This window comes from Girardinichthys multiradiatus, chromosome 1 (assembly GCF_021462225.1).
Source record: "Girardinichthys multiradiatus isolate DD_20200921_A chromosome 1, DD_fGirMul_XY1, whole genome shotgun sequence".
NCBI lineage: Eukaryota > Metazoa > Chordata > Actinopteri > Cyprinodontiformes > Goodeidae > Girardinichthys > Girardinichthys multiradiatus.
Window position 1 is genome coordinate 22,019,315 of NC_061794.1, and position 144,179 is coordinate 22,163,493.

The 144,179-nt window shown below is 41.1% G+C and overlaps 3 protein-coding genes across 8 annotated transcripts; 1 reads left to right on the plus strand and 2 right to left on the minus strand.

Annotated features, from left to right (window-relative positions):
• Positions 1–743: 743 nt before the first annotated feature.
• klhl17 (kelch-like family member 17) lies at positions 744–21,285 on the minus strand. 2 transcript variants are annotated; one of them, XM_047364763.1, is made up of 12 exons: positions 20,940–21,285; positions 16,605–16,869; positions 15,211–15,332; positions 14,873–15,094; positions 8,730–8,846; positions 8,398–8,611; positions 8,137–8,281; positions 7,524–7,691; positions 6,160–6,248; positions 5,939–6,012; positions 5,618–5,799; positions 744–2,892 (listed from the first exon to the last, which is right to left on the minus strand). In XM_047364763.1, the coding sequence occupies exons 2-12, from the start codon at positions 16,816–16,818 to the stop codon at positions 2,664–2,666; spliced, it is 1,776 nt and encodes a 591-aa protein (XP_047220719.1). In that variant the 5' UTR covers positions 16,819–16,869; positions 20,940–21,285; the 3' UTR covers positions 744–2,663. The 2 variants fall into 2 exon arrangements, with proteins under 2 accessions (XP_047220719.1, XP_047220721.1); XM_047364765.1 differs by lacking the exon at positions 20,940–21,285 and adding an exon at positions 20,170–20,886.
• An 866-nt stretch (positions 21,286–22,151) lies between these two features.
• On the plus strand, positions 22,152–51,682 carry noc2l (NOC2-like nucleolar associated transcriptional repressor). The gene is made up of 18 exons (XM_047362897.1): positions 22,152–22,301; positions 22,661–22,780; positions 23,957–24,143; positions 24,226–24,454; positions 26,877–26,967; positions 27,053–27,131; positions 27,214–27,324; positions 27,414–27,527; positions 27,627–27,815; positions 29,434–29,573; positions 33,866–33,977; positions 36,638–36,751; positions 38,697–38,798; positions 39,057–39,200; positions 46,025–46,138; positions 46,335–46,470; positions 47,884–47,967; positions 51,411–51,682. Exons 1-18 carry the CDS (start codon positions 22,234–22,236, stop codon positions 51,539–51,541), a joined length of 2,265 nt encoding a protein of 754 aa, XP_047218853.1. The 5' UTR covers positions 22,152–22,233; the 3' UTR covers positions 51,542–51,682.
• A 923-nt stretch (positions 51,683–52,605) lies between these two features.
• Positions 52,606–115,603, minus strand: samd11 (sterile alpha motif domain containing 11). Of its 5 annotated transcripts, none has more exons than XM_047362855.1 (13): positions 113,548–115,603; positions 112,615–112,706; positions 99,945–100,120; positions 89,167–89,276; positions 77,343–77,432; positions 73,032–73,196; positions 67,379–67,532; positions 60,511–60,623; positions 59,550–59,628; positions 58,643–59,421; positions 56,752–56,885; positions 55,092–55,202; positions 52,606–54,858 (listed from the first exon to the last, which is right to left on the minus strand). In XM_047362855.1, exons 1-13 carry the CDS (start codon positions 113,999–114,001, stop codon positions 54,574–54,576), a joined length of 2,742 nt encoding a protein of 913 aa, XP_047218811.1. In that variant the 5' UTR covers positions 114,002–115,603; the 3' UTR covers positions 52,606–54,573. The 5 variants fall into 5 exon arrangements, with proteins under 5 accessions (XP_047218811.1, XP_047218836.1, XP_047218827.1 ...); XM_047362880.1 differs by lacking the exon at positions 113,548–115,603 and adding an exon at positions 113,288–113,348; XM_047362871.1 differs by lacking the exon at positions 113,548–115,603 and adding an exon at positions 113,165–113,273.
• Positions 115,604–144,179: the final 28,576 nt, after the last annotated feature.

Genomic DNA, 144,179 nt, shown 5'->3' on the forward strand with positions numbered 1-144,179 from the left:
GAAGGGGAATCTAACCTCATCTTCCTCCCTCACATTAACTACCAATTTAATATTCATTTTATTACTTTTCATAAGTTACCTGACACAAAGATATTTAGTGGTTAGAAGACTGTTTATATGTGCGTGAACCTAACTTTCACCCACATTTCTTGTTTTAGAAGATTACTGGTAGCTATTTGGCTGATAGCCAAGGCAGTTAAAGTAAAAAAAAAAAACATGAGCTTCACGTTTACCTTAAAGACATCTGGTGTGGCATCAGTCATTTGGAATGCATTTGTTGTATCAACATGTTTTCTTTTTAGTAAATAATCCCAGTGCAATGCCGTAAAACAGATAAATAGATTAGTTTTCCCCCTGAAAGACCCCCAGCTTGTGGAGGACTTCCACTTTTGCCGTCTGCATGTTTAGTTTTGTGGTGTTTTGGGAGATCCGGCCGAGCGATTCCAGGGACTGCCACAGGTGTGAATGCCATGTGACTGAGGTCAAGAAGAGTGAAAGGGGGAGTGTTCAGCTGTCCGTTTCAGTCACTGTTATAGAGGAGCATGTTGGAAACCTACCAAGGAGATGCATACAGTGAACCTAGCAACGACCTCGCTTTGCAACACAATCTTTACTGTGTGTGTGTGTATGTGTGAGCATATTTTCAGGGAAATTCAGCAGCCCTTCCTATGCTCAGTTGCAAACAGGTATCTAAGCCTGCTGCTTTCATTTAGCAGGTTTATTCAAGCACATGGGGGCGGTTATCACATCTCAAAACATCTTTATTTTATTTTCAAGTGTACGATATTGCTCCACTTCGCAATAGTGCAAAAATTCAACATATTAAAATCTGTCATAAATAACAAACATGTCATAAATAAACAAGTATCACAACATCAACCACAAACTGAAAATAGACTACAGTCACATTGAGATTGCACAAACAGAACTGAGCAATATATGTACATTTCAATCCATAGAATGGAGGCTTTTAGTCTTATGTGAATTGGTGCAGTTTTTTTAACTTATACCTTTACAGAGTAATCACATTCTTATGAAGGCCATCGGAGCTCCAAGTCTACCTCGTACATCTTTGCACACTATTGAAACAGAAGGTAGTTTTTGGGAGGGAGAAAAATAAACAAAATGGATGAACTAAATCCTTTAAAATAAGGAGAAAAGTCAACTTCTTAGAAGTCTGGAATGATATCACTGCACTACACATGAACTGAACTCAGCTATGACTTTAACTAGGCCAAAATGATTCGAGGTGAATTACTCAGTTTAGACAAAGTAGTTTTGCCTTACATTTTTACTTTAACTCTGTTTAAACAAAGTTGAACTTAAAACACATGTTAACCACAGTTTAAACAGAGATGGATCAATTTCAAAGTGGGGTAATAAATAAATGCAACAGGACAGCATCCACTGTCCAAGTCCATCTATCCTGAGGGGAAAACAATGCACCTACATGGGTTTTATCCAAATAATATAGAAAAAGACAATGAATGCTAGCAGATATACAGTGAAGTTCAGGGTCATGTGGCAGTGAATAAACATTAAGAAATGCACTGAATCGCTGCACATCATACCACAGCAAGCAGCTCTCTATACCCTCTGAACCCACAAAAAACGCTCTCAAACGAAGACATTCTTCTTTGTCATTCCCAGTCATGACATGCACATCAGGTGCTTAAATAAATATATCTAAAACCCTCTTAAATAGTCATTGCTTGGGTCTGTTTCTTCCTCTGAGCATCTCTAACTTGAATATATTAGATTTTATAAATACATATACTTCTGTATTATTCGTTGTTTTATATAAATAAAGATCCAAACTCATTTCTGAAGGCCCAGGTTGTTGTTTGTGTCCATGCTTTCCTGCAGTGCTTTTAAACATTGCTCTTTACTGCCACCTAGTGTGGCGCAGCAGCACTACAACTACGTTTCTCATCTTTTTGGGGGTCTGTGCCGATACGTCAACATGCATGGTACGACCACTAAAAAGCTGCATTCCAAAAGTAAAAATCATCCAGTTTCCTTTTTTTTTAAAAATACATTATTGCGAAAACTCCATGAAAGAAAAAGCTTTGCAGAGAACTACAACATCTAACCCAGAAAGCACACATTACAGAATTAGGCTCCTACCTTGTTTTGGAGTGTGTCAAACACTCATCGTGGTGGGCACACCTTTTTTTGTTTGTTTGTTTTGTTTATTTAAGAAATCCGTTTTGAGGGGTATGGTTGTGATAGACAGGGGACTCTCAGGCATCCAAACCAGATAGGGTGCAGTTAAGAGCTAACAGCAACATGGCAACAAAAAAAAAGGAAAAACTAACATATAGGGGGTAATCTTTAATAAATAAAATAAAATGTATTAATTATAATTGTATCATCAATATTATTACTATTGTTATTATTTAAAAATCCTTAGATTTTCCCCTTAGACTAATGTCATGTATCAATGTTGTATGCTATGTAAAGCATGTCTGGTTAGCAAGTCGTGTGCTAATAAGTCTGGAGTGTACTGCACCAAATAAAGAGGGCTCATTCACACGGTCTAGCTTTCTGTGCTCCTAGCAGTCCTCCTCCTCTGCATCTCACACCGAACAGTTGCGTCTCTTCCCAGATCCAGTCTGGGCTGTAGCAGCGGTGGCTGGAGTCAGCCAAACGGTGACCCCGTGTCAAAGGCTGGTGGAGGACACTGAGAGGGTGGGGGAGGAAGGCGGCGGGAAGTTCAGGAGCTCGAGCACCGCCACGCCGACGCTGCTGCGCCGCGTGAACATACAGGAGGCCGCTACCCACTTATTGCTTCGCGGGCTGTATTTTTCAATCGAGTTAAGACTTGAGCTGCCATCGTTGCCTCCCACTGCGTATAACCACCCATCCATAGCCACCAGGTCATGAGTGCTCCTAGAGAAATTAAAAGATGAAGAAATATTACACTATATAGATCTTTTATCAGCTGTATTTGTCTAGATATTTTTATTACAGCACCACATTATTCAGTTTTAGTACAGTTGCAAAGGGATTCCTTTACTCCCATAAACTGTTTGCAAATATTGTCATGTTACAATATCAGACTTAAATGTATTATTTGCCATTTGATGTGGTAGACCAACACAAAGTAGTGCAGAAATATAAAGCGGAAGTAAAAATTGTTTGCTCATTAAAATGCATTGGAATGCATTTTCATTCTGCCCCTTTAACTCTAAGGTCCACACGAAGAAGAAAACACATGTATAGTATGTATGCCGGGCCCATCAGGCATGCAAAGACAACTCATGCGAGGTAAACACAGCAACACGATGGCAGATAAGAACAATGGAGCTTCGAAGGAGAGCTTTATCTGGACTGATGATGAAGTCAGGTTTGTAAAAGAGGAGCAGTAGATACTGCTAGAACTGCCATAATAAAGTCAGTATTTGCCTTAGTATGAACGCAACACTGAATGGTGCCTTGATTGTTGTTCTTCTGAGAGTGAGGTGGATGTGAGTTACAGTAAGAGGTGGAGCTATGATGTCATTGTATCAGAAAAGATGCGTTTTGCTTTTACACACAGGAACACAAAATATGTTTTCAAATCTTTCCATTCTGGGACAAGTTTTTAAAAGTTATCATTTTTGCTCTTCTGAAACGGGGGATCCGTGTGGATGCAACGTCTAAACAACAAAATACCTTTGCGGCTACACCTAAGCTCCTCTCCGTGTGGACGGACCATTCACATCCTTAATGAGAAAATGGATGGAGCTAAATAGAGGACAATCCTGGAAGAAAACCTGTTAGAGTCTGCAGAAGACTTGAGACTGTTGTTCATCTTCGAGCAGGAAAATGACACTAAAGATGCAGTCAGCGCAGCAACAGAATGGTTTAGATCAAAACATGTACCATTTGTTCAATGGCCCAGTAAAAGCCCAGACCTAGATCCATTTATCAAACTGTGCCAAGGCTTGAAAAGTCATTTTTACAGGTGTAAAAGGAGACTCACAGGAACTAAATAAGAAAAGCCCTCAGAGACGCACCATTTATTCATGAGCTGCTATCAGGTTTTCCTTCTTTCTCTGACGTGCTCACATCGAGGAGTAAACCTTAGTGTTTGTGTTCCTCCACAAACACTAAGTAACACAGTAGATCTGCTGATGTGCTCACAAAGACAGCCGTTTCTAAATTTCCCACCATGTGGCAGATCAGAGACAACTCACGTTGCTGTAAACGTGCGCATGTACGTCTGTTCTGCCACTGTTCGTTTTCAGTCATAAGGAAACGTTGATGGTTTCGAAAAGGGATGTCATTTGATATTTATGCCTTAAGAGCAGTAAAAGAGACATGAAAAGACTGAAATCCCTTGGTTTGAACAGAGAACAATGTTTCCTCTGGGATTTCCTTTTTTGACAGGCTACATACAGGCAGACAGCAGGATTTCAAACAAATCACTTTACCTAATATTTACTTTAAAAAAGGTAGAAATCTAAAGGAAGCCTCTCAATTTTTGAAAACAAGTACTACAAACTCCTCTCTTCCATAAAAGTGCACTTTAGGCCATCAGACCAAGAAGGAGCTGATGTTTAACACAGGAACACCTCAGGGATATGTCCTCAGCCCACTCCTCTTCTCCACCTTCACCTACGATTGTTCCCCCATCCATTCCAGTAACATTGTGAAATATGCTAAAGATACCACCATAGTACTGGGTTCCTTCTATTCTATTCTGTTGTATTCTAGACCTAAATAGTTTTCAACGCAATTACTAAACCCCAGGCACTAAAGGGAAATTTTTGTTTTGAAGGATAAAACCTGGACATCTTTAAAATGTGAACGCCTATTTGGCGTGTCATTACTATCAGTTGAAGCTCTACTAAAGCAGGAGGTGATCCTGATGGTTCAGCTTGCTAGGGTGTGTCTCCGTTAATTAGATTTCCTGAAAACAATCCAGGTTATTCATCACCTCTCCCACATTCTTTCTCTCGATCTTTCTGCAGTGCAGCTTTGTGCCAAAAACAACTCTGAGAAGGAACTAAACTCAAAAACACAGAATTTTTAGCTTTGGAAATATTTAACTTGGCAATATTAAGAGCAACAATGTTGGGTTAAGATGGACCCAGGACGTTTTATAACCAGAATATTTAATACAGCTGCGGTGTAGAGTGCGCAGATAGCAGCGTGGTCTTCCCATCTGCAATAGGCAGGCAAAGCAGCCCTGCAGAGGATGGTGAGAGGAACTGAAGGGGTCATTGAAATGACCCAACTCTTATTCAGAATATGTTCCAGAGCTGCTGCGGGACCTGTTACCTTGTCATTGTACTGCAACACCAAAAGCAGAACCTTCGGACTCCTGCACAGCTTTCTGCCTCAAGGTGTTAAAATGCTGAACTGCTGTAAGGATCATGCACTGTACTTATTTCATATGTTTTAATCTATGTTGTATTTCATCAATTTAATACCTTTTGCACAAAAAGATCCCAAAGAAATGTTGTCTTATTGTATTATAAGCTATTATTTATTTAATTAAATGATAATAAACTGCAGTAAATAATGAAGGCGGTATTACAAGTGCTGTGGTTCCTACTTTTTGTTTATGACGTCTATGTTTTTATCAGTCTTGACATTGCCTGTACTGTCTGTGCTGCTGCAGGCTGACCTGCGTATGTTCATGGGGGCGACTCCTTCCCAGGTGTTTGTCTTCGGGTTGAACCGCTCCACCGAGTTCAGGCAGCTGGTGCCGTCGTTGCCTCCCGCGACGTACAGCATGCCGTCCAGCACAGCCACCCCCGCGCTGCTGCGCCGGCTCAGCATGTTAGCGATGGCGGTCCACGCGTTGCTCTGTCCGTCCAAACAAGACACTGACAATCAGTGACGTGTTTTGCACTGCAGATTTAGCTGAACTGATATATTTTGTCTGGAATATTCAGCGAGACTAAAGCAGCCAACATTTCTGAGGATACATTTCTGAGAAGTCTACCTGCGGGTCGTATTTCTCCACTGTTGCCAGATGTGAGGAGCTGTCGTAGCCTCCCACCGCATATAAACTCCCATCTGGAGGGGAAATGAGGAGTAAACACAGCACATAAATATTAGCAGAGACATACCAAGACAGCAACTCCCTCTGTACGTCTGGTATTAATGTCAAATCAGTGGGATATAAACATGCAATAGAACAGTTGTTTAAATCACTATTCCTACCTAGAGTTGCTACTCGAACATATCTCCTTCTGGTACTCATGGCAGCAATTGATGTCCATGTACTGGTCAGAGGGTCGTAACGCTCTGCACTACAAGAACAAAAAATTATCAAAAAATAACTGTCAGACAAACATTAAATCCACCGAAGATAAACGTCAGATTAAATTTACAAAGCCTCGACATGAACAGGATTTTTAACAATAAAGTCTGAAAAGTGTGGCACATATCTGCATTCAGTGCCTCCGAGTCAATAATTATTAGAGCCACTTCCTAAATATTTTGAGGTATATCTCTACCAGTGCATTGAGAATGAAATTTCTGCCAATTCTTTCTTGTAAAATAGTTCAAGTTCAGACAGATTGGATAGATTCTCTGTGTACAACAAATATTCATAACAACATCATATCACTACGGCATGATGCCGAAACCTCCATATTTTACTATGAGGATGGCGTTTTTTTCAGGGTGACGTGCTACCCTAACCCTAGGCCCAAAAGTTCAACCTTGTAGCTCTGACTGTATGTTTAGGGTCAATGTCTTGCTGAAATGTGAGCCTTCCACCACACATACTGTAGCATTTTGCATGTTGGCCTGAAGGTTTAACCAGAGCACTTTCTTCCACATGTTTGCTGTGTCCCCTACAAGCTTTAAACAGGAGCTGCTAATGCTTTCTTTCAGAAATTGTATTCTTCGTGTCACTTTTCCATACAGGCCAGATTTGTGGAGTGCATTACTAATAGTTGTCCTGTCAACGAATTCTCCCACTTAAGGTGTGATTCTCTGCAGCTCCTCCAGAGTGACCATGGGCCTTCTCAGGTTAATGTTCCCCTTCTCTGGTATGCCAGTTCAGGGGGGTCTTAGTAGGTTTGCAGTTGTGCAATGCTTTTTCCATTTTTTAGATGAAGGATTGACAATTACAAAAAACAGCATATTGTTTTAACATCTAATCCTGCTTTTAACCTCTCTGGACCTTATTCCAGCAGGTCAGGAATAAAGCTGTGGAAAGTTCTGCTGTGTACCTCGGTCTTCTTGATGCTCTTTGTTACTAATGTTCTCCAACAAGCCTTAACAGAACAGCTGGATTTATACTGAGGTCTAAACACAGACGGACTATATTTACTAATTAGGTGACTTCTAAAGAATTGGTTGAATTGGATTTTATGTATGGGTGACGGAAGAAAAGGAACTAGAAAGCAAATTTTGAATCATATTTGTTTTCTTCCATACCCATAAAACATAAATACATTGGAAGTTGTAACATGACAAAAACAAAAAGCTTAAAGGGAAATGAAGACTTTTGTAGATACACTGTAGATTTAAAATACCAAGGAGCTATATTTCTCAAAATGTAAGTCTGTAAGTACCTGTTCAGACAGGAGGCGCCATCATAACCCCCAGCAGCGTACAGCAGGCCGTGCAGAACAGCTACACCCAGACAACTCCGCCTCGTTCCCATGGAAACCTCCGGTTGCCAGGAGTTGGTGATGGGATCGTAGGACTCCACAGTTGCGAGATCTGAGGTGCCATCATACCTTAAGAGAAAAGTTAGCAGGAAGTGTCAGCATTGTTCCTTCGGTTAACTCTAAGTAAATACTATGTTTACTCCATGCCTACAGTTTACACAGAGGAAAGAAAACCTGTATCAAATAAAGGAAGATATTAGCTGATTAGTATCAGAATCATGGTTAAAAAAAAGTACAAGTCTGACAGCAAAAGGTCAAAACGTTTCATTTAAAGAGTAATATTTGTAGCCCTCAAACTAACGTCAGTGTTTATCTGTAGATCTGTGATAACATGAGGATCACCCATGTTCAGCAGACCAGTTTGAGCCAGAAAACATGCAGACAGGTGTTTCAGCAGGGGCAAAGAATTACCTCTGCTTAAGCTGCGGAGTAAAGATAAGTTCCCAGGTCTTATATTTCTCGGCACAGGTTCATGTTTTATTAAAGGTCATCTTGGTGGGTATTTATCACTCACCCTCCGACAGCATAGAGCCTGTTCCCGATGGCTGCCACGCCGACTCGCGCACGCCTTGTGGACATGGATGCCACCATGTGCCAGCGATCTGTCCTGGTGTCGTACGCTTCGCAGTCTCCGTGGATGGCGAAAAGGCTGCCCCCGCCTGCAGCAGAAGTTAATATTTGTGCATTTTATTAAATATGCAAGAAGCAAAAACAAAACAAAAAATGATGCATTTTCCAAATGTACCCTAAGATACACCTTCAGGGGCACACTGACCAACGGCAAAGAGCACAGGACTGGCACCCTCACAGCGTCGAGGGCGTGTCCGGCTGTTGCTCAGGACTCCCCTCTGCTCAGGCATCAGGTGGTACTTAAGAGCCTCAATCAGCAGATCTTTGCACTCCGAATGGTGACGCACTAGCAGCTCTGTATCAACGTTGCTCATCAGGAAGTCTCGCTTCAGGAGAGGTAGCCGCACACACTTCATCAGCTGCCGGGACAGAGGAAGGGTGTGTGGAGAATAATGGTTTTTAGGGAAAATATATCGGTTGGGTCTTCTTTAGGGTTGGAAAGCAGAGAATAATATGTGGTAGGATATCCTGACTTACCCAAGGCACATGTTGCCGGCGTCCATCTATGTCGTGTTTCACCCAGCTCAACACGGCCCGATACACCTCCTCCTCAGATGGCACATTTAGATTATCACTGGAGATCAAGTCAAGGACCTGGATAAACACGACGAACAGGTACAATTTTAACCAGAACTTTAAGGGGCATCCTTCCTAACGTCAAATATAACAATTAAAAAGACCTTCAACCCCTCATTCCATCGTAGCTCTGGCTGCCTGCTTAGAGTCGATGTCCAGCTGGGAGGTGAAGCTGCACCACAGTCTCAAGTCTTTTTCATCATCAGACAGGACTGATCTATATTTAGCTCCGACCAACTCAAACCAGCAGCCCTGTCCGGGCCAAAGAAAAGCATCCCCACAGCATGATGCCACCACCACCACCATATTTCATCATAGGAATTGTGTGTTCAGGTTGATAAGCAGAATTTGTTTTTTTCTTTTTTTCCACAACTCAGTGTTTTGCATTTTGGGCAAAAGTTACAGAGCATCTTCTTTTGTTTTTTAACAACTACCTTAATCCAACCCCTCTTCCATGAAGGCCAGATTTGTGGAGTGCACGAATAATAGTTGTGCTGTCAATACATTCTTCAACCTGAGCGTTGGATCTTTGCAGCTCCTCCGGTTACCAATGACCTCTTGGGTGCTTCTCTGATTAATGTGCTCTTTGCCTGACAAAGTGGTGCTGTAATATTTCCATTTTAAAGGCAACATTGGATTTTATTCAGGGATATTAGAGTAAAAGGGGGCAGCACAGCTTTTACTGTTTCCAGATTTTTATAAAAAATAATAATAATGAAACAATTAAATCATATACAGAACAGACTAAAGGTTTGGACACACCTTCCCATTCAAAAAGTTTTCTTTATTTTCATGACCATGAATATTGTAGCTTCACACTGAAGGTATCAAAACTATGAATTAACACATGTGGAATTATATACTGAACAAAAAAGTGTGAAACAACTGAAAATATGTCTTATATTCTAGGTTCTTCAAAGTAGCCACCTTTTGCTTTGATTACTGCTCCGCACACTCTTGGCATTCTGTTGATGAGCTTCAAGAGGTAGTCACCTGAAATGGTTTTCACTTCACAGGTGTGCCCTGTCAGGTTTAATAAGTGGGATTTCAAGCCTTATAAATGGGGGTTGGGACCATCAGTTGTGTTGTGCAGGAGGTGGATACAGTACACAACTGATAGTCCTACTGAATAGACTGTTAGAATTTGTATTATGGCAAGAAAAAAGCAGCTAAGTAAAGAAAAACAAGTGGCCATCATTACTTTAAGAAATGAAGGTCAGTCAGTCTGAACAATTGGGAAAACTTTGAAAGTGTCCCCAAGTGCAGTCGCAAAAACCATCAAGCACTACAAAGAAACTGGCTCACATGAGGACCGCCCCAGGAAAGGAAGACCAAGTGTCACCTCTGCTGCGGACGATAAGTTCATCCGAGTCACCAGCCTCAGAAATCGCAGGTTAACAGCAGCTCAAATTAGAGAACAGGTCAATGCCACACAGAGTTCTAGCAGCAGACACATCTCTAGAACAACTTAAGAGGAGACTGTGTGAATCAGGCCTTCATGGTAAAATAGCTGCTAGGAAACCACTGCTGAGGACAGGCAACAAGCAGAAGAGACTTGTTTGGGCTAAAGAACACAAGGAATGGACATTAGACCAGTTTAAATCTGTGCTTTGGTCTGATGAGTCCAAGTTTGAGATATTTGGTTCCAACCACCGTGTCTTTGTGCGGCGCAGAAGAGTTGAACGGATGGACTCTACATGCCTGGTTCCCACCGTGAAGCATGGAGGAGGAGGTGTGATGGTGTGGGGGTGCTTTGCTGGTGACACTGTTGGGGATTTATTCAAAATTGAACCAGCATGGCTACCACAGCATCTTGCAGCGGCATGCTATTCCATCTGGTTTGTGTTTAGTTGGACCATCATTTATGTTTCAACAGGACAATGACCCCAAACACACCTCCAGGCTGTGTAAGGGCTATTTGACCAAGAAGGAGAGTGATGGGGTGCTGCGCCAGATGACCTGGCCTCCACAGTCACCGGACCTGAACCCAATCGAGACGGTTTGGGTCGAGCTGGACCGCAGAGTGAAGACAAAAGGGCCAACAAGTGCTAAGCATCTCTGGGAACTCCTTCAAGACTGTTGGAAAACCATTTCAGGTGACTACCTCTTGAAGCTCATCAACAGAATGCCAAGAGTGTGTGGAGCAGTAATCAAAGCAAAAGGTGGCTACTTTGAAGAACCTAGAATATAAGACATATTTTCAGTTGTTTCACACTTTTTTGTTCAGTATATAATTCCACGTGTGTTAATTCATGTGTTAATTCATGTGTTAATTCATAGTTTTAATGCCTTCAGTGTGAAGCTACAATATTCATGGTCATGAAAATAAAGACAACTCTGAATGAGAAGGTGTGTCCAAACCTTTGGTCTGTACTGTATACTATACCTTCCACACCACAATCACGATTTGTACATAAACCCTCATTGGAAGCATTGTAGTCAGGTTGTAATGTGATGGAGTGTAAAAAAGGTGAAGAGCTATGAGTCATTTTGTTACTGCTGAACTCCTGCCTCGCCTCCTTCCTCATTGTTCTGGCTTGATCATTTGAAAATGCCACCCAAACAGAATCCGTCCAGATTAAATACAGTTAAGCGTGCACACACGTAAACCCTTCTGTTTTATATTATAGTTTATGTGCCTATGCTGTCATATATTTATAGCTGCCATTATCTGAGCACATAAAACAAATGCAGCAGTCTGAGTGGCTGGCTGGCACTGTTCCCAGGTCAGCGCTAAGCTGGCTGGGCTGGAAGGGAACGGAGTAGCCAGCTGCTGTCGTGGCTGTCGTCTTTTCTGGCCACAGCGACACTTTGCAGCCGCTGAGGAACACAGCCTCCTCTAATTCCTCGTCACAGAGCGAGAGAGAGAGACAGCCCCACCCTGCAGTCACTCCTGCATCTGCATAAACATACTGCATTATATGTTTACCAAAGAGTGCATACAGGAAACTCTTATAAAATAGTAGTAACTGCCCTCTTACTGGAGGCCTGGTGGTAAGGAGTGCAGGAAGAATGTACGACGGGAATTTCAGCAGTCATTAAGATGGAGCCATCAAATGTCATGAATGTGATGCTAGATCAGTGAGCCATCGGCCAAGCTGACTAGTCACAATCCTGTCACGCCTTCTTGATTTCCCCCCACAGAACATATGGGGCATATTTCACAGCCGTGGGGACCTTTCAGAGCAGAGTATATAAATCCAGATCTGGTGCAGATTTGGAGCAGCTGTGGACAGAATAAGGGAAACATCTAGAGGAAATAAAAGAATGAAACTAAAGAAAACTATATCTTTAATCTGTAGCGTAACTGTTGCTGTTTTATTGGCGTGTGCCCACACACTACGAGCGGATGCAGTCTAAGGCCTTTGAAGGGCACTAACACGGTGAGGCTTAGCGTTCGACTCCCATGGAGCACTGCTGTAGGAACACTGATGTGGCGAACAGTGATAATAATGGGAGAGCAACATCAGCCACCGTCATCTGGAAAGACTCAAAGGGCACTTATTTAGAAAGACTAAAAATCTTACAAAACAGTTTTTTGAAGAACCTTTTAAATCCAAGCACATTCCTGCTGGGCTTTTAATATATTACAGATACGACAAAAGAAACTTAATCGTACTGCAGGATTGGAAATAGGAAATACAACAAATAAAATCCTTTAGAAGAGAGTTCAACATCATCTGCTCTCCTGAGACAAAACATAATCCTGACAGGAACTTCCGTTGTAGAACATGTCCTGAATATTTATTCGAGGAAATTATCTACATTTAACTTCAACTGATTAGGAATAATTTGTTTATAATTCTTACAAGGAAATAAAAATACATCTTTTTGTTTTTAATAAAACAGAAACAAATAAACTCCTCAGCCATCAAAATTAACCTAATTATGCCTCTTTTAAACATAGTTACAGCAGCTAAATTAATCTATTTTAGTAGTCTACATGCCAAAACCACATACTGTAACGAATAGGAAAATTTTGTGGTTTGGAGAAACTTTGTGTCTGCCACCCTCAGACCTCATCAGTTCATCTGACTGCAGAACTACAAAATCAACGACACTATCCAGAGCAATATTGTGCATGACTGCACAGGCCAAAATGACATGCCACACTTTTCTCTGGCGCGTAGAGCATACTTACCCCACATGATCCGAAAGCAGAGCCATATCCCCTTCAGAACCCCTGAAGTATAATAATGGCTGGAGTTTAAAGGTGCATTTCCTTCAATATGCTGCAGAAATGTCCATGTTTCTAAAAACCCTGCCATGGAAAGTACCTGCATTGTCATGGCTTCAGTGTGCCAGGTTTTCCAACTTAAATAAGCTTGGAGATTTTGACATAACTCCATAATGACAAGACAAATGAAAAGATAAAAATCTGTTTGATCCGGGGAATTCTCATTCTCTGTCCTGTGAGTCATGCAAAAGTACAGTTTTATTATTTTAGGCTTTAGTCTCCCATAATATTTAGACTACTTTGGTGACACAACTTTCATTAAAGTTGTGTCACCTTTGACACAACTTTATGCAATCAGTACAATGATGAAGAAAAGTCATAAATCCAATATATTCCACAATGAAGTGTAATCTTTCTCAGTTAAACATCATTTAATAATTCTCTGACACATCAGGTATTTTTCTGCCATACCCATGTTCGATAAATACAGGCAAATGTGTGTGAACCATTTGTGTGTGAAGCCATAAAGTGCTTTAAAAGGACAGCACAACAATTTTCACAATAAAACTAAATTCTTCATTTAATTTCTACACCCTTTTTGTGTTGTTCAGGGTCGTTGTGGAAGCTGGAGCCTATCAGAAACTGGGACAGGTCACCGTTGCTTAGGTGGACTGTGCAAGGTCGTCCTCAGGGTGTGAGCTTCCATTTACTAAACATATTAATTAAACTATCTTTGCTTTTTTTTTTTTTACTGAGCCTCCTTTGTTTTCGTGTTAAGTATGCATTACCACTGACTGGGAGACGAGCAGCTAATTAACACCCAACTCATATTCATTTAATACAAGACTCTGTATATTATACCACTGGAACAAAGCACAGATATAAATGCAATGGTTTATCCAATAGAAAATGGTTTCTGATGAGCTCAGACCAATAAGATGAGACTGTTTTGCAGGTTAACCTGCTAATTTGACAAACAAACTAGCTGCAAAACCAATGACGTGAATAAGCTCCAGGTCCTTTTCAGCCCTGGACTTATAAGTATATCTAATAAAATGGTGACATCTAAACTGGTGACACTAACATACTGAAGCCAGAATAGAAACCCTCATTGAAGTGTAGCAGGCGTAAACATGGGTATTTGCTCTATAAACAGTAGAGCAGCTGTGAAAATGTCATCGGCTTTGCCTAATTACCACGTCCAGCACTGGAGCAGCAGCGCTGATGCAGCTGAGCCCAAACAGAAATAAGTGGTGGTTTAGCGGAGTTGATGTACCAAATAAACTGGATAACAGGCACTGTGGAATGATAAAACACCGGCCCTGAAAACACAATTCCACAGGGACATATGGTGGTGGCAGCATCATACTATGGGAATGCTTTACCTCAACAGGGTCAGGAAAGCTACAATGGAATGGTTTAAATCAAAGCATATCCCTGTGTTAGAATGGCCCAGTCAAAGTCTAGACCTAAATCTAATTAAGAATCTGCATGTCATTTTGCTGGCTGTATCTGCAGTGAAATCTGGTTCTATTAACTCAGTGGAGGAGAATACAAATGCTCCCCGTATCGCCATTTCTCCCACATCACAGTGTGCTTCTTTGTGTCGTTCTATCAAATTAAATCCTAATAAAATACATTAAAGTTTGTAGTTTTAATGTGATAAAATGTTAAAATATTAAAATAAGTTGATTAAAAAAAGGGAATACTTTTTGCAAAGTTTGTATAAAACAAAATGTTCAAACTGAACTACCAGCTCATTAGGTAGACAGAGCTTTACGCCCCACAGTGAGAATGCCATTATTAAAATTCATATGCATGAGTCAGCAGAGCACACAGCAGGAGACAGAGACAGCAGCCTACCTACCTGTTTCAGCGGCAGCAGCATGAACTCCTCTGTCTTGGACACTTCCACAAAGTGCTGTAGCACGTACTTGTGCGCCGACTTGAGCAGGTCGCTGCAGGAGTGCGTGTCTGCAAAGCCACGGATGCCCAGGCAGTTGGAGGGGTCCAGCTGACTGAGGAGGAACTTGCAGCATGCATCCCTCACCCCGTTGAGCTGCAGCAGGCTCGCTGCTGGAAGCAAGGTCTGGAGAGAAGGTAATTTACAGGTCAGAGAATAAAATAAAATCCCCTTTTTAATATTTTTGATGGTAGATTTGGCCAACAATTCACAGGCATGAATCAGAGAAACTTCAACCCCACCTGCACGTTACCTTCCCCAACCACAATCTCTGCTGTGTAGGCGTACTGGATGAGCTGCTCCAAAGCCTGAGGGTCGATGTCATGGAGGGTCACATGTGTCTGCCGGCTCTCAGACATCTCATCTGCACACCCACACAGAACCAAATCAGCCAAGTCACGTCCAGCAGCTCATTACTCCAGAAACTCTACCTGATAAAAATCAACTCCCTCATGGGAGCATGACATCTAATGTACACAACCCTGCTGCTAAACATAAGCACAGCTCATTTCTTCCCGTCTATTCAATGAGAGGTTTTGGCTGAGTGATATTTTTCTAAACTTGTTCAACATAAACAGCAGAATTATGCAGGACCTCCCACAAAACAGTTCAAGTTTAGTAGTTCGGTTTACAAACAAATACAAGTTGGAGCCTCAACAGCAGCTCATCTGATAGGACCTCAGACAGGAAAAGTGCCGAGGAAATTTTTAGCTGAAAGGCTGTTGGGACTTTAACTCTACAACAAAAGGAAATGGTTGAAGTTTGCTGTCGGAGCATATTCCGTCTCAGCCTTCCTAATATTGACCTTAATACATTTCAGAGAATAAAATGTATGTCTTTCCAATCTTCCCATCAAGTCTCACCAGCATCTTTGTCTCTGGTAATCTAATGCTGCCACCACCAGGATGGCATTTTCAGGGTGATTTGTCGTAACAATTTCCTGCCAGATCAGTGTTTCGTATGTAGGCCAAGAAGTTCACCTTTGGTCTTGTATGAACAGAGCACCTATTCCCACACGTTTGCTGTGTCCCCTACAGGAGTCGTGACAATATCAAACCTCACTCAAGAATAAAAGCCAGATTTGTGGAGTGTAAACTGTTTCCCCTGCCTAAAGAGTCCCCACCCTGTCTGCTGTGTTCCTTCCCCACCCTTATGATGTTTATTAACTAATGTTCTCTAAAACAAAACCTCGGAGGCCTTCACAGAACAGCTGGATTTGCATTCAGATTAAATTACTCACATGGGAAATATTTTCTGATTAAATGACATGTTGCACTGGACTCTTGCTTTACTTGCATTGCCATACTTGCACACTGATCATCTGCACTGTTGTACTACTCTCGCACCCAATACTGCTCTATATTTACTCTCACTCACTTAAAACTGTGCACATATATTTATATTATATTGTAGATATGTTTATACTGTTTAATTTGTACTGTATTGCACCGACTACGCCAAAACAAATTCCTTGTATGTCCAAAAACGTACTTGGCAATAAAGCTTTTCTGATACTGGATTTTATTGAGGGATGTCAGATTTTAATTTGTAAAAAACAATTTTTTTTTTAGAGGTATGAATACTTTGGCATGCTCTGTAAAGCACAGCATTAAAGCAGATTATCGGGTCAACTCACTGGTAAACATGGCATGGAAGTATGGGCTGCAGGACGCCAGGACCACTTTGTGCGCCTTGATTTCTTTGTTGGAGACATGAAGCACGATGTCACACAGCAGACCGCGCTGTCGCATCCTGTTCATGGAGACGAAGGAATCATGGTAGTGCCGCTTTGAGTTGTGCGAGATGCTGTGCCCATCGCGGTTGAGCAGCTGCATGCCCCCCTCCATCATGATGCCTGGCGCTGCCGTGGTGGGTTTCTGTTTGGGCCGCACACTGGGCAACTGAAACATTAAGAAAACAAAACTCCATCGTCTTATTAAAAAACGTTCTTCTTTCATTCCGCCAGTCTTGAGAGATTTGCCTGTCTACATGGAGGCAGGTGCTTTGACGGGTGTCCTGAGCCATCATCACAAATACTGTCACGGTTGTAGAGGCCATCCTGGCAGCTATGACAGCGAGAAAAGTACGACAACAAAGTGCAGCTGGATGCAACGTGCTGACATGGTTTTAATCACAGAGTCAAGTTTAATTAGATTTTACTTTGACAACTAAAGTGTCAAAATGTTTTTTACTCCTTAAACAATCTCAAATCAAATTAATGCATCATTTATTTGATGTTTTTTTTATTTACAAATTCTTCTGACCAACAGATTCCAACGCAGACACATGTAGGAAGCATCGGAGGACACAAGCTGCAATATATTTAGAAAACAGGTACAAAACAGCTGGGCTACACTTTATTGTCACTGCGAGATCGGTGTGTGCAAAATTAATTTGAGATGCACCAAGTGATAAATGTTCCCTTGCTTGGCTGTTATAGGTGATCAGCAGGACAAATACTGAAAAATACTAATTTCTCTCCAGTAATAATGGCATAAACATTTTAAATTCCAATCATTGTTGCTCTATAAATGCACCAATCACCTCTGATGCACTCTTTTGGTTTCATAAAAATCAGATAAATGCTGAGGTCATATGCTTTGATGCATAAATCTTATCTTATAAGTCCTTCATTTTCTGTTGCATACAAAAAAATACAATATATATCATAAAAGCTGCAGTGCATTTTTTTTTTTTTTGTGCTAAACTATATGAAAAACAAAATGAAATTGGTCAAAATCGGAACTGGCAGGCCAGACCTCAAACGAAACAGGAAATCGGTATGGGCAAGGAGAAGCCCGATCGCTGCATCTCCAATAATAATATTGGCTGTGTGGAATGTGATGTTTCCTGGCTGGTGTATTCCAAGGATTTCAGGAAGAAGCTCAGCCTGCTGGTCGGAGTCACACTGCAGTAGATGATCACAGGTGACACCGCTGATGGTGATTAAGATCATAAAGGATGCAGAGGAAGTTAGACGTCTCGATATTGGGAGCATAGAAACATGATTTTTACTTAACCAATACTCTCATCTCAATACATAATAATAAGAATAATAATATTGCCATCTCATGATTTTCTAATATCGTGCAGCACTACAATAGATCTGAGAGAAACTCCCATTAGATACGCTACGACTGATGCTTCGATACCTAAAAGAAAATAAAAACAAAGCTTAGAGTAGAAATGAATGAGCATAGACTGTGTCAGTTGGTTTTATACCGATCATAAATCCTTACACAGAACCATGCCCTGGCGACAGCCCCATACTAAGAACTAGTAGAAAACAAATGAAAGACCTTCTACTTAAACCACCCCAGTCCCAAATGCTGGTGCCATAAGTCAAAGTCTGTCCCATACCTTCTTCCACCTGTCATAAGGCACATATAGAAACCAAACAAAAAACAAATACCACGGTATTCACTTAATGCTTTGAACAATACAGTACACACATATAGCAGAACACCCTAAGTATACATTTGTCTTGTCACTGGAATAAGGACTGGGGTAAAGATTTATGTAATCTGATTGATCTTTATTTTAAATGCAAAAAACACATTGGAGGAGTTTTATTCTAGTTTTGAAACTCTTAAAAACATAGAAGCTCCACTTTTAAAAGTTTGTTATGAACACGTGACTGTTAGATTCTGGTTTTATTTTTGTTATTGTGCGTTTAGACCTCACCACTGCTTTTGACGCAGTATATTTCAATAATTTGCCTCCCATCTGGGGAATTAAACCTGTACACTTTGATGAGAGCGTCCTCTTTTCTGCTCCGCCCTCCTGAGGAATGCCTCAAGGCTCTATTCTCAGCCCATACTAGGTTCCCCTTGGCTCTACATTAAGGAAATATCACATCGCTATCAATAGCTATGCTAATGATATTAAAATCTACATACAATTAAAGCGCAGCGATTCTCTTTCTCTTGAACTACAATTTGTTCAGATTGCTGAAATCCAAAACTGGATAGAACTAAACCTAAAACAAAATCATGCTCGATTCTGATCGTATTCACAGTCCTACTACTTTGGATCTGGATATCCCAGAGCCTTGCTTCAGAAGGCATGGTAAAAATATAGCTGGAATATAAGATACATATTCTTTGAAGGAAGAAAAGCTTATTTAAATTGATGCTTTTATTCATATTCTTTATCATTTAGTGACCTTAAAATGGTGATCCATATTACTTTCAGGATTTATGCAGTTCTTTGAATGTTGAATTTAACCAGGCGTCCCTATCACAGCTCTAGTTGATCCAGAAAATTGCTACTCTCATTTTTTAACTTGGATAAGAAAACATGAACTTGGTCCCTCTCCTAGCTGGGTCCCTGTTAGTTTTAAGCACGGAGATATCTCATGGATTTCTCAAAGCCTATGCGCCTTTAAGACTTCATTCAGTTTAATCGCTTGCTCCAAGTTAATCCAAAGGGACGATGGAGGCTTTGCAGTGGTTGCCCCTAAATGGTTGAGCAAACTGCCCCGACATGTTAGACTCACAAGACTTACTCTTCAAAGCGCATCTAAAAGTAATATTTCTATTTTATTTCATTGTGTTTTTAGAGTCTGCTCAAGCTTTTCCCTTTGGCTTTTTGTGTACAGCACTACAGTTGTCATGCTTGTCAAAATAAAGGAGATTTATGCACAAGTAACATGCTAAGACAATCCGAGCAAATACACAAACTCCTCCTGAAAGAATATTGACCAGTCTGAAGTCCAAGTTTCACATAACAGGTAAACACATGTCGATCATAGTTCCTGCATCTTGACAATATCCACCAGCTCTCCTGAGTGCACGCTGGCATCTCAAATGTCACCACAGCTGCCTGGCGACCAAACTCCGGATCCCATTTTTCCAAAACACAATAGACCACAAAAGCACCAACTGTATTCCACAATCAGGAAACAATCCCCTCTTAGGCTCCAGGGAATACTGCTGCAAACTGAACCATGCAGACACAGGAGGTTGAGCCTGATGTGACCGCTCTGTATCACAGTTAAACTAAGGAGCAGATCATATGTTTCTTCCTTTTTCTCTCTCGCTGACATCATAATCTAGGCTGCTTAAAACAGGCGAAACCAAATGTTTTGTAAGAGAATAGTTTTTCTTGAGTAATCTGATGGAACCCCGACCCCCACTACATTTATTTAAAATATCAGCACCTATCAGCTGCAGGAAAGAATAAACATCCAGGTTCTTTACCGGTGGTCGTGTTGCGGGTATCCTTGGACACTGTGTCCTCTTCAAATTGATGGGAGAGAAATCAACAACTGTCGCAGTCAGACTGCCTTAAAATCGGTACCATTGTCTGGCTGTTCGGTCCATATTCTAACCACAGCAGCATAGGGAAATATGAAGAAAGCCTCTGTTTTGTGCTGTATGCACTGACGTCAATGCAAAAAAAAAAAAAGAACTGCATGAAAAACTGACATCGGTTTGTTAAGGTGGAGCCACTACAACTCAGAGTACGAATGGCGAAACTGCACAGGCAGCTACAATGTAAAGTCGCAGGAAAAAAAGACGCTCGAATGAAGCAGTTTCACATGCGTAGCTGTCAACCCAACACAATGAATGTGATCGTGAAAAGATGCTATAACAGACCGTCTTAAAAACGATGTTTCGTTTGGTCTGAGTACGGAAGTGCGTTTGGAAAATACATCCCCGCTTTTCGTGAAAGGCGGTGTTTACCATAACAGTATGGTAGGTTAGCCTTTTCAGGTATCCCAGACAGTTACATCAAACAAACACCAACAACTCAACCGTTTGAAGATACATACAGACATATATTGCTATTGCATTACGTTGTATTAGTTTAAAGGTTAGACAACTATTCAATTTTTTTTTTTTTTTTTTGTTCAAACATCAGCATCAAGTTATATAGTATTTAAGCCAAAATCTATTGTTTGGGCGTGTGCTAGCTAAGCTAGTTTTGCCTTCGTTCGGGCTGTAGAAATAAAGGAGGTAGTTCTCACCCGCAGCCGCCTCCGGTGTCGGTGGGACAGCGCTGATTTCTGTAGGTTTGTTAGCTTGCCCAGGTTTGTGGTTATGTAAAGCAACGGCTAAATTAAAAGTAAGAAACTAAACTACCCCCCACCCCACCCCCAGTTCCGGATTATTTGATTTAAACCTCACGTGCTGCATCAAAACACTACACTCTCTTGTGTGCGGAGCGCTGGCTGTTAAATATAGAGGTTTACGTCAACGCTTCGACGCATTTTTGTTTTCCAAACTAAATCATAATTTTTGAAAGGGTCTCTTTTTATCTAAGTCATCGTACCTACTGGTGTTACACTCAAATACATTCATTTTCGGGATGGTTAGTTTCAGTTAATCAAAATTGAAAGTAATGATCCTCGCATATACGAAACGTAAAATCAATTCTATGTCTGCGCATCATTTGTCACCCAGCGAGGCAAGCGGGGCGCCGCGTAGGCGGGGTATGTACGCAACTTCATCTTGGCTGCCCCTTTCGGCTTGGAGAGAACGGAGCTCGCCCACTTTCACTATTTAGATAAATAACAGTGTTGTTTGGTTGCCAAGATAAAAAAAAATAAAAAATTACAGTTACAATCTAAGTATTAACGGCGCACTCAATTACACCTGTTACCCCCACTCCCGATAGATTTTGTTTATTTACTATTTATTTATTTCAATAATTGTTCGCATTTTACAACAAAAAAACACAAGTCATGCTTATGTATTGTAAAATAAGGAACACCGGGACAGATACTCCACAAAACAAACCTGAGTACAACTCACAGATCACCACTGTGCATTACATCCTGACTCACGACTCAAATAGAGACCTGATGTCTATAATGCATAAGCGGTATACATTTCACAAAGCTGCACGGTGGTGTGTGTGAGACTGTGTCACGGCCCAGCGAAGAAAAATGTTCCAGAAACGGTTGCCAGATCTTAAAAAATGTATCCCCTGAATCAAGCAGGTTTTCTTGGACAGATTTTAATACAATAAAAAATAGGTACCCCCATTGTTTTGTTTTGAAAAATGGTGAAAAGGTTGAAATAACCACTTTTCGCGTACAATAATTCCGTGTAGCCAGCATGTAATCTCTATCAGAAGCTAGTAACGTACTCTACCCAGATTGCTTTAACAAGTCACCTCTGACTTCCCGCCAGCAAAAGCACTTTACCTTCCTTTCAAGTAAAAATCTCCTTCAGCCCCACTTCGTCCGCACCTCTACCCGGTTCACCCCCCCGGCTCACCGGTAAGGAACGCACCCATTCGCTGAGCACCAGAGGATTATGGGTATTGCAGTTCGCGTCACGCCGGCGTCACGTTTTGAATCCAGCATGGCAGCGAAACAGAAAAGGTTTGTCAGAAGTTTACTTATGCTAAACGGTGCATTAAACGGTTTATCTGTTGACTCCGAGTGTAATTTAAAGGTTAAGTGATTTCAAGGTAGTTGGGTTATTTAGGAGTTTATCAGAAAGAGCTTAATGTAGTTTGGTTATATTTTAGCCTTCCACGCTGTTAGCATATAGCGGTTATGCTAACACACTTCTTTTCATCTGATGGTCTTTACGACTGTTTTAACACATATTTGCTGCTAATCAACTAGTAGACATTCACACAATCCAACATTTTCACTGTCGCTTCACGCTGAATATCATGTTGTCCTCACAGGTGTGTCAGTTTCTGACTTCTGTTCACTAACTTTATCTACTGTAGAAAACTAGAAGATCTGAGTGTAGACGAGTTCCTGGTCTCAGGCTTCGAGTCTCCAGAGGAAGATGAATCCGAAGAAGAGACTCCGAAGCAGAAGAAAAAGAAAGATGCAGGTCCTACGACGTGAGTATTTTGCTGTGAAATAGTTTACCTTTAAAACCTCACCGTGACATTACAAACACACAATTCAGTGTTTCACTTGTGTTTATGCGATAAACCAACAAAAAGTAGTGCATAATTGAGCTGTAGTAGGAAAAGTATGTATGTTTTTAGTCATTATAAAGTCGGTAAAATGTTTTGTGCATTTTCTCTGATACCCCTCAATAAAATCCAGTACAGCCTTTAGTAAACACACTGTGTGTGTAATTTAATTTGAGGATTAATGCAGCTGTTCTGTGAAGGCTCCAGATGTTTGTTAGTGAACAAACAGCAACAAGAAGACCAAGGAGCACGACAGACAACACAGGGATAAAGTTGTAGAGGTATTTGAAGCAGGGTTAGGTTACAAAACAATATCCCAAGCTTCAAACTTCTCACAGAGCTCTGTTCAGTCCATCATCTAATAATGGAAAAAAGGATGGCACAACTTCTAAAACGACATAGCCATCCATCTAAACTCAACGAGAGCGTTATTCAGTGAAACATCTAAAAGGCCCACAATAACTGGAGGAACTGTGGAGATGCATAGCTTAGGAGAATCTGTTTACAGGAAAGTTAGTTCTGTGATCCAGAAGTATGTCCTCAATGATGGAAGGTTCACCTTTCCAGTTGGACAGCGGGCCTAAACATACAGCCAGAGCTGCAACAGAATGGTTTAGATCGAAGTAACTTTGTGAGTTAGAATGCCTCTGTCAAAGTCCAGATCTAAATCCAATTGATAATCCTTGGTAAGGCTTGAAAATCCGAGTTGACTAAGCTTTGGATGTTTTGCACATAAGAAAGGGCAGAAATTTTAGAACTAGATTTGCAAAGCTGGTAGAGATGACCCTTAAAAGACCTGCACTAAAACCTTGTTCTACGAGTACGTGCTCAGGGGGGCAAAAAGCAAATGCACACCTCCATTTTCAGATTTATAATTTGTAATGTATAATGTAATATAATGTATAATGTTGAAATGTATAATTTTCCTGCCCCTTCACAATTACGCTGTAATGTGTATTTGTCTGTCACAATAAATCCCAATAAAACACATTTAGGCTCATGGTTCTAATGTGACAAAGGATTCAAGGGATGTAAATACTTATGCAAGATGCTGCATATCACTGTTATGAACGCAGATTTGTTTTTGTGTCATGTTAGGAGTAGAAATGAAAAGAAGGGTAAAGCCTCTGAGCATAAGGAGCAGCTGTCCCGGTTAAAGAGCAAAGATCCAGAGTTCTACAAGTTCCTAGAAGACAACGACCAATCACTGCTCCATTTTGATGACACTGACAGCTCTGAGGAAGAGGATGAGAATAAGTACCACAAACTACCATCTGAACTGGAGGTAAGCCAGCCTCTGATTTGTGCGCGTCCGTAATGACTCGTGCGAAGTTATAGATGTTGAGACTGTCACGTTTTCAATGTAGGAAGCTACCTCTGATGAGGACGATGGTGAAGAAGCTTCCAAGAAGACCAAAAAGGCAGCAGAGTCAATCAAAGTCACAGACAAAATGATTGAAGGGTGGAGAGCTGCTTTGAAGAAAGAGCCCACTCCTCGTCTCTTCAGAGAGGTTACGCAGGCCTTTAAAGCTGCCGTTGCCACGACGAAGGGTGAAGGGGGCGGTCAGTGTCGCTACAAGGTGGCTGACAGTTCTGGTAGGTCCTGAACTTGTGAATGCAGCCTCAGAGGGACTTTAATCTGCATTAAACCTACTCAACATACTTAATCATTGGTTTCTGTTCACGATATTTCTATTCTGTACAATTTCACGTGGTAAGCTGTCTTAGCTTAATATATTAGAAAACACGAACCGTAACAGTAGTAAAGATGGCCGTTTTGCTGGTGAGTCGTGACAGCCCGAATCAGTGGGATTCCGTGCAGCTCTGAGGCAAAAAGCATTGCTCGAATGGACCAGAGTCTGATCATTTGTTTGTAAAACATCCTCTTTAGGAATAACATAGATACGTTACCTTTTGCATGCAAGTTTTCATGGGTACAGGTTTTCTTTAGCCTAATAAACACTGGGTCTTAAAAAACTTTAAGAGCAGAATTCAGTTCTGGTATATTTCTGCATATTTGGTATCATTTATTGATAGAACCTGGACTGTCAAAACAACAATCTATAATCAATGAATCTTATCAATACCTCCTGCTTTACCAATCTAGACGTCTGTCACACCAATCATCTGTGAGGAATAGATTTAATTTCTAAAGATTGTGTCAGATTTTAAATGGGCCTTTTTGTGAACATCTGTATGTATAGATCTTCAGAAATCTGCACACTAACTGTATGTTTTTGTGTTCTATTTTATTGAAGTGTTTTTGCTTTACTTAGCTTGTCCATGGTCCACAGATGCTTCCTACTACAAACATACAGGACCAGTTATTTGTTGAGGCCGAGGTTATTCTTGATGCAGAGCTCGGGGTTACTGGACAGTCAGGTCTGGATAAGGATGGGAATTTTGCATTTCCTAAATTTGTTCCATGATCCATCTTTAAGGAGAATATTTTCTCTTTTTGTAAAAAAAAACAAAAAACAAAACACTATCTTCACAATGAATCTATGTTAAAGGTCACATTCACATTAAGCCCTGAGTTTAAAGTTTAGTAAAAAGTGTTGGGTTATATGGACACATCATAGCTTTTTTATTAGATCATATAAATAAAACACAAGCACCTTTAATTAATAGTTACAGTTAATGCTTTGAGATGGATATTGTAGTGAGACCAACATTTAACCATGAAATTACACAAGTTGTGGCTCCAGTTTTTCAGAAATGTATTTTTATTTGCATCACATTTATTTATACAGATAACACGCTCCTTGATCATTTTGATGTAAAGTTGCACAAATATTTGCCTCCATACAGGATCTGAAGTTCCAACACTGAAATACCCATAATGCCCCAGTAGGTAGCAAAAAAAGTGTAATTATTAGTCCATGTATTACCAACATGAGAAGTCACAGAATAATATTTAGAGCATGGATAAAGCTATGGTGTGCTGAAGAGTCCCTGGAAATCTAGGAATGCACTGATCGTTTTTTTTCTAAAACATTTCTGTTTTCTTTCTGAGCTGCCAGTTCTCATTTTGGCTGATTCTGATGAAAGTTTTTTTTTTCTTTTCTGAGGACTACAACACACAAATAAAAGCATATGTCCCTAACCTTTCATATTTTTACAAAACCCATTAAATTGCATTGAAGTTGATGCGTTTATTGTTAGAGGTTTTAGCTTTGACGCATTTAATGAATAGAGGGAAGCAGATGACCTGGTACTCACTGTTTGATCTCTGGCAAATCTATGGATGCATCTTACCCAAAACTGTTTTTTTTTTTCTTTTGGTTTTTTTTGACACGTTGCCGTTTTCTCTCTCTAACCTTTTCAGCAAGCTTGAAGTTAAACGAGTCTCCAAAGGGCTGCAACACTGAACCGAAATATTCAGAAACCCTGAGAGATAAACATTTAGTTATCTGGTTCTGAACAGATACAGTCATATTCAATAAATCAGAATATTATTGAAAAGTTCACAACATTCACATAGTAAAACACATTATTTAGACTATTTACACACAGACTGATGTTTTAAAGCCTCCATTTCTGTTAGTTATAAGGATTTTCCACTTAAAGCAAATTAAAACAAGACATTCAAGATTAGAAGATAACATCAGACCAATTAAAAAAAAAACCTTTTAATGCAGAAATATGGGCTTAATTAAATGTATGTTGTTATTTTAGAAAGGTACTTTCAATCTGACAAAGGGAGTCTCATCGGAAATGCATATTCTAATTTATTGAATATGACTGTATTGTTTTGTTTTTAGTCAAATACACTAAAAGCATCAGTGCTTTTCAGTAATGCCGTAAATATCATTTTATTTTAAAGCTGAAATATTCTGGCAGTTTTTTTTCTTTTTGCATTAATAAAAAACATTTAATTATTTCTTGATGCATTTTGAAGAATACATTTTATTGGTCTCAAGTCTTGTTTTGTTAATGCAATGATAATATTAGATTTGACGCATCAAGTCTCAGTTTTTGCAAATATACGTAAAGTTTCCGTCTTTCATCCCCACAGTGTTCAACGCTTTGGTCCTGTTTTGTATCAGAGATATTCATATGACGCTGCAGAGGATGCTCAACCTCAAGTCCAACAAAGACCAGAAAAAGTATAAAGTCACCAAACCATCTGATCTCGCTTCCAGCTTTAGAAAGATTGTTTTGATCCTGGATTGATTCCTGTTTTGTTCTCAGATTGGTGCTTCCTTCATCCAGTCCAAAATGGCAGAGGAATCTGAACGACATCAAGGTGTATCTCGGCGGAGTAGTTCAGGTTTGTGTTTTGATGAATGCAGAGTAAAATAAAATAGTATCCCTCTAATAGTAGCTTTCCTTTTATGTTGCTCCATCCGTAGCTGTTATCCTGTCTGACAGAAACGACCGTCATCGCTGCCGTCCTGAAGCACGTCAACCAGCTCATACCGTTTTACCTGTGTCTGCCCAAACAGTGTCGGCATCTGCTGAAGGTTAGGCTTTAACCCCACAGGGTTACAGTGAAGAGAGGTTCATGGTGAGAGTCAACCTCTTGTTTTAACCTGCCATCTTTGCTCTACAGCAACTTCTAAAGCAGTGGAGCACAGGGGAGGAAACAAGTCGGGTTCTTGCTTTTCTTGCCCTCAACAAGATCTGCAGACACAAACAGGAAGCGTATCTTAATCTCATTTTAAAGGTGAGCAGCAGAAATTGACTCCTGCACTGCAAGCCTTGTTACACCACTAAAACCAAATGTCTTATTCTCTTGGTTGTTGGTTTCTTTCCTGTTTTGCAGCAAATGTACATTTCCTATGTGCAAAACTGCAAGTTCACATCTCCCAACGCACTCCCCATGATTAACTTCATGCAACGAACTCTGACAGAGATGTACGCCTTGGATACCCAGGCCACCTATCAACAGGCCTTCATCTACATCCGACAGCTGGCCATTCACCTCAGAAACGCCATGACCATGAAGAAAAAGGTTGGTTGGTTCGAGCCCCACGTTCCCACAGAAAGAAAGAATATTTAAAACATTGGTGGAATGCACCACATTTCTTTTCTAAGCGCCTGATTATTTTAGTGCCACAATCTTATGTCAAGAAACGAATTTATGTTCCCACTGATTCCCCGCTTATGGTTTTGTGACTGTTGGCATCTTAGAGGTACAGCTATGTCTATTAGTTGGTTTTAATAGCGTTTTGTCTTTTACTAAATACAATTTTCATTTCAGAACTGTCCCATGTTCTCTTTGTCTGGCATTAAAATCAGATTAATCTGAAACATTTAAGTGCGACAAGAAAGCAAAAACATGAGAAATTCATGAGGGGGAAAATACTTCTTCACAGCCCTGTATGAACAACAATAAAATCCTTTTCTTCCACTGGATAAATTGATACTATAACTGTCTTTAGTATCAATTTGTCCAGCCGTGGAAGAAAAAGGATTCTTTTTGATCCTATAAGTGTCTTTACAATGGGGCTGCACGGTGGTACAGTTGGTAGCACTGTTGCCTTGCAGGAAGAAGGTCCTGGGTTTGACTCCCGGACAGGGGTCTTTCTGCATGGAGTTTGCATGTTCTCCCCGTGCATGTGTGGGTTCTCACCAGCTTCCTCCCACAGTCCAAAGACAGATACGTTAATTGGTTTCTCTAAATTGCCCTTAGGTGTGTGCATGGTTGTTTGCGTGTTGCCCTGCAATGGACCACCTGTCCAGGATGTACCCCGCCTGTAGACTGCTGGCACCAGCTTCCCCGCAACCCACTATGGAAGAAGCAGTATAGAAAATGATGAAATGACTTTACAATGAAATGTTTATAGTAAAATAAGACTCAAAAACAACAGGATGTTACAGAATTGTTTCTGGATCCTGATCAGAGTTCCACAGTGTGTCTGAGAGAACAGCCGCTGTTACACAGCTCTGTCCTTGTTTTTACTAAAAAAAACAAAACAAATACACCTGACATTTTAAATTGTTTTCAGCATCAATGATTATTAATTAGCAAACCAACTAACTATGTTCATTATATCGAAAGTCAACTATTAGCTTAACTGTTAGATTTCCAAAGGATGTCCAGCTTTTCCTAATCTAGCCTTCCCATGAAAGATAGAGTTGGACTCTTTAAAAGAATAAAACAGAGTAACTTTGTTGTAATATGTTCAGCTTAGTAATCTGAGCTGAGGTCTGGCTCCTGTTTAAAAGTAGCAGGCTGAATGAACAACCTACAGGTCTTCATACAAAATAGTTTTCTTTTAAATAGCTTATCACACTTTTTGGTCTTCTTCTAATTTTAAGTCTTCTGCGCTCAGTAACAACTTTCACACCGAGGATTGTTGTCACTGCAGCCTTTAGGAATTTGTGTGTGGTCCATTCACTGATGGGGAAAATATTTTAAGTCTGAGAGGCTGATAACCCCCACCAGAGTACACCGAGTTTAAAAGCCAGGCGGTCACGGTCACCAGCATGTTTCTCAATGCACCTCTTAGGAATCGATTTATCTAACAGCAAATACAGCTACAGAAAGAAAGCATAAATCTACTCTGTCATACGTTTTCTGTCCAAGTGTGACATTGATTTTATTCTATTTTTTAAATTGTTTTTAGGAAACGTATCAGTCGGTGTATAACTGGCAGTTTATTCACTGTCTGTACCTGTGGTGTCGGGTGCTCAGCACCTTGTATCCCAGTGACGTTCTCCAACCACTCATCTATCCTCTCTGCCAAGTCATAATTGGCACCATCAAGTGAGTATTCAGCTTTATTATTATTCCACTCTACATGTTAGATAATCTAAAAAAAAAATGTTTATTGCAGAGGAATCACTTTACTCCTGTTTGAATATGTTAATTGGTGAATGTGTTAACAGCCAGACGTCTTTCATAACCCAGTACCTCTACTCTTGTGTCATTCTGTCTGAATAACTTTACTTTCAGTATTATTAGGAGTAATAGAATTGCAAAAACATTTGAAGAAGCAAACCAGCAAAAGTTTCATTCTTTAATTATGACATCATCTCAAATTAAATTAATATCTGATCTTCTAAAAAGCTGCAGTCAATCAACACAGAAATGCAACTAAGGGCATAATAGTACTCATAAAACATGGTTCAACATATCTATTTTGAGCTCCTGTTTCAGTCCAGGTTCTGCTGTACTAAGTTTTAGATAAGACAATATAATGGATGAGCTGATTAACAGGTAAGAATCTCTACAAAAACATACAGTGGCTTATTAAAGTATTCATACGCCTTGAAGATTTCCACATATTGTCACATTACAACCACTAACATAAATATATTTTTTGGAATTATATGTGAAAGACCAACACAAAGTGGTACACAGTTGTGAAGTGGAAAGAAAATTATACATGATTTCTTTTTTTTCTTTTTTTTACAAAAGAGAACTGAAGATAGCGTTGTGCAAAAGTATTCAGCCCCCCTGAGTCAATACTTTGTGGAACTACCTTTTGCTGCAATCCCAGCTGCAAGTCTTTTAGGGTGTGTCTCTACCAGCTTTGCATCTAGTGACTAAAATTTTTGCCCATTCTTCTTTGCAAAACAGCTCAATCTCAGTCAGATTAGATGGAGAGCGTTTGTGAACAGCAGTTTTCAGATCTCGCCACAGATTCTCGATTGGGTTCAGGTCTGGACTTTGACTGGGCCATTCCAACACATGAATAAGTTTTGTTTTAAACCATTCCATTGTAGCCCTGACTTTATGTTTAGGGTTGTTGTCCTGCTGGAAAGTGAAACTCTGACCCAGTCTCAGGTCTTTGCAGACTTCAACAGGTTTTCTTCCAAGATTTTCCTGTATTTGGCTCCATCCATCTTCTCATCAACTCTGACCACCTTCCCTGTCCCTGCTGAAGAGAAGCAACCCCAGAGCATGATGCTGCCACCACCATATTTGACAGTGGGGATGATGTGTTCAGTGTGGTGTGTAGTGTTAGTTCTCAGCCACACAGCACGGCCTTAAAGTTCAATTTTGGTCTCGTCTGACCTCCTATGGACTTCTTATGGTTTTCTTTTAACAATGGCTTCCTTCTTGCCACTCTTCCATAAAGACCACGTTTGAGCAGTGCACGACTAATGCACTGCTCAAAAAAATAAAGGGAACACTCAAATAACACATCCTAGATCTGAATGAATGAAATATTCTCATTTAATACTTTGTTCTGTACAAAGTTGAATGTGTTGACAACAAAATCACACAAAAATCATCAATGGAAATCAAATTTATGAACCAATGGAGGCCTGGATTTGGAGTCACACACTAAATTAAAGTGGAAAAACACACTACAGGCTGATTTAACTTTGATGTAATGTCCTTAAAACAAGTCAAAATGAGGCTCAGTATTGTGTGTGGCCTCCACGTGCCTCTATGACCTCCCTACAACGCCTGGACATGCTCCTGATGAGACGGCAGATGGTCTCCTGAGAGATCTCCTCCCAGACCTGGACTAAAGCATCCACCAACTCCTGGACAGTCTGTGGTGCAACGTGACGTTGGTGGATGGAGTGAGACATGATGTCCCAGATGTGCTCAATCGGATACAAGTCTGGGGAACGGGCGGGCCAGTCCATAGCTTCAATGTCTTCATCTTGCAGGAACTGCTGACACACTCCAGCCACATGAGGTCTAGCATTGTCCTGCATTAGGAGGAACCCAGGGCCAACCGCACCAGCATATGGTCTCACAAGGGGTCTGAAGATCTCATCTCAGTACCTAATGGCAGTCAGGCTACCTCTGGTGAGCTCATGGAGGGCCATGCAGCCCTCCAAAGAAATACCACCCTACACCATTACTGACCCACTGCTAAACCGGTTATGCTGAAGGATGTTGCAGGCAGCAGATCACTCTCCACGGTGTCTCCAGACTCTGTCACGTCTGTCACATGTGCTCAGTGTGAACCTGCTTTCATCTGTGAAGAGCACAGGGCGCCAGTGGCGAATTTGCCAATCCTGGTGTTCTCTGGCAAATGCCAAGCGTCCTGCAGGTGTTGGGCTGTGAGCACAACCCCTATTTGTGAACGTCGGGCCCTCATACCATCCTCATGGAGTCGGTTTCTAACCGTTTGTGCAGACACATGCACATTTGTGGCCTGCTGGAGGTCATTTTGCAGGGCTCTGGCAGTGCTCCTCCTGTTCCTCCTTGCACAAAGGCGGAGGTAGCGGTCCTGCTGCTGGGTTGTTGCCCTCCTACGGCCTCCTCCACATCTCCTGGTGTACTGGCCTGTCTCCTGGTAGCGCCTCCAGGCTCTGGACACTACGCTGACAGACACAGCAAACCTTCTTGCCACAGCTCGCATTGATGTGCCATCCTGGATGAGCTGCACTACCTGAGCCACTTGTGTGGGTTGTAGAGTCCGTCTTCATGCTACCACGAGTGTGAAAGCACCACCAACATTCAAAAGTGACCAAAACATCAGCCAGAAAGCATAGGTACTGAGAAGTGGTCTGTGATTTCACAGAAGTTTGATTTACTTGGAGTTATAATGTGTTGTTTAAGTGTTCCCTTTATTTTTTTGAGCAGTGTAGTTGTCCTGTGGACAGATTCCCCCACCTGAGCTGTGTATCTCTACAGTTCATCCAGAGTCACCATGGGCCCCTTGGCTTCATCTCTGATCAGTGCTCTCCTAGTTCGGCCTGTAAGTTTAGGTGGACGGACTTGTCTTGGCAAGATTATCATTTCTGGATGATGGATTGTACAGTGCTCCGTGAGACGTTCAAAGCTCGGGAAATCTTTTTATAGCCTAAGCCTGCTCTAAACTTCTCCACATATTTATCCCTGACCTGTCTGGTATGTTCCTTGGACTTCATGATGCTGTTCGCTCTCCAGTATTATTTAACCAACCCCTGAGGCCGTCACAGTGCAAGAGTATTTCTACTAAGATTAGATTACACACAGGTGGACACTATTTAGTCATTAGCAATCATCACGCAACTTCTGAAGGCAATTGGTTGCACTTAAGGTAAAGGGGTATGAATACTTTTACCAGCCACCGTATGCTGATAAAATAAACCACACTTGTATGTGAGGAGGCTTTAAGATAGTAGAGTTTGTCTTCTTGCAACTTCACTTTAACACTGAAAACATTTCAAAAGATGTTCATCCAGTTTGAACTGAAGCACTGCCTTTACATGTCTAGAAAAAAGCTGCATTAAAACAGAAAGGTTTAGTTCCTGTTATGGAAATGATCTACTAAAATCGACAAGGATTGTGTTTCTTAAGGTTTTTGTGCTTTAACCTCATGTAAAATAAAATGCAATATGTAACCAAGTAGGTTTCTCCAGTATGAAAATACTTAATAAAAACAGTTTTAAAACATCACTCATCTGGAGTGCTTGCTGGAAGCAAATTGGTCCTGTTTGTCTTAATTACAAGCCATTACTGGATTGTTTTGTTGTGGACAGCTTTAGATGGCATCTTCATCTGCACATTTTCTGCAGACCCCTTGCAATGCAACAAATTACATTTATATGCCCTCTTGGATGAGAGATGATGGTCTGTGAGAGATTATTCAATAAAACATATTTCCTCCATTTGCATACAATGCTGGATACCGACTGTTATTTTTAACACAGTCGTGTTGGACTGTAAACAGCTTTTTTTAGGGTCTGCCTTTTATCAATGTTTCACACAGTTTAGTTTTGGCCCAGGGCTCTCTCCTGCTGGAGCATAGGTTCAATGACAAATGGAAAATTGGAAATTCAAACTCCTACCACTGGAAGAAAATAGGAGAATAAACAAGAGAAAAGGTACTCATTTGAAAACTTCCCACGAGGTATATTAATGCAACATGATTAGAACTTGAAAACAAATGAACAATGGAGATGAGACAGCTGGATAAATCTTTCAGGGTCTTTTCAGGTCAAGTTGTTTATTTTATGTTTCACAGCTCTAACAGCAATAAGGATCATCACCCTAAAGTTTGAATCGGTTATTAAATATTTAACCGTTATGTTGGTGAAGCCATTCTTTTGCTACATATTTCCCTAACAGCAGGTGGCGACACTGACCGTTGTTTCTTCTTCCAGACTGGTGCCGACATCCAGATATTACCCTCTAAGGATGCACTGCTGCAGAGCCCTCACCTTGCTTTCTAGCAGCACCAACATTTTTGTGCCTGTTCTGCCTTTCCTTGTTGAGGTAAGCCCCAATCCAGACATCAGAGGTTCAGTGAAAATGTTACCAGCAGAGTGAACCTAGGTTTTTACTATCAGAACTCAAAGCAATAAATACCTCAGATGGTGTAAATGATCTTGAACAAACAATAGTGCGTTGGTTGCCTTTGTCTCAAATGGAAACGGTGAAAAGGTAGATGTGATGAAATGTTCCGTCGGTGGTTTGCTGTGGAAAAACATCAGTGACATCTGAAGTGCATCTTGGTCTCAACGGCTACAACCAAAGGAGCTCAGGAGGAAACATGTCGAGGAGCAGAGCTGTGCTTGAGGCACCTTCTGTTATCAGACCAATCAGGGGTCACCAACCGACAGCTTCTTCTCTGGGTCAGGTGTTAATCACGTGCTCGTGTGTCTTGCTTCTGAAAGTTTGCAAAGTGTTTGCACAGGCAGCGAGTCTGTTTTGTGGTTTTTCTGGATAGGAGCAACATGCTGCCGACAGCAACAGGCTCGGCCCACCAGGGAGTGGTCACTTCTGGCTCTACGTTTGTGTGTATCCAGCAGTTTGACCGAAGCGACAGAGGCACGGTTGTGGTTTACACTCTGGTCTTAACGCGCTGTGCAGACCACATCCTTCTTTGCCTATGGCCCAATTCCTCCCCTCCAACGCACTCTCAAAGCCCCCTCCCCCTAACCCCCAGCAGCAAGCTGTGTTTATTTGTGACGCACAACACTTCCTGTTTTTTTTCTCCCTCACTGTTCCCTTCTTGTTAAAGGTGTGCTGCTGGTGTTTTAATTAGAGCAGCAGAAGCACCCCCCTTTCCTCTAGTGTGCCTGTGTGTGTTCTCGTATCTTCGAGGGGGGTGTGATTTGGAACTTCCTGCTTCTGTAGGTGTGTGTTTGTGTGTGTATATGTGTACAATCGCACCAGGGTTGGCCCATGCCTTCCCACTTCCCCCTGGCTCCCCAGCAGACCGCAGACCGCCACCACATCCTATGTTTGTACAGACTGCACCGGCCAGGAGCGTTGCACTGCTGCACACACAGAGAGAGTTAACGACCACGTGCACACACACACACACACACACACACACACACACACACAGGGAGTCAGAAACAGCTTGTCAAAAAAAACTGAATTTTACTTGCACACTGTGGGCAGATGTCAAAATTAAAGCTCATAGACAAATAATCAGCTTCCATGTGTTTTCACAAACTAAGAAAAATTCGTCGTCTCTGCAGGACTGGATCTTATTTCCTGTTTTCTTTGAGGTCTGACCTGCAATTAATAATTTTGACCACCTCTTATTTTCTTTTTCTTTGAAGACTGTAACACGTTAAGAAGAAAAATGGGCTGCAGGTCCTTTTGACTAACATTTTAGGGTTGAATCCAGCATAAAAGTGAAAGAATGAAAAGATAGTCCCCATTTATGCATAAAGGCATATAGTAATAAAATAAATATTAAATAAATAGTACATATGATGTTACTATATGTTACTGTCTTAAAACAGTATAATTGTTTTAAGGCAGTCAAAGTATTTCCAATGAAATCATAATGAACCAGAATCAGCTTTATTCTTAAAGTTTGTGCACACAAAGGATTTGACTTTGGTTCTACTTTGCTCTCAGTAAAGAAATTTGGAATATAAATATAAAAAAAGGGAAATAAAATAAATGTTTGTAAATATAAAGTGCTTTTACAAAAAAGAAAGACGTGGTTGAAAGGTGCAAATATACATTGTATCGAAGTACAGTCTCTGCTGGGCTCCTTACTAGCATTGTCTTTGTGTGAGGACCATCTCAGGTCCCAAGAAAAGGTGGTCCCTACCAACCAGATGTGATTTGCAGCAGACACAGTGATGTTGAGGATGGTGAGGGGTGGCAGAATGGGTGGTGTTCTCCAGAAGTCCACCATCATCTCCACTGTCTTGAGTGGGTTAAGTTCCAGGTGGTTCTGACCGCACCAGTAGACCAGCCGATCCGCTACAAGAGACTTGATTCCAAGAACTGCTTTATGTTACATGAGCAAATACGTACTGACTGACTTCAGTCTGCAGAGCATCAATCATAATGCGCTTGGCCAGAAGATTGTTTCTAGTGTTTTAGCAAGCAGCAAATAACTAAGTTAGCATAATTACTGTTTCTGCTGTTCTGTTGAGTGCAAGCAGATCAAAAACCATTCCCTGTGCAGGTATTAAGTCTAATATACATTAAGACTTTAAGCCTTGTTGCTCCTTAATAGGGGTAATATCTGCACTTTACTATTACATGGCCGTTCAGAAAAACCTGGAAGTTATTTAAAGCATGGTTGGTATCTGAATAGGGTTTTAATAGTAATGTTAGTTTAACACAGCAATACCACCTGCTGGAGAGTATGTCATGTAATAATTAAAAGCAGTTATTGTGTTGTTGCTACATTACTATTAAAGTAGCTTACCTGCATAATGTGTTGTTCACTGACAGATTTAGACATTTGTAGATTATCAGATGGACTCATAACACACGGATTATAATGTTGTCTGTTAAAGCTGCAAATTCACATTAAGTCTAATACTATAATTTAAAAATATGAAATGAACCTTTGCACCATAATATTTGCTCTTGGTGCTTGCTCTATGCATTTTTCTTCTCTCTGCAGAAGTATTTTGGAATCATGCTTTTCTTTTTTCTTTTTTTTTTTTTTTTAGATCTTCCAGCAAGTCGATTTCAACAAGAAACCGGGTCGAATGAGCAAGAAACCGATCAACTTTGCAGTGATCCTGAAGCTGAACAAAGTCAATCTAATGGAGAAAGCCTACAAGGTAAGCATCACTGTGACTGGCTGGGTAAGAGTAGACCACGTTTATTTCTGGTTGCTTCTGAGAAGAAACCGCTGATCAGATGAGTAGTTCACACAGCCCAGGGTGTGTTCAGAAAGGGATTGAGGGCAGCGCTGACAGCCCCTCGTCAGGGCTCTAAAATTGTCCCTGAGTCGCCAAGCTGAGTGCCGCAGCAAAGAGGATTGCAGCACGGCTCTTTGGGATTATCCCTGCGCTCTCCCCCGCGAGGACTGTTTGTACTGCTGTCACCTTAGTTGCCGCCACATAAACTAACAACAAACGGAAATGATCTTCCTAAAACTTTAGAACGCATTAGAGCACGTAGGCCAGAAAGCTGTTTCATTGTGCACTTGTATTTTTTTTAAAAGCTAATAATGGTCAGATTTATTTGTAGTGTACAATATGTCAATATGCTTTGAACAAATAGAAAATCTAACATATCACAAAAGCATTAATTAAAAATACAAATGTATAAAAAGGGCTACCTAAATAACCTTGTGCATCTGAGAATGTTTTCAGTTAAGCCTTTTGCTATGGCTCAGCAATATAAAATTACAACGTAGGTGCAGTCTAAAGTCGTTACTTTAAAAAGCCAATGCCCTTGTTTTAATTCAGGTTGTTTCCTCTTGTTAGTGTTTTGGGCCTGTAGAGAAATTTGTGGCTTACCTGTTTAAAAACAAAAGAAGAAGTCTCTTAACATGCTAAACTAGAAGTCATAACCACTGAACTTACATTCCTCCTGTTTTCATGCATGATGAAAAATCCATTAAAAGGAAATTGATTTGTGTTTAGGTGCAGACTTTAGTTTTGTTTTTTTTGGTAGCTCTTTGATCTCATTAGCAATCAATGGATTCGTTACTGCAATGCCCCAATCAGTGGTTTCAAACAAATGAAAGGTATGGACAAAAATCTTTACTTATTGTTACTAGCTTACTCTCATCCTTCTGTTATCATAAGCAAAACACTAATAGAGATTCACCTAAATGCACCCAATTGGGTGTTTACATTGGAGTTTAACACCACAAAGAGGCCATAGTAATAACTAGAAAACATTTGTGGCTATAAATTTTGTAAGATGACGTGCTAAAGGAGCTGAACTGTGGGAGAAACATTTTGTTTAAACATTAGAAAGTAGCAGAAGTATTAGAAAAGCAAAAAATGTAAAGGACATATGTTGCCAATATACAATAAAAGCACAATGAACGGAAAAGGATGAAACTGAAGCAGAAAACGGCTGAAGAAACAAAGCAGAGATACTTATTGAGTTCCCTACATAGTAGCAAAATATTAAAAGATGAAAATAAAATTAGGTTTAAGAAATACAGTACAAGCAAATTGAATACCAGAAGCCAAGGTAAAGGCGGACAGACCATTTGAATAGTTAGCTAACAATAATTACGGTGAGTCTTTCGACTATGTTAACAGCAGCTTAAATGCTGCTAATGTTAGCTAATGGCTAACAGAGTTGTCGAAGTCTACTTCTTCATCTCTGTGCATTTTTAAAAGTTCATGTTCGGATAGTCAGCCTGCTTTCACTTCAGCTTCTAACCTAAGCATGTTGGCTATCAATAGCAAACATTATCTGCTATGTTAAAGTTGGTTAATGGTATTAGCCAAAATGCTAACATTAGCAATAACTATTCACTGTGTAATAACAGCTAGCCATCGTTGGGTAAAAAACATTACCTAAGAGTTAATGTTGGCATACATCCATCAGTATGCCATGAATATCATATTATGTGAAGATAATGTAAACTTTCTGAATGGCTAAATATCTTCTGTTGTGATTTAGTTTGTTAAAGGAATGAGCTTGGATTCAGAGATGTTGCTGGGTAAATGGCCAAACACTTGCACAAAGCTGTTCTTCAGGTGAATGAGACTTTGAATTTTAAACACGAATATATACAACATTTTTTTCTGTTTTCAGGATGGTATGATTGACCAGCTCTATGACCTGATGCTTGAATACTTTCACACTCAGGCATTCTCCATTGGATTCCCTGAGCTCGTCCTGCCCACCATTATTCAGGTAATCAAGATCCGAGACCTACTTACTGATATTTATCTGCACAATAATGCCTCACGAATCTACTGACTAACGATTAAACAGATTCAGTTTAGTATAGAGGCAGTGATGCAGAACTGAACAGCAGTTTATGTCGTGTATAGAACATTCAGGAAGGCTTCCCTCAGGGGAAACAATCACAAACTCTCCGCCTGAATGCGGCTCATCAGTAGACAGGATCATCTCCTTTTTTTTTTCCCCTCATGCTTCTTGTCCATGCAGCTGAAAGCTTTCTTGAAGGAATGCAAAGTGGCCAATTACTCCAAGCCGATGCGGCAGCTGTTGGATAAGATACAGGAGAACAGCAGCTATATCACAGGACGGAGACAGAAGGCCGCCTTCGGAGTGGCTGATGCTGACGCTGTGGTGAGTAAAGGAGAAGGCGTAGGAGGATTTTTTTAAATTTTTATAAAATTTTACTTTGTGCTGGACTAGTTTTGTGGAGCTTCGGATTTTAAACTAAGTTCGACGGTCCTCAGCTATACAAGTTAAATAGAAAATGTTAAAACATTCCAAAGCAACATGTTTTAGAAAGTTGTTGATGTAAAACTATTTCTCATGTATTTTTACATGTCGAAACACCCTCAGGCTCAATGTTACCAACCGATTATAATCCCAGCACAGTCAGTTTGTAGATCAAAAGATAGAAATAAAATTTTGAGGTTATTATGTCACAGTGACACTTAAAATAATGTCTTTCGTTGTTCTGATGAGATACAGTATTTTGTTTGATGTCTCAGTCACACTTGGATTTTGCTCCGAGACATTTTAGGACAGGTATTTGACCAGTTCATTTCACTTATTGATATTAGATTTAACGGTGCATAATGAACAAACCTTTTCTGCGCTTGAGAGTATAGTTTTAGATGTCTGTAGCTACCAAACCGAAAAATCCTGTTTCATTTTATTAAATTACCTGGAAATCATGTCGATTTGTCACAAGAAACAGCGGCATTTAGGATGCAATTATTCAGATTCATTGTCGAAGGTAAAATTTTGGTTCGAAGCGCAAAGGCAACATATGTCAAAAAAGTTTTTCTTATTACAGTAGAAGCATTCTGAATAGCAGAGGCTAACGTAAAGCAGAAACCAGCAGAACTGAAACAGAGACACCTCTTGAATGGTTATCCCACATAGTACAGAAATATTGCATAAGGACAAGTTTTTTTAAAAGCATGTTGAAAATTAGACAGTACATTGAATAGCAAAAGCTGAAACTGAATCAGAAAAATGCCAAAGAAGCTGAATTAAAAGCACAGACCATCTGAACATGACCTGTTTAAAGAATGTTTTTAGGGCTGAGGAAGCAGCAGACCAGCTTACAGCATATAACATAACATTAAGTCTGTCTACTGTATCGTCAGCTCATTTCTTATCATTAGCATGTTAGCTAACAAGTTGTTCTGCTGTGTTAACAGTTTATATGCTATTATGACATTCTAGTGTTAGCTAAAATGCAAATGTTAGCTAACAATTAGCTATGGACCATTAGCTAACATGCTAATGGTCAGTCTGCTTCTAGGGCGACAGCAGCGTTTAGCAAGCACGTGATGCACAAGAATTTCCGCTGGCTGGTGAGTGCACCACTCGCAGAAAAACCAATTTGTTCAACCATGTGAAATTTAAACAAATGTGACCCATGAGCAACTATTACAGAAAGTGACTGCAGAGTGGCAGCAAGAAGGGTTTGGGTTCTGGAGGCATATTCTCCCTGTGCATGTGTGGATTCTCCCCAGGAACACTGGCTTCCTCCCTAAGTTAAAAAACACACAAATAAATACTTTATTCTCACTGAGAATTTTTCATTCAAAGTAATTCACTTCTCAAGCGAAAAAGTTCAGTTCAGTGTCCAATGAAATAATCATGATCTCAGTATTAACTAAATCTTTCCATAACCGTCAGCGCTAGCAGCAGGTTAGTGTGGTGGCCGTTAATCTGTTTAAACATTTTGCCGTTTTTAGGGTCAAAAATCATCTGTGCAGCAGCTTGCTTTTCCTTCTGTGACCTTATGGATGTGATGGTTGAGATCTTTCAGACAGCTCCACATGTTCAGAGCTTTCTGCTCTGAACATGTGGAGTTCAACATGTGCCACAGTTGAACTCATTGCTCACTGCGCCACACACTGTTACTACATTGTAGTTGTGTTGAGATGAGGCTGTAGTGTCACATGGTATGCACCTCTGGTGTCTTAATTGAGCACAAATACGCCTCATGTTATCGGCCGAGTATGCTCAGGCAAAGTAAATATTAAATAGAAAAAAAAACAGTAATATTGGCCAAACTTTTTTGCCATCTGATCGATTAGCCTGCTTCGATTTTCCTGTTTGTTGTTTTGATCTGAATTGGTTATCTTTAACAGCTAGCCAGCTTTCAACTTCCGATGCATATAATTAGGAGTCATCATCTGATCCAAGTTTTCTCTAATCAACTTGTACTTTCTGCTATGGTTCAGTTCATCCCCACAGAGTTAAAAACTGTCCATGAGGTCACTTTTAGGCAGTCACTTTTACAGCATTGTCTGAACAAAGTGTGAGGCATGTCGGAGCCAAAGTGGCTGATGTGTAAATGACTGAATGCCGTTGGTTTCAGACGGATGAAGCCTGTGTTTCACATCTTTTGTCACAAACGGGTTTCATTTCTTGTAAAACTTGGTTGGAAACATCTGCAGGGTGATGATGCAAGTCACTATTAAAGCTCAAGATCGTATTAATCTGGCGCAATGAGTTTTGCAATTTATGGTTTGATTTACTGATTACAAAAAACATTATGCTTTCACAGAAGTTTATAATTTCAGTTTATTCTGCTGCGGTGTGCCTCAGTAGTTTATCAGCCACTTGCCATCTGAGTTTAACCATTTATCACATTTAAAGGGCCTTATACTGCTTGGTTTTGGCACGTGTTACTTCTGAGGTTAACTCTCTGAAAAGGCTGTTTGCCGTTCAAACAGAGCACAGATAGACTAACACACATCTGAGCCTGCATTACTGCATGTTGAAATGTTGCAGCAGATTTTATGGTTTCAACGGTTTCCCTCATTATCTCCGTCCCATGTTTTATGTTTGACCGTGTATGACCCGTATTAGTAGGTGTGTGGCACCGAGCAATGCTTATGTTGCAACAGACGTTTCCAAGTTTTGTTTATATAAAAAATGTCAACAAACAGTAGGTAAAATGCTTTAATTTTCAACAAAATCCATTGTATGTTATATGAAAACATTTTAGTTCAGTTTTAAATTTGCCTCTTAAATTGAATCATCTTTTTTTTTTTATTATTAACTCTGAGCAAACATGTTTTACTTTAAAAGTGATGGAAATATAAATACAGTGAAGAATTATTGTGATTACTGTGATTAACTCATCCGGTGTTAATATCAAATGGGGTGTAATGAGAAAATATTTTTTTCTTGGGGTGTGGGAGGCTGCTAAAGAGAATGTTCTATGTAATGTAGGCATTTCCATGGAAAATGCACATTATAACCGTGTAGCTGCCCGCTATGCTGACATGCGCTGGCGAGAACCCTGCCCTGTATAAGTCCTGGATAGAGGGAAGGTCAGCCCTGATGATTCTCTCTGCAGACCTGATCGTTGCAGTCTGGACCGGTCCTGTCTTGTGAATGACTCAAACCACACTGAGATGGATGAAGACAGGACAGACTGAATGATGGCAGAGTAGAAGATGACTAGCAGATCCTGTGGAAGGTTGTACTTCTTGAGTTGCCTCAGGAAGGACAGTCTCTGCTGTGCCTTCTTCTGAATAATGTCTATGTGTGAAGACCATCTCAGGTTTCAAGAAATGGTGGTTCCTAGAAACTGGAAGTGGTCCACAGCAGACACCGTGTTGTTGAGGATGGTGAGGGTGCTGTGTGGGGTGGTGTTCTCCGAAAGTCCACCGTCATCTCCACAGTCTTGAGTGTTTTAAGTTCAAGATGGCTCTGACCACACCAGTGGACCAGCTGATCCACCTGCTGTCTGTATGCAGACTCTTCATTGTCCTGGGTCAGTCCAATAACAGTGGTGTCATCTGCAAACTTCAGGAGTTTCACAGACGGGTCCGCTGAGGTGCAGTCATTTGTGTAGAGGAAGAAAAGGAGTGGGGAGAGAACCCACCCCTGGGGGGCGCTGGTGCCGATGGTTCTTGTGTGGGAGAAGATGCTCCCCAGCCTCACCTGCTGCTGCCGGTCCTTCAGGAAGTTGTTGATCCACTGACAGGTTGCGGCCAGGTCTTTGACCATGGCCTCCACATCGATCACAACTGAATGATTTAAGTGTGAAAAGGAAGAATTTAAAGGCTACACAATATATCACAACTATATTGTCACCGCATTATCACTTTGTGCAATATTATCTCCTCCTGTTTGGAGTGCAATAATTGTAGCTAATGTATTTCAAATGTTATGGTAAAGGCCTGCATTTATATAGCGCTTTATACTACAACCGCTCATCCACCCACACATTCACACACTGACAGTGGTAGCTACATTGTAGCCACAGCTGCCCTGTGGCACACTGACAGAAGTGAGGGTGCCATACAATCAGCACCACCAAGCCCTCTGACCACCATCAGCAGGCAAGGCGGGTGAAATGTCTTGCCCAAGGACACGATGACTGAGACAGGCAGAGCGGGCGTTTGAACCAGAAACCCTCCAATTGCAGGATGAACTCCTATCACTGCTGCCACCCAAAATAGTAGCAGTGCAGGAAGCACAGATGAGAAAGAGAGGACAGAAGAAAATAGGCACATATTGTCATCGCTATATTTAATAATATTATCGCCATCACAAGTTTATCCGGTATCATGCAGCACCAATGCAGGTAAACAGGTTTCAGTAAACAAAATGAAGACAAAATTATCAGTGAACATTTTAAACTATCTTCAGCATCTTTTGTTCATGATTAGCACAGTTAGCTCCCTGCTGTTGCAGTTTGAACCACCGTTAATACACTAAACATTTTTTGGCTTTCACTGACTTCTTTTCAAACACCTCACTGTTGCATGGCTAAATTTAGGTCTTCGCTCGGTAGCAGTGCACCCTTTATAGCGCTTCTGTATGGTGCCGTCATCACCAACTTGTCAGAGATGAAAGATGTTAGTCACTTGGAAAAAGCTCTGTAAGGCCAGTAGTAAAAACAACACATACGGATAGTTTCATGGTTCATTTGACCTTAGTTGACCCCCACATATAACCTAAAGGTTCGGCTCTAATAGGAAACAACCACATGGAAATAAAATGATCCAGTCTGATGCCACTAAAGTGAATATGTGAACGTAATCCTCCACAGTCCTTCAATCTTTTTTTAATAGAGTAAAATTGTATTTTTTTATTTTTTATTTAAAAAGTGGTTAATTTTAATCAGTTGTATCTAACTGTTATAAACTGGGTGGGGATGAGCCAAGTTTTGAATATACCTTTGCTGAAATAGTTAAATCCGGTTTTTCCTCTGGGTGGTGCTGTAGTTTAGGAAGGAGCTGCGGGCGAGGCTGCTAATGGAGGAAAGTTTGCTGTATAATCTCTGAGGAATCATCCTGTGGTTATTCAAAGCTCTTACAGGCTTTTAAGGTAGCAGCATGGTTGCATTAATGAGCATCGGTATCTTAGGGCTAAACGGTGAGAATCTCTGTATGTTACAAATCTGCTCATATATGAAGCTTTTTTCTGTGACTTGGCTTCAAGTTTATACCACATTAATATTTAAGAGAATAGCAACAAAGAGATCAAACTGGATGTTCCTGGCTGATGGCTTTGTATGGACCAGGACGGCACCGTGCCAGCTCCTGTCACCTCGGATCTCTGCTCAGCGGAGGCTGTCGCAGTGGCGTGGACTCCCCGGCATCATGGCAGCAGTGGAGGTGTCACTACAGGCGGAGGAGAGTGGACAGCCCTGCTGCTGCCACCGTGGAAAAGGCCACGGCCCCCCTCTGAGCGCCAGCCCCCCGCTTACTAACATGTCACCCAAACTGAGAGTGAGCCTAATTAATTATGCCCTGCTTACATGCAGGGATCGCTCTGGACTCTTTGAAAACAGTTTTGTTTGTTTATTAAAACTCCGAAGATGTCCGTCCCACTGATCTTTAATAGCTGCACAGCAGATTGTGGTGAATGTGTTACGGTTGAACCAAACTGCAGTCTGCTTGTTTTATTGGGTTTGTCGGTCAGATAATGTGATTGGTTCTGATCAATATCATCCACAGACCTTTAAGAGATGGAGAAGAACTCTTCTTTTAGCGCTCGGCAGTCAGTCTTCTGTTTCTGCTTAGTGTGAAGATGCTTTTAAAACTGATATGGTGTCTTGTAAATGTATTCAAACCACTTTTCACTGTTTTATCACCATTAACACAGTGAAGCATGTAACTGTTAAGGGATGAAAGGAGTGAAACACGTTTTTTTTAGGTTTTTTTGTTTTATGCAAATATAAATAAAAACTGGATACACTTATATTTAAGTAGTGCAACAGTACCCAAGACAATAACTGCACTGTTAATATATGTTAATTGATGACCTCATGGAGTGAACGGTGGAAAAGAGTAAAACAATCTCAACCATACAGTCAAGTTTCAGTGTTTTTGTTAGAGAACATCAGTGAACAGACAACATCATGAAGACCAAGGCACACAGCAGACCGGTCAGGGATGAAGCTGTTGAGAGGTTTAGAGTCAGGGTATAAAACAAAAATTCAAAGCTTTGAACATCTCGCAGACGTCTGTATAATCTTTAATTTGAAAATGGAAAGAGGAGGACACAACATGCAACGATTTGGCCGTCCACCTTAACTGACTGGCCAGGCTAGGAGAGCATTAACCAGACAGGCAGCCAGGAGACCCTGGGTAGGACCATAAAATGACTCGTTTGCAGCTTGACACAATCCATGTAGAGGGCACAGCAAACATGTAGAAGAAGGTGCTCTGCACAAATGAGACTTTTTTGGGAAGGAGAAGCTGGGCAAAGTTGATTGGAAGAACCCTGAGACTGGGGTGGAGGTCATCTTCCAGCAGGACAACCACACCAAACATCCAGTCAGGGTTACAATGCAGTGGTGTAGGTCATACACCATAACCATATAAACAAGTTCAAGGCCTTGTATTTTAAGATGGTTTTAGGGCCAAACCTTCTGAAAGTTTCAGAAGGACTCTGTAAAGCTCTCAATAGTTTCTCCACACCTCAATATGTTCTCCATGTGTGTTTTCTGTCAGGCGGCCTGGGAGAAGCAGACCCAGCAGGAAGGGACTCCCCTCACCAAATACTACAGCCAGTGGAAGAAGCTGAGGGAAAAGGAGATCCAGCTGGAGATCTCTGGCAAAGAGAGGGTAATTATCCTGTTAAAAACCCCGCCCATGTGAGCCTCTGTCATCATGAATGGCTTCTCGTTCCTCTCTTCTATCAGTCTGTGTTACCCACAACAATTGCTCTTGTGCATAAATCAAAAAACAGTCATGCTTAATGGTGGAACCTTTTACCGGCAGGGATGATGTAACACCATCTTTTGTGTATTATTTTGTAAAGATGGAGGATCTGGACCTGCCGGAGATCAAACGTAAGAAGATCCAAGAGAAGAAGGCTGAGGACAAGAAGGAATTCAAGGACTTGTTCCACTCTGACAGCGACTCAGACGACAGCGACACGGGACTCAAAATCAAAAGTAAGAAAACTTCCAGTTTGAAACTTGATGTAGTTTTACCCAAGTTTCACCCCAGCTTGTTCTGATAGGACTACTGATTTTGGCCTCTAGGGGGCAGTATGTTGTCACAACAGGTTATAAAGCAAACTTAAAAGGTGATGACTGTTGTCTCCAATTCCTCTGCCTTTATTTGTTAAGATTTGACACCATGATCCAGATCACCCATGACGACGTTACCAAACACCTCCTCTCAGGCTGTTTCTGCGGAAATTAAATCCCAAATTAATCTAAAGAGAAAATCTCTGCTTTATCAGGCTGTTTGGTTCGCTGCCCCTACCCAAGGACCCGATTCATCTTTTAACTTCCCGTACAATTTGTGCGTTCAGGGTCGTCTGTGGGTCACATGTAGCTGCAGCTTTTTTTTCTCACAGCTTTGCACTCGGACGTGCAGCAAGCAAAAAAATCCCTTCAGAAGAAAGGAGGAGGCTGTGCCAGGGTTTTATTTTCCTTTTTTTTAATTGATCTGGACTTCATTGTAGGGAGATCCCACCCCTCCCAACGAATGGGGGGGGGGGGGGGGATCAGTCCTAATTCAAACCAGCCTGCTGGAACAGCTAGAGGTGGCTGCTCCCTCTCCTCAGAGTTGTCTCTGAATGCATGGCCACCACTTCGCCGTCCTGTCAAGGTGTGGCGAAAAGTAGAGAGAGGGAGGTGGGGGGGCTGATGATTCAAACCGTCTGCATGTGCTGGTGATAAGTCATCCAGGTCATCTGGGGGCAAACCTTCGAGGCAGCGCTGCAGAAATCTGCGTGCAGCGCATGAACCTCAAAGAGCAAGAGCGCATTTGTTGTCTCTTAATTCAGACGGGAGCAGAGAACTACCTGATGCTTTATTAGATGTTGTTTATCTCTCTGCGTGTGCGGAGTTGCACACAGAGGAAGCAGCTCTGCTTCGCTTCTTTCCATCACGCCGTCAGCCTCTCATCACGTCTCTAACTTCAAAGCCCATGGACCCCAGTGTGTCCCTTTGGCGAGACAACACACACACAAACACACAATCTCCTCTGAGGACAAGTTCAGAAAAACTCCAAACTTCACACACGCACACTGCCTCTGCCGTCCTGATTGTAGCTCTGGAACCTGTCTGCTGTCTTCATTTGCTATATTTAGGCCGTGAGCAGGAGATGTCTGAAATTGCCGGTAGTAAACTGTCATGGGTGTTTGTGCAGCAGCGGCGGCGGCGCCTGTAATCGACTCTCAGCTCCATCTCAGGAGGAAATAGACACTTCCAGCTGCCTCTGATACCTGGCCCACATATCCGCGTCTCCAAAGTCCTCAGACATCACCGATGCAGAGGCGCAAGCTTAGAGGTATCTGAGGGAAGAAACACGAGACAAAAATCTGTGTGCTTTCATGTTTTTTATTTTCCTCGTAGGTAAGAAGAGCAACCAAGAATCAGACGAAGATAAGGATCTTTCTGACCTGAGCGACGAGGAAGGGCTGGAGGAAGAAGACTCAGGTCAGTATAATATGAGTGTTTATTGACGATAATTTCAGTAGTTATGTTTGTTTTTAAGTGTAAATCACATTTTTTAGATCCATTTAAAAAAAAATTCAGATTATTTTAGACTTTTTGGTTCTGGTTGTTGATCAGACAAATCAAGCAAATAAAAAATGCTTTATATCTGTACAGATATCCGTCAGCCTCTCATCACGTCTCTAACGTCTGGTAAAGATGTGTAAAAATCTTTAAGATAAATTATATGAGAAATGTAGAAAACCCCAAACATTGATTTTAATACATTTAATCTCAAAGGATCAAATAACTTGTTGAAAAGTAACGTTTGTTTTTAACAAAAGTACCAGTGGCACAATTATTGATGCTCCTGATGGTTCTACTGTGTACCACTCTTCATTTAGCTTTCAAGACAACATTCAGTCTTCTTCTAGACATCTCGAGTCCTCAGGATCCAATGATCTGCATGTTTTAGATGTTCCCTGGTCCAACACACTTCATCAAATGAGTGGTTCATTAGTAGGCTCCTGCAGAACCCCAGTACCTTGCTTATGAGATGATTTCTTTTTTAAGTTATGTGCTGAGCTGCAATGATTGGTGGATTATTTCTTGCACCGTTCCGACTCCTGCAAGACCTGCGTGTTGTTTTCCACTTTATACAACATATTTAAGCGTACTTTTACAATGTGACACAACACCACAAGCAAAAAAGAGAGTTGTGCGCTCTCCATCTTGTTTTGTGAACAAATTGAGAGTTGAGAGCTTCTCGATCAAGCTTTTGCTTCCATGGCCTGTGGTCTCTTATTACTGCCACCTGTTGGACTGGAGGTGTGGTGCAGTTTTCTTCACAATTTCCCCAGATGTCATTAGGCTGAGTTAGATACATTTTTCTCAGCCTTTTAGAGTCGAGGGAACAGAAAGCACACAAATTACCCAGGATTTCTTTTTTCTAGGTAAAAAAAAAAAAAAAAATCCCAGGTATTTAAATTCCAGGACTTTCGGTGGAAAAGGAGCTAAGGATTCCAGGGCCATTGGAAGAGAAACAGACCCACAGCATCACAAATCCTCCACCATGCTTAACAGTGAGCATGAGGAGCTATCTATCCTTTGCTTTACTCACACCCCCCTAGTGTGTTTTTTGTCAAGAAGAGCAATCTTAGTCTGATGTGATCAAAGTTAAAAGTCCCAGTAGACCTAAACAAACTCCACATGTTGACGTTTGGGACAGTAGGTCAAAAAGGGATATTTTTGGCCTCATCTTCTAAAAAAAATATAATTTAACTAAGGATTATTTTTCCCTGTTTTAATAAATGTCCACTAATGAATGGTTGAGATTTAGGCTCTTTACCAGGGTTTTATTTTTACTAAAACAAAATGCATTAAAGGAAATTACCAAAACACGAATCACTAATAAAATAAATGGAATCAAGCACACATGAATAATACTGTAATATTTTACCAGAAATTGAAGATATTTAATCATTTAATGTATTTTCAGGAACCGATACATAAAATGCTTATTAGGAACACGTCAACGTTATAAAACACTCATTAAAATTTAAGTAAGCCTCTTTAAATCTGGCTAAAATATGAATTATATAAATTTGTTATATAAAAATAAAAGGAGCGATGAATCTGAGTGAATTTTCAACATTCAGTGCAACATTAAAACTGAGAAGATTTTGAGGGAAGAAGTCACGTAAAATAAATCACTTTCTCTACTTTGTATTGCTAAAAAGGCTTAGAGGTTTTCCAACGTAAAACCTTTACCAGTTCAGGTGTTTCTGAAAGAGCTGATGTTAACCATTTATGGTCTGCTGGAGTGCTAGATCATGTTAACATGCTAAAAAAAATCAATTAAAGGGAATTAGCGTGTGGCTAATTAGTGTATCAATACAAACAGGCTTTACCAAAGCATTTCTAAGCCACTGCCGCTGTTGCTTTGATATAAATCAGTGGGAGACAATCTCAGGGACAGAATGACACAGCAATGTCTCAACAAGGAGCAGCCGAAGCCGCATTTACTGCAAGTACAAACATAATATCTAGAGTTAAAATGAGCTAGTTGCCAGTTTTTGTTTGTTTGGTCAACGAGTTCTTGAGCCATAAAACTCTACATTTTTTGACAAAGTGAAGTCAGCCTCCTGTTGGTCTAATTAGCTGCTGTCAGTATGTGACTTGGTCAGGTGATGTAAGAGCTGTTGTTATTCAGCATGGATATGGAGGTGACTGCTAGGGTCGTATAGTAGAGAGTGTCATTGATGATGGAGTCGAGTAATGGAGACTGCTGGTCTGACTGACTGACACCACTCCGTTATATAAGCACTGAAGATGCTCCAACACTTTTTTAATCCTTTGTTTGGCAGCCTTTGTGGTTCTCTGTAGAAAAAATAAACTTACAGAGTGATAGACCAGATACAAATGATCTGTAAGCACTCAGAACATATTGCTGCATGTTAATGAAGCTGAAGTTAGCAGCTGACTACCCCACCGTTCTGGACTGCATCGGATCGTCTAGTTGGAAAACTAAAAGAGTTAGAACCGAGTACATTGAACCGCAGTTCTTCAGTTTTAAAGTATTTATTCTATTTTAAAAAGGCAACAAATGTGTGATTTCACAGCTGAATTAGGGCCACCTTAGACTGAGACAAATCTGGATTATTCTAAACTACTGATCATTAAAAACCCAGTTCGTGACCCATTGCATTTCATCTTTTATGAAAAAAAAAAATTGTATGCTTATTTAAAGGTTTTCTTGTCTTTGTTGTCTCAGTTTTACTCCTGCAGAGGAACGACAGATTAGATTTAAAGAGCCACTTCTAAGGCTTTGTGGCTCCAGTGAACCACAGTGAGGTTCCTTTGTCCATTTTATCTGGAACGCTTCAGTGTGCCGAAAACACAAAAGTATGAGAGAAATTATTGTCAGAGCAGCGTATAACAAATTACTGCAAACACTATTTATTAGCAAAATAAATAAATAGAATAATGAAATAGAAATATGTTGTTAATCAAAATTAACCACATTAAGCTGGACAAATATCAAAGCAGATGACAACTACATATAATGTCTAGCGATAAAGTTCATGCTCCAACTTTCTATTTAAAAATAAGTAATGTGTCGATATTTTTCATTTCGAAATTTTCTATACAAGCAATTTTATGTTTATTAAAATGTGCTGTATCGTTATACCCTTTTCCTTTAACCACTTTAATATTGAATGAAGAACTCATGGAACAGTTTAAACAAAGCTCTACCGGGCTCCTGAAACATACAGGAAACCTCTGGCCTCCACATGGCATCTGTTCCTAATACAGGATGTCAGAGGCAAGAAACGGCGATCGGGACAACCCTGATGATAGAATACAGTTGTAAAAAGAGTTGAGTTGATGGTGGTTCCATGTAGCAGGGTGGAGATATTAAAGGGCTTGTCCTGATTGTATTCCAGGTGATGAAGACGACGATGAGGATGAAAAAGCCTCTAAGGCTCCTCAGCCGCTCTCCTCTGCTGCTCTGATAAAACTGGCAGAGGGAGATGAAGATGTGGTTGAAGACCTGCAGCTGTCTGATGAAGACTGAGCCTCTGACTTCGTCCCGTGTTCCGTTCATACTTACTGTGTTTGGACTTTGTATTTCAGAATTTTGTATGGCTTCATATGTACAGAACAAATAAGATCAAAATGTAAGTTTATTGAGCAAGAAAACATTTAGGAACCAAGATTGTGGTACCATGTGTCCTTTTTTTTAAATATATTTAATCAGTTGTAGTAGGTGATGGATGCTGAAGCACCCGAGAAAAGAATTGCATCCTCTTGCTCACCTGTAGTTCCCCTCAGGCTTTGAAAGAGGGAGCTTTGAGCCTTGATGAGCCGGGCCTAGCTGGGCTGGACCAGAGGAAGGGTGCGGAGAGGCGGGTGTTGAGCCCTGAGGCGGCGTAGCTTTGCCAGGACGGCAGGGTGTTGTCTGATGCTGTGCCAAGACTCTGCCCAGGTGGTGAAGCTGCAACACAGGCTGTTCTGTTTCTGTGCCAACTCTTCACACCCCCCCCCGCCCGGACCACTGTCTCCTCTGTGTGCATTCATACGCTGAAACGCAACACTTCCACTCTCACTGGCTTTGCTTTCTGGGGTTCTCTGCACATCTTCCCCAAATTCACCACTAAACCGAAGGTGATTTTGCACAAATACCGCATGCATCTCACCATGCAGGGTGGCTTTGTTTTAAACTCCACAAAGCAGGGATTTAATTTAAACAACTCCACGTCACGTTTTCTCTGCACTAGATATCAGCAAACTCAGAAGCTTCTGCTGCAGAAGCTCGCCTAAAGCGAAGGGAAGTCCCACCAGAGTTAACACAGCGTGGTGCTTTGAAGGAGGAAGGTAAGTACGAGTGGGGCTTTGTGTGTGTGTGTGTGTGTACGGAGAGGGTCAGGTTTGCCCCCACAGGTAGGGAGGCCTTGGCCTGCGGCTGAACCTCACACTTCAACAGCTGGTGTTGACCTGAACTGTGCCCCTCACGGGTCACCTCCCCCTCCTCCTCACACACACCAGGAGAGCACATACCTCATCCCCCGCCCTGCACATCCTTACAGAAGAACCACAAACAAGAAGAAAAACGCTTCAAACACACAAGAGACAGCAGTGTATTTTTTCTTTAGGATTTATTTCACCTGTGTGGTGAATAGAAAAATAGGATGAAAACAAAACTTCTGAAGGGAAATCTAGAGAACATTTTTATTAATTCATTGCTTTTTTTATAGTTAAAAAAAATCCATAAGAAAGTCAAAACATTTGCATTAAGAGCTTTGTGCCTTTTTTTTCCCTGCAACCAAGAGAAAACAAAGTAAAAGTATCTTTGGAATCCGTCTTAAGGGCTGATTTTAATACATATCATAATCTCCTTTATCTACTACATCAAAATGCTATAAATATTTTTGTCCTCGTATTTATATGCTGGGTTTGCATTTGAACATCTTTTTTTTTTGTTTGAAATTTTTTTTAAAGAATATTATGAACAAAAGTACCACCAAAGTTCAGCAAGTCACATTTGTCAGTAAAGAAATTCTTACTCGTGCAACTACGTTAAACGAAAAGTGTAAGTACCACCAGAATATTTTCATCTTAAGCGCGATTCTGTACAATTTTGCATGTCGGTCCTACTTTATAGTAGTCAACACAAATATACAATGACATTGTAGACGCCCTCTGAGGCTTCTCCATTTCTTATAAGTGTCGCTCCGCCTCAAACCGTCCACTACAGGTACATCAAAACAAACTAGAATATCAGCAAAAAGTAATTTCAAAAATTGGAATTCGTATAGATTCATTACACACGGCGATCTATTTAAATAGTTCTTTTTTTTAATTTGACTTACAGCTAATGAAAACCCATAATTCATTTTTTCAGAACTTTAGATTTTATAAGACCAATAAAGACATATCACAACCATAGAGGGGACAGTCATTGACACCCTCTACTAGGAGAGGGTCATGGAAAATAAAGTGGAAGAAAAAAAGTACCACCTAAAGGTACCAAAAGCTGTTTCAAGGATCACTGGACCTTAACTCAATAGAGAATCTGTGGCTTCAGGCTGCCATCAAAGCAACCTGGGCTTCCACCTCAGCAGAAACACAGGTTGTTTGCAGCCATGTCATGCCGCATTGATACAGTAATTCATGCAGAAGGAGCCCAAATATCCTGAACGGTACACGGATATACGTATCGGTAGCCCCACATTTCCGTAATACACAAACTTTTTTTTTTAATGGATGTTTTGAGTTTTCATGAGCTGTAAGCTATAACGATCATCTAAATGAACAGAAATAAACTTGAAGTATATCACTGTAATTATCGAATCTATATGATTTTCAGCTTCTGAATCAAATTACTAAAATAAATGAACTTGATACTTTAGTTTATTGATATGCATAAGGCCTCCACATTCCTGATAAACATCAGAAAATGACAGCTCTACCTCAAGAGTCCACAGTACGAGGCCCAAGCTTAGCATTCCCCTGCAGGACCATAAATGCAAAAAGAAACAGATGATGAGTTCCTGTTCCACACATCCGGTCATCTTTGGTATCAGGACAGTGGAATGCATAGTTGCAGTGATATAAGAGGGATCTGGTCAGATCTGGTGGTTTTTCAGCTACAACTTTAGCCTCAATGAAGACCTGGTGATGCTGCTGCTTTGCCTCTGGGAGATGGTCGGGAAGGGAGACGCATTGCTTTTAATTCCTAGGCTCTGCAGAGTAAAGCAGATTCGGAGATGGATAGTGGAGAAACAAAAAGTGAGTGAGGAGAGCTTCCTTCTGCCCAGGAAGGAGAGCAGAGTTTCCGCTAGTGTCTGTCTGATTTGCAAGAATGTCGCGTCTTGTGGCTGGGCTCTGCTTCGTTTTCTTGGCAGCCTGTCTGTGACCAGCTGTCTCCCTTTCCTCCTCTTTCTCTGCTCCTCTGTCACTTCGCATTTCTCCTTTCCACCGCAGTTTCTTTGGGTTCTGCTGGTCTCCAAGCCACTGCAGACACTGTCCACTAGTCTCTTATTCCAGTCTGTTTCCCCATCGATTTCAATTGAAATGTCTAGTTCCCTCACCTCCATTTGTCCACTTCTACGAGGGGGTTTTAGCCTCGTATCTTCCCACCAATGCCGAGCCGGCGCCGTTTTCCTGTTTTGGAGTTGAGCATCCCGCAGTTGGGCCGCTGTACGGAGAGGAGCTGCTGCTGGTTGAGGTGGGGCGGTGCTGCATTGACAGAGAGAGGGCCAGAGGGGTGTCAGATGCCGCAGTCAGGGGGTCTCGATCCCGATCTGGGGGGCGCAGCACAGCAGAAGGTGGAAACGGGAATGCCAGAGGAAATCCTGTCATATAGAAGAGCCTGCCAACGCGGCGCGCCACCTGTTGAGAAGAGACCATACGACTGTAAGAACAGCTTGTTTAGCTTCATGTCGCTGATTTTTTACTTTATTTAAGAGAGAGAAGAAGAGAGGCTGTAGTTTATGGGGCAGGCGAGTTCAGGGGGGTTAGCTACGCTATGCTAAGCTAGTAGTTATCCTAAGGACAGAAACATACACACTCAGCTCCACTCTAACACACTGAAACACACACTCGCAGGTGTGTGGTGTGTGTACCTGTGAGCGGATCTTGAGCGCAGGCCCCAACTTTAGTCCCAGGGTGTTGAGCAGGTGCTCCTCAGTGAGCAGCGGCAGTGTCTCCCCATCAATGGCGTGCTCCCGAAACACCTGGCAGAGACACAGCCGCTTCAGCCACAGCCCCGACAAACACACACACCGTTTCTACCGCAAAACCTCACACACCCATCAGTGTTTATACAGTAGGGATGAAACAGTAATGCAGAATGTGAAGAGTAATTGAGTTATAGCTGACTGGTAGTTTTCCATTGATCTGACAGTAATTTGTTTACTAAATTACTGTCACGGGAGCTGAAAAAGAGACATTCCTCCTGTAAAAACTGATCAAGATCTGTTTAAATTTAAGAATAGTCAAATTTTGCAGCTATCATTTGAAGGGCAGATTGACCATATTATCTTAGATATTTCAGTTTGAAGTGAAGGGAATTATTTAACTTTAAAAAAAACTACTTCATTGCCTTCTGCTGGACCTTTTAAAAGTGTTCCTGGAGTTTTAAATCGCTGCAGTAATTCCTGACTGGTAGTTTAAGTTCAAAACAGTTATACTACCTGCTTTAAAAGTAGACCAGTAACATTTTTATTGCTATTCTGGTCTTCTGACTTCCCCTCCCCTACATGTTGTTGAGGGCTGTCAGTTAGCTGTGTATTATGGTGGAAGAAGTGGAAACCCTCTCAAATCCTTCCCTCATTAAAATGAATAAGGATTAAATCGGTTGGTGACTGGAATGGGACGATGTTAAGCCCTGAGTTCCTACAGTCCAGAAAAGTCTGGGGGTTGGCGCTCTTTTTTCCAGATCTGGATAAGTATGAAAACATTTTATTTCCAGAGTTTATTCCCTGTTCCACTAGCTTAAATGTTCTGCTTCCTTCTGTTTCTGTACTTTCTTTCTATACTTCCTCCCATGGCCCTTCATTTCTTTCTCCCTTGTGTCCTCGTTTATATATACCAGTTCTTCCTTCATAAAGTCCTCCCTACTTTCAACAAGTCCTTCCTATGTTTTCTTTTCCTTCCTCTTGTGTCTGTCCTTCCTTCCTTGCATCCTTTTTTTTGTGTGTTGTACCTTCGTTTCTTACTTGTCCTTTCCTCTTTGTATTATTCCTTCCTCCCAGTTCTTTCCAGGATATTTAAATCCTACCGTCTACAAATAGCTGCCATAATTACATGGTTATGTTTCATATTTTGTATTTTTAAATGAACATAAAGGACTGGAGAAATGCAATTACTACATGAAAAATGTGTAGAAATCCTGAGAGCTTAATCTGCCCTGATCAGCGATCAGTTGGTCGGAAACTCAAAGATTGGATCTTTCTTTCCACCACTGAACGCACCACACCAAGCACTACAAGGTTCTATAAACATGTTGGACAGGTGATGCTTATACATACATTTGATTTAGTGGTACAATCACACTTGATCTCTCATTTGCACACAAATCCTGCTGAAAGAGAGCTTGACCATTCATGCACCTGCACACATCCACAGCAACCTTGAAAACAACCTGCAGTTTTGTTATTTCTACCTCAACATAAGGATGTTCATTTTAAAATACACTAATTGAGTATGTGATGTTATTAATACTCTTCTTCTAAGGTAATTAGCCTGCCCCTGGCCTCTATCTCCTCCTCCCTGTGCTCTTACCTGTGCATATTCGGCACATCCTGCCAGGCTGCTGATGAAGCCGCACACATCCTCCACGCTCCACTTGCTGACGTCCTCCACAGGATTTGACGTGGCTGTGTCCTCCCCGTCCATGAAAAGACCCCCCAAAGAGCCTGGAAAGTTTTTTTTTTAAATCAGCAGTCAGTCAACAATTATGTAAATACACGTAGCAAGCCCACAGCTGCATCATGCGTCCAAATCTGCAATTCTTAAGCTGTGGTGGGTTTAAAGAAGAAAGCCCAATAACGGGATGAAAAGATGGAGTCAATGTGGGCAGACCTTGTACCAATGTACCAGACCTTCCTTCAGACCGTTCCTACACCTTAACATCCATTTAGTGAGATGCCAGAGAACGTGATGGTGTGACCAGCTATATGGAGCACTGCCACCTGTTGTTTACCACTGCTGGTCAGCTGGCTGAAGGAAGGCTTTTACACTTTCCATCTCTTTAAAAAACAAATTCTAGTCATGGTAACACAGACAGGCATGTTGTGGAAACTAAAGGAGTGCCAAGCATCATTATTATTGTAACACTGTTTAAAAACTGCAGGAGGAAAGCTAAGAGTGGCATGTCTTAAACAGCTGACTGCAGGCTGGCTACCTGAGCAAATAGCCTGACTAAATTACCACTTAAGATCAGCTTGTTTTAATCCCACTGGTACGCCATAAAGAGCACAATTAAAAAAGTGGTGAACTTCTAAATTGAAAGAGTTCTGTTGCTCAAATCTATATAATAAAATAAAATCTATAGCCAAATAACTAACAATTAAAGATGAAACAATCAAATGCTTTTTAACAGGGTTTCTGCAAAAGTCTTTTTGAGGCCATGATTCAAACGTCAGACCTGCATGAATTACAAAAAATAAATTAGGCAAGTTAATAACTAATATGGAATACAAGATATCATAAATTATTTTGATTTCAATTCCAGTTGAAGGAGCGCCACAACCCCCAGGATGAGTGTCCCCAACCTTTCAGTTTTGTCACAGCGTTAAATGACCCCCACATTCTTCAGCCAATACTAAAACAAACTTACCAAATACATGCTGAGTTAATTACATGTTAGTTACCAGACATCTAGAAATTTACTCAAAGATGAAGTCTATCCATGAATAACTGGATGACCATGATCAGGACCTACTGTATAATGGATGCTTTTATAGATTTTTTTTACATTCATCTTTATTCTGTTTCAGCCTTAAATCTTGCAATTCCTCCATTTTCTGTTGGATTCCAAGCTACTACGTCAGTGAAAGAAGCTGTAGTACATGTTTCCCTTTTATATGTTAGTCCTTAGAACAAAAAAAACAATCGATCAAAATGGAAATCAGCAGGTCAGACCGTAAAGAAACCTGAGAATCGGTATTTCCAGCTTTGTTTACAGCACAATTGGTGCAGTTCTGGTTATTATTTTTGCAGCAGTGGGAGTAATCATTGCTTTTAAAAAAAAAAGCAATTAAATCATGTTAAACATTTTTTTTGTTTTTTTTATAATTCCTGTAAAACCATGGCATATCAATACGTCTCATATCAGCCTTTGCTTAAATTATGCAGATCTTGTTTTTCCTGTTTAAATCCTCTTATTTGTCATCTACTTTCAGCTGAATAAATGCTGTAACTGCTGCTGCTGATCCAGAAGCAGCCAGCCTGTGTGTTATCACAACAAACTGCCCCTACCCCCTCTGCTGCTGGGGGTGTGTACGTGGGTCATTCTGGGGTCAAAGACAGGGCCACTAACAAGTAGAGGTCGCCACACGGGAGACACGCACACATAGAGTGATGCTAATGGGTTTCACATGTCACCTCTGAGTGTGTGTGTGTGTGTGTGTGTGTGTGTGTGTGTGTGTGTGTGTGTGTTGGGGGCTCTCACCCGCAGGAAAGTAAGGGCCTGCGTAGGGAAATCCAAAGGGCAGCGACTGGGCGTGAAGAGCAGGCAACGGTGGAATGAGCCCCGGTGGCAGATGATATTTAAGATCAGCCTTGCCAAGTCCAGGGGTGAAAAGGTTGCGACTAGGCGACTCGGTATCTGCTGAGCTGGAGGCACTCAGCCTCCCCGAGTTCCCTTTGGTGTCCTTGGCATTCTCACACCCTGCCTTGCCTCCAGTCTCCTTTCCCCTGTTTCTCTCTCTCTCCCTGGGTTTACTGCTGGGCTTGGAAATGAGGCCCTCCTGCCTCTCTTCGCTCATCTCTGTCTCGCTGTCTGAGTCTTTCATCTCCTCGTTGTGCACCTCCATATCTCCTTCCCTTCCCCTGTCATTTCTTCCTCCTCTGTGATCCCCAGCGCGAAGCTCTGGCCGAGCTTCCCTTCGATTGGCCTTTCTGGATTCGGCATCTGGCCCTACAGTGGAGCTCTGCACCTGTATGTCTTTGGGTGTGGAAGATGCCCCTGGTTGTTGTTGTTGCTGGTTGAGGGTGAGGAGGGGAGTGGCGGCCCCATGGCGAAGCACCAGCATCGCATTTGATCGGCGGGCTAGCTCCTCGCGTAGGGGGTGTCCCTCTGGGATGTCGTGGAGACTCCGCAGGGCCGGGTGGTCAGGGGGCAGGCCTGGAGGAAGAGCTCCCAGATGGTCTGAGCTGAGCAGTCGTTGCTGGTGCTGGTGGAGGTTTTCCAACTCCTTCTGTCTCAGCAGCTCTGCAGACATCTCAAGTCTGAGAAGTTAAACAAATAGAGACTTTAATGAAACAAAACATTTTTGCTCGCACCATAAAGTTGCTCTAGCTGTAGTTATACACTCAACATATATGTTCTCTGTTTATTATTACATGCAGCAACACACCTGGCCAGATTCTGCTTCCTTAACAGCTCCTGTTGGCGAGCCAAGATCTCAGCTTGGGCCGGCTGCAGAAAGCCATAACCTGGTGAGGAGACTAAACGTCAGAAATGCAATTTCACCTCCTTGCACAACATTGTGCTAAAAGGTCAATTAGAGCAATAAAATACCTGCACTTAGATTCATTTTGGTGCTACTTCACACTGATCAGGCATAACATTATGACCGCTTTGAGGTGAAATGAAAAAGAGCGATTTCTTTTTTTTTCTACATCACGGCACCTGTTGTGGTTTGGAGGGTCAAGAGTGATCACAGCCCAAGTTAGGGGTATTTGCGTTTTTGTTTTTTTTACTTTGCTCAATAAAAAAACAAATTATGCAATATTCTTAGTCTGATTTTTGTAGAAAAATCTGTTGTAACTCATTGCTTGTTTGTTGTCTTATTAACAGGTAAACCATTTTCTAAAGTTTGATTGTTTTCCTTTTTTTTTTTTTTTCTAGAAATTTTCATTTGTCTATGTTTTGCAGCAAGAATGGAATATGGGTCACTCTATCTGCAAAAACAATTTGATTTAGCCAGATTTAAGTAATGGGTTTGCACAAATCTGCTTTTGACTTGTGCCATTCACTATGAAATTAAAATGAAAACAAAAACACTTGGTTGATAAAAGACGCATACTTTGTGTTGTACCTAACATTTTCTATTTTAGGTCAATTTTGCTTTGCTAGAGAAAATCTTACCTTAAAAATAAAAAAAAAGTGTCATTTGTACTATTTATGGATTGCAGTTGGTGGCTGTAAAAAAAAAAAAAAAATCCAGGGGGCACAAATGGCCCACGGGGCACAGTTTGCACACTGAGTTTAAAATGGCATCCTTTTGGAAATGGTAAAAAGATTTGTAAATAAAACTGCGGGTCCGACATGGAGCCATATAAAGTTTGTTCTTACTAAAATCGAAGCGCACTCACCAGGAGTTTGGCAGAGGGAAGGCATGCCCAGGAAGGGAGGCCGCAGGTGAGGGCCTAAGGTGACGTGAGGACCAGTTGGAGGGGACAGGAGGGGTGGAGGATGGGACAGCTCTCTGTGGACACATAGAAAAGCGAGACATTAGTTCATAAATGGATTTACTTAGTGTATTTAACTGAAGAACACCTTCACCAATAGAAGTGTCCTCTGTGCTCTGAGTTTCAGAGAAGGGAGAAGTGTGTATTCACTTCCAAACCAAAATGTATGCAGTGTATTTTTATCAGGGGCACTCCAGAGGCCCCCATGTCGCCCCAGTGCCTCATCAGTCTTGTCACGCCGCAGCATCCGCCGTTGGCCATTGCTGTGCCTTGGTCGGCAGCCTTTCCTTCCCCCTGCAGCCTCTCGTGCACACATAATGAGGGCTGAATGTACAATGCCAGTGTGTCATGCTCCGACAGCTGGAGCGGCCCCTGCGTCTTGACCGGGGCCACGGGCTGAAGGACCTTCTAATTAACACTCATCTCTTCTCTCCCCTTTTTTTAACGGCCCTCGCTCCGTCTCCCTCCCCGTCGCTCTCTCGACTGCATTGAAAAGATTGAGCATCCTGCAACCTCTTGTTCTGAAAAGACCTCTCCATTATTGCCATCTTCTTTTGTTCTCCTCGAGGGGGAAAGGTTCCTCTCACCTTTCTCCCTCTCTTTCTGTCTTAACCATCTTTTCCCCCTGGTCTTTACTCACATCTCTATACTTCTGTGTCCTAAGAAAATCTAAGTCTTGTTTACAGTTTTTTGTTCCTCTTTCACCTTTAAGTATCGTCCTGCTCCAACCCGTCATCCTGTCTGTTTATTCTACTTATTTCCCTTTCTCCTTCCTTTTTCACTCCTTTTCTTCTCTTCACTCTCATCCTCCTCAGCTAACGGGAACCTTTTTAAGGGACAAAGCACAGACAATGCCTTGCAAATGTAATCACACCCCTTTTGCACACTGTCTTAGTTAAAACCCCAAATTGTAATAATATATTTCAAGTTGTATTTCATGAGATAGACCTACACAAAGTAGTGTGTCATTGTAATGTAGAAAGAAAATGATAAATGGTTTAAACCTTTTTACAAATACAAATCTCCAAAGTGTATTTATACCTGGCCTCCTTTGCTCTCACCCCCCTAAACAAACATAAGGGCACCCTTCTGCCTTCAGTTAAGAAGCAGAGAACACTAGTAAACTAACATGAACACAGCAGTCAGGTCTTGGGGGGGAAAGTTGTGGAGACGTTTGAAGCCGGGTTAGGTTATAAAACTGCAAACCTACCAAGACATGGCCGTCCACCATATACTGTCAGGCCAGGAAAGGAGAGCATTAATTACAAAAGCAGCCAACAGACCTATGGTAGGAGTGGAGGAGCTGCAGAGATTCACTGCTCAAGTTGGAGAATCTTTTGACTATTGACAATTATTATTTTGAAACTACAATTCTGGACAGAAAAAATGCTTAGAACTGATGGGAAGATGGGTGGAGTTACATACAAGACAATCCTTTAGGAAAACCTGTTAGAGGCTGCAGAAGATTTGAAACTGGGGTGGAAGGCCCCTTTCCATTAGGACAATGCCCCTAAACATACCAGAGACTGAAGCATATTCAAGTGTTAACATGGCCAAGTCAAAGTCTAGATCTAAATTTGATTATGAATCTGTGGCAAGTTGGCAAAACTTGAAAACTGATCTTCCAAAGTGATGGTGCTTTTTTTTTTTTGTAAAACATAATGGAGAAGAATCACTGTTTTTATATGTTCAAAGCTGGAAGATATGTACCCTAAAAGACTGGGAGCTGTTACTGAAGATCAGCGTGATTCTACAGTGTTGACTCAGGGACTCAATACAAATGAACGCCACACTTCTCAGATTTTTACTTGGAAAAACCATAACTGTTTTCTCAACTTCACAATCATGCACTAATTTGTGTTTGTCTATTAAATAAAATCCCAATAAAATACACTGAAGTTTGTGGTTTTAAAGCTATAAAATGTGAAAAAGCTCAAGAGGCAAGCCACTGTGGGAAGCTGTCACAGGAATGATCAACATGAACCTTGACCCAAAGCAGATGTCAAGTTTGAGAGGTTTTGAGGTTTGGGTGGATGATGAAGCTGTCCACAGCTATCTCCTTCGCCTTCTTTGGGCTCAGTTTCCAGCTCCGTATAACCACCAAGCTTCTGCCTCCATCGCACCAATCAGTGCTCAGCTGTGTGTGACTGCCGCTCAACAACAGCATACATGGGAAACAAGCTGTGCAAAACAAAGTCAAAACCAACATGGGCACGCAATAAACCGCAGATGTTTTGAGACGATGTTCAAATTAGACAGCGCCTGTCAATCTCCCTCCTCTCTAAAAGGCAGGAACTGCAAGAAGTGCAAAAACACATGCTGAACAGGAGAAGGCAGATGAGATTGAGGGAGAGAAGGTTAGCTGTGTGTGAATATGCGTCATCGATTGTCGCTGAAATGTTAATACTAATCGTATAACTGTACTCTCCGGTGGTGCCTCGCACTCCAGTGGCAGCTCCAATTAATCTTGGGTGAGGGCTGCGGCGCGTGACCCCAGAGCTACTAGCCAGGACCCCGTTAGCCGCTGCTTATGTAATTACACCGCCCAGTGTGTAATCACCTGGCCTAATCCCTCAGGGCCAGCAATTAACCCCACGACGCGCACTTCCACCAGGATAGGCCACGGCGCCCGCAAAGCTCCCATCCACCCCCACCATGGCTCCCGCATGCTAGCCCCTTATCACATCCCCTCCCTTTCTCTCTGATATTCCCTCTCTCTTCCCTCTCCTTGCGCCGCCTTTGCCTAGCGTTAGGCCGCAGATGAATAACGGTCAATTAAAGCTGCATGACTGGGGCTGCCAGGCGTCTGTGCCACCATAATTAGGCCTAATCACGGGGAGGAAAAAGAGGGAGCAGAAAGAAAGAGTGTGCCCGACACTCCCCTTCTCTCCTTTCCTCCATCTCTCCCTCTCTTCCTCCTTTTATAGGAGGCAATTTTGAGGAAGGAGAGGCAGACATTAGGCAAGTATGTGTGTATTGGGTGCATGATGCCCACATGTTTGTGTGCACTTATTTCTCTGAGTTTGTGGTTTTCTTTTAGCACTCTGTGCATTTTGTTTGCAAACCACTGGCATGCTATAAAAAGATGAGGGAAAACATTCACCTAGTGTTTCTTGAAAGAGGTTTAAAAAGAAGCACAGATGCAAATAGAGAGTGCCGGGTGGACTCATCATCACACAGAACTCTTATCAGTGGATTTTGGGCGTCTCTCCCTGCAGAGAGGCCACAGGCTCATGGGGAATTCACTGGTGTGTGGCGACCTGTCAGAACGACGACAGTGGTCCCATCCTGCAACAGCGCAGTGTGTGTTTGTGTGTGTGTGTGTGAGTGAAGGGCTGCCCTTAATGACTGAAGCGTGGGGGGATTAGGAGCGCCGCGCGGCCGCCTTCGGCTCCCTCTCCGCAGGAACACATTTACACAGGAAGCTCATTAAAATGGATGAGGCTCCCTCCACGCTTGCTCTCTCTCCCTCCCTCTATCTCCGTCTCTCCCTGCATTCCCCCCACCCCCCTTTCTCCCCTTATCTCACACTCTCGATTTCCTTACTCTCTATTTTGGTTCATCTCTCTCCGTCACCTCACAGTTTCTTTTTGCTTCACCCCCTTTCTTAGCTCCCATGTTTTCTACTTCCTCGGTCTCTCTTTACTTTTCTCCATCCCTCCCCTATTTGCTTTGCACATGTTTGGTGAGCCTAGTGCCATTTAAGGCCAGACAAATGGAGCGCCAGGCTCTAAGCCTATCGAGCAGCCCTAATGATTTGTTTTTAACAATGGGCCCTAATGGGCCCCAGATAATCAATGATGAGGGGTTGATGGAAAGGTGAGCTGCGGAGCGAGTTAGAGAGGAGAAAGCTTCCATCTCTCGCTCACTTGCTTTCATTTGCTGCTGTTTTTGTTTTACTTTAACTAGGCAATTATATTCATTCATATTTCTTTTCACTTTTAACTCAAGCAAACCCCACGTCTTACTCAGGTTCTTTGGTGGATGGCTGGTACACTCAAACTACTCAGGAGTATGCAGACTTTAAACCCAAGCTCTGCTGCTTAATATCTTGTATCCAATATATGGGCACTAAAATGATTCAGGCTGAAGATGCTTTTCTCTACATGTTAGAGCTGAACTTCAGAGATGCAGCTGGAGAGAACATTTCTTTATAGACCCCACAGAGAAGCATTGTCATGTTAAAACATGAGGGGGGCTTCCCTAAACTATTAATACAATGGTGAATGCATAATACAGCTCAGAGAATATGTTACGCTGTGTCATTTGGATTTTCTTCAAGAGGATGGAAAAAAGGCATAGTCCAAAACTTTCCACAGACTCAAAGTGCTTGGGAGTATTTAACCACCAGAGAAGCCTGGTCAACGTAATTAGGGAGATTTATCCCTTATTTAATAGAGATTAAAATATGCTGATATATTGTTGCTGAATTTCAATACTCAAAAATTATTTAAATGTTTCAGAAGCATGACTCATGGGTCATGACCAAAAGAATGAGATCCCAGATACAAGCGACTGAAATGAGCTTCCTCCGTAGGGTGGCCGGGCACTCCCTTAGAGATAGGGTGAGGAGCTCGGCCATCCAGGAGGAGTTCGGAGTAGAGCCGCTGCTCCTCCACATCGAGAGGAGCCAGTTGAGGTGGCTCGGGCATCTATACCGGATGCATCCTGGACGCCTTCCTCGAGTGGTGTTCCAGGCACGTCCCACCGGGAGGAGGCCCAGGGGACGGCCCAGGACACGCTGGAGGGACTATGTGTCTCGGCTGGCCTGGGAACGCCTTGGGCTCCCCCTGGAGGAGCTGGAGGAGGTGTCTGGAGAGAGGGACGTCTGGGAGTCTCTACTGAGTCTGATGCCCCTGCGACCCTGTCCCAGATGAAGCAGAAGACGACGAGTGCGAGTGTTTCAAAAGCAGCACCTCCAAATACCAGAATAAAAATCCATAATGTGCACTATGGATGCCATCACTATACGCACCTATATACATTTATTTCACAATCTATTTTCAATGCTAATCTCTAAATGTAAAATGATCATCTGAAGGACGACATCCTCCCTTACAAATGTAAAACGGGCCTGAGGGCAATCCATTGGTCCAGGCTCTGTCTATAGAACCGCCCAAATGAGTTTGTCACTTCTTGACAGAACTAATGCAAAGGTCAACTGGTGGCTTGTAGTAGCCTAGAAATACAGTGAGGCTTACAGACAAATTAATATTTGGACTGGGTAATGAAACGGTACAAAGATCCAGGTTTGGTGTTTAGCATGCTTGGGCTGGACATAAACTCCCACCCATGCACTTAAAATGTGGCGTCTCACTTAGATTTTCTTTGCAAGTACGTATTTTCATGAATTTTAGGGATAAACAGAAATACAAAGGCTCAGATTGCACATATTGTATATTATTTTCTGAAGACTGTAATGCAACTCACTTCCATAAGATGAGGAAAAAAACTAAAATGCAGACATTCAACTGCCTTTTGTGATGTCATCAGGGGTATGTTAGCTTGTTTTTTTCGATCACAAAGCTTTTACAACTTGATCGCAAACAAAAAGAAAAACTGACCATGATCTTGTAGGTGACAAACTATACCTAAAAAGAGTTTGATTTTATGAGAAAGTCTTGCTATTTGCCTTAAACTTTTAAAAACTTACAGCGAATCGGAGTTTATAATAAAAAATATTTAACCTTAATGATAATGGGCCAAATAATGTAAAGAGCCATAACATGCCAGTTTAACAGCAAATGGTCAGTGAACAGATAATTACATACAGGGAGAACACCCAGCTGAACGGTTCTACATGTTCCTCATTCATCAATCTTTTTTTATTTACTCCAAAGCACGTATTAAGAGGGATGGGGTTAAAGAGAGCTCACAGGGAGATGTGAGGATGGATTTGGACAGTAATGGATGGATGGACGCTGAGGCCTGGTTAACTCTCCTCAGTCCTGTGTGGCTAATTACTCAGTGCTCTGTCAGAGAACAGGCGCGGCTCGCCGACTACATTCACACTGCACTACTGGCCTCTCAACCTCACACACACACACACACATAAATTAATAGACATCTTCACAAAAACAAACCCAGAGTTAATACGCACGGATAAGAGTGCCGGCTCATAAAATGGAACAAATAAACACACACAAACACTAAGCTCCCCCCTGCTCAGTATAACACACAAAAATGTATACACCCCCACTGTCTCCCAGAGCTGCACCACACAGCGCCTGGCCGATCTGCTTCCTGCTCATTTCCCCCTCCTACCACTCACCAATCTTTCTCTTTGCCTCTCTCACGCACACACAAGCATGCACAAAGATACACACACCCCCTGCTGCCGCACCGCCGGCCCATTATCGATCCCCCGCCTCTCCCGCGCCACATAAATAATCGACAAGCAATTACCCGCCCACTCCCGCTGCCCCTGGATTTGTTTGGGAGGCGTAGGGGCCAACGCTAGGAGGGTGGGGGGTAGAGGGAGGAAGAGCAGGCGTGCAACTCCACAGCGGTGTAGCAGAGATGTTACTGGATCCTTAGTTTAAACATATATGTGGAAACTGGGCAGAGTGAAAAAGCCATACCTGAGATCAGATCTTTCTCAAAAAACAAGACAAAATAAAAGAAACTGCAAACAGGGTATTGATGAAAACTGACAGGTGATTAACCCTTTCAGGTCTTCCACACTCAATTTGTGGATTTGCTGTTAATTTATTTATTATTTTATGACAAACGTTTCTAGTATTGTAAGCTGGAAAAGGCTGCAGGTGTTTACCTGTCGGTGTAATGCGCGTCCCGGTGTTGCGGCAGACCCTGCTTCCGTCTCTGGCTGGATGATGAAGAGCTGCCCGCTGAGGGCAGGTGGGCCTCTAAGGCTACGGGATTCCTGACTGCTGCAGCCAGCGCCTCCTGACGAGCTCGCAGTATGTCTGTGGGAACAGGAGAAGCACAGAGACATGATAAAGATCTGGATGGATTTATAGTCTTAGGCTCATGTTGATGCTGCTACTGTACTGACTTAAATGTGGAAGATTTAAAGTTCATGAACAACACCTAACCAATTTATGATGCTATGCCTTATTGATTCTTTAGCAAGAGATTGAAGGGCAATGAATGCAAAAAGTTTACTGAAAAAAACATATGTTAAAAACTCTACAAATTAACATAAATACTTAGGTCAACCCATGAGTACAAAGGTCATACATTATGCACATAGTGGTAAAAGCCCATCCTTTAATTCACATTTAGAAACAGGAAAAAATGTTTGAGTAAATATGAGAACATACAAAATAAAAAGCCAATAAAGACACAAAGAAGACTCAAGAGAAACTCTGCTGATTATTTTATTGTAGAGATGAGCAGAAATCATTTGGTGCCTGGAACTGGCTGATTTTTAGCCTGACTGGGGACTGGCAAGTAAAAAATACCACATTTTCCCTCTGATAACAGGAAGGTTAAATTGAATACATCAAAGTTTCTCTGTTTTATGCTTTTGAGTCGTCAACCTCAGTGAAGGAACATGGTGGATTTGGACATGTTGGCAGCTTACATTCTCTTGGTAATGCACACAGAGACGGCTGCACCAATCCTGCTAGTCACTAATAAAACATGCTATTGACAGTAAACATTTTTTTCTGCCATCATTTCATCTTCACTTTAAAATAGTAAAACTAGCATCTAAATAGTGTTTTCCAGCTACTGCTTTACCACACACACAGAGTGATTTCGCCTCTGATCCTATGGTAAATAATTGATGACCCTCACAGCAGTAAGGCTCGGAAAAATATTTAATATGCTGTTCTTGTATCTTCTCATATTATAGTTCTTAAATAAAATTGCAATTAGCTTAAAAAATTGGTATCTGCAGAACAAAACCTTTCAAAAAAAACAGAGATCAGAAATCGACCACGAAATTCAGAATCTGTTTTGAACAAATAACAAAAAAGCAGCTTCACACAACAAAAACACAATGTTTTTATTCCTCCCCACCCCTGCCATCATCGTGCCCCCCACCGTCCGTCCCTGCCTTCCCTCCACCTCTTGCCCTCAAACCCTCACCTCATTCCACCTCTTCGGTCCCTCGGCCTCCTCTTTTCCCTCGCAGGAAAAGAGGACTCATTATCAGCCAGGCCAGGCCACACCAGGAGACATGGCTTCTAATGAGAGAAAAATCCATCCGGCTCTTTCTCTCCTCCCTCTCGCTCCCTGCCTCTATCTATCCACTCTTCCCCCCACCACCCACACACACACACACACCCCTTCCGACCCTCCACCACCCTTTTTTTAATTAGACAGATCTCTCGGGAGCTAGGGGCCATTTCCGCCGCCGGTACGGGTGTGACGTGTGTTTTTTTGTGTCTGTGTGATTTAGGTGCCTGCTAGTGCGTGCCCGACTGTGTGTTTTGTGTGTGCGTGTGTGGACTGAAGCAGCTGAGTGGGCGCCGGGGTGGTGGTGGTGGGGGGTGAAGCGACAGATATTAATGCGGCCTAGCTCCGGTGTATCGATCTGTTTGCTGCGCCGGGCCACAGGGGACTTGGCTGGCGGCAGACAAGAGTGTGTGTGGGTGTGTGTGTGGGGGGAGTGGTGGGGTAGAGGTGGGCTGAGAAAGATAAGAGAAGGATGAGAGGTGAAGTGAAGCCCCAGAGCGTGCAAACACACCCACTCACACACACACACACACACAGTTGGGCTGTTGTGCACTTGTGACAGGGAGGAACAGGTGACCTCTGAGTTTGTTGTGGTCACAATCCCATCTCACCAATTATTTTGCATGGCTGGCTTTGTTAAAGGGATGCTTTAGCAATTTTTAGTATGGGACCTTTACAACATCCTCCAAGCAACAGATTTAAAAAGAATCATTGCAGCACACCCAAAGGCATCCTGACCATATCCAGTCTACTCCTCTAACTTTGGGCTTTAGGTGCTGAAAATGTTAACATGCAGCTTTAAATCTTAAACTCACTGCTAGTTTGGAAAGATGAGCAAATTAACTGATTTCTACGGTTTTTTATCAAATTAAATATTACATGATAAACACAAACTATAAATGCTAAATGGTAACAGGTATAAAATGTAAGTTGTAATGATACAGGAGATGGGAAAAAAACAGAAGTTCTGGTCCAAACATACTTTCTATGGAACTGTGTGCTATGCATTGTTTCTATACATAAAAAACCCTTAACTAGTTTAATTTGAATCTTTAGACACCATGCTTTGTAAAATAGCAAAACTAACATTTGGACAGAGCTAAATTGGATTTTAGCAGCAACATGGAGCTATCTGCTGAAAACCTGAAATTATTTACAGCAAATGATGAGTTGAAGGATGATGCATCAACTCAGGTCCTGCGTCACGTCTTTTTTAGATTTCTTTTCTATTGCTGTAGATGGTTCTTAAAGAGCTGTTAGATCTTTTGTTTTTCTACTCTACTCCACTTTTCTCATTTTAGGCACAACCAGCACAATATGCTGACATGCTCTGATACAAGAACTGAAAACTTGAATTTAACAGGTAAGTAGTGATCATTTATTTCTAAGCAACACTTTTAAAACCTGTAGAAGCTGTTACTGTGTACTGATAACTGCCTTTATTTCTTCAGTTTCACCTGTTATTACTATCTATATTTATCCTGTGTATCCTTATAAAACCTCACTGAAACACTGGATCCATATTTTTCTTTCTCCCTCCATTTATTTCTCTTTTATGTGAACAGAGAGTAGCAGGGTCATGCGGGCTCTGCCCTTCAGTGAGTTTGTGTGTGTTTCAGTCCACAGAGTAGGTACTCTGATGCTTAATTTTCCAACTAAAACTCTTGTCTCGTGTTGCAGCTGCTGGAACACAGGACGAGTGTCCCTCTTATTACAAATTAAAGTCCTAATTGAGAACACATAAATACTCACTGGCCTCTTTCTTTGCATTAAGTTATTTTGAAAAAACAGTCCTAGTTTTTGTGCCATCCCATTTTTCTCTCCACCATCATCCCTGAAGTTGTGCTTAAATCCCCTTAGTTAAGCTGGGTTTTCCTCAGCAGGAGAATGAAGGCGAATGCTGCGCTGTTACAGCTTGGCTGGACTAGTGATGAATTTCGCGGATTGGCAGGTAAACAAAAGCCAACATTCATCCGCTAAAACTCTGCATGCACCAGAAAATTAAGTATCTTTTCACGAGGAGGGCATTCTGCCAGTCTTCTAAGCCCGAGCAGCTGTAAATATGCGGTGAGTCTGTAACGCTAAACGGTTTTGTTCTTTGACCAATCACATACTTGGCTTTTCTCTACTTTTTTAGGATAATGCTAAAGATGCTTCGCGTTTTGAGTCGAGCCGAACTGCAGGAGACAAAACATCCTTCTCCTCCTCTTACTTTCATCTGGATCTCTACCCCCACCTCTCATTTTACTTTCCCTCTCCCTCATCCTTCTTTCATCATGTGAAGAGGGAGGGAAAGCCCTCCTGGCCATTTCTACAACCCAGCAACCCCCCTACTCTTCTTTTGCCCATCAGGTCCAACGAGATCTTCTCAAACAACACCTTGCACCTACACACATACACAACCAGACATATGCACACACAGAGATCCTCTTCACCCCCGCCTCTTTCGTGCACACACACACTTTCATTTTCTGTGCCCTACACTTCAAACACATGAAAGGATGCTCTGCGGGGACCAAGGCTAAAGGGAGAGTTGGCGGTAAGGAAAAGGAGGAGGAGGAGGAGGACGGGTGCAGGAGCAAGCTTGAGAGGGAGATGTATAGGAGACATGAGGGGCCCAAGGGGAGTACAGAGGAAGGGGTCATGGGGAGCTTATTTGAGACCAAGTCAATGTCAAGAAGGTCTCGCTCTTGAGAGACAAAACATCCATCTTCCCTTGTCCCATCTTCTGTGTCTAGCTGTCAGTTTCTTATCAAGCTCCACCTGTTAATTAGAGAACAGGAAGTCTACTAACATGTCTTGTAAATAAACTAATAAACTGTCCTCAGATATCTGGAGGAAGTTGCCCAGTGTGCTGCCTAAGGCTCCTGCAGGATCTGACAGGATGTGAGCACACAGACTGCATGTCACTGTGCAGAAATTTGACCAAGAACTTATATCGAGGCTTGTGAAAACAGAGTTCCTTGTGAAAGTATTGATACTTTTTCAACTTTTCCACCTTTTGTCATGTTAAAACTGCAAACTTCAGTGTATTTTATTGGAATTTGAAGCAACAAGCTCAATATAGTGCATAATTGCGAAGTGGAAAGAAAACGATTGATGGTTTTCACCCTTTTTACAAGGTGGTATATTACATAAAATCCCAATACATTAAAGTCTGTGGATTTATTGTGACAAAATGAAAAACAGTCCAAGGGGTGTTTATACCTTTTCAAGACACTGGAGGCAGATTTTTACAGTGGAATGAATGTTTGTTGGATAAAAGAATATAAAGTATAAACTGTCTGTAAAATCAGGAAAGGAGGGGGAGCACCAAAGGGTGTGGACAAAAACCGCCAAGGCTTCTGGGAAAGGAAGCCAGTGATTAGACCAAGCCATAAAACCCTCATAATGTGATGCATTTTGCCTGTAAATCCTCCACGACACAGAGAAAAGGCAATTAAAGCATTTATAGGCCTTTCCCTCTAGATCTGCAGCTAGCATTAAAAATCATTACTAATCAAATAAAAATTAAAGTAGATCAACAAGAATTTGGGCAAAACATCGACTGGATTTTGCTGCAGCGATAAGATTTCATAAAACTTGTGAAATTTGATGGCAGGGTTTTTAGAGGAATTCAAGGAAAATGTTGACATGTAATGAAAGAAAAGTGAAAATACAAACAAGCAAACTGATCAAACCACCATTTTCTATTTTCTGTCTGTAGACAAAAGTAAATGTATAACATGCTGCTGGTTTCCTGCTTGCTGGGAGATTCAAAGTGAGTCAGCTGGCAGCCAATGAGAGTCCCTGAACCATTTGTGGCACAGATTCATATGAGGGCTTGTGGGTGTTGTTAACAGCAGAGCGTCAGGGTGGTCAAAAATCAACCAGAGTGACACTTTGATGCTGGGTGGGCAAGCACCAAAAATAGAAATGTCAGCCATATTTGAGGCCTGGGTTTTACCATGGCAGCAGAGTAGCAGAGCATACCGCATGGCTCTGAACACAGCACTACAGACTGAGGTTAAAAAGCTGCGCTGCATGTCAGTGGATTGGTCACAGCCGATGGAAGACTTTTTTTTAAAGAAGTCATTCAACAGGAAATTGTCACAGAGTCTCAATTAAGTTTCTAGTTTCACCAAAATAAGGTCAACTAGACAAAAAGTTACATTTAACTGTTTCTGGAAAATGAATGGTCAACTGTGCATAATGGTATCTGAGGTGTTGGACATGATAGAGAAGATGACGACAACCACTGACTCCACAGAATAACAAAATAACAGAGCCTGAAGACTTACCGTGGCCGGGTAAACCCATACTGCTCGCCAGCTGGTAGAGGCGTTGCTGCTGCTCCTCAAAGGATCCCTGCTCACTGAGTGCTGACATCACGCGCCTGTAATGCTCCACGGGGCTCATGTGGCCGTGGCTGCTGCCTGCCTCAACCACGGGACTCTGGGAGTTTTCTGGAAACAGGAGAGAGTTTTCACTCATTGACAATTTCTGTGTCATCAGAAAATACATTTAGGATTAAAGAACCAGGACGCAACACCATAATTAACTCGTTACTGGAACAGCGTCTTACAGACGATTCATGGTTCATGAACAATTACAAGTTAATGGCTTTGAATTAAAATCAGTGATCACATATTTGAAAGATTTGTTGTTGATTAACAAAAACATCTGAGGACCACTCAAAATGCACTCAATATAACTCATCTAAAACTAGAAAAGAAATGTTCTTCAATGTAATACTTCCATTTCTTAGCAATCCACAATTTATTGAGATTTAAGCTTCCAGTAAGTCACAGTGAAAACACGCAACACAAGTTTTTTCTTTTTAAAACATTAAAATAAGTCTTCATATCTAAAACAGGGTTCCTACACATTTTCCATTTTAAAATTCCAGACTAGAAATGCACAGAGAAATCAGCTGGTGAAATGGGATCAGAAATTGGTCTCAAAACTCTATACTGTCCATCTCGATTCTCAGTTTTTTTAGAATCAGCTTTGTAGATTTTCTAGTTTAATTAACATTCTTGAACATTTCCTGTAAGAGAAAAGTGTTGCAGCCTTCTTTCAGCCAGGTGACCAGCATTACACAGCAACATGTGGGGAAGGGACACGTCTGTCTAACTAAATACTACAGAAGAAAACTCCAGGACTTTCTTTAGCATCTCTTTAAAATGAATTTTTATAATATGATGGAAATGTTGTTTTGTTTGTTAATTAATTCTTTAAAATCTACCAGCTCCTTGACATCTGTAACGTGGATAACGCTTATTCTAGCACCTTTTTTGGCTGTAAAGATCCATTTTAATTACAAAGTCAAACTTGTGCTGTTCTCAAAGGTCCGGATGAAGGAGAAACTAAAAAGAGCAAAAGGAAATACAATAAATAATGTTTCCAAGCCTAAAATGTTGTACTTTAAGTATTTATTTTAAGACTGAAGCCTCCTTCAGTTACTAGCGAAAAGTTTCTCCACATATTTTTCATCAAAAAGGATAGGAAGCCCCCCTCACATGAAGGTATACACACAGTCATAAACTGATAACATTCTGAGACTAACCCCATGGTGAACTCCTAATTTCTCTGACACAAAGCACCCACAATGCAAGACTAGATTTTAATTGTAAATAAGAAAAGTACAAATAACCATAAGAATAAAATGTATGAGAAAGCATCAAAGTGTTGCAGTGTAAATGATTTTGTCTATGATGTCCACAGAGCTGTCAGTCTTTTCTCGCTCTGACCTCCCTCCTCCCCCGTTCTGTCAATAGTAACATGATCTAAGGCGAAGGTGGTGGGGGATACAAGGGAAGGTGGTTCAGGAGTTAGAAGAAGGAGACAGAAGATGAGGCAGAGGAGGGAGAAGCAGAGGGAAAGCTGGGGTTATTTTTACCCTCCTCCTCCTTATTGAAACCTGAGTCTGGCCCCGGGCAGGCGAGCAGGAGTGGCACTGAGGAGCGGAGGTGGAGGTGCTGAGGGAAGGAAGCAAAACACGCAAGCATCTCTGTCTCCATCGCCGAGCTCCTGCTAATCCAGCCAAGGTCCTAAAGTGTATGTGTTTGCGTGCATATGTGTGTGCTAGTCTGTGCTTGTCTAAAGTTTTCCTTCCCTCTAAACACAGCGGTGGGTGCCGACTTTGCAGCTGAAAGGAAAACAGACATCATTTACACAGCGGCATGGCTCCATCCACACGCTGCTCTCTCTCTGACTCTCTTCTAGTCTATTTCTTTACCTGCATTAGTCATTAAAAGATAGCGTCTTTTGCCAGACTTCACAGCAAGTAGACGTAACCAGCAAATCTAACTCCAACAGGTGTCCAGTCAGGCTTTAGGTGTGGACAGAGCTAAAAGTTAAAATACAACATCAGCCTCGTTTTTTCAAAGATGCTGCACAGGAAATAGGTCTGCTTTATCTACCCTTTTTTATGTGATGATACACCAAAGGGGGAATGTATGCAAAGTCTGTACAGAGGATGTGGGATTTAAAAGCAAGAAAGCAATCCATACACTCCACGAGAAGCTAAATAAAATCACACACGCCTCATTTGCCTAAAGAAAGGAAGCTGAGGCAGAGTGCACTAATGACACACACAACACTAAACAAACACGCTCCCTCTCAACCAATAACTAACCCTATGCATCTTTTAGAAGCGGCCGGGTGTGTCTGAGTAAGACTATAATGGCCGGGAATGAGTGCCTCTATACACAGAGGAAGAGTCTCAAGGCAGAACTGCAGCCGGTCACAGATCACCCAGTGGGCAGAGGGTAGAAAGAGCAGCCAACAGGAGCTCACGTCCTCTTACACACTTTCATGTGATGAATCCTGCACAAAAACCATCAGAGTGAGTTTGTGGAGTGCATGTTTGATAGGACAGGATGTGCGCCGAGCTTTCGCCTGCTGTATAATGCATCAGCCGAGAGGTCTTCCTCTAGTCAACAGGGACGGGGCTCTGTGGCTGCAATGGCCCCACACAGGGTGGCTAGTTTCACACCACACAAGGGGGGGGGGGGGGGGTATAAATAATAGAGAACAGAGGTGGGACAGCAGCACTACAGAGGCGTTGTAGTTTAACCAAGGTGAGATGGTTGTTACAGCCAAGGATGCTATTTTAAACCAGCGCCAAAATATGGCACAATAAAGCAGTTAGATTATCTTTAGTGGAAAGTTGCTGCACTAAAAAATTGTAAAAATCTGTAACTCAAGCTCAGTAATCCACATGAGAAAGAAATAAAAGAAGGAGTTTACACATGATTTAATACTTGACTGGCCGTGATTGGCAGGTTGTAAACAAAAAATCTGATCTTTTTACTCCCACAATCAGTGAATGCATCATACATAGCTCAACGTGAAAGTTGTTACTACAGAAAGAAGACTGAGGTGAAGGTCAGAAGAACAAAAGGAGTAAGAAGCTTTTAGAAAGCAAACTGTATTTTGAGGAAGGGAGACTGGTAGAGCAGATTGCAGGAAGGCTGAATCTGTTGGAGCAAAGTTGCTGTTTTAGCTCATTGTAGCATCTATGGCTCTTATGGAATGTGCTGGATTTGTAGGGAATGGCAATCTGTTGGAAATCTCTTATCTCTGCTAACGACAGGGAATAAAGAGTTATTTACAGTTATTAATGTTAATGGCACTACTTGTGCTAATCATGCTATTCACTGATATAAGGTGCTAAAGAGTTTAAAACGTCAATTCTGATATTGTCTTTGTTTTGAAATAATAGTGAAATCCTGTTAAACTGCAGAGTGTTGTAACGACTGCTTGTTCTCTCGCACACAGTGTGACATCTCCTCTGCTCCTGTTACAATGACAGATCATGAAAGAAATCTTCTTAAGGTTCTTGAATAGTTGTAATAAACGAATAATGTAAAAATATATCACCTAGCAGTAAATCAGAGCTTTTTCTCTAAAATATTAAGTTGGTCACAGATGTTCTTTATGTTTACATAAAAAACAGAAAACTTGAGATTTGGCAAATTGCAAAAATGATAGTAAAACGTACGAGAGCTGTAATCTGTTTTGAAGGAGAAAATATGAAGTATTTAGTTTTAATTGTTAAATCCCTGCGGGATTTTCCTATATTTGTAGGAAGACAGAGCTCTTTAATGTTGAACTGTTTGTGACAAAATTATTGTATTATGTTACTGAATTATATTCCTACATGAGTTCAATTGTCATTTTAACATAAGCAATAAGAAAAATTTTGTAATTTGAAGTTCTTTAGGGAAATTGTAATAATCTTAAATTGTTATCGGCAGGTGAAAGCTTCACAAAATCAGTAATCTGAAACCAACCACATAATCTGTGATTGGTGGATTTCAAGGAATAGTTTAGATTGTGAAGCTGCTGTAAGTTGCTTTCCTTTCCAACAGGAAGGAACATTAAACAATAGACTTGCTCTGTGCACTTCTGCAAACCGCTGTTACACATAACGCCCTGGTCTTGATAGTCATAGATTTTTTTGCAGCAGCTGCTTTACTCTTGATGTTAATTTTTTCTTTGTTCTGCCATCTTTTCAATATTCACCGATTCCCTTTACAAGTCTAAACTTGTACCCTCCACCAAAGGTGCACATTTACTTTGGTTTTATGACATATAAATCTTACCTTTTGGAGAGACACTGCGTGACTTCTTGCTATCAGAGGGACACTCGCTGCTGTTGGGAGAGAAGCTTCTCCTTTTGCCTAGAAGGTCGTCTGTGAATGTAAGACAGAATGAGCGGTCAGAAACAAAAGAGAGGTCTTGGTGCTGATACTGTGCTCTGCTGTGTACCTGCATACATGGCTGCTGCTGTGGAAATGCAAAGCAGAAAGTGATGGTTGGAGAGAAAGTGAAATGGAGGAGGTGAAGCAAGCCACGGGCAGCTGGAGATGTGCCTGTTGTCAGTGATGAGGAGGAAACCAGTACGGCTGAGGATGACAGATCTTTCCAGCTAATTCACATGTGTTGCTCTGTTTGAGGCAGGTGGAAGGGCTCTGTTTCCCTGTGATTTCTCCAATGTCTCTATCCATCAGTATGTACTGAACTTTTATCACCTATCCTCTCCTCCTCTTTTTCCAGATGTTGGAACAAAAGTCTCTGACCTAACTAGTGTGCACTGCATCATCTCTCTTTTCTTCCTTGGAAGTTTCTGTCAGGTGACGTTATGGCTAAATCATGTATTTCTTAGTTTTAGTCCATCCACACTACCTCTCTTACTCTCCCCTGACAACTGCTCATTTCTCCATCTGCTTCAGTCTTCCTCTACTCCCATCTAGATATGTCTGAGCCCTGCTCCCATCAGGAGCTCTTCATCTCTCCTCCCATTAACACTCGCCTCCTCCTCCTCCCTATTGTCCCCCCTGCCACCAAAGAGGAGCATCAAGTGTACAATTACAAATCCCCCACTGCCGTCTCCTCCTCTCCTCCCCTCTCATTCTCCCTGCCCCGTCCTCCTCACCCCCCCCCCCCAAACACACCTCAAATCAATATGGGCTTAATCAGCGGAGGGAGGGGATGCAGAGCACACTGTGCTCAGCGCCGGCAGGAAGGAAAGAGCAGTTTGTCACTGCTTCCTCTATCTTCTTTTATTTTCTGGTGCACCTCTCGTTTTTTTCCAACTATTCTGTTTCTTCCTGCACAAACACAGCCAAGCCACGACAGCTATTGCTTCTCCTCTTTCTCACCTCTCGATGCATATTTTTAGGGATGGAGTGGAGGAGGAGGAGGGGGGTGGTTTTTCCACCCTCGAGGAGAATGATTTCTCTCGCTCTCTCCTGTTCTACAAAGCAATTTTTCATCATTTGTACAGCATGTGTAAACAGCATGCAGAAATAATAATAAAAAAAAGGAGTTGTAAAAAAAAACACAAGCAACATATTTTTGTAGCAAAGCTGGAGCCGGCACAGTTTGGTATTTACGGTCCACGTCAGCTGTCAAAGCCTCGTCTGTCTTCGAGCAAGAAAAACTTTGGTTAATAGAAGGGATCTGTTAATTTGACAGCCATCCTGGAAGTTTTGGTTTTAAATGTAAGTTGAAGCATTGTTTAGCATTTTAATTTGTGAAAAGTTGTGCTCCTGCATTTAAATGAGTTGCTTTTTATCTTGAACTAAGGATGAGTATATCAATCTAACATGAAATCAAAAACTGCAACCACATCTTGACAATTTTACAGTCCCAGGGGTTTTTTAATTCTCTGAGACAGCCTAAAAAGATGTCATGAACAACCCCTTTTTTCCCTTTGGTGTAAATGGTGGACCATTTAGATCTTTTAACCCCACACAGATTAATAAAGTGGTTGGGACTGGGTAATATGAACCAAAACAAATGGTCTGTTGGCCTAATGTCCCATATATAATATCTAAAGCCATTTTATTTTAAAATGTTTTTACTTAATGTTGTGCAAAGTGAATCAGTGCAGAAAGCAAACATGTAAAATAAATAATAGAGCAAGCATCGAAATTCCCTCATAAATAATGTAAATAAACTTTTCAGCCATATGTCAAACACTGAATGTATCCTTTAAATTGTTTATATATCTCTTCACACTGTTAGCACCTCTGCAGGAATAGCAGCCTGATATTTTAGGAACTTTTACTATCATTATCATTACAGCTGTTTATATGTTAGTATGTAGGATCTTACATTACCGGAGAAAACTTAATCAATGCTGCTTGATGAGTTGTATCCAAGGCTCTGATTGCACCCATCTTACTTTCGCAGGCAGGACTGTGTTATTAGTAGTCCTCCAGCCATCCATCTGTTGAAATGTTTGTGTACTCTGATACCAACTGATAGTTAAGGTGCTTTAACACTGTTTATCTTGTTTACATATCCAAAAAGATTGTCTTATGCTGGTCTAAATGTGTAAAAAAAGAGCATATTTTGTGAAACATCTGTGACATCTATGAAGTATGTGCTGCGTTTGATGAACCGCTGCTTGTTATGGCGTAAGTGTACTCAGCCAAAAGGTATAACATTTACAATACACTAGTGGACAAAATAAGTAATTTTTTCCATTATATCAACGTCTTGTTTTTTGGAGTTTTTTTTCCATGCGCAGTGATAGCTTAAACAAATGGAAGGTTTAATCCTCTATATAAACTCTGAGTACCCTGAAGTGGTCAAATAGTTATTAGTTTAAAATTGTAAGAAAATAAGTCAATCTTCCCAGGTATGTCTGTCATTTCAAGAATGCAGCATGCCAAGGTGAGTAAATCTTAATCACTGCATACAGAGCATCTGCATAACATGGCATGAGATTATGTAACAATGTAATCAAGTGATTGCTACATTTTTGAAGCATTTTTGTAAACTTCTCAGCACTGGCACTAATGTAAGATATATATTGTGTCTCTATGCAATTTTGAACATGCCACTGAAAATTTGGACATGACCTATGGTGCATGAAAGTCTAGCTTAGATAAATATGTATTCTTTACAGTCCCAAAAGCACAGAAAGGTGATGCTGGATCATTATTTAATTAAAGGCTTGAAATGACTGAAAGCTTTTGAAGTAGAAGCCTAATACCAAATAAACATATTGGAAAATAGGCAGCAATACATGGTCAGCTACACAAGTTTATCCAGTCAGGTTGCATGAAACCAAATGACAATTTACTCAAAGGACGATTCCTGATATGTTTGCTGAGCTTGTATCAACTTTTACCTTTTCAGGTGCTTCTGCGTAACAGCTACACAACAAAATTTATTTGTAGCCTTATTGTTGTACTTTTCTGTGTACTCTCTGAATAGAAATAGCTATAAAATGCTGACTTGGTGAGATAACTTCCACAGAAACTTAAGAAAGACTGATTACCCGAGTGTCTGAGTGCAGAAAGACACTGAAAGAAAGGCAAAAGAGGGAAAGACTTAGCTGGGAATCTTTGGATTTTGTTGTGCTCCTAAAGGAGTCTTGGTGTGGAAGATGGAGTGAGTGATTTGGAAAGAAAGGGTAAAAAGAAGGTGGTTCACCAATGATCCACTCTTTGATGTTTGTTCTCAGGTTTTAAGGAGATACAGTCCTGATTGCACCCAAAAGAGACTGAGGCAAAAGAAGAAAAGAGCTCTAATGGACAAGAGCATGAATACACACACTTATATGACAATCCTTTCTTTCTCTGTCATCTATTTTTATGATCATGTTTTTTTTTCACATTTTCAAACCTTTTACCATACATTACGTTCACTGGCCCATTCAGGAAAAGGGGAAAAAAAAATCACTGATGGTCTCCATCTATCGTATTAGCGAGTGCTCATTAGTTAAACCTCTCATTCTACCAACACACACACACTCACATCCACACCCACAGCATCTCATGATCAAACACACAAAGTCGAGTTGTCTCTTGAGCCGCTCTCACTCAAGACGCCGTGTCTCCTGAGCAAGTGCCCGAGGGCCAGAGATTTGAGGGCGGAAAGCTTTTAAAGCCAATTAAATGGGGCTTCTTAGAGCACCACGCTCCCTTTTAATGCCAAACCGAGAGCTTTGCAAGCAACTACACAAACCATTTTACCCCCAATGACACTGCTTAGAGTAAAATTTCCAACCCTGTGCCTTTTCCTATTTCCTTAAGTCTACTGAGGAATTACTGATTATAAAGAAAGGAATTCTGTTTTAGCTTCAAACCTGTAATTTTCACTATCAAAATAGGAAAATGATTTAGTGCAAAAATATTATCTTCCTAGTTAGCAAGGTCTACATGGTAACTTTTTAAGGTGTGCTTTAACCTTTGTTTCAGTTGGCTAACTAATATTTGCTGTTTATCTCAGTGAGGGACAGCATGATCAGGAAAGGAGAAAACGGCAAGACCCATGTGTTTCAACTTTTAAGTGACACCGCCAGGGCAAATTTACAGGCAAAGGAAAAATTCCCGATCTTTTTTGTTTTTTGTTTCCTCCTCTCCATTAAACATCAGTTTCCTCCTTCCTTCTCTCCATCCCATAGAGCTTGTTGACAGTGCAGACAGCCAGGCTCCTTAATTCCTCTCTTACGCTGTTAATCTGTCATCTTTATCAGTCCAGAGAAGTGGGAGAGGAGGAGAGTGGACTGTGTGGAGCTGGGGAGCAGAGGGGCGGTGGTGTGACAGGTGGGGACGTGGGGTGGGCCGCCAGCCACAGCCCCCAGATCAATCTACACATTACAGCTGACAGAATGGTGCTAATAACTTATTGATCCCCCTCCGTGCGCCGGGCCTCCGCTGGCCCTGAAAGCCCTGCCATTGATTGGCTTACGGGCCGATGCAGCTGGGAGAGGGAGTGGGAAGAGAGCGGGGGAGGTATAGTTGGTGTTAGCCAGTGGAGCAGGGGGCTAGAGGCGCCTCTGATCATACTGAGAGGAGGATGCACTACCACCATGTGCAAATCAAACACTAAAATTCACTTATTTCATGGCCAAATTCAATACTTTCCCAGACCCAAATTTCCAAAGTTCTCAGTACTTTTAGGTTTTTAAAGCATAAAATACAAAACTTTGATATCAGTTTATGGCAGATATTTCTACAGTGGTTAGGATTCAAATATGTAACCTACAAAACAACTTATGAATGGACATATGGACAGATGGATGGACAGAACAGGTGCAGGAATAAACAGCAGCTTTGCTTGGTCGACATCACAACACACTCACATCGGGACCAATAAGTGAATAAATTTTTGCATTAACATCTTCACTTTACAGCCTGATAAACTGATGTAAAGCCCCCTATTCAATGCAATTCAATGTAATTCAATGTAATTCAATTCAATTCAATTTTATTTATATAGTGCCAATTCACAACACGGGTCGTCTCAAGGCACTTTACAAAGTCAATTCAATCGAATCATACAGATTTCAAGTCAGGTACATACATTCTAATTAATCCTAACCACTGAACAGTGCAGTCAGATTCAGTTATTTATTCAAATTGGTTAAAATGTTTTCTATCTAAGGAAACCCAGCAGATTGCATTGAGTCAGTGACTTGTAGCAGTCACTCCTCCTGGATGAGCATGTAGAGACAGTGGACAGTCACTGGCGTTGACTTTGCAGCATTCCCTCATACTGAGCATGCATGTAGCGACAGTGGAGAGGAAAAACTCCCTTTTAACAGGAAGAAACCTCCAGCAGAACCAGGTTCAGTGTGAGCGGTCATCTGCCACGACCGACTGGGCGTTAGAGAGAACAGAGCAGAGACACAAAGAGAACAAAGAAGCACTGATCCAGGAGTACTTTCTATGGGAAGGAAAAGTAAATGTTAATGGATGTAGCTCCTTTAGTCGTTTCACCTAGAAAGAAAGAACAGATCAACTCTGAGCCAGTTTTCAAGTTTAGAGTCTGAAAGAAAGCATGTAGAGTTAGTTACAGTAAAAGCTCAGTCAGTAGCTATGTCTAGGAGACAGATAGGGTTAAACACTGAAAGACAGGGCCTAGTGTATCATCAGTAGAAGGTGAGCATTAAGTTGTTGGCAGCAGAAGCTTGGCGATGTCCCCCTCCAGAAAGGTGTCACAGGGAGGTGTCCTCTATGTGATGACAATACTTCTGTAAATTACGTAGCTAAATCTATCAACCACTGAAACCTTGTACAAGTGCAGTGGACTGCAAAGCAGAGCCCAAAGAATAAAAGGAAGCTACACAATTTAACACCTGAGAAAAACATAACGGGTATATTTATAACGAAAACTGTCCCAGTGGAGGAGATCACACCATGGAGGAATGAGCAGCAGCAGAGCTGACTTCTTATTGGAGAGAGCTTGTGACCAGCAAACATGGTGGAAATAAAAAAGCTGCTTCCTTCTGTGTGCACTACAAGCTAACCATCAGATCGGGTCTTCAGCTGGAAAGTTTGCAGCCTGTTATATCTTCTTCTTAGACCTGAGAAGACCAATACATTTTCAGACCTAGCTTCAACAAAAGCGACAGATTGATTGAAATGTTTTGAGCTTTTAAGTTTATATCAAATCTTTTTAATTATTTTTAGTCTCTGATTCATGATGCCATAGGAATAAAAAACTTTTATATGCTAAATCTCTAATGACAGAAATGAAGGTTAAAAACGCACGAGAACCCTGAAGATGTAATAAATTACATGCAGCACTAATAAAACATTAAAAGCCTCTATTGACATACAGTATAGTGTTTAGTATTATATAATTTGAGGCTTTAACAATATTAAACAATAGATACAGCCTAAGTTAACTTCTCACAGATGGTTTCAGTCTGTAAATCTGTAAATGCTAAAATCACTGGGACACACGGTAACATTTTCCTGAGCTCTGACTGCCACCTTTACAATGCTTACTTTGTCTAAATTGCAACACACTCAAGTCATTACTGCAAAAACAAACCAAAACTTTATTTTCAAATTTTCGTGTACAAGTTACTTGGTCCTGAAATAAAGAAGATCACAGTAGCTCTCTGGTCTGTGTGACCACAGCTGTGGAAAAATGAGACTGCTGCTTCATGTCTTTTGACATTGCCCTGAAGTCAAGTCCTTTCAGTCTAAGGTGTTTTATTTGATTTCAGAGTTAATGAATACAAATGCTTCTCTCTGTCCTGCTGTGGGCTTATTAGAGGATAAGACAACATACCCATCGTAAAAACGGCAGGAACAGAGTAGCCAGAACAATATTAAATGCTTCGGAACAAAAAGGTTTTTAACTTTATCTTGACCAGTGATTGTCATTATTAAACTATGTGAGTTATCTTCCCACAACCCTAAGTCAACATGTTGCCTTTTTTGGTTGGGCAGAATGTTGAACCATTTTTCCTATCTTTAATTGGAATAAACAAATTTAAAAGAATATCTTTCCACTACCAATCGAATAATTGTTGACATTTTACATAATTGCTCCTTAGTATCTATTAAGGAAGTGGTGGCACTCATTTTTTCCTTAAAAAATACCAGGTTGGATAGGGTATGTGGTATTGTCATCAGCTTAGACTAGGCTTGACATGTTGTATTACTACTAAACGGAAGTTAGAGCATTTTAAAGCTTTCAGGTGTATTTTTAATCCTAGGTTAAAGATGAAACAAGTGTGTGTTGTTTTTCTTTATTTAAAATAACATTGTGGAGCAAAACAACGTTTGGGAAGGCCACATGTTTGGAGCGATATTTACTTGACATGCTGCCATAAATATGTTCATGCTCTAATTATTTTTATTAAATATTTCTATTCTGTGTTTAAAATATTTATAATGTAAGCAGTAGTATCATGCACATCATTTTACTTTTTATTTTTTTTATAGATGTCCTACATTTTAGAGTCTTTTTACAGTCTGATGGGGAATCATGGTGCATGTTTAGGAATGACAATAAACCGGCTATTCAAAGCAAGGCAAGTTTATTTGTATAGAACATTTCGGTAAGAAGACAGTTTATTAAAGTGCTAAAAAATACTTTGCAGTGACAAAATAAGGGCATGTAAATAAAAGTTGAACTGCAGACTAAAATTCATAATGTTTTATTTAATAGTTTACATAGAACAAACAGCTAAAGACAACTCTAAACAAATGGGTTTTTAACCTGCATACTGCCATAAATTGGCTTTAGATGTGAGGCTGCAAATTTGTCTGCTGAAGACCCGATCCAAAGGTGTGTTTGAAGCACAGGGAAGGGAGGTGCAGAGTTTCCATTATCTCCATGAATACGGACTCTACCTAATATTCAATTATCTTTGTTTTTTCTTCTATTGTGATCCTATTGTGCTTTTGGACTTTGAATGCATCAACATGTACTTTGCTGCACTTTTTATGAGATCAGTAAAAATCCAATAAAGGCTTAATGCATAATATTCTGCATCCATATCCTTGTAATTCTGTAATTTTTGCTGTTGAATTCAAAACTAATACCTCTATCAAATATCTTGCTGCACAATGGTTTTTTTCTCTTGTTTATTTGCTACATTTCTCCATAGAAAAAAAATTTTATGGCTCAAAATTGCAATCGGCAAGTGACACTTTAAAAAAAAACACAAAATCAGTAGCGGTCAGAAAGAATCTGATTGGGGCATCTTTAAATGTAACATTTAAATTCATCTGCACAGCTTGAACATCACATTTGCAACATAATGATGTTAAAAACAATACAGTTGCCATATTTGGATACCTGGGTATATCTTGCTACAGTATTAAAACCCAACTGTAGCATCTAACTCCTTGCTTTGAATTTAACTGAGATGTTTCTTTGCTTGAACAAGAAGGCTTCAGGCAAAAAAAAGGAAGAAAGCGCTTATTTAATAGATATATTTGAGAGCATTATCACTGACATAAAAAATGTTGTCTTTGGTTCATGTTTTTATAGGAGCAGCTGAAGCTTCCTATACAAGTTATTTCACTTTTACCTTCTTTTAAAAACCTGTAGATCATCATTTAAACAGGTTTGCTTTTAAAACATGCTAACCAATAAAAACAAATATCTGATCATCATATACTCGTTCCATTGTCAGTTTTTCAGACCACCATGCCAGCATTTAGCTGTCCTCTGCTTATGGCTGCTGCATGCATACCTAACTGTGCATAATAATCTTCCTTTCAAACAACTTATAATTAACCAGTCAATATAGTGTGCAGATGTTTAAGAAGCATCTTGGACCAATGATATGGCAGGTATGATTTAGGCCTAAATGCTTAAGTGACTTAGTTCCACTACGATTTTTTTCACAACTATGCATTAATATCATGTTCAAATGAAACGTGTAAGAACTGTTTGCATCTCATTCCAGTAATAGGCTTTTTAAACAGTGCACTTACACCTCTGTTAATCTTTAAAAATATTTATAACTGCTATTTCCTGTGTGCTTTGGTGAGACCAGGTCAAACATCACCACTGATCCTAGTGTGTTTGCTTTGATGCTAAGGTTCTTTACTATGGTATGCAAACAATAACTTTCTGGGAGCACTTTTAGGAATAATCCTCAGTCACAAATTAAGAAGTCTATAATGAACATGCTGAGCAGCAGATTCACATGCAAGCAAAAATTCAAAAACCACGCAGGGAAAGGTGTACATGCACTAGCACACAGAAATGTGCCCCAAACCGCTGCTGCAACCCGCAGCGCAACACACACACACATGACGACAAGCTGTAACTGCTTCTGGGAGCCTGAGCACGCAGAGCGAGGGAGAGGGAGCGAGTGGCAGCCCGAAAACACCTTATCTGCCTGTTTGAGTCTCCGGTCTGACCACAGAGCCACAGTTTACAGTCTCCACAGGCAGCCAGACTCTCAACGTCGGCGCCCTGCTCCCTCCACCTACCCCCCGCCTCCCTACCCTCCACTTCTCCACCTCTTTCCCACTTCTATCTGAAACAGAGAATGGCTGTGGTGGAGAGAGAGAGCGAAGGATCGAGTGAGGAAGAGGAGGGAGGCAGCCCTCCTGTCTGTCCCTCAGATTTAATTAATGGCCCACTCCAGCACAGAGACAACCTGGCAAGCCTGCTTCCCTTTGCTCCTGACCCCTGACACACACAGACTAAGCCTTCCCCCACCATAGTTACAGGTCTCTCTCCTCTTATACCTCTACCTCACTCATCAGCTTTCTTTTTTCTCTTGATTTCTTCCATCAGTATCCTCTCTCACTTTTTTTAAAGACTTTTAACCCGTCCTTCACAGTTCACCGGCAAACACTTCCGGTAGATAGGCCAAACAGTGGAATTGACTGAGTGCACACAATATCATAGCAGGAAGCTGGTTTTAATATTTCACTCATCTCTTGTACTTCATACACCTTTCACCCACCTATGTGTTTGGATGCAATTTTGAGCCTGTGTTGACTCGCATCTTTATAGCTATGTGTTAGTTGTGTGCCTGAAAATCCGTGTGTGTCTAATTTCACTGGCAGACAGAATTAGAGCCAGTGGCTGATCGGATTGGACGTGTTTACAGACACAAAGCGAGCTGCTTAGGCAGCCTGTTAAAATCTCCCTTTAATGCTCAAACAGGCAGGTTTTAGGGTACTGGGCTCCCTGTGGCATGGGGCATACTGTGCTCACACCGTCCCCCATCATCCCCCCACATTTACCTCAACCTACTAATTCTCCTCCCTTATTAGAAAGAAAAAAATCTATTCCATTGCTTGAACTCTTCCATTAGCTGATTAAGACAGATTTTTTGGGGGGTGGGGTGGCGCTGTCCCAAACTAGGGTCTAAGACCCTACTTAAGCTGGTTGTTACAGTCTGATAGCCTCCTCCTTCTAACCACCCTACCTGATATCACAGGCACCGTATGGTCAATTAATCCGGCAGACAGAGAAGGGGAGCACACAGAAAGAGGGTCTAGAAGTGTCGAGTATGGGGTGATGACGCCACTTGCCGTGCCTCTAGCTAGTGGAATCAAGATGGGAGAGTCGAGAGACTGTGGGCACATTTGGAGGAAAGGCACCGGAATTACCAGTTAATATGCATCTATCTATCTATCTATCTATCTATGTATCTATCTATCTATCTATCTATCTATCTATCTATCTATCTATCTATCTATCTATCTATCTATCTGTCTATCTATCTGTCTATCTGTCTATCTGTCTGTCTGTCTGTCTGTCTGTCTGTCTGTCTGTCTGTCTGTCTGTCTGTGATTTCTTGATTCTTCAGGCCTGGCAGTGATCAGGCTGTGGCTACTGAAATGAACCCGTTTTCCTAACAAAACCTGGTTAATCATTATTTCATGATTTAAAAAGCAGATTATCACATTTTCACACAGGGCCTAGGTGGTTTGGATAGCCTTCGCTATTGTCTGATATTGAAATACATTTATCAGGCTTTACATATATATTCACCTTTACATGCACATGCACTAATTTCAATGTATTGTTATAACATCTGGAATATTAAATGTAAATTACTGTGATATATTTGAAATGAATGATTTATAAATGTAGCCTTGCAGCAATTAATAGTTTGTTAGTAATAAACAGGGAGAAACACAAAACTCAATCATCATCATTAGGCTTTATAATACTACTCAAAATGTGATGGCAACATCCAGCACAGTGAGCTTTCATCGCAGAACAGAACATACTAATAACCGTAGAACAGCCTCAAACAGGTTACTTGACAAATAGCTGTAATTAAATGCAGTCTGTGTCCTATGTGTAAGCTGCAAGAAAAGCTCCAAGGCTAACACATGCACACGATGGTTCCTGGGCTCATATTAAACCAGATTAAAAGCAAACAAAGCTATTTATTCTGAGGTAATTTAAAACAGGGGGTTTAACGCAAAATCCTGGGGTGCGGCAGAGAATCTGGGAAGAACATTAGGCGATCAACTTAAGAGCGACCTTTAGGAAGGAGTAATAAGCTTATCTTCAGTTCCCTCAGCTGAACAAATTAGCGTTAATTACAGAAAATGGAGCATGTACCTGTACAACAGGAATTATAAAAGGTGGCATATATCATCAAGCTAAACATGAAGTAAGAGAGAGGAATATATAAGAGGAAAGAAAAAGGGGGATGATGGGAGATTGTGGGTTTCCTACCTGTGTGTCGAGTACTGGTGCTGTGGTCAGAGGCAGACTGCTCTTCGGGCATACTGTGCTGTCTGGTGTGGTGTAGGTTGGAGATAATTGCAGAGAGGTCACCGTCCCGACTGGAACAAACACACACAGGAAGAGACGGCACACTATGAAAGCAGCTACAAACTTAACTTTACAACCCCAACTGCTTAGCAAAAAAACGATGAAACATGTTAATTCATGCAAATTTGCGCAGCACTCACCACAGAAATCCTTTACTCAGATAGACCAGTGATGTAATAAACACACTCCTTCACACAGACTCAACAGCTACAGGTGGCTGTCCTGTCAGCTGCCTCTTAGCTCTGAGGTCTGTAATGCACTCTGACAGACTACCGCATCCAGCACTTTCAGGTCTCATCCCCGCTCATCTTACGCACTAAGATGTATTAATGAACATATTTACAACTCATAAGTAGTTTAGCAGCTTAAAACCCTAATATGGTTCTTTTTAAACCACAGTTACCGATGGCCGCTTTACAAAAATATGGCAACTAAATACTCTGAAACTATATCTGCATATCCCATCAAATTGCAGTGCTGATCCTATGCCAAATAATGTTATATTTGGAAATTAGCAATGATTTAGTAGTAAAAACATTCATGATAGATCGCTTAAGGTTTTTACTTTCACAAGATTTTAACATGAGGTCCTTCATAAGCAAGAGAGTCTACAAGGATCCTGTCGTATCCTTCAGCACCTAAAGTAGGACCAGGAGAAGGGTTTGCAGATCAGACCTACATTCGATTGGAGCTGTGTCCTTCCAGTTTTTCTATTTGCCATTTTCCTAAACTCCTCACACAACTGTGCCATGAAGGCGTATCATTCGCAATCTGATTACCATCCTGATTGCATTAAAATGGAATGATCATGGGAAATAGGTGCTTAGCATTTGAGGGGCGTATGGCAGTGCTGGAATAGTTAGAGTTGTAGCAAACAATCTGTATAGATGAGCCTCAGAGCTGAATAAACCATGGTTTAAGGTCTAAATATCAGCTACTGCGTCAGTGCAACTGTTCATACTCCTTGAACTTTCTCACATGTTTTTCCTGTTGCAACCAGAAATTTCAACTGATTGTGTTGTGATTTTATGTAACAGCCCAACACAAACATAATGCATGATTCTAACGATAAGAAGTGAAGTGGAAGATAAAGGATAAATGTCTTTACAAGTTTTTACAACAAAAAATCTGAGATGTGTGGCATGCCTTTGTATTCACCCCCCTTTACTCTGACAGCCCTAATTAAAACAACCAACTGATTTCAGAAGTCACCTAACAAGTGGAGTCCATTTGTGTGTGATTTTATCTCAGTAGAAATCCAGCAGTTCTGTGAAGGCCTCTGAGGTTCATTAGAGATCATCAGCGAACAAACAGGATGCAGAACAACAAAGAGATAAAGCCGTGGAGAAGCTTTAAAGCAATGTTAGCTTCTAAAACAATATCCACAATCACAGAACACTGTTCAGTCCAATTATTCCAAAACAGAAAGAGTATGGCTCAACTGCAAACCCAAGCAGCCAAGAGGCACGAGTTAACACTGAAGGAGCTGCAGAGATACACCATTCAGGTTAGGGTCGGGTAGGTGAAACGTGTCATTGACAGCATCATGCTATGGGGAAACTTTTTCTCAGCAAGGACAGGGTAATCTGAGAAAGACTTGATGGGATGATGGATGGAGGTAAATACTGGACAATCCTGGAAGAAAGCCTGTTAGATGCAGCAAAAGACTTAAAACTGACTTGGAGGTTCACCTTCCAGCAGGAGAAAGACTAAACACACAGTCAGAGTTATGATGGAATGATTTAGATCAAGGTATGGTCATGTATTGAAATGGCCTAGTCAAAGTCTAGACCTTAAATTTAATTAACAGTATGTTGTTACACCTGAAAATGATGTTGACTATGGGTGGTTGATTTCACCAAAGCATTTAATTGTGATACTATGGCTAAAGGTTGTAGTAACAATAATATTAATTCTCCCCCATTTTTCTCAGAATTATCTCTCTTTATATAGTGCAAATATTTAGGCTAAATATATTATCAATGTCCAGAGCATCAGTCGACAACTTGTGAAATATAGTATCCTACCAAATATTGCATATAAGCAGTCATTTGCTGTAGGTTATTGAAGTTGCGCACCCTGATATTGCCATTCGATATATTGCGATATACTGCGATTCGATATATTGTGCAGCTCTAATGTTCTTGAATGCTCTCCATGCAATCTCAAAGAGCTTTATTTTTGATTAAAGGAACAGGAAAACATTTCAGTCTGAAGATGTGCAAGGCTTGACTCTGGGGGCCTGAATACAAATGAAAGCAACAAATCAGATTTTCATACACAAAAATAGTCACAATTATGCACTACTGTGTTGTGATCTATCACATAAAGTCTTGATAAAACAATGAAGTATATCGTTGTAATATGATAAAATCAGCAAAAGAAAAAGGGGTATGAATTCTTTTGCAAAGCATAGAGTTCATATAAATCAGATTGAGGAATGTTCATATATTCTTCTGTATTACAACATTGTTTTGTTTTTTCAGATGAGCAACTTCAGCCATGCTGTATTTTAACCAAACAAATCAGCATTCACTCATTGAAACAAGAATCTCCCATAAATGTTTGAATGGTCTCCTTACTAAAAGCACTATCATCTTTCAAGGGGGTCTGGTATGACACCGTAAGCACAGCTTAACGGGGAAGAAGCGGTGAATGGTTCTTGGCTCTTGGCTGCCACCACCGTGACGAGGCCACACTGTTTGCGGCTGCTGGATTTGGGTTTTTTTACAGTCCCATGATTACAGGCTCCTGCTGTAATGTCAGGCTTTGGGTCGCCAAGCTGTTTTCCACACACTAACAGTAAAGCTGAAGGGTAGTGCTGAGGGCGTCACGCTGGCCTCACCAGTCACCTCTCAGTCACAGAGAGCCAGTGACTCAGAAAACAGCCCCAGACAAAACAGCCCCTCTGGTTGCTAGGCTAGGAGACGCTTGATTGGACTTTGACTTCAGACATTTTTGACTAATTACAGACTTCCTTTTTAGGGTGTATCTTGCTAAAATTGGTAGCTATCTGTGTCTGAGAGCCCCATGATTTTCTTGAAACAGAAAATGAGACACAAAGGTTTGTTAAGAGTGATATAACAATGTATTGGACAGGGATTCCAGCAAACCGATGCCCCCTCCACAAACACTACTATGCACCAGCCTTAGAAACTGCAGCCAAATCAATCAGTCAGTCAGCTGCTTTATAACACCATCCTCTGTCCATCATTTAAAGTGATCATGATAATGCCATCCTGAACTACTCAGAGAGGTGACGGGGTTATTATCCCATGGCAAAGTGGTTCCTCTAAGCCATGAACACCAAGGACATTGTTAGTTAGGTAATTAGTGCAGTTCTCTTGAGCTGTCCCGCCTCAGCTTGGGCTAATGAGGGCTTAGCCCTATCCCCACCCACCTCTGCCCTCCCTCCTTCATTTCTATGGGTGGAGACAAGGTCATACTTGACTCATGGAAGATGGAGAGGGGGCTGGGTATGCGGTTTAAAACCCAGTCACCTGAGTCAGCGCTCCCTAAAGAGCTTCTGAGGCTGTGGTAAACTGGGAAGGACGGAGGATAGACGGGGTTATATAGAAGCTATTGGACTTGATAGCTAAGGACATGAGCCACCAGGCCCACGCCGGAGACAATCATCTCATCGTCAGCTCATCCCTAAATTGGTCAACGTTGCCCCTTCATTAGCACATTCTGAGCAGGTGCGCTGACCCCAGGCACAGAGGGACAAATACATGGCAGTACTCAGAAACCTGTCATGGATTTAGCTGGTGTTCAGCATAACTGATCATAACAAAACTGAGGATGATTTCATCAGTCATCTTAATACCTTTGAAATCTGTGCCAGTATAATTTAGCTCGATTTATTTATCCATCCATTTATTCAGTTTTCATGGCTATTTTTTTCACAGGGGACAGAGAACACCCTGGATAGGCTGCCAGTACATCAGAAGCCAACACAAACACAACTCTAAGGGCAATGTAGAATCCCCGTGTTGCCTAACATGCATGGTCTGTGGGAGGAGGCTGGAGTACCTGGGGAGAACCCAGCCATGCAATGGGAAAACAGGCAATCTCCACAGAGAAAGGCTCCAGCTGATATTTAAACTTTCGGCCCTTCTTTTTTATTTTGAAAGTGAACTAACAGGAAATGGGGTGGAGAGAGCGGGGAAAGACATTCAGCAAAAGTTAACAGGCCAGGACTCGAACCCTTGACAGTCTGCATCGGGGACTAAGGACTACATGAGTCGGACGCTCTACCCCTGTGCCAACATTGCCCACAAACCTTGGACCTTCTTGAAGCGAAACAACAGTGCTAACATTATGCCACACCCACCCTCAGCCAATAAGAGGTAAAACCAATCAGTTTTAAAACTAACCTTGTGGTTGAAATGTGATTTAATTGCTACTTTTACACATAAGAGCAACAAAAATATAAAATACTACTGATGCTTTCAATGTAAAAATGTAATATAATGTAACACAAATGTGGCAAGACATACCCCTTAATGACATTCTGCATTGTGTACAAATCTCTCCCGCTAAAAGGCATCAGATTAATCATCAACTTTCGTGTCAATGATGAAAGTGCAAAACCTCAGTGGGAACAAAAATATTTAATCCTATTGGATGGGCATTTTACGGGACATGAAAAGGACACCTGTAGCGTCTTTAGAAATGGTCCCTTCATCTTTGTTTCTGGGAAGTCCAAGTCAGGACAATATTGCTGATGCCAGGATCAATGGACTTTATGATCATTCCATCCTTGAAAATGCTGCAAGTAAAAATATTTTTATATCTTGGATTGATGATAAATCTACCAAAGCAGTGTGGACACATGTCTCACTTCTTTACTGTTTGATCTTTGTTTGAACTTTTAGGTTTAAAATCAACTTATTTCTTATAAAAAATATAACTGTGACCTTTAGTATGCTTTTAGATTTACCATGTTCTTTATTTGAATAAATATTAACCCTAAAAATTAAAAGAAATCTTCTGCTTTTTAACTGCTGCCATAAACATGTAATTTGTGCCTTTGAATCGAATTTACTTTATTTATCAGTAAAATTGAATTGATTTTTATAACAAGTGACACTTGCTGAGTTATGGAAATTAAAGTCATTTAAAGTGGGTGACTGTCGCATTAAAGCAAATCCTTCTTTTCTTATAAATAGATGAGCTCCCCTCCATTAAAGTACACATTGCATCTTAAAGCAGCCCAAGCAACATGAAAAGGCTCTTCCGCTCGCACTAGGAGTCGGCTCAGTATAAATGCACAGTAGTGCCCCACTGTGGCATTGGCACATGAAGCAGAGGCAGCAGAGCTAGAGGTCACAGTGTGAGCTGGCAGAAGCTGGCAGCCCGGCACCCTGACGCCATGTCTCACACCAACACTGGGAAGGCGCTGACAGTCAGACAGCAGGGCTGTGAGGGGGTGCGAGGAGAGAGGGAAATGGAGGAGGCAGAGGAAAGGGTTGTGAGTGCTACATAACATCTGGTGCTTACAGGTTTGCTGAAGACAACAGCCTGAGCACACAGGCTGCTCCCACCTGAGCAGGTGGCCAGCAGAAACGATTGCATACAGCCAGGCGAGATGTAATATTCAGCAAGCAGAGCTCAGAGAGGCTCGGACATGGCTAACTTCTCTGCAGCGATCAACAATAACAACAAAGTGTCTAAAGCAGGACATGTTCCTATTCTTTTTGATGGCCTGGCTGGTTCCCATTAGTGTTTATGTGCATAACAGTCATGCTCCTCACCATCGAATCAAAAGGGAACCAACAACTGCGAGCAGACGAGGTAATGAATAAATACAGGAACAGATACATAAATAAGTAAGAGTAGCCTAGCATCACTTCTCCCAGTTCCCCTGCTGTGCAGGCTGACATTAGGTCGATCCATCAGCCAACAGGGTTTTAGGGTATACACTGCAATGCTGCCATGTTGCACTAAGGCTCCTCAGAGAACAGGACTTGTTATATTTCTCATTTCCGGAGCAATTTATATCCTTTATTAATGATATTTTTGCAAGATGTTCATGTTTTAAGCAACACTTGACCAGCTGCATTTCCTTCTTGCTTCCACAAAACTCTTAGCTTTACTTGATTTCAGCATAGCATTAAGAGGATATATTAAATGATCACCTGTTTACTTCGTAGCTAAAACTGATAAACTTTCAGCTTTAAGCTCCAGAGAAACTGCAAACCTTTTTCCAGTAAAATTATCTAAAAAAAAACAGTACAGTTATGTGTGGCAATAATGAATGTTTTGCTGCTAGTCAACACCTGATAAGCAGCTAAGAGGTATTGACTGTGTTTCCATGGTAAATGCATGCAAACACGGCCAACATGTTTCGAAGTGGAAAGCTCCGCTAAAAAGCTATAAAACCTCCGAGCTCTCTAATTAGTGCTTCGAGGATAGAGCCATTTCCAGTAATATCACACTTTCTGTGACCCCTGACTGGCATAAGGTAATGACACAACCGTTCGATAAATCTGGAGGACAGAATGCCAAGCCCATCAGACAGAGACTGCATGCTATCAGTTTATTTTTCTGAAAAATTTGATTTTTATCTTTTAGAAGTATGAGTCAGTGCTTCTCCATGGAAAGAGGTTTGTGCTGAGAAGCTGAAATGATCATGTACTCTGACAGTAATAAGGTGAGAGTTTAGTAGATGTATAGTAACGACAAAGTATTTCTATTCCTTTCAATGTATTATTATTCTGTTAATTCTTTCCAGATAAACCTATCACTGAAATAAAAAGAAGAGCATTTAAAACCGGTGTGATGTTTGGTAAAAGTCAATATACGGGTTGCTTGATTCACTTTTCTGTTCTGTTACAGAAGAAAAGCTACAACTTTGTGACAAATAGAAATACCAGGATGTTTGAGAGTTTTTAAAACATTTTAGAGGGTGCATCTGAAAGGCAGGCATCATCAGTGGCTGCCGGATAATTGCCCAAACTAAAACAAACTTAAAAACAGTTTTTCTCTGCCTTTGAGCAAGAGACTAAGAGCTTCAGACTGTCCATTCTGCAAGCATCATATTCAGCCCACAAACATGTTTTATTATGACCATAATCTTAGTAATTATGATAGGAGGAAGGAGGAAGTGATGTGTTGTAATTATCTTTCTACAATCTTCAAAGATGACTTATTTCCATGTTTGCAATCAAAAGGTCAATATACTGTTTTCACCACAGCCATTCCACACACAGACTTTCTGAAACAAACATTAAAATTAATATTCATCTGGGCAAGAACAGCCCGAAGCACAAACAGCAAAGCAAAGACAAAGTTCCCCTCAGTGTTCTCAGAAGTGATAACTCCTTCTACCCTCCTGAGGTCCAGAGTAATCATACAACTGACCTGGTTTATTTTGTCTCATTACAACAATAAACTTGAATGGATTTTATTGGGATTATAAGTGACAGAACAACAGAAAGTAGTAAACTACTGTGAAGCTGAAGGACATTGCTACAGTTTTAATTTTATTTTCTAATAAAAATCTAAAAAAGAGCAGCATGCATCTGTATTCAGCCCTAAAGGGTCAACCACCTTTTAGAAGAATTACAGCTGCAGGTCTCCTGGGGTTTGTCTTTACCAGCTCTTTATAGACTGAAATCATTGGAAAATAGCTGAGGCGCAGTCAGGCTAGACCAAGAGCATTTGTCAACATCAATTTTCAATATTTGCCACACATTCTCGGTTGGATTTAGGTCTGGACTTTGACTGGGCCATTCTGAAACTTTCACTGTAGATTCTGCTCTATGTTTATGGTTATGTTCCACAGGATTAGCCCATATTTAGCTCCATCTATCTTCAAATACACGGACCAGATTCCCTGTTCCTGCTGAAGAAACACTATCTGACTAGAAAAAAAAAACTCCCCCACAGCATGATGCCACCACCACCATGTTTCTCTTTGGGGATGGATTCACGTGACATGCAGTGTTAGGTTTTCTACACACATACAATCCTACATGTAGGCCAAAACGCTCAATTTTGGTCACATTTGACCAGAGCATTTGTTTATTATGTGATGCACTGAGTTGATCTCTCACACAAAATCCCAATAATGTACCCTGCAATTTGTGCAATTCTCAAAAAAAGTCAGCAAATACCATAAATACAGAGTAACACTGAGCTTTTCAAGAACAGTTTTTTGACTCATCCCAAACACAAAGTTTATGCTAATTAACCCCAGACTCATCCTAAATGAGAAAAAGACATCCCGGTAAATTACAGCTCATTCTAACTTTACTAAAAACTGGAGTAGACAGAGAGCTCTGAAGTAGCGTCAAAGATCAGCTGCTTAGTTGGGAACATAAACTAGGGAAAATCACCATGACACATCTGATGTATGGATTAGAGTACAGTTACAGTAGACAAGTTGTTACAGCTGAGCGAGTGTGACAGACCTCCCGTCAGCCCCGATGATGTGAGGAAGAAACAGCACAGATACACTGACATATGTGCACAGAGGCCCTGTATTTTTCACATCCATTGACCAAATCCAATTTGTTAAGACCCTTCTACGACTCACTTACGAAGCTGCGGTCAATGGAAATCACATTTTCATGATTGGACATCCCATTATCCTGTTTGTCCAGACCCACGTTGGAGGGATAAAGCCTGGCCCAGACAGATGCCAACGACAGACTGGAGCTGTGGCTCCAGTGTGTCCGCCGCCTTTCAAAAGGGTAAAAACCTGATATATTAGTCATAAGTGTTCTTTAAATTCATTATCATCTTAACACGCCAGCGGCACAAGTGTCAGGGGGAGGGGAGGCCCTCTTAAATGAGGTTAGTGGATCCATTTAAAGCTTCACAGTTGCTGTGCTGTCCGCCACGTCACACGAAAGCCTCAAGACAAGAGAAAACATCCCCCGTTGTACTGAGGTTGCACAAGATGTTTGTGATGAAACTGGGGACTTTCTGAGTTCATCAACAAACAGATTGAGTATTATATCTACCAATTAGATCTTAAAAAAGTTTATGTAATTAAGCAGAAAATCCACTTGGTAATCATGTCGCTAGAAGTTTAGAGAATTATTTTTTCAAGTATAGTCCCAGTCGTTTAGGCCCACTGTGTGAGTTTAAAGGTTCAAACAGGTATTTGATAAATGTGGAGGTTATTCTTTTCAAAAAGAAACAACTTCTTTCCGCTGGAAAGAGTTCCAATAGGTAGAGCTGAAATCCATCACAGCAAGAAATTATCATTAAAATCAGTCTAAAAGTAACAGTCTAAACCATGTAAAATAGATCATGGTACAACACAAAACATAACAGTTAACAATACTAATAACTCCATCCTAATCAACACCCTCAATAAACCTGCTTTCCATCAACGCACAGAATAAAATAAAGCAGACAGCAGACTCAGCCTTTAAATATCGAGCCCAGAAAGATAACAAACTAACAGATCAGTCAAAAAGCTTCAAGCTTTCATTAGCTGGTCAAAGCCCAAATTTAGCATCTGTTAGTAAGACATGGCTGTCTTTTTAAAAATAAGCTTTTTCCCATCTTAAAATGTACCTGAAATAACCCTAATTGCAGACCAAAATACCAAAACACATCTGTCATTGAAGATGTGCCAACCATACCAAAGTGTTCAGTTTTTTCCTTATCAAGGCTTTTTTGAAAGATCAGCATAGCAGCCCCTGGTGAAATTTAACCTACTACCTGCTGTTGGTCTGCTTTGAGTGATTAGGCTAGCTGGATCTCGGGCAGCCATGCCGGCTCGTTGTAAGTAGGCAGTTTTTAAAATCTCAGCCCGGTGCGCCTGCCTTGCAAAGTTTTATTCCAAGGCATTTATCTTATTTTGTTGATAAAATGAACATGGGTTTTTCTGAACAACACGTTTTTAAGACTGTATTGGCTGCTGCAGCTCGCAACACTAGCAATACACTTTATGATGTTCAAAGCAAAGCATCGAGTTTCTGAAGCAGGAGAGCAGCTTTTCTGTAGGTTTTGTCTTCACAACACCAACTGCAACAGCACTGACATGTGCTACAAGACAAATTACCAACGAGTCATATCAAAACAGGGAGTAAAAGTGCTACCTTAAGCTAACCACTGTAGCAAAGTCCCTTGGACAATAACGTGAGTTTATTGAAAATTGTGACTGTACCTATACTCAGAAATATCTTTAAAAAACAAATAATAAAAGTTATCCATGTTCTAAGTGACATTGTTAAAACATTATTGTAGCTTTCTTAACAGCGTTATCTTTTGTTGGAACAACATATTAAGGGTGTCCTGTTGAAGCTCTGGTTGGGACAAAACAGCTGTCACTTTCAGAATCACAGATGTCACACGATCACAATACAAATACAGACCGTGCAATATTGCTGGAATGTAGTATCAGGCTTTGACTCAATTTCATAAAATGCAAATTTTCTTAAATTACTCAGACAGTACCGGGGACAAAAAGTCCTGATAGGGCCATCCCTCTTTGAGACGCAGCATTTCTGCTTACAGGCAAAATCTACCAACAACCAATTATTTTAGATAAAAAGTGACGCCTCACATTTTCTTTATAAAATAAACAAAACAAAGACAGACAAAGCCAAAGCTCCCCAAACTGACGGCTTTTCAGAAATATAGCTGCCATTTTGCATAGCAAGAAAAAGACCCTGCTCACAGAAGATTATGGCCTCACAATTTAAAGGGTGCCTTACTTTTTTCTCATAATATTGTAATGCAGATCCTCCTCCTGCTTGATGTGGGCATGATCCCCACTGGCCCGCTCGCTGCCTTCGCTGTCGTCACTGCTGAAAATCGAGGCCAGCTCCTTCTTGGGCACCCGGTTGGGCGGAAGAGGGATGGTGCGCTTCTCTGCCAAGCGCCCGCGGTTCTGCAAATCAGACACCAGAAGAAACTTTAGCAAGATAATTCAGACAACTCTAGGAAACTATTGTTTCATAAATATTTATCATACAGAAAACATAAATGGAAATTGTTTTAAAATATACAAACACAAATAAGGCTCCCCAATATTTTATTTTGTGGTAATAATTAATGATTTTCTTAAAACGAGGAATATTGCATCTTTCACAGGGAACATCTAGAAACTATGTATTCGGCCCAAAAAAGGTTCAAGCTGTTTAAATGAAAGAAAATTAAGTTTACTGAAACTCATTAATGCGTAGTTAATATTCTCAGCAGCAATTAAATGAGCAATAAATACATATTTCCATTGTTTTTGGTTATGAATCTTTGTTTGAGTCAGTCAGTTCTTATAAAATATGGTAGATTATGACCCCACATCAAACCAAAATAATTATGAGCAACCTCCTGTTGGAAAATCTTATTAACTGGAGCAATACAATCAAATTTCCAAACAGCACACCATGAGTAGATCATTACAGTGATTTAAAATGCCACTAAATTTTCGGTTGTCAAGGTGGGTACGAAACATCCTTAAGGCTCATACCGGTTGACAAATGGTCGGTACAAAATGTCCTATGGCAGACAGCTAGTCAGGATGACCAGGATGTGTGTATAATAAAATTAAATCATCAAAATAAAACTTGAATGAACATGCATTCTCTAAACCAGCTCGCGCTGTGGATCAGTGACTAAATATAGGTTTAAGAAAGCCACACATGGTATAAAATCAGCATTTTATACTTTAACTTAAATAAGCAGGGTTATACGCAGAATATTTTGATCATAGCTGCCAGAATTAGAGAAAAGGGATTTAGACGAGTGTGGCCACACGGGAGTTCAAGAGTAAAGCTGAGTGACCTTTAATGTGACCTAAAGAGGTCACTGCAGATTACCGAGGTGCCATCAGGGAGAAAAAGGCGAACAAGGGCAGAAAGGGGAGTAGAGGAAAAACTTAGCTGAGAGGAGTGGGAGATGCTGGGAGTAAAGAAGAATAAGTCAGAAATTGGAGAAGAGCAAAGGAACAATAGACTGAAAGGACAAGCTAACACAGGAGAGAAGGCAAGCAGATGTGGGTTTGGATATGAGGAGAGAGCAGATGAGAGAAAATACAGAAATAAAGGAGAATGTGGAAGGTCGAACATTAAAGACAAAACACTCCGAAATAGGAGCGCCTTGTCCAGTGTGGGAGACTGGACTTGGATTGGAAACTATATTCTCTTTCACTCTCTGTGCCTACATCTCTGCTCTCCCTCCCGGACGCCTTCAAGCCCTCCAGCTATCCCATCCACCACATGCAACCCCACACTCCTCCACTCCTTCCTCACTCCATCCATCCATTCCAGGAGGTGCGGTAGCTTGAGTGGCAGGCGGGGGCAGGAGGAGGGATACGGGGGGCTCCTAGCCAAGAGGCAAACAGGTGCAGCCCCTCTGGAGTATCTCAAATGGCAGACATTAAAAAAAGTTGGGGGAGCAGAGAAAGATGAAAACATCCCTTAGGATGTGCAGGCCACAGGGTTCTGCACATTGCTTTCCTTTTTCTGTCTTGCCAGGAAAGAGATTTTTCTTGCTTTCCTTTTTTTCCTGCTGGGGCTTTTTACAAGCTGTACTTCACCATCTAAGGATACTGGTTTTACTTTCTGACACTACAGGTCCTTCTTCACAATGTCAAGGTGTAGGAATTTAGTGCTGGAGCCCAAACAGGATGACGAGATAAACGGGACTAAAAGATCACTTCGGACCAAATGAGCCCTTCTGGTCAAGACCAAATCTCATCACATTTTCAGGAAAAGCACTCAGCTGAACCTGTGAACTTTAAACTCAACACCAGTACATGTAAAAGTGTGCAAATGCTCTCAAACACCCGTTCACGTTCCTGACAATTCCCCTCCGAAGCAGGGGTTTTTACTTGGAGCAATGCAATGCAGTACATACAGGAAAAGCTATTCTAAGAGTAGTCGTGACTGCGCCTGTGTGTGTGTGCGCGCGTAGACAACCACCCACATGGCCGTGACATACCCAGGCTGACAGCCCCCATCCCTTCCTCCCTCCTCCCGGAAAGCCCCAATCCTTTCTTTAGTGGCACTGACGCAGAACCGGGGGTGAGCTCCCACTGCTTCCGGCAACACTTCCGTAGCACGGAGGAGGGCTCTCCGAAACAAAACATGAAGCAGAACACACCCCTGGTGGCCCACGCAGCCGTGCTCGAAGGAAGAGCGCAGAGCATGTGCACGTACAAACACACGGGGGTGTTTGCTGAGCCCAAGCAACCTTGCTGTGTGTATGGTCAACCTCCTTTCAGCCATGGAAAAAAGTCTCTCATAAAAGTCCCACTAAAAGCACCTCTATGAATATCACCTCCCACGCTTTCAGTCTGACAGTCAAGCAGCCAAGAAATATATCTGGGCTTCACGTTTAGATGCCAAAAAGAAAAACATCCTCACAGAGACAACATGCATGCAGACACACTGATAACACTGATCCAAGCAGCCTCATCGGGGCAGAATAAAAGCAAGTAAACTAAATACGATATGCACAGAACCAAAAATGCGACAGTTTCAAGAAACAACTTATTCTAACTTTATAAGACTTGAAGAGATACGCTCTATAACCAGACTAACTTTTTGTTCACAACTCATAAGCCTTCTGTATTAATCTGTGTATGTAGTGACCAAAAACACACCAGATCTAACCATTCAAATACATTTAACTATGTCCTCCAGTGCCTTTTAAGATGTAATTGCTGGACTCTTAGATTAGCCTAAATCAACATGTTATACTATCATGACATCCCAGAATCTTGAATAAAAGCGTTAATATTATTATGACCCTGAAATGTTACATTTAAACTAAGTCTGGTCTGAATGTGTAATCTCCTGTAGGAATGAGTCATCTCACTTTACAATTTATCAATTCAGAAAGCTTTTATGGTAATCCATGATTGGCTGAATTTAGATAGTGATCTATGTGTTAATTTTGAAATGTGAGCCATTCTTTTTATTCAATGGAATGACTGCATATTGGAAACCTTGAACACAAAAGCTACTCCAGACAAAGGATAGAATGCTATCTACGATGATAGATTGTTCACAATCTTGTCAGTTCCTGCGTTAAATCAGTCTGGTAGAAAAATACGGTTTGAATGCTTCAAAATCTTCCACTCTGACCCAAGGCTGTGTTGAGATTAGGCTAACCTGCAGAGAATGCAATGTGTATCTCAAGACACCCACAGATGATCTGATAAATTAGCAACAAAACAAAATACACAGCATGCTTTTCACCCCTGAACCACACATCAGTGTGATTTAATATGTTTTGATTCAACATAATGCAATCGAATATGATAAAATCAATTAGAATGGAAGACACGATGCTAAGCAACTAAACGAGAATGATTATTGACCAAAGAAAAATGTATTTTCTGTAAGAAGCCCCTATTTAACTGTGAACATTCATTCAAGTAGCAAAACACTTGGCCACAGCGCAGTGTTAAAAATATATTTATAAATGGAAATAAATGTCTAACAGTCAGTGTTAATCAACACTGTATTCAGCTACATACCATTTTGAACAGTGGAGGTCCTTCTTTGTTTTAACGTGTCACACTGTTGCTGCAGGTCTCCTCCCAAACACTAGGTGTTGCTACTGAAGAAAATAATACTGCTGTATAAACAGAAGAATAGTCCTCCAAGAGTGCTCCCTCAAACACATGGTGTGACACTAACTATTCTTAAATAACATTATAGCCATAAGATTTTTTTATAAATACTTTAAAAGATACTCTTGTATCTTCTTATATTTCAGTTTTCAAAAAGAAATCTGTATCTGCAGGTAAGAGTTTAAAACAACAAAAGAAAAGAAATGGAGATCAAAACTGATTGATCGGTGCATTTCTACTAACCAAGAATCATTTAACACAGCAGCCTCCTGATATCAATAATCAGTTTTACTCACAAAGCAGGTTTCTCAGAGTAAAAACCCTCAATCACAGCCTAAATCTATGATTTCAGTTTTGTGGGGAGGTTGGGTGCATACAATCTTCGTACTGAAGGGCTAAACATTGCTGTAGTAATACTACAGAACAAACTCTCAGTTAGCAAAGAAAAACGTTCTCCTGCTGTATAAATGCTGTTAGATTCTTGTGCTGCACAGATAGAAAACTAAAGACAGATTTTGTATCTACTTTAAGGAACTTAAAATCAACTTCTTTTTTTAAGATACCAAGAAATAATCTGATCCAGGAGGGGATTCTTCTACGCATTAATGTTTTGAAGTTAGTGTTAGCTCTACTGTGGAATAAAAACTACAAAAGGTGGTTAAAACAATGTAATACGTTCTGCTTAAGATGTAGTCAAGCCATGCCACATCATGTAGGAAAAAAGGCAATAGAAAATTCAAATTAAGTAAAAGGTTTTACATTTTTCTGTTCTTTATAGTTTATACATTTATAGGATTATTCCTCTCTATGCAGTCATCCGCAAAGTATTCCTGTCATGGTAATGTTGCTAATGCATCACTTTGCAGCAGCAGTATGTTTTAAATGCAACAAAATGATTCTCAAATAGAAAAAGAACTCAACAGAAGCCAGGCCAGGAAGGGTTTTTGTATTCAAGGAAAGATGATAAGCTTTCTCTCCAAATTTTCTTCAGACTGTTATAAAAGCTCTTGGTGGAAAAGTGAACTAATGAGTGTGTTATTTTTCTCTCTTGTTCTTTCTTCTTACGTTATTTCCTGAAAAGTGCAGTAACCTGCCGCTGGCTCCAGCTAGCGTGAGCAAGCACATACACACACACACACACAGCAGTAGCTGCCGTGACATTCCTGCAGCTGCGCCGCTCTCTCCCAGCCTCACACGCTCCCCCCCGGCAACCTCCCTGGGGGACGAACGCCTAATGAGTCACGCGCCTGTCTGCCGTTACCTCGCAGCCTGTGTGTGTGTGTGTGTGTGTGTGTGTGTGTGTGTGTGTGTGTGTGTGTGTGTGGAGGCGGGGTGGCGGGCCGACTTGGCGCGAGCACTGAGGGGAAAAGGGAGGGGGAGAATGAGGGATGGAGATGGAGGGAGGGAGCGGGAGGACAGTGGGAGAGGGAGTTGAGGCAGTCATTACAGAGATAACCTAAGAGCTTTGAAACAGGGCCAAAACAAACTATTACTTTGCCATGAATAAAATCCAACATTATCTATAGCTCTAACTCTTCTCTGGTCAAATTTCACCTCTTTATCTCTGAATCAAATGTATGAGCGTGACACTCTCACAGGTTAATGTATGAAAAGGTAATTCTGATTCACATTTGTGGACCTTGGACAAACTGAGAGCAGTCAGCAGGTAAACATGACCTGTTATAACCTTGCTACTGTGAATAATCAGATTAAGTAATGGTTTGGTTGGAGTATTAGCAAGGTTCACAGTAAACGGATTTTCCAAGTAACTCAATAATGAAATTTATTTTATTAAATGTGAGCATAATGTCAAAGAAATAATTAAATATTGGAAACCAAAAGGAATAGTTTATACAACAGCTATCATGCTATCATCCATGAACTAAGTTGAACTGCTTGACTCTTCTGGTGAACATTCAGTGACAATAAAAGCCCACTATATTGTACAGGCCACAGGAAAGCTTTAAATCTGCCTTGTTTGGTTATAATCAAATCCTTTGTGCATAAATAAACACACCTGACAAACAACTGTTGAAAACAATGCAAACAGAAGCCTGCTGGTGGCGTGCAGCGGCTTTTCGGCTACCTGTGGCCAACGCGTCGTTTTTGCTGCAGTACCTGAGTAACAAAAGACATCCTTTGTGTTTTTAATAGACTTAAAAGCCAATACACTAAAGCTGAAACTTTGTTGGGTGAGGTTGTTAGCTATGTTCCTAGCCAGGGCTTTCAGAGTTTGCATGTTATTCCTGTGCATGCATGTTTTCTCTCTGGGTATTCATCACACCATCCATAAAGTATTATAGGTTTATTGTCAGGTTTCACCTACCCCGATGTGTGAGTGTGTACTGTGTGTGTCTATATAGCTCTTTGATGGACTAGCGATCTGTGCAGGGTGTACGCCGCTCTCAGTGAGCAGCTATAGAAAATAGATCATAGGATAGATCCATCTGGTGAGATTTTTTTTTTTTTTATATTAGTGTATCACTTTTTACATAATTTCTCTAAAACATTATTTTAACTTACATTAATCAGCATTTTATTTCTATATGTTGCCCAGTTCAACCTTCTTTTTTAATTACAATAGTACAATCGACCAACTATCCAGTGGGTTTCCTACAATGAAACTGTACAGTTAACTTTATATCAGCCTGTTGCTGTTTGTTCCATATATCCCAAAGAAATTAAACTAAAACATCAACGTTTTGCAAGCTAATACATAATGTCATCCTATGGTATAAGATACGTGAAAAGGTGATGATGGAGAGCTATTAATCTAAGGCAGTGTATGCTTAAAATCCATTGAATAGAAAGGCTGATACGCCTCACTGTAGTGTGGCGGGGATATGAGATTTAAGTTCAGATATTCTAGGAGTGTGATGCATTGGATTCCTCATACTGCAAAAAGAAAAGAAGTTAGTTCATTAATGCAACAATTAGTCAGCCATACGACTGTGTACTAATGTATCATCTTTGTGAGGTAAAAAAGGATAACAGCGTGTGTGACGTAAATACAGAATATGGGCAACAATTTTTGAAGGCCATGTGTGAGAAAGAGAAAAAAAAAAGTGAGAAAGCGCTGTAGGGCAAACAGGCATGCGACCAAGACCCACGCCTCACATACACACGGATGCATGCACTTACGCACAAGCAGACACACAAACACGCATGCTCTCTTGCACACTCAGCCCTCACGCGCTGAGCCGAGCGGGCAGTTGCAGCCCAGTGGAGCGACACAAGGCGAGGAGTGGGGGAGGGGGGCTGGTTCGGGGAGGGAAGGCTGCCGGCTCGGCGCTGGGAGGTCAGTGCCGGTGCAATCAGGCGTGCAAGCGCGCCTCTTGCTCTCCCCTTCCCTCTTGTTTCTTTCCTCTTTCCTCCCTTATTCTTTCTATCTGTGTGTGTGTGTGTGTGTGTGTGTGTGTGTGTGTGTGAGTGTGTGTGTGTGTGTGTGTGTGTGTGAAGGCCCACTGAATTTGCCAAAGGGAGGCTTCAGACAGGTAACTACTGTGCCTTTCCTTCCCCCTTAAACCAGGGGAGGACAAGCCAGGAGAGACGTTGTGATTGATAAGAAATTAAGTGTTCGAAATTGATCTTGACAAGTAGAGGGGTCTTCATTAAGGTTATACAAATTTTAATTTCCCCATTTCCCCATAAATGCAAAATAAATATGCAGAGATGCTGAAACAGCTTCAGACATGAAGCAGAAAACCGTAACTACAGCTTTATGGTGGAAGACTTAAACTTAACCAAATGAAGCACCTGAAGCTATAGAAAATTCAAAATCTAGTTGCATTCTGTTATGCCTGCATACTTAAACAAGTTAGTTTTTGGATTTTCTGGTTAATGCATGAAATGTGTAAGATTGACTTAACAGGCCTGCTGGTCTACGTCTATGGTGGCAGAAAACAGCCAAAACCATCTGTGGAAATCACAGGATGAAAGAAGCTAGCGCATAATTCTCCACACGCCACACACAGCTGTTGGGGAGGCAGCTTTTCAACAGACACCGCCATGGGCGTCATCGCAATAAACCACATTAGGCTAACAGACAGATGCTCGAACATATTTGAGCCATATTTTAGCAGAGTGCACACCCAATTGCTCACATTCACATCAATCCCATCAGTGCACTCATCCGGTGTCACACAGCCAATAGATCCAGCATCTTCTAGTACTGAGAACAGCACACACTGAATCTCATGGCTAACTTTGTTGTCCGATTTTGTGTAAAATAATTTATGCCCAGGAAGACAGTATTAAACGTGTTTATTTTCACATGTCAGGCACACATTCAAGCTACTCTCTTTGAAACAGAGGTGTAATTTGTACAACTGAGACACATTAACATACATTAACTACCTTTTTACAAGTAAAAATAAGAAAAATCTGAAAATATTGAGATGCATTTATATCAAGTCTACTTGTGTCACGTCTTGCCTTAGATTCTAAATTGCTGTTAGGTCTGGACTTTGACTGGGCCATTCAAATAAAAGAAAAATACTTTGATCTAAACCTTTCCATCATAGCTCTGGCTGCATGTTTAGGGCAGTGCCATGCTGGAAGGGGATCTTCTGCCCCAGCCATTTGCCACCTCTACCATGTTTACTGAATTTAGCTCCATCCATTATCTGACTAGCTTCTCTTTTGCTGCTGGAGAAAACCAACACCACAGCATGATGCTGCCAACACCATGTTTTGCCATGTATACTACATATAGCTCTTTGCTTGTAGGCCAAGCATAATTTAGTTTCATCTGACCAGAGCACCTTCTACCACACCTTAACTGTATCTTCTACATGGATTATGGTTTTCTTTCTTGGTATTCTTCTATAAAGGCCAGATTACTGGAGTTCACAACTAAGACCCCTCCAGATTCTTTGCAGCTCCCAAACATCAATAAAATGAAGCGTGAAGTCCAAGGTTGTAATATGATAAAATGTAAGAAAAAAAAAACAATGGGTATAAACAATTTTGCAAGGCACTGTCACATCAGCAATCATGTGTCATTTCACTGATTACGACAAACGTTCATTTCGAAAAATGTGTTGAGATGGACTGAAAGTTCTCAGAAAAGAAGCTTGTTATAACTGTGTGTTCGTGCAGATGTGTGTATAGCAGTGAATTTAATTCCATTTTGCCAAGAGGAGCCCTTGATTGGAGGAGGTCTTTACGAGCACGAGGAGGGGAGTGCAATTTCCTCCCGGCCTCCGCCAGTTCCGCTGAAATAACAGAGCAGAGGAAGCCCAGCTCTCCTGGGAGGAGACACACATTCATGCACGGACACACTGGTGCACATGCAAGCCTGACAAGACGGCCAGCACTGGACTTACAAACAATCACGCACAAAGACAAAGCTACAAGGTAACCCAGATATATCAACAGACAAAAACACAGATAAACCAAAAACGTATGATAGAATAATAACTTTAAGGGCTAATAAAGGTTCAAGATGATTTACCTGATTATTAATATACATGACAAATCTACATGTGCACCTTAATACATTGCAATATTATGAAAAAGTTCATTTATTTCGGTAATTAAATTCCAGGAATGAAACTCATATATTACATACACACAAAGTGATATATTTATTTCTGATAATTTTGCTGACTATAACTTCCAGCTACAGAAACCCCAAAATTTTGGTTCATAGAACATTGTGACATAAGACCAATAAAAATGGGAAAAAACCCTCACAGACAAGTCTCCGCAAGGAGGGTAAGCCACAAAAAATACTTGATGCTTGTTTTTCACAGAGTGCTGTTTTCAAGAAGAATACTAATAGAAAGTTGAGTGGCAGCAAAAAGTATACACGTAAAAAGTGCTCAAGCAACAACATCCTTGAGAAGGTTGTGAAGAAAACCTCATTACAGTGTTTTGGAAATAAGTTGTGAACTGCTGCCGGAGTCAGTGCTTCAAGAGCCACCCCACACAGACGTATCCAGGACATGCTGCTACAACTGTTTTGTTTTTGCATTCCTTTTGTTAAGCTAGCATCAGAAACATATTGGTTGGGCCGATGAGACAAAGAACTGGACTGTTGCTCGGGAGTCTAAAGTCCTCTTGTCAGATGAAAGTCAATTTATTTGGATTTCAAGCTCCCAAAGTCTGAAAGAAGAGTGGAGAGTGCTGCTTGAGATCCAGAGTGAGGTTTCCACAGTGAGTGAGAACTTGGGGTACCATGTCATCTGCTGCCGTGGGTCCGCTGTTTTTTATCAAGTCCAAAGTAGGAGTACATGTATACCAGGAAAATTTTAAAGCACTCCATGCTTCCTTCTGCTTAATGGAGATGCTGATTTTATTTTCCAGCAGGACTTGGTCCCTGCCTGCACTGCCAGAAGTACCAATACCTGTTTTAATAAACATGGTATTAGTGTGCTTGTCCTGCCAGCAAACTTTCCTGTCCTTGACCCCACAGAGAATCTACAGAGTACTGTCATCAAACACACCAGACTAAACAACCCAGAAAAGCTGAAGGGTGCTATTAAAGCAACCTGGGCTTCCTGAACACTTCAGCAGAACCACAGACGGAACACCTCCATGCCACGATGCACTCATTTCGCAGTAATTCATGCAAAAGGGGCCCGAAACGTTTTGAGTGCACATACTGCACCGTACATGGACATACTTTTAAGTATGTTGTGTGTTAAAATGATTTTTGGTGTGATATAAGTTTGGTTTTCATTAGCTGTAAGCCATAATCAGGGAAATAATCAGAATAATTAAATAAATGTAAAGTCTAAGTGTATGAATCCATATTATACTGTATATGAGCTTAATTTTTTAACCAAATTACTGAAATCAATAAACCTTTTTAAGATATTCTAACCTGATTTCAGGATGGCTTCCAAATAATCAGAGTTTGCTGCATTTTTAAGCTCTTCAGCAGTTTGTGTTGTCATGAGCAGCTTGTGGGCAGCCAGGTGAAACCTCTTCCCAACAGCTGCTGCTCTTTATGATCGCTTGCCTCATGCCTATAAGCGAAACAAGATCACTCAAAGTTCAGCCGTCAAACTTTCAAAATAAATGTCGGCATGAGGTAATTTGTGTCAGTAGGCAGGCCTGCCTGCATGCATGTGGGTGTGTGTGTGTGTGTGTGTGCGAGAGAGCTCATCAGTGAGGGAGTGCTGCTGCTGCAGCCATGCCCTAAGGGGAGTAAGTCAGTGGGGAGAGAGGAGAGACGCCAGTACAGGCCATACAAGTCCCACTGCCTTACCTCCTCCACCTAACCCTCACTGTCTCGCATGGAGCTGCCAACATGCGCATCAGTGTGAGTGTTTGTGTGTGGGTGTGTGTGTGTGTGTCAGGGCAATATTAACTTCGTGGGTTATGCTTTAGGCTTCACCACCAAACAAGGAGAGGGAGATGAGGAGAAAAGACTACAACAACAACAACCTTAAGGCTCTCATATCTATGCTTACGTAAGTAACAAAGTTTTCTCCGTCATGGCTCTAACTAAAGTGGAACTGCACAAGCCGTGGCAGGCCAAAAAAAACCAATCACTCTTAAATCTGAAATGAGCCTAAACATAACCGAGCACGCTGAGATCCACAAAAAAATGAGACCCCTCTCTTGTTTGATTTGTTTTGGCTGAAACCTTTCTGTTAAGGTGTAGGTCTCCATTCTCGGCTGAAAGAAATGTCACCAGTTTACCTATATCACTCAAACACCTCCGGCTTATCAAAACCGCCTTTGCCTTGCGTGCCTCGCACACAATAATCAGCGGTAGCCATGCTCAGTAGCTTGCTAAGCCTCTTACACCCTTCCCTCAAGATTAGTGCTTGGGAGCGACGACAGATGCGCTCCGTGGTGATAAAAACACACACATTCACAGCCGGCTGCACCTGTGTGAACAGATTTGACGGCGTGCTTGCTCAAAGCTGACACACAGACGCTCAGAGGAACAAAAAAAAAACAGAGGGAGGTGATGCCATAATCGTGACACACCTGCAAGGCCTCAAGGTTTGGCACAGCGCCCCCGGTTCGAGCCCCCGAGGAAAGAGCTAGACAAACAAGAGCTCAACGGCAGACAGGTGAGGAGGAAGCTCATTCAATCCAACTGAAATGATTCTGACCAACAATATGTCTAATGTCTAGGGGAAGTAATTGGCAGTTCAGTGCCTTTAAATCAAGAGGTTATCGATACAAAAGGGCTGAGAGTGGATCTGATGCTCCCGCTGAGAAAAATTACCATCAAAGTTGACGTGTAAGCCTGTGGGGTCCTCAACATGAAGGGTAAAAGAGATGCAGCTTCACAATGTGCTCACACAGATCACTCAAAGATATTACAATGACTGGTCCAACATTTAAAAAAGCCAAACTTAGCTTAATCTTTTAAATAGTAATAACGACAATAAATCATAACATCAATGATGGGTGTATGAAGCAGATGTGGATGATCTGTGATTTTTAGCTGTACTCAGATCAACCAGAGAGGAAAAATGTTCAGTTCAAACCTCATCTAAGGCTCTTTACAGGCAAACAGGTACATATATATAACTTCATGGAACCCAACTTCAATTCAAATCAACCCAATTCTTTCCATAAAGAATTGGGCATAAAGTCACATTCGGATCCAATACGTACATTCCAACTGGTAGAGTTTTCTATCTAAGGATGAATTGTATTGATTTTCCTTCATAAGAGGCTGTGATCCTCATTCAACAATCTTTCAACCCTTTCTATCAAAACCAAAAAAAGTAGCAATTGAGTTAAACCAAAGCGGCAAGTATGAAAAAGCTTTTACTTTTCATTTTAAACATGAGGACAGAGAAAGATCTGAGAGGACGATGCAACACTCTTACCACTGGAGATGAAATCCGGCAGCCGGGACAGTCACAAATGGGAGGGTGCACCTGTAAGATTCCTTTGGACATAAGAGTCTTGAGACTTTTTCCTGAAAACCAAAAGAGGCACACTTCAGTAGATATTTACAAGCCAGTCAATATTTCTCCTCCATCTCATAACGTAAAAGACATTATAAACCTGCTTGAAATAGTTTCAACTTGTCATACCTCCTGCAGATAAACTTTACATACATTCATTTAAGTTTGACATTAACTGTACCCACAGCCCAGTGTGGACAGCTAAAGAGACAGAAGCCTACTGTCATCTGTCCATAAGAATTGGAATAACAAACTATTAGGCTATCAGTTTGAACCTGTGGGCGACATACCTCCCCAAACACACACACACACACATGTATCTTAATGTGTCGGTCCTACCTCTGTGTGTTTGTGTGAGAAAGAGTGCAAAAACTGGAGGTAATTATAACAGAAAATACATCCAAACAAGCCAGGATAACAATATCAGAACAACAGGACAGCTGGTTAGATCGTTTAAGAGGGGAACTACCATTTGTTACTTTAAGTCCAACATGCACTGCGTAAAAACGTCCACTTCCCTGCAAAACTGCACGACCCATCCCGCTATAACGGTTAAAAACATGTCTGCTGAGTCTCTTATTTTGTGTCTTACTTCCACCTCATCCCATCCAGATGCCCCAGTCAGGTAAGCGATCGCAGCCCAAAGTCCGTGTCAAACCCTCGGAGGGAGTGTGGAGGCTATCTATGCGCCTTTTACCCATCTGTCTCCTTACGCACTGACGGCTGTAACCCTTTCACTCCAAAACCCAGCACCGGGCCACCACACTCCACGCAAAGTGGACTCCGTGAAGCTTTAAAGTGATGGCGAATTGTTTCTAAAACAATATGAATGAAAGTTAGTGCGGATCTTACCTTTGTGTCTAATGCTCCGCTTCCAGTCTTTGGCAGTCTCCCGTCCACTGACAAACTGGAACTCGTTAGGGGTGAGCCACTCGCCCCTGTATTTTATCGAGGGTCCCTTACTGCCCTGACACAGTTTGTTGATATAAAGCAAAGCCTTGTTCTCTCCGCACTCCACCTCGATGCACGGCTCTCCGTTGTCGAAGAAGGGCTGAAAGTCGGGGATGGAGGAGAACCTCTCCAGCATCAAGTCGTCCGTGTGGTGGTGGAGGTGCTGGTGATGCAGCGCCGAGTCGTGGAGCCCCAGGTACGCACGGTGATGGGCGAAAATGTGCTCGTAGGGCGGCGGGTGCGGGGTCACCACGGGGATGGCGGTGGCATTTAAAGGGGCAAGATATTCGGACTGGTTGAAGGCGGTCAGAGCCATGTCGTCTCCATCCAGCCGCTCCTTTTTGATGGCAGGCATGTTAGTGGGAGCCGAGCGCGGGGAACGAGTGAGAAGCTGCGCGCCTGATCCAACTTGAGCGTCCTCCTGGCGTACGAGCGGGGCTGAGCCAGACTGGAAGACGCGCCGCTCGAGTTTACGCAGAGGAGCACCCGTTTCGCCGTGAGAGAGCGGTCTGCTGAAGTTGCCGGATATATTCCCATTCAGTAGTTTCCAGCTTGCAGCGGCAGCGTCGCAGCTCTCCTACCTCCCACATTTAATCTCACTCGCTCTGTTAATACCTGACATGCTGGGAAGCCCTGAGCCACTTACATTAGGTTAGATCACCACTGCTCAGTGCGACTCGTCCTATCACATTTGGGTTAATTTAAAAGCTTTTATTCTAATTATACTGAGGCGCAATTTAAAATAAATCAGACCAGTTATTTCCAGGGGAGTATGGATTTATATATGACCAATATTTAGTTTTACAGATGATCTAAAAAAAAAAATTAAACCTTAATGCCACACGTCATTAAACAGAAACCAAACTTAAACTGAGTATTTTTCGCGTCATTAATATCGCTTGGAGTTTTGAAAGAGTTGTTAAGACTCAGACTGCTGGGTGTTGCAGAAGTCACGCTGAAGTTCACAGACCCAGACCAAACAAGATTTGCACTCTCCGCCGCTTCTCAACTTGGCCCATTTAAACTGCGGAGGCTTGGCGAGAGCTCAGCGCAGGAAGGAAGGCGGGGAGGCTGGAGGGAGGACTGCGAGGGACGGCGCCTCAGCGACAAAACCCCCAATGCAGGAACCCTGGACTGGAAGCAGGAGGAAGTAACCTGCCACAAACTCAACAGATTAAAAAGAACTAACTGACGGTTTCGTTTCCACTATTCTGCATCGAGGAACGGGGATCATTTAAATGTTATGTTATGTTATGTTGCAGCTATAAGTGACAGCTCCAATTGGGCTCTTTGTTGAATTTGACACTTAATAATTCAGTCGGTACAAGAACTGAGATTTGATTTTCCACACAGGTCAACATTATACACAACAGCTCAGAAATGTACATACACTGCCTTAATGTTTAGATGTATGTCAGATAGAAATTTGAGGAGAAACCACAAGCTTCTGGCATAACTCTAGCTGGATATTTGAGTTAATTTTAGCCATTTTCCTGGCATAATTCAAGAATTTTCAAAAGGGTCAAGGTCAGGGCTTTTGGTTAGTCTTTTGAATCCATTACAAAACCAGTTTTGATGTGTTTGGAAATATTTTCCAGACAGAACACCCATCTGTGTCCAAGTATCAATCGTCTTACCCAAGCGGTCATCCTCAGGGGAAAGGAAATATGTACAGGATCCACCAAGGCTCAAGTCTATCCTGAACAGAACGCTACTGGAAATGCAACGTTACTGTTTACAGTAAAGTTAGTTTAAGATCAGCATGATGTTAGAGGGTGCCAAAGCAGTCCTTGCTTCAAATTGAACACAACCAGCTTCTGAAATGGCCAGAAACACAACCGGTTTAAATCATCTCTCATCAGAAGGGTGGTCAAATATGCAGCTGAGGTCAATCCAAAAATCTAATGCTGGCTATAAAAAGCATGTAGGTAGCACCCAAGTGTCATTTTTCTCCGAGACATTCATTATTATTATTAGAATATACAGTGTGTATGCATTTAAGCCTGTGAGTATACTCTTTAACCAAGCAAAACAATAAATTCATGCATGCTTCCAAGTTTTGGTTTTAAAAATCATTGAATTTTGTTGCTGTAAATTCATTACAGCATGCAAAACGAACAATTCAAGCACATCCTTAAAAGTTTGAAATGAATGTGAAAGCCATAGCCATAATGAGTGTATGTAAACTTCTGACCAGTTCAGCCAGGAGGTGGGCTGCTGAACAGATGCCACAGGCCACCAGAGTTATCCATGAAGGCCCACACTGGCAGCTCAAACACACTGGGTGGGTTCTGTCCTCCTGTCTGAATGCAACCACCTATTTGTTATACTTCACCTACGATGACTCCACCTTGTCTCCTGTTACCACACAGCACCACCCAACTGTTGAAGTCAAAGATGTCAGACCTAAACCTGTTTTCAGCGTGTCAGACATTGGGGTAAACGTCACAAAATGGGAAAATGTGTGCTGCTACTGGTATTTCACTGAACAAAGAGTTGTTTAAAAATCTTTCACTACTACAGATATAATGGGTTACTTTCAGCTATGAAAAGACAAATCTTTCAAGTATAAATGGCAGTAGTGAGTTGGGTGAAAATGGGCCATTTCAAAGGGCCCTTTTATCATGTTACAAACACAGTCATTAGTGTATTTTACTGGGATTTTATGTGACAGAGCAACACAAAGCAGCAAATAACTGTAAAGTATAAGCAGAGGGACACATTTGTCTGAAAAGGGTTAAATAAACACTTGGAACACATGGAAGAAGGTTATCTGGTCAGATGAGAACAAAGTTAAACTTTTTGGCCTACATATGAAAAACTAGGTGTGGCAGAAAACTAACACCACTAAATGCACCATCCTCGAGGTGAAAACATGGCGGTGGGGGTACTTTTCTTCAACAGGGACACTGAAGCTAGTTAGAGATGATGGGAGACATACACAAAGGTAAATGCATGCTGAACCTGGAAGACAAACTGTTAGAGGCTGCAAATGACTTGAGACTGGGGTGGAGATTCATCTTCTAGCAGGACAACAACCCTAAACTTACAGCCACAGACCAAAGCATTTTCACGTGTTAGACTGGTCCAGTCCAAGTCCACACGTCAATCCAATAAAGAATCTGATGCTCACAGATGTTCTCCGTTCAATGTGTTTGTTGACCTAATTTACAAAGACGTATTAGGCAAGAATTTGTCTTCAGATGTTCAAAGCTGGTGAAAAACACCCCAGATATACCACAGTTCTATGGATGACAAACCTTTCAGTTTTATTTGTAAAATACTTCGAAAACAATCCATACTTTTCCTTGTACAGTTTACAGTTATGCACTACCGGTACAGATACAGAAAGCAAATGCAAAAAAACAACCAGTCTGTAGATGCGTTTCCCTGACCCACATGAGTTTTAAGTGTGCCTTATACTACAAAAAATGTTCTGTTCAACAGTTTTAAACTTTACAAACCTTCTAGAACTGGCTGGTTTTATCCTTTGCATTTAAGTTAAGCAGGTTTGGATACAGATAATATAATAGACGGACATCTGAGTAACCTGTTCAAACCTGTGACTTTAACTCGAGAACAAGCCTGGAACCAGATTTTTTCTGAAAGTGCTTTTCTTCCTCCACGTTGTCTGCAGGGCAGGCTCCCCTGAGCCTCTGGAGCTGCTGAGCAAAACCACATCTGACCCCCATCCAGCGGAGAACCACCCAGGTGGATCTACCACAGACACATGGAATAGCCATTCCAGCAGCAGAGGAGGGGTCCAAAGCTCCGTGTGTCAAGAGCTTATAAATCAGCCCAAACTGCCTCTGACACACACAGGAAGGAGGCACGCCACACACCGCAGGCGGAAGCGGTGCAGGAGACGGCCAGGGTCCATGGCCTGGCCAGAGCTGGTGCGAGGCCTGCATCCAGAACCAGGCGGGCAAACACTCAGCAGACACGCAGAAGCACATGCCAACAGCTACCTCACTATGATGGCAGACTGTACCATGACATGTTTCCACTTGGACACACGGAGCTGTGATGTCTGAGGGGAATGTAATGGAAATAGTGGCTGTGGGAGTTAGGAGAAGAGCAAAACAGATTTTACACACTCAGCTGAAGAAAAGCAGAATAAAAAATAAAGATGAACTGCCTTCGTTCAGCCAAAGTGAGCTCAGTGTGAAATATAAAATTGAAAGGTGACATTTTTCAGCTTAACAATGTCATCTGCCACATCAGTGCACCGAGCGGTCCTGCTGACATAAAACATGAACTGCTGACATTTAGGGCAAATGTTTACAAAACCGTTTCAAGGAAGTGGAACGCTGTGTTTCAGATGAGAAGCTCTCTGATTCTGTTCATCAAACCAGCCCTCACCACATTGAAATGTCTCAATGGAAACCTCGTCGATCAGTGCGTTGGCGCTGGAGCTTGCACCACCGGGAGAGACCTGATGAAACTAGTCATAAAGGGGACACCCATGCCGACGCCCACTGCTCATCCCTGCTCATGACTCACACCCTTGGGCTAATTGCAAAGGGGTTCCCCAAACTTGTACAGTGACAGCACTCCAGCTTTCACATCTTACTAAATTTGGTCAGTGCTAAATGAGTACATTTGTTCCATCAGCATATTGTGTGGCTTTGAAAAAAAAAAACCTCTTGTGATACCGGGGAAACCTTCTGTAACCTTTCATATTTGTTACTTCCTTCTCTACACTTTGGATGTCTTCTGTTTAACAACGAATGAGGAAAACCCAAAGTTAGCATAAATTACAGTCAGCTAGATTATTGTTTTTCTTTTGTTTTTGTCACATCATTTTTGGCAAAGAGCTACCGAAGATTCTGATTATTGATAATTTCACAAAAATAAACTGACTCACATGAAATCTTTATTTTGAAATAATAAAATGGATAATGCTTTTTGTTACCAACCTTCTTCAGACACAGATCTTCTCATTCCTGAAAGATGAATCAAGTGTTATAATAAATAGCTTTAAGGTCTGACTCCCTGTATTTCAGAGTATTTTGTTGACTAGGTTTTAGATGCAGTGCCTTACAAAAGTTTTTATGAAGTTTTTCTATTATGTCATGTTACTACAACTACAAACTGCAATGTGTTTTATTGGGTTTTTATGTGACAAGTAGTGCTTGTCTCTTATGCCTGATTAAGCTAGCAGGATTTTATGGTGATTTTTGACCCGATCATTGTGATGGCTCTTAAAATAATCTCATGAGATATTCCTGCTGTGTGGTGTGTTAAGAGTGATCTGGTCTGCTTGGAAGGACCTCGGGACCGCTCCGACCTCAAATCAGGGATATTCAACACGTTGGATTGTCTTGTTAGTTGTGTTAGTGATGAGACCAAACGTTGATTGCATGTCATTCTGAACACACCATCCCCACCGTGAAACACAGTGGTGGCAGCATCATCCTGTGGACATGATTTATTTCTGAAGGGACAGGGAAACTGGTCAGAGTTGATGGGTAGATGGCTCCAGCTAAATACAGGGCAATTCTGGAAGAAAATCTGTCAGAGTCAGGAAAAGATTTGCAACTGGGATGGAGGTTCACCTTCCTGCAGGGCAATGATCCTAAACCTACAGCCAGAGCTACAATGAAATGCTTTAGTTCAGAGCATATTTGTGTGTTAGTATGACCCAGTCAAATCAAGAAATAAATCCAACTGAGAATCTGTGATAAAACTTGAAACTTGATGTTCACATGTTCTCTCCATGCAGTCAGACAGAGCTTAAAGTACTTTACGAACAACAATAGGCAAAGAATTTCAGCCTCTAGATGTGAAAAGCTGGGAGAAATAACCCAAAAGACTTTCAGGCAGACAGCTAGATTTTATTACCTTAGGCACTGCCGTACCTTCATCTATTACAGAATATATTTATGAAATGCAAAGCTTTAAGTTGCAATGTGAGAAAATGTGAAAAAGTTCAAAGGGTATGAATATTTTTGCATGGCATTATAGGTCTCTTGTTTTAGCCAGAACCGTCACCACCAGCTGTTTCGCTTTTATTTCACAGGCAATGTACAAGTAATGGCTTTTTCTCTGTATTACTGTGTGTAAAATATCACTTTGGTAAAAATATCTTTTGGTGACGTCTCTCCTCATGAGGTTACTGGTTGGTATGAAATGCAAAACTAAAGTTTAGAATTAAAGTTTAGAGTTGATATAACATTTAAAACCAACTGCAAAGCTAACCAAAGAAAAACAACAGTAAAGCACAGAAAGACAATAAAAACAGACAACTAAAATAAAAGACAAAGGAAAAAGATTTCGAGTCTTGCGTTGTATTAAAAGCTAATGAGTCCAGATGTGTTTTAACATGAGAGTAGAAAATATTGAGAGTTGGGGGCGGCTGGTCCCACAGTTCTGACCCACAACTGAAAATGTCCAACCACCTCTGGTTTCTAAATACGGCTGCCATACAATAGGCTCCACCAGGCCCTCTGACCATCATCAGCAGGGTGAAGTGTCTTTCCAAAGGACACAATGTCTGAGGCAACCGCAACGGTTACAAGACAAACCCCTACCCCCTGACCCACGTCGCCCCAAATTACTATAATTACCATTAAATTACTATAATATGATAAAGTACATACTAATTATCTTTCAACCTACAAGTTGGAGTCAGTTATCAAACATTCAAATTTGACTCTTTAATCCATCAAACGACAAAGTTGAAGTGAATAAGTGTGGTGTTCTGTTATCCAACCATAATGAATATACATCATCTAAAGACAATAAAGAAAATACAGAATAAACTTTTTAATGATTTAAAAAGCCATTTAGAAATTAAGTCATCAAAACAGCTAAATCAAATATCACTATATATCTGTAGATTTCTAATCATGACAGGAGCTTCACAGAAAACGTCAAGTTGGACCCCAGAGAGGAAACAACGTGCAGGCTGTTGCCTTCATTCTCAGGGTGCAGTTTTGTCATTTCCTTCTCCTCGTCGTCCAGCGGGATCCCCCCTCCAGAGGCCCCCGCCTCTGCGCCGTCGTTGGCAGCGGCCTCGGAGCCGCAGCGCTGCCGGCGGGGGAGAGAGGTAATAAATAACCCGGGGAGAGGAGCTGAGACTGCCGGGCGGTGCACAGTCTGACCTGACAAATACTCACTGGAAAACCATCAGAGAGCGAGAGCCCACCCCTAGCGCTTGGAGCCAGCCTTTCAGACATGAGCAGCAGAATACATAGGCCTGCCCCTGCTGGAAGAGGGGAAAGAAAGACAGACGGAAGCGTCTCCGTCTCTTCCCCCGTCATCCACAGCCAGACGCCGCCGGAGACACGGCGAGAGTAATTAACGATTAAAGGAGGGGTTGAATTTCTGTTAAAACGTCAGACAATGCCCCTTGGCCAACTTCCCCACAGAAAAACAAGAAACGAGCAACTTAAGAGGTTAAAGGAAAATTAGTTTGTTGGACTTACGTAAACACAGAAGTGATCAAACTTATTTCAAAATGAGCCCCACTGAAAATGTCAATGTAAAACACGCCAGTAGCCCACCTACCAGGTTTGCTGACTACCCACCCTGGCCTTCTGTAGCAATACAGTATAATCAAACTCAATTTAGAGATAAACATTTCTGCTGTTTTTCTGTTTTTGTTACATTGTACAACAGTCTCAGACAAAGATGACCTGAGAAAATACAAAAATCTGTTTTCAAATTAATATAATTTATTATGATGGACAAGGTATCCATGCTACTCTGGCTCAAGTGGAAAAGTATTTGTCCTAAAAAACTAATAACTGGTTGCGTCAGCCATGGCACATCATCAAGCGTTTGTGACTGGGAGTCCTGTGTCACTTTTGAGACCTTTAGCCTACTCTTCTTTGCAGAATTGTTTTAATTCTGCCACATTTGACAGTGTTCAGACGTGAACCTGTGTGTCAAGCCACAGCATCTTAGTGGGCTCTAACTCCAGACTTTGACTAAGCCCCTCCATGTTATTTTATTTTTTGTTTGAGCCATTCAAAGGTGGATTTGCTTTGGATAACTGTCCTGCTAGATACTCCAAATGTGCCTGAGCTAAATATCCTGTACTGGTGGCTGGACGTTCTCATTCAGAATGTTCTGCTTGAAACTTCATGCTTCCATCAATTACAGCAAGTTGTCCAGAATGGTCCGAGTGCCAAGAAGAAGCCCAACAGATGTACTTTCACCAGTGGAGCATACGGCTTTTGCTATAATGCTCCGCTTGATATATATAAAAACTTTATTAGAAATTGCTTTGGGGTTATTTCTATTGCAATGGACACGGAGATGGAACTGAAAGGAAAAAAAAGAAGAGAGGTTGGACAAAAATCTAAAAGGGAGAGAAGGAGATAACAATAGAGGAGAGAAAGAAGGATAAAGAGAATATAAGATAACACCCTAGAAGTCTGCCTCTACACCTGCGGAACGAGTGAGAAAACCACGGGGACAAACAACAAACACATATAACAACAACATCACTGATAATGGGGAGCTCGATACACTCAGAGTAATTTTGGTAGAGCAACTACTCCTGAGAAGGTTCACCACTGTTCCATGTTTTCTCCATTTGTATATAAGGACTCTCATTGTGGTTCAGTGTCTGTGGGTCAATGCATTAGAAATGACTTTGTAACCTTTCCCAGACTGATAGAGATCAGTGACTTTGTTTCTTATGCGTTCTTGAATTTCTTTAAATCAGGTCATGAAGTGTTTTTTGGGGATCTTTTAGCCTACTTCATGTTGCCAGACAGGTTCTAGTCAGTTAATTTCCTGATTCTACAGATCACGCATATATTAGGCCTGGGTGCAGCAGGTGAAATCCAACCAGAAAATGCAGTTTATTACAGTTAGTTCATAATTTTACAAAGGGGCAAATTATAATTTCAAATAGTCCCAGGCTGGTTGGCATTGGTTTTTTCCCCTAAATTTAATCACCCTTTGAACTACAGTTATTGTATATACTGAGGTTATTTTAGTCTGTAACATTTGCTTGATCTGAAACTTTTAGGCAGGGCTGAACAAGTCTGTGAGGGGCTAATACTTTTTAAAGGCACTATAGTTTGTCGCAGATAAAAAACTGCAAAAGTTATTTTCTATTAGTTATGCCATTTGATTATATATGATTATCCAACTGGATAAGATTTACCTCTCAACATTCTCTGGAGAGGCTACAGAAAACATAAATCTACTGATGAGAGTATTTCTGAGCATGCTTTTCCTTTAGTGTGGTTTACTTGCATTCTGTACAACTGCAGCAAACACAACCTGTTTCTGAAAACTGCTCGAATGTCTGGATATTTTCTTACATCAGAACATTGTGGAGCAGTGCCTGAAGAGGATGGGTTTGCTAGATTTCATCATGAAATATTTGTAACACACATAGCAGAGCTGCTACAGAAACAGTATGTCCGTCCTTGAGTTTTATTGTACAGTTCCTAATCGGAGTTGGATTTCTCAGAAAAAAAGACCCAACAGGTTAGATGAAATAATTCATCTGCCACAATATCGACTAAAGCCAGCAGGTCACCTCAAACCATGCTGCAAGCTATCATTCTTTAGTCCAAACACCAAACATCAGAATTGCTATTAGCAGAAATGTTTTGTGGTTAATGGGTTTTTTCCATGTTAGGCTGCATGTTAGATGCATTTAATATACTGAAAGCCTTACTGAGCAAATGTTCTGCTTAAAATGTATATTTGCATGGCAGCTTAAAGCTGTAAATTATCTTAAAACACACACACTGCAGATTAAATGGTTTGGGTGAAGTTGAGTAGTTCACTCCATCTCTCCAAAATCAGCTGCAAAGAAAAGAGTACAAACAGGGTAGAGAAAAGAGCGGCGGTACTGTAGTACTGTTTTCAATCCATCTGAGGAGATAATGTTAGATCATTAACAAGGTCAAATTATCTTTTTATTTTATTTCAAATCTTATTTTACAATTTTGCATTGTTTAAATCAATTCATAGTGAGTTCTGGGTTGTTGGATCCGAAAATGGCACAAAATCCTTTTCAAAAATATTCTAAACAAACAGCTGGCATCTGGGCAGCATCATGCTTGGTACAAATCTAATTTTCATGCCTTTCTAAAACATCCTTCATACATGTCTGATGGAAAAGAGGCAGCCACTCACAGTAAATCAATCAAAAACACAGATGTTGCCTATTTTTCTGTATTGATTTTGTCTGTATTGACTTTAAATACATGGATGATCCAAAAGTTCAACACCCTGCCTGTATGCTTAATGTGTGAAAACAGAATATACCACCTGCAGGCTCTGCTGGAACTCCTAAGTGAAAATATTACAGAGGAACCTAAGGATTATCGAGTGACAACACAGAAAGTGCGGCCTTGCTCTGGTGTCAGATGTTAAAGATGTTCAAAATAAATAAAATTTAAACATAATAATACAACTTCCACAGAGGTTACATAGACTGAATAAGAACAGAAAACAAACATTACTGTTCCTTATTCATGACGCTCAATTTCTCTGCTTAAAAGTACTTTTTTCTTTGCAGAATTGCTTCTTCTGATCAGCTTTTTTTGGTAGTAGTCCTTAGTACATCTGGACCTTTAAAATGCAGCTACCTTTGCAAACTTATTTTCATTTTATGAAGACATGAAACTTCTCAAGGGTCCTGAAGGGAGTTTGGCTCTCCAACGTTGGAATTTGAGGAATTTAATTTCAGAAAACATCTCAGGGGATGCAGGCTCCAGGCCTTGACAATAGTATTTTTCTGCTCAGAAAAATACTACTGGAGATGCATCACAAATGAAGAGGGGGAAATATAAGGATACAAATGTTTTCATACAAGACTCTTTGGAAAAGCTTGAATTTTGGCAATTCACAACAATCCATCTGGTGGTAGAACTAAACAGCACTACAGAAAAACTCACCCGAAGTGTGTTTTACTAATTGCCCACCAGACAGTGTTTTTGGATCAAGATACCACACCAGTCCATCTTTAAATGTAGTTTGAGCCTGAGGTTTAAAAACATTTTAACAGCATTGGAACCTGTAAGCACAGGTAAAACTATCTCCTATTTTAGAAATACATCCACGACCTTAAGATAAATTCTCATCCAAATGCTTGTACAGAAAAAAAAAAACGATCCAAAGATCCTATTAAAACTGTAACAGTGGGACCAGCAGTCTTGTAACTCCAGAATTTTAGAGTTGGCAAGCAGGCAGCGTAACATTAAACCAGCGAGGAGGAGGACTGGGAGGGGGGGTTATGCTGTCGTGTCGGCGCCCTTGGCCTCCCCCAGTGGATCTGTGGGGTCAGGCGGCTGTCTCTGATCCCACACAGCGGCTCTTCCACATGGGATTTATTTTCTTGCTGGATAGGCAGGCAGGCGGCCCAGGAGGATTCTCATTTTAGACCAGCGTCTGTAGCTGTCAACGCCAGCCGACAGAGGCGAGCGGACACCCGACCCCGAGTATCCTCCCTCAACACTCCCCTTTGGACTCCCTCCCCTCCTCCTTTTATTCCCCGTTCACATACACACTAACAGTAAGAATGCATTCACACACAGAATAAAGATTTCAGTTTCTCATCTTGTCTAAATGGAACTTTCACTTAATGCAGATTAGTTTTATATAACTGAATTAAAAACTGAACGTCATTGTTTACTCCGTTTTGTATTTAAACCCCCTGTGCAGTCCAGGAGTCCTTATCTTTGGTTGTAAAGCTCAGTGGTGAACTTCAGGCTTCAACAAGCAATGAAGCCAAGTCTATCCAGAAAAAATGCAGAGCGTCTCCCCTTCCTCCCAAGCGCAGTTAATAATTTGTGCAGTAAAAGATAGTGTGCCTCTCTGAGTTTGTGGGAGTTATTGGCACAGTATTCCCCACCATATTTGTGCGAGGCAGCGATAGGAACATAAATTATTTCTTATCTCTTCCGCAATCCATTTTTCAAAGGGCTCTCTCTGTGTTTGAAGGGTAGCAGCGCCAGCAGCCAAAGCCCAGATAGTGGGCTACATTAGCCTCCAAGAGATCCGGCTTACTGATTCCAAACAAAGCTATATGCACAGAACCCATTGATATGTGCAGGCCCATTTATGTGAACAGTTTAGTAAATGATTAGTCCTCTGAAAGATATAACCCTGAAATAATGGTAACAACTACTAACAACAAAGGCAAAAATTATGAGAGTATCAGGGCAAAGCAAAAGCAAATTTGTATCTACGGGTAAATTATAATATGCCCTCTGATGAGGCTCGTTTGTCAGATTAAAATTACCTTTTGAAAACAACAACCTTTAAGCAGGTTTTAAGCATACATTTGAATAAGTCCACATTTTTGTATTAAAAATATTTTTTGTTGGTCTGATGTAATATGTCGTGCTTTCTTTAGTTGTAAGTGGAAAATCCTAATTAACAGAAATAAAGACTTAAAAACAGTTGGTGTAGTTAATCTATATAATGTGTTTCACATAGTGCATTAAGCTACTGAAATAAATGACCTTTTCAAAAATCGTCTAATTTATTGAGATGTGCCTGCATGTTGTAAAGTCTTGATCATGGACATTCTTTGAAGGCTGCTGACAGACAAAAAGATTCATTCAAACATGTGCAAAAAGAAATTGTGGCGAAGTAAATGGAGGGAAAATGATGCACGATTTTCAGTAAATTATTGAACAAAATAAAAAATCTGAAAAGTGTGGTGCGAATTACTGACTGGGTAGGAGGTAGTGTCACTAGTCAGCATATTTTGATAACTAATATCTTCAACTGGGCTTATTATGTATTGGACCCCTATATCAAGCTAGTATTAGGTAGCTTTAGATAACCCAAACATGCCTTTAGTTCGTATCATTTTGTTTGATACGACATGCCTTCCCTCTCTCTCCTGTATTTATCCTCAGTGCTTTGGGTATCGTGGCCCAGAACCTTCTCTGGCTCTCTTCTTTCACTCCAAGTCTGACAACAGCCATAAACAGAGTAGCAGTCTAGGCTGCTGCTGTGTTTTTTTGTGTCTCTAAATTGAGATGGTACTCAGTTGTAATGGAAAATGAATCAAACCATGTTAAACTGACTCAACCCGAATAGATTAGGTACTAATGGAAAAGGGACTGTCTACCCTACATGGTTTATGGCAAAGTGCACACAGGATTGCGTTTGGATTTCTATCAAAAATGGCTTTCTTCTGGCCACCTAATCATAAAGTTTAGATTTGTTTACTAGTGATAGTTGTCCATTCAACACATTCTCCCATTTGAGCTGTGGATCTCTGCGGTTCCTCCAGAGTTACCATTGCCCCCTTGGCAGCTTCTAATGCCCGGCCTGTCAGCTAAGGCAGACAGCCATCTTTTTGTAGCTTTTGCAGTTGCATTATACTTCCATTTTCAGATGATGGATTGAACAGTGAGATGTTCAAAGCTTGGATATTGTTGATGAATCTAATCCTGCTGTGTTGCCTGGCCTTCACGATGCCTTTTTGTTCACAAACGTTCCCTAACAATCCTCTGAGGCCTTCACGGAAAATCTGGATTACTACCGAGATAGGTTGCACTGGATTTTATTTAGGAATACTAGATTACAGGGGCCTTGATATGAATACACACCACAGATTTCAGGCTTTAAAAAAAAAAAAAAAAAAAGCCTTATTTTCTTTCAACTTTAATGCTTTGTGTTAGACTATTGCAATCCCAAAATGGTTAATAAATTGCAAAATAATTATTTTTTAGGAGGCAATGTTAAAATGTTTTTGAAAAATATTCAGCTCTAAGAACTATCAAGACCTTATTATATGACTTCACATAAACCAGATTAATATTAAAAATCCTTCAGGCCAATAAATGCAAAAAGAAACAAGTTTTTACAGAAAGTGAATAAATTATATGGTGTTGTGAGCCTGCTCTGCATCAGATTTCCAGACTTTAATTAAAACATCTTTGAATCTCTTCCCAAACCTGATCAGTGGTTAAAGTTTAGAAATATTCTTTAGTTCTGGCTGATCAGCGAAGACAAAATGACAAATGATAATATGACACCCTTCTCTGCAAAGCATTGGTTGCTTGCAAAGAATAAACACGAGTTGTTCCAGCTACTATTGATTTTTTTTCCTCCGTGTGATGTGAAACCAGCAATCAGCAGCACGGTTCAAAATAGCCCTGAAACTGGAGCCGAGACGTCAATGAGTCGCCAACACATTTCAATTAGCAAGCCGCCCGGGCCGATCTCTCCCTCGGGGCACAAAGCACACACGGGGTCGACAACACCTAACCCAAGTCCACGTATGGTCTTGTATTGGCTCAAATGAATCTGATAAGGCAAGAGGGGAGGACTCAAACATGCCACAGCTGGTTCGTTGGGTGTTTCTGGATGCATGCCTGAAAATGCAGAAGATAAATTCATTTGTTGGCAGGTTGAATCGGCAAAAATGAAGAAGGCCATTAAACAAATGTGACAAAACTCCAGTGCTGCTACATAATGCAGCACCCTAGCTGTACTAAGAAGGCAGCTATTCTAAAGACCCATTTAGAAATAAATCAACAATCCCACACAAAGTTGGAATTCTGACTTGAAAAGTCCAAGTCTCCGACAGCACAGGGTTCAGTATTTATTACAGCTGCCACACATGCAAACCATAGCAAAACCTGTAGAGATAAGCGCTTCCAAGCTCCAAGCTCTGACCTCTGAGGCAAACTTAATGCACCAGAAGCCACGAGGACTTCACTGACTATTTTAGGACTAAAGACAGTAATTTGTATCAACATGTGAAACCTACTTTTGCTTCTTAAATGTTGCTGGATTATCGGAAGGACATCCAGGTAAATCTCAAAAACCTAGAATATCATGAGTTGATCAATTTTAGTAATTCATAACAGAAAATCCATCATACATTATACAAAACCCAGAATAAAATAAATCAAGTGTTGTTCAGTTAATAAGACCAATAAAAAAGGATTTTGTCCACTGTAAAGTATGTCTATCTACAGTACAGTAATTCCTCTTTTTGCATGAATTACTGCATCAATGCAGCATGGCAATCAGCCTGTGGGTCTGCTGAGATGCAATGGAAGCCCAGGTTGCTTTGATAGCTTCAGGTCATCTACCTTGTTGGGTCTGGTGTCTCGTCTTCCTCCCGACAATACCCTATAGATTGTCTATGGGGCTCAGGTCTGGTCAGTAACACCAAGGTCACTGACAGCTTTTGGTACCTTTGGCAGTGTGGGAAGGTGTCAGGTCCTGCTGGAAAATGAAATCAGCATCTCCGTAAAGCTAGTCAGCAGAAAGAAGCAGAAAATGTTCTATAATGTCCTGGCAGACAATTGCTCCAGCTTTGAATTTAGAGTGGATAAAAGGACATTTCAATAAAAAATCTTATTTTTCTAAACATCTAAAATCAAATACGCGCCTTCTATCTTTTCTTAATACCGCACCATAATGAATGAAAGTAAAGAAGTAGCATCATATCTGGCTAAGTAACAAAAAGTTTAAATGACTCTGAGTCCAAAGTGTGAGAAGAGATAACTGGATGTTTCTGTGTGTTCGTCAACCCTATGCCTTTTGCTCACAGCCATGTTGTTTCATTCTCTGACAGTTCTCATCTACAACAGCAGACTAGTGTTGGAAATGTTTGCAGGCGTCTGTGTGTGTGTGTGTGTGTGTGTGTGTGTGTGTGTGTGTGTGTGTGTGTGTGTGTGCTGTACACTCTCCACCAAGAGGCCAGGGGGTTACGGTGGAACCACGGGGCCACTGCGACAACTCACTGCCCTCCCTTCACAGCCCCCAGACCCCTCTGGCCTTTTGCTCCTCGCCTGGCTGGCAGCCCTGCATCAGAAAGACACACAGATACACACACACACAGTCACAGGCTCTGCAAACCCCTCCTGCATCAGAGTCAGCACACACACACAAAAACACAAGGCTTCTCCACCTCCACCACCACCCCCCGCTCTGGGCCGATCGATACAACTCTTCGCCTTTCATCTGACCAGAGCTTTGGAGGAGCTGCGCTTCCTAAAGAAAACCCAATACAGCACTCCCTCTCAGGGTAGCTTATTCTTTATGTGTGAAGCCAGCCTTCATGTTCATGCGTTTGTCAATGAGAATGTGTGGGGGCGAGCCGCAGAGAAGGAAAGGATTCATGTGCACCAGCTCAAGCTGTGATACATCTGCTAAAAACGACAGATAAATATAAGCTGTTCGATTAGACTGGTGTTGCTAGAAAAGATATGCTTTGAATAAAACATGTAAACATATCTAGAGTGATTCAAAACTTTAAAGCTGCCAGGATCATATAACTCAGCTGTCATGCTCAGCAAGCATATATCACCTTGTTTTGATCAGAATGCCATTCAAAAAAAAAAGTCTACTCACTAAACTTCATGTTCCAACCATGAATAGCTTAAATCTCTCCGGTGAGTAAAATTTGTTTTATGCAGGAGTGCACTCAGGTCTGTATGAGAAAAAGTTCAGTCTTGGAGGAAGATCCTCATGAATACTTTAAAGCGAAGAGAGGCAACATTTGCTAGGTTACAATCTGCCCTAAACTTATCCATCACTTTTCAGAGTTTTTTAAGTATTGTGAGTTTTACCTGCAGCCTCATGTCTTTTCATCCTAGAGATTCCCTCTGCTCTGCTTTGTGGACAGGGAAACATCACTTCCTGTGTGGAAGAGACCACCGAGCATCCAGGTGTTAAAAGAAAAGAGGCTCTCAAGGTCTTAGAGAGGTCAGGTAACAAGCATCACTTCCCAGAACAAAGTAATACCAGATGTGGACAGCTGTGGACATCTGGAACATTGTAGCGGGTTTAACACTAGAAGGGTCCAATCCTATGGTATGAGTTCAGGCAGAACATGACAAAGTCAAACTGATACACCTGGGAAATGGTTGGTATAGGCTGTGGATTAAAGATGAGAAGGAAGCAATTTACTGATGCACTGCCTCCTGTGCGCTTTTGACATCCTGTTGCTGCAATTGTAAAATGAGCATTAATTCTTTTTGTTTTATATGGCGAGACAGTAGTGATTATTGTTCATACTGCGGAGCTAGTAATGTGCTGCTGTGCTGCGAGGAAGGGGCCAAGGATTGTAGTGTCAGAGATCAAAGTTGAAATCACTATTTGGTGATGCTCAGCTTTGTCTGCAGTTTATTACATTTTCCACAATAGCACAACACAATTAAAAAGAAGCCTAAAATATTTGGTTAATTCATAGAGGTACAGGTCCTTGCAAACGAATCCATGTCCATTGAACATTTTTACCATTAAGTGTTAAACTCCAAACTTCGTTTTACTTGGCACTGACACACAAAGTGGTGCGTAGTTATGAGGTTAAAGGAAAATACTATATTTTTTTCAAAGTTTTTATTACAAAAAAAATCAGAAAGGTGTGGAATGCATTAGTATTCAGTGTGTCTGAGTCAATAATTTGTAGAACCACCTTTCATTCCAATAACAGGTCCAGAAATTGTGAATCAAAATTAATGGTTCATTCGCACCCATCTGCAGGACACAATGACATGCTGAGGGTGCAATTTGGCCATCACCTGTGAATCACCTGTGTTGCAGCAAGAACACATCAAAAACATGCAAGTCAGACTCTTCAGAACCGGAGTCGGGACTGGAGTTCATGTGAAAATGCTTTGGTCTGTGGCTGTATGTTTAGGAAGCAAAATCAGAAATTGTGAAATGGCACTAAAGGAAAAGACAGTTTATAATTACATGGTTACGATCAGTTAGCTGTGAAGCTGGTGTCTGCATACACAATTGAACCTTTTTAGACAAAGATTTCTTTCGTAAATGCAATAGTAAAAAAAAAAAAAAAAACGTGACCTGTAGCAAAATCAATCAATACCACAAATCTACATCATAGCGGTGATACATCTTCACTCAGATATGTGCTAGAAAACGTATAACAATGAAGACAAAAAGAAAAAAAAAACTGTTTCACCCTTTGAAGGAAAAGCACCTAAGTACAGTGAGATGATGAAGGCATGTGAGGTAAGACAAAAGTAACTGTCTAAATGTAAATTGGTGACTGGAAAGAATAATAACAGTGTGTGTGTTTGTTGGTGGCTAGGTGCACTATTTTCCAGTCTTTAGAAATTAATGATACAGTTATAGATTGTTTTATATGCAAGTACTTGTAAATTCAAATGTTGTGAGAACAGTTTGTCTATGTTTTGTCTATCCAGAATAGCGTTGTCTGTTTTAATTGGCACTCTGAGTCAAACGCTAGAATCAAGAGGTACCATCGCTGGCTAGACCAAATTGGAACTACTTACTTTACCACCCTCAATGTGCCCCACACAAACCCACACTAGACCTTGGAGGTATGACGTGAAAAAGTGAACAACAGTGAGAAATACAATGGAACACAACAAGCCGCTGCAACATCCATGGAACTGTGGCTGGTGCAACGTAAACAAAGGTGAGCATTGCCACATGGTACTGGGACATTATCCCAGTGGAAATATCTGGCCCTGGGTGACTCAGACACACAAATGGACTGGAGAGACAATTTCCAGACCATCCAAAACAGGCTAATCCTAGACTGATGGTAACCAAATGTCAAGTGAAGGATAAGCATGTTTTGCCAGTTATAACAACTCCCCTGTCATGGCAGAGCACTTCCACACCTGGCCTGTATTTTGACAGTAGCATGTCAAGCAGGTAAAACACATGTTCATCATGTTAACATAAGGTGGTTAGATGGGATTTATTTAATGCATTTCCTGTGAGTACAGTGTTGTGAATAAGTATTTGACCCTTATAGGTTATAAACTGATGGTCGGACATTCTGCTTCAGGATTTTTGGCAGAATTCATGGTGCAAAATTAAATACATAAATTAAGGCAAGTCATCCAAGTTTAGTTGCAGCAATCTGATGATCTCTTTCTAAAATGCTCTTAGTTTAACGCCAAAGGTAACCAGAAATACAGGTCCTTCTCAAAATATTAGCATATTGTGATAAAGTTCATTATTTTCCATAATGTCATGATGGAAATTTAACATTCATATATTTTAGATTCATTGCACACTAATTGAAATATTTCAGGTCTTTTATTGTCTTAATATGGATGATTTTGGCATACAGCTCATGAAAACCCAAAATTCCTATCTCACAAAATTAGCATATCATTAAAAGGGTCTCTAAACGAACTATGAACCTAATCATCTGAATCAACGAGTTAACTCTAAACACCTGCAAAAGATTCCTGAGGCCTTTAAAACTCCCAGCCTGGTTCATCACTCAAAACCCCAATCATGGGTAAGACTGCTGACCTGACTGCTGTCCAGAAGGCCACTATTGACACCCTCAAGCAAGAGGGTAAGACACAGAAAGAAATTTCTGAACGAATAGGCTGTTCCCAGAGTGCTGTCTCAAGGCACCTCAGTGGGAAGTCTGTGGGAAGGAAAAAGTGTGGAGGAAAACACTGCACAACGAGAAGAGGTGACCGGACCCTGAGGAAGATTGTGGAGAAGGGCCGATTCCAGACCTTGGGGGACCTGCGGAAGCAGTGGACTGAGTCTGGAGTAGAAACATTCAGAGCCACCGTGCACAGGCGTGTGCAGGAAATGGGCTACAGGTGCCGCATTCCCCAGGTCAAGCCACTTTTGAACCAGAAACAGCGGCAGAAGCGCCTGACCTGAGCTACAGAGAAGCAGCACTGGACTGTTTTTCGGATGAAAGCAAATTCTGCATGTCATTCGGAAATCAAGGTGCCAGAGTCTGGAGGAAGACTGGGGAGAAGGAAATGCCAAAATGCCAGAAGTCCAGTGTCAAGTACCCACAGTCAGTGATGGTCTGGGGTGCCGTGTCAGCTGCTGGTGTTGGTCCACTGTGTTTTATCAAGGGCAGGGTCAATGCAGCTAGCTATCAGGAGATTTTGGAGCACTTCATGCTTCCATCTGCTGAAAAGCTTTATGGAGATGAAGATTTCATTTTTCAGCACCACCTGGCACCTGCTCACAGTGCCAAAACCACTGGTAAATGGTTTACTGACCATGGTATCACTGTGCTCAATTGGCCTGCCAACTCTCTTGACCTGAACCCCATAGAGAATCTGTGGGATATTGTGAAGAGAACGTTGAGAGACTCAAGACCCAACACTCTGGATGAGCTAAAGGCCGCTATCGAAGCATCCTGGGCCTCCATAAGTCCTCAGTGCCACAGGCTGATTGCCTCCATGCCACGCCGCATTGAAGCAGTCATTTCTGCAAAAGGATTCCCGACCAAGTATTGAGTGCATAACTGTACATGATTATTTGAAGGTTGACGTTTTTTGTATTAAAAACACTTTTCTTTTATTGGTCGAATGAAATATGCTAATTTTGTGAGATAGGAATTTTGGGTTTTCATGAGCTGTATGCCACAATCATCCGTATTAAGACAATAAAATACCTGAAATATTTCAGTTAGTGTGCAATGAATCTAAAATATATGAATGTTAAATTTTCATCATGACATTATGGAAAATAATGAACTTTATCACAATATGCTAATATTTTGAGAAGGACCTGTACACCTTCCAGAAAGTTCCACTTTTGTGGAACCTTTCAAATAGTTTTTTTCCAAATAAAAGACAGGCCTTTGTTCTCATTTTGGTCAGCGGTGGTTTTCACCTTAAAACTCTCCCATGGAGGCCATTTTTGCTAAGTCTCTTTTTTATTGTTGAATCATAAACACTCGCCTCAACTGAGGCAAGTGAGGCCTGCAGTGTTTAGATGTTTTTCTGTGTTCTTTTGTGACCTCCTGGATGAGTCATTGATGCACATTTGGAGTACGTTTGGTAGGATGAACACTGTTCACCAATGTTCCACAAATTCTCCATTTGGGAATAATCCCAAAGCCTTATAAATTACTTGTACCCTTCCCACATTGACAGATGTCAACGACACCTATCAGTGTGGAAGGAAAGTTCCCCACAATCAGGAGGCCAAGAAGAGAACGACGCAGACTGTACAGTGAGGCAACTGTCATAGAAGGTAGATGAACGGAGGATCATTCTGACAAGAAGGTGATTAATGTGAGAGCAACAAAAGGAAAGGAAAACAAGGCTATAAATCAGCTGCTGGGCCTCCATGCTAATTGTAATTGAAATGAATTTGTCTGACCCACAGCGCAGGGAGCATTCTATTGACCAACAGAACCACGTTGTCCAGGCAAACAAAACATGGACATTGGCAAAGAAAATTATAAATGCATACTCTGCTGCCGACATGTTGTAGCCTGTAAATAAAGTTGATTTCTTCAGAAAACCTGCTTATCTCAGTAATAGTGCTGTTCTTTGTGGTTGGTTTGACAAATGTAAAAAGGGAGCTACATGACTCTGCAGACAGATTTGTCCAATCAGACCCATTAAAAACTATTTTTCATCTGGAACTTTATAAACAACTTCATTGGTGTAACTTTCTAATCATACAATAAAATTTTTTTTTACTTATACAAGCAGATATTTCATTGTGTTTATTCTTGTAATTATTGGGTTTTACTGGTGTACCTATGTTACAAAATAGCACATTTTTGTTCATACTGTTTGAGCTTACTTCATTCATTCATAAGTTTTAATTTAGTATGGACAAAATGCCACAATTCCAGGTACCTATCAGGCAGGTTAACCAGACACTGACAACTCAGCTCCACCTACCTCACAAACTGGATACTGGTGAAAATAAACTTACAGTTGTTTCAACTCATGATCTTGGAGTCTGTTGCTGTTTAGAAAGAAAGAAACTTTCCCAACTTGTATAAATGTACAATTTTCCTTCCACATCTTCAGAGGGTTTGTTAACCTTTGTTAATGTTCTGGGCCAATTCAAGGAGTGCAGTCAGACAAATCCTTTGTGTGTTGCAAAAGCGAAACTACCAGTTGTGCTTGATCCCAATCACCAAAGAGGAACTTTCTAAGCTTTGGCTTTGTCAAGTTGAAGGACATTCTGGATACTTCAGCACACCTGGTTTACTCAAAAAACAATTTTTTGTTCACACATTTACTGTATAACAAAATCTATTTTAATATAACCCATTAGATTAAACTCTAAAAGACCAGCTTTGCAAAAAGCGAAGAAAAAAGTGACTTTGGACAAGAAAGATGTGTGGTGAGCTAGATGAGCATTCCCTGCTCCGGTCCCATAGGGATTTGCCTTCCATGTTGTGGTCCAATAAAGTTACCCCAAGAGACAGCAGGCAGCATCCCAGCCTCGCTCCAGGAGGATAACATAGTTACTCATACAAACACATTGGAATACAGTATTTTATAACATACATTCACCAGGTCACACTAAAATTAAACAAATACAAGCTATTTATTCAAAAGTAATCATTGAAATAATATTAGTGGGATCTGTAGAGTGATAATAAATATATAACATACTGTAAGGGGTGATTATCAGCAACATGTCTGCAGTGCTGAAGATTTTACATCCTCTGACATAAACTACACATTAACCACCCTCACATCTTATTGTTCTCTGAACCCTGTAGGTACAACAATAGGAGCAAAGCATCGCCTTTCAATTGTGTCAGACAATGTGCACTGCTCAGCACAGCGGCCTTCGCCAGAACTATTGGGGTTGTGTTTGCTAAATGAGCCAGAGCAACACTGCAGAGCTGATACGACCAGGGGCTTTTCTCTGCCTGCACACACTCTACCCCCCCCCCCCTTCCCCTCCGTCAGAAATCTATATTTCATAAGTGAGCTGTGGAGCTCCAGTGCCCAATTATCAGCAGATAAGGCACAGGAAGCCCTGAAGCGCCGGCACGGCTATTTAGACGGGGAGGGGGGAAGGAGCTGGAGAACGAAAGGCAGGCAGGCAGGCAGGCAGGGACCCAACCCCCCAGGGGCACTTCGCCCTCACTGCGTTATTTTTTTCCTCCTTTTTTTCCCTTTTCTTTCTCTTGCTGACAGCCTCCTCCTCCTCCTCCGCTCCCTTACCTTCGCGGCAGGGTTCAATTAATGCCGGCGGCGGCCAGCACCAGTAGCCTTGCTGAGCCTGGGAGCTGGAGCCTCTATCAGCACACAGCAACACGCAAGGCTGACTCTAACTAGCAAACTGACGTCAAGGCAAGTTGTGTTCAAAAACAAAGGCACATGCATGTGTGCATGCACATGTGCACATAAACTGAGCGGCTTTTAGTGTCTCAGCCATAAACACAACTTGGTCATTCATGTAAGATTTCAAATAAAATTAAAACGTTTTGTTTTTCCTCTGAAACAAGGTAAGTATGGTTTTACTGCAAGCTTTACCCCTTTTGATTTTTTTATGTGAAAATTCCAAGCTTTTCCAGACAAAAACTTCTCAGTTCCCTTGTAGCCAATTTTTAAATACAGAAGTTCAAAAATTAATGGTAGATATTTCTACAGTGGTCAGACTTTAATCTACAGCCCCACAGAAAGGTGATGGGTGGATGATTTAGAGAATGGGAGAAGGAAAAAAAATAAACTTAGTTTTCTTTTTCCATACTTATAGATCAAATGTTTAACCGTTCCAGATTGTGAGAAACTTTGGAATGCTGCTCAGTTTAATATAAAGCTTAACCCCATCTGAATAAAATTTAAATCACTACCAACTACACATTTTTCCTTGTTATTTTGAGATTTTCCGGGTCCACTGCTGCCTCCTCAGACTTTTAAGTGAGGACTTCTCACACTCCTCAGCAACCCTGATCCTTTTTTAGTCATGGGGCAAAACTCATTGTGCCTCTCACGTTTTCAGACCCCAACGAAAAACAAACTCTAACTGCCAACGCTGAGCAAGGTCGGCCAGGGGTCAGGCACAGCTCACGGATACGAGACGGATATCGATTCGCTGGGACAGGCCATTGCACGTACACACATACACACACATTCTTTATTATTTCCCCTCCTCTTTCTCTCTCACTCTACAGTCACAGGGCAGGCATCAGCCAATAGATCAGCCAGGGGCAGGAAATGGACGGGGTCAGAGGAGACATCATTTGTGTGTATGTGCATGCATGTGTGTACATATGATGATAAGACTAACGGCCTGCTGAAAGCAGCTCTTACCTAGAGCTATGCAGGACCTGCAGGCTGTGTCAATTCACCTCCACCTCTAAGCAACCAAGAAAACAGTTCTGGCCACACACTGATGGATTATTTATATACTAATCGTAATAAACTTGCATCCACACAACAACTGCTTGTGTTTGTCTGCATTCAGAGTGCCACACCTTGATATTTATCATTGAAAAATTATATCTCAGTACACTTGCCACCGCAGGACAGTCAGTGTGTGTTTTGCTGTTGCCTAGTTAACTGCATTGGGCAATCCACCAGTGGCTAACGGATTGGGGTAAGGGCAAAGGAGGGATTCAGCAAGTCTGGGCAGACTCCAGGCTCAGCTGGACATGTAAAGCCTCAGCAGTGTATGCGTGATCATGTTTATGTGCCGTACATTATTGCCGTGCATGTGGAAACAACAGCGTGTTTGTGGTGTAATGCACATTTCTACAATATGCGAGAGAAAATTGGAGGGGGGCAGGGGGGGGAGCAGGAGGGCATGCAATGCTCCCAGGCAGAGAAAGGAGGCCAACTCCATCTCTCTCACTATGAGGAGAGACGCCAGTATAAGACGAAACTGGAAATCATGCAGAGCTGCATGATCCCTCTTGTGATGAGTTCAATTAACACATAGCAACTGCAACACAATCTGATTCGTAAAAAAGCCTTAAAAAAAGTATTAAAACCCCTTGAACAAATTCTGCCACGTTACAACAACTTCAATCACTGGGGTTATATGATAAAGTAAACACAGCAGAACATAATTGTAAAGTGGGAGGAAAAGGATGGGCTAAGATAGCCAAATGTAATTCACCAAACAAACAAAAACCTTGAAAGGTGTGGTGCAAATAAGTATTTAGTCTCCTTAAACATGATATCACTACATAAAATCCAGCACAACCAATTGCTTTCAGGATTCACCTGGTTTCTTAAACAGATTTAAACAGTTTGTAACTTAAACTAAATACAGCTGTTCTAAGAGGTTTGTTAGAGAACATTAGTGAACAAAAAGCATCAAGAAGACACAAGGAATACAGCAAACAGGAGTTATTTGGATTTTAAAGATGGATTACGTAATAAAACCTTGTACCAACCTTATAATATCTTACAGAGCACTGTTCAGTTCATAATATAAAAATGGAAAGAGAATGGTACTACTGCATACATGTCAAGACATGGCCGTCCACCTAAAACGTTTTAAAGGAGGTGCTCCTATTAGGTGGGACCTAATTTGGGAACTAATTTGTTGAATAATATATGTTTCATATATGTAAATTGGCAAAAACTTACATTACTCATCACCTTAAACACACTACCTCTATGGTGAAACATGTTGGGGGAGGCATCATGCTGTGGGAAGGTTTTTCTTAAGCAGAGAGAAGGAAGCTGGTCAGACTTAATGCGACGAAAGATGAAGCTACATAGAGGGCAGTCTTGGAAGAAAGCTTGTTAGACGCTTCAAAAGAACTGAGTCTGGGAGAAAGCTTCACCTTCCAGCACGACGTTGTACAGCCAGAGCCACAACATAATGGTTTAGATTATAGCATATTCATGTAATGGAATAGCCCAGTTCAACTCCAGACTTAAACCCCATTAATCTGTGGCAAGACCTGAAAATTGTTAACAGACACTTCCCATCCAATCTGACTAAGCTTGAGTCGTTTTGCAATGATAAATGGCTAAAATAAATGGTCTCTAGATGCGCAAAGCTGGTGGAGACGTTTCCCAAAGGACTGGATGCTGTAACTGCAGCAAAAAGTGGTTCTACAAAGTATTGACACAGGGGCGCTGAATACTATCCCATGTATGTATCCCATACAATAGACATTTTTATTTGTAAAAAAATAAAAACAGTGTATGATTTTCCTTGTACTTCACAAATATGCATTGCTTTGTGTTGGTCTATCACATAAAATCCCAATAAAATACATTAAACTTTGTAGTTATAACCCAACAAAATACAAAAAAAAGTTCAAGAGCTATGAATACTTTTGCAAGACATAATATACTTGAATCTGGCCTCCCAATCTCAAAAACTCTGAGTTCCTCACCAATGAAAACACGCAAAAAGTCGCTTAGCAATTTTAAGAAGGGTTCGATCCCTGTAATACAAAAAACAGATTCCTTCATTGATCAAATAGAAGGGTTAAAATAATTGTTGACATGCAATTTTTAATAAACTGTAAATAAAAACAGAATTGACCTATCATTTGAGAGTTTATCTTCATTTATCAGAAACAAACTTCCTGGTTGAAAGGAAACAGTTAAATCAAAATCTAACAGGGGTATGAGTAGTTTTGGCCTCATATCTATCAAGGTCCCTTTGTAGTTACCAAGGATTTCCCTTTTCTGGCTGTGCAGTATGCAGCTTGCTAGTAAGAGATATGAGATCAACCCAAAGAGAAAAAAAAAGAAGAAAATACAGAGATACAAAGCCAAAACAGAAAGACAGTCAGGGGAAGTGAACTTCCCCCACTGACGCTCTTGTTCCACGACGAGAATCCCCCGGCCGGTAGCCTCAGACATCTGGTTCCAGTTAGCTCTCTGCGCTTTGACGCGCTTCCTGTGCTGCTGCTGCTGCTGCTCCACACAACTCTGGGTGCAACACAGCCCTACCAGGTCCATGACAGCTCTACTCTGTGGAGAAGACGTAGTATAACACACCCAAATACACAGTTAATCATCTGCTGTACATTAGTCAACCAAACGCGAAGAGGCCGTGGCTATACTTGAACACTCAGTGACTCTGTAAAGTAGTCAGGTGCAGATGAAAGTAATCTCACTGAAAATGAGTTCGTAAAACTCAAAGTCATTAAATGATCTGTTACTCTGATGTATCACACATAATGAAAAGCAGCAATAATCAGCAGATTAGTGATACTTAGTTTATGATTGTCTTAAATAAGATGGGAGGCAAAGTAACAACAGCTGAGCATACAGTATGTAAAAAATATGTTAAAAATAAGCTTGTAAGATACTGTTCACATCTTCTACCTAAGCCACACCGAGGCAATTTCCTGTTAGTTACAGTGATATAACAATAAAGAAATTCTGATACATGCAGTGCCTTGCTAAAGTAGTCACACTCCTTGAACGTCTCATATTTTGGATTACAAACCAATGGTTTTGAAACTACTTTAGAAATAAAAAGCTGAAAACTGTGGCATGAATTTATGTTCAGTCCACTTTACTCTGATACTCCTAAATAAAATAAAACTGGAACCAATTGCCTTCAGATGTCACCTAATTAGCTGTGTTCGTTAAAGACCAAAGAAGACAGCAGAAAGGTCAGGGATGAAGTTGCAAAAACGTTCAAAACAGGTTTAAGTTGTAGAACACCATCCTAAGCTCCAGAAATAGAAACCTACCAGGATATGGCCATCCTTCTAAACTGATAAGCCAGGTTTGAAGAGCAGGACATGTGGAAGATGTGTGGGGGAACACCAACAATGCACATGACCCCGAACACGCCATCCGTAAGGTGAAAAACGGTGGTGGAAGCATCCTTCTGTGGGGATGCCTTTCTTCAGCAGGGATTAGGCAACTGGTCAAAGTTGATGGAGAGATGGATGGAGCTAAATACAGGATAGTACTTGTAGAAAAGCACAAAAGAGTTGAAACTGGGACAGAGGTTTACCTTCAAGCAGAATGACCCAAAACATATAGCCACAGATAAATTTAGTTGTTTAGATCAAACCATGTGTTAGCAAGGCCAAGCTAAAGCCCAAACTTAAATCAAAATGGAAATCTGATTTAAGGAAAATGGAAATATTAGCAAGAATATTTTGAAACACTGAAGGTCTTTTTAAATTGTAAGATTTGGTAACTAGTACTGCACCATTGGTGTCATCTATTCTTTGGAAGTCTGATGTTTCAAAGCAACCACCCACTTAGTCAGTCAAAACGCCTCTTAGTGAGGTGATTCCTTGTGTGGGGGAGTGGAAAAGGGTGACCCCAGAATGGAGAGACACATATGAGAGGTACAAAGAAAAAAAAAAAAAAACAAGCACCCACACAAAAATGCTGCCCTGCAATATGAACAGAGTAACCTTGCAACCAACATTGGGGATTGCGAGTAGTGAAAGTGAGAACGAGGGGGAGAGAGGAAGAAACAAAAGTGCATTGTGAAGGAGGTAAAGGGACAGGAAGGAGCTTCTCAAAGGCTTTCCTGCGTTGGAGGGACTCCCTGCACCGGCACCAATTCTCTGTAAACAATTTCTCTGAAATCTTTGTAACACTGGAAATTTGCTGACCTCATATTTAACCACTTTTTTTTAACACAAGACAGACTAATTTCTTTCTAAATTTACCAAAGGCATCATGCAAACATACAGTGAATCAATAGACTACAACTCCATCAAAGTGATGGTTACCTCTGCTTCGCATAAATACCTCCACATCCACATTAAATTTGAGCTTAAATAAAACGTGTTTTCTTTCAAAGAAAAAGAAGCCCTTTAATTTAATCCAATTGGAGGTGAGTGAAAGCAAAACGAGGGCAAATGAAAGTTTAAGGAGGCAGTATTGATCTGTGTGGAGGTTAGAGGTAGGTCACCCCTATCAGAGAATCAACAAACAGCCGCCAGCGCCCTCCTCAGCTAATCCAACTACCTTCTGACCCGCCCTACCGTTTCCATGGCGAATGACCCTGAACTGCACAGACCATATACTCAGCTCATTTCTGAGTGAAAGCAGCTCTGCAAAGATGCTGGAAATACAAAAATATGCTTCACACACAGTCTTCACAGATTTTCCAATAGGACTTGTTAGCCTAACAGAAATTTTCAACTACAGTTTTTTTAGATTTCTTATATATTTCCCACTTTCATTTAGCTTTGATTCGTCTAATATGTGAAGCATAATTTAAATGAGTGACACAAGTTGCAGAAATGTATTCTCACCCACATCTCCTCAAGCAAACAACAAAAAAAAGAGGCTAACATTGTTGCATTGTTTATATTTTCTAGAGCTAAGGGTGTTTATGGAATAAACACAATTTAACTTAAAGAGACGAACAACAATTATTTGTCCTTTACCATACATCAATAACTCAATATGTTAAGGATCAATTTATAATTCACTAAAACCTGTTGTTATGATCCCAAAATTAAAAGAAGGTGATAGTCTGTTGACTTGTAAAAACAGAACGATTAGCATAACTTCAAAGGGATTTTAAAAAATGTTTTCACCCTTGTTTTTATCTTAAAACAAATCCTTTTTGCCACATCAGTACAATTAGGGTTCGGAGCTAACTATTCTGCAGCAACAGCTAGAATAGTAAGCTATTAGAAAAGGTTCGGACTTTGTTCCTTGACCTACGAGTATTTGACCTAGTTACAAATAATATTCTTCCGGCCTAATGAACTGGTATCAATCTTTTTATATTTTGTCAATTTTTGAGCTCTCTCCTTTTGTCCTCTACCCAAGCTGTTAAAATTGATAAACACAGGAAACTAAATTTACGACTGGGGTTCCACAGGGCTCTATACTGGGCACCGTTTTCTTTAGTATGTATGATAATGATTAACCTCGTCATACCTCAGTATATGCAGATGATACTTATATTTTTATTTATGATAAAACCAAAGAAGAAGTCACGAGCAGGTTCATGGCAAAGCTGGCATGCAAGCTCAGCAGAAAGGTTATTCTCTTAAAGCCACTGTGCAGACCTTAAGCCGGATATTATTATTGAGAAAGAATGAATACAAGTTTTTAGTTAAGTATGTAGATACAAAAATTAGTTTTAAACCATTATTTGATAAGTTTGTCCAATACAAACTCTACAAGTTTAGAACATTATAAAACATGCACTATAAATAATTTCCTTCATTGACAGATTTTAGGGAAATAAACCTGTTCAATAATATTTTAAAAAGTACAGAAATACCTTTAATCTATAAATGCCTGTATGGTGGGGCTTCTGCTCCTCTGTTTACACTTTTAATCAACTGTAAATAAAACTACAAAAACTAGAGACACACTAAGGGACATTAATAGACTGTCAGTCCTGATTTCATCTTACCTCATAACAAAATGTAAAGAAATGGCTTTTCGAGAATCAGAACTGCCTGCATTAGTGTTTTTAATTTGATTAACCATGTATTTGTTTTTAACCTTTTGACATTTAATTATTGTGTTCATTTTACGGTTTTATAATACACGGATGCCACATTAACATCACACACAGGGACTAAAGATAGAAACTACAATGTTAGGTAATGTGGGTACATTTAACTTTCTTATCAACTTATTAATGTAAGATCAATGTAGGATGTCCATTTCAAATAAAAAAACTGAAACTGAGTTTGACAGCAATGCCCTTCATATAATCTATTTTGGTCAGAGAAATCCCAGATTCTTGAATTTCCTTATTGTTTCTAAATCACCCTCCCTTCATCCTTCTCTCTTCCTCACACCCCTCCCTCCCTCCAAGGAAGGCAGGCGGTGGGGGTAACCAAGCCTCTGGCAGTGTGTTCCTATCCTGCAGGAGCCCTCAGGTTCCAACCTGTCAATATCCCAGGCAGCATCTTGGCTCTGCTGTGGCTCAGTTAACCTCCTCGCCCACTGCAACCACACGAA

Coding starts and splice junctions, on each gene's coding strand:
- samd11 (XM_047362855.1), bottom strand. CDS start 114,001: ATGCCTGCCATCAAAAAGGAGCGGCTGGATGGAGACGACATGGCTCTG. Junction 100,121..112,614: donor GCCGGATTTCATCTCCAGTG/GTAAGAGTGTTG, acceptor TCTGATTTGCAG/AACCGCGGGCGCTTGGCAGA. Junction 77,433..89,166: donor CACCAGTACTCGACACACAG/GTAGGAAACCCA, acceptor TTACATTCACAG/ACGACCTTCTAGGCAAAAGG.
- noc2l (XM_047362897.1), top strand. CDS start 22,234: ATGGGTATTGCAGTTCGCGTCACGCCGGCGTCACGTTTTGAATCCAGC. Junction 27,132..27,213: donor ATCTCGGCGGAGTAGTTCAG/GTTTGTGTTTTG, acceptor CTCCATCCGTAG/CTGTTATCCTGTCTGACAGA. Junction 39,201..46,024: donor TGGCTGATGCTGACGCTGTG/GTGAGTAAAGGA, acceptor GTTTTCTGTCAG/GCGGCCTGGGAGAAGCAGAC.
- klhl17 (XM_047364763.1), bottom strand. CDS start 16,818: ATGATGGAGGGGGGCATGCAGCTGCTCAACCGCGATGGGCACAGCATC. Junction 8,282..8,397: donor TCCTGTGCTCTTTGCCGTTG/GTCAGTGTGCCC, acceptor CTTCTGCTGCAG/GCGGGGGCAGCCTTTTCGCC. Junction 5,800..5,938: donor TGGAGAAATACGACCCGCAG/GTAGACTTCTCA, acceptor TTGGACGGACAG/AGCAACGCGTGGACCGCCAT.